The following is a 123,447-nucleotide window of genomic DNA, read 5'->3' as shown; positions in this document are numbered from 1 at the left end:
GGTGTCTGGGTGTGGGGGGCTCAGTGGGGGATCTGGGTGCTGGGGGTGTGGGGCTTGATGGGGTGGGGTCCAAGTGCAGCTGGTTGGGGATCAGTGGGGTGGAGTTCTGGGTGTGGGGGCTTGTCGGAGGGGTCCAGGTGTAGAGGGGTCGGGCTTGTCAGGGTGAGGGTTCAATGGGCCTGCTTAACGGGGGAGCCCCAGCTGCTGCTGAGGGGACGCTGCATGCCGGGCTCCTGCTTCCCCCCCATGATTCCCCTGTCTTCTCCGTCCCCCTCACTCCCACATTCCCTCTCCCTGCCCTATTCCACCCCCTTCCTTCCCCACTGTCTCTTCCCCACCATCCCCTCATCCTCCCTTCCCTCATTTCCCCCAGGCCCACCGCGGGCACTCACTGTTTCATGGAATAGAAAACAGGAAGGCTTCCAGAACACAGAAGGGGAGCAGGACTGGCACTGGGATCCAGGAGGCTGCGTTCAACTGCAGAATTAGCGGAGCCATGGAGAGACAGCTTCCTTTAGCTGGGCAGCGCTGCGCTTGTAGAATGGGGGAGGGGGCGCAAGTGGCATGTAACCCTGTGTGTCCCCCCCCATGCCTCGCCTCTGTTTGGAGGGGGGGCAATCCCCCCCAAAAAACTGCACCCATGGTCACCCCCTTGCCCCCATGCTCTTCCCTTTGCTTCCCTGCCATTTTCTGCGGGCGTGCAGTCCTGCAGAATCCCCCCAGGAGTAATTTCTAGTGACTAGACTGCAGCTGATTACTTAGTATCTGATTATTAAAGGGAACTTACAGTTCTGTTGTAACATTTATTTTTGTTTTCATGTCTTTGCTATTGCAAAGAGAAAAGTTAATCATTGTATTCAATCCTGCATTGCCCTGACAGTTAACTGAACTGTTTATATAACCGTCAGCCATTGTACCCTTCCACGTAGTGTTAGCTGTCCTCTAAGCCAGGGGTTCTCAACATTTTTCTTTGAGACCCCCCTCAACATGCTATAAGAACTCCACAGCCCGCCTCTGCCACAACTACTGTTTTTCTGCATATAAAAGCCAGGGCCGGCATTACGGGGTAGCAAACAGGGTACCTAGGAAGCTGAGTGCAGAATGTCTCAGCAGAGAGACGTCAGGACACTGCTAACAAAGAGGGTCTGATATTTAAGAGGTGCTTATTAACTCTAAAGTTCAGGGGGGTGAGGGAAGGTTGGAGATGGGGACCAGAAACTTAGACCTGGTCTGCACTTAAAAGTTTTGCTAGCATATGTCAGGAGTGTGAAAAAATCACATGCACCCCCCAACTGACATAGGTATGTTGGCAAATGTAAACACTGTGATATCACCACAAATGTGCTTTTCCCGGTTGGGGAACTGGAATAAGATATAGTGGCAAAAGTTATTATTTGTATTATGCCATTCTAGGAGCCCTGATTATGGACCAAGACCCCTTTGGGCTAGACATTGTACAAACACTCAACAAAAAAGATGGTCCCTGCCCAAGTTCTTTAGTTTCTTCTGGTATAAACTGCATCTCCACTGGGAGGTTGCTGGTATTGCTATACTGGCAAAGCCTTTCTAGTATAGACCTGATGTTACTGTGGAATAATGGAGGGGGACCAGAGACCTACTGCAAGGCACTGTGGAAGACCCCATGGCTGGTTGGTTGCGTGGACTGAGACGGACTGAAACAAGTTGGACAGTTAGGGAAGGGGGATATTTATAATAGGGGAGACAATGCTAGTTTATCCAGCTGCAAGGCGGGATGTGGATGGTTGCCAAGCAGGGTGGCCTAGTGCAGTGGTTCTCAACTGGGGGTCCGAGGCCCACTGGGGGGCCGCGAGCAGGTTTCAGAGGATATGCCAAGCAGGGCCGGCATTAGACTTGCTGGGGCCCAGGGCAGAAAGCCAAAGCCCCCCGGCTTGGGGCTGAAGCCCAGGGCTCCAAGCCCTGCCACCCGGGGCTGGGGCTGAAGCCGAAGCCTGAGCGACTTAGCTTCGCAGGGCCCCGTGTGGCTTGGAGCCCTGGGCAATTGCCCTGCTTCTGACTCTGGCCCGGGCTTTTATATGCAGAAAAACAATGGTTGTGGCCCAGGTGGGCTGTGGAATTTTTATAGCACATTGGGAGGGGGGCCTCAGAAAGAATAAGCTTGAGAACCCCTGGCGTAGTGGAAAGAGCATTGGACAAGGATTCAGGAGGTTTGGGTTCTAGTCCTGAGTCTGCCACTGGCCTGCTGGCTGAGGTGGGCAAGTCACCTCTGTCTCTGTTCCTGCATTTTAGAGATGGTGATAATGATAGTGACCTCCTTTGTAAACTGCTTTGAGATCTGTGGATGAAAAGTGCTATATAAGAGCTAGGGTATGTATGTCTGTATATATTTATTTATCTTTTTGTCTCAATCTGGGACCAGTGGTGAAAGTCAGCTCATTCACCAACTCCTTCTGGCAACAGCCTCAATATACTTCCCTCACTTGTTCTGCCTACCTGATAGAGATACATGCAGTTAGTAGATAAATAATGGCTTGTTATGATTGAGGATAGATTTCCTTTTCAGCCATTGTCTAGTTTTCTTATGAAAAAAAGTTTTGTTTTTATAAACACTATTATGGTTGCCTTTTATTTGTATTTTTCCAGCTGACTATTTTAGTGAAGGTAAAAATGATTCAGAGGACAGCAGTCTTCGATTTGCTACTTGTCAGTTGTTATGGAAGCAGATCAATTCTGAAACAGAGGTGCGTCCTGCTACTTAATACCAACTATACATTTTACATTTTAAATCAATTCTGGTGTTTTGTTTTGTTCTTATTTTTCTGAGTGATTTCCTTTACCTGCAGAAAAGATGAATGATCTGAGGCAGGAAGAGAGCCAGAAATGTGGAGTGAGACTGAAACCTCCATGAGGAACATATAAAAAACACCACTGGTACACTGTTTCTAACCATGACACACATACCAATTCTGGTGCATAAGCTTCCCCTTCTTACCTTACTGATGGTCTTCTTTGCTGTATCCTGGTGTATTGCCACTGTCTGCTTCAAATCCAGTTGTGTGTTTTCTAACCCACAGTGAAGTTTAGGTTGCTCTAAACCTCAGTTTTTTATAGGGCATCTCAAGGTCCATTTTGGATTAGAATGCACACTGGTGAATGGAAGACGGACACGTGCTAATATGGCTGAGCGCTTAGTCTGATGAACTGGTGTCAACAGTGTCTTTTATATACCAGTGAGAAGTGCTATAATGATAACCACCTCAAATGAAGCAGACCGTTTTAGGAAAAATAAAATGTTTCCTCAACCGCTTGGTTACTTGAGGCCTTATGAAATTAAGTAGCCTATAATTAGGAGCCCAAAACATTTTAATAAGTTTAACATTGCAAGATGGAGCAGATGAAGAGAGATTTTTATTATGGTGGGATTTTTTTGAGGGAAAGCAATCCCAGAAGATAATCTGCCTACTAGCCTTCCCTCTTCACCTGTTTCTCTCCCCCACTTCCCTCCGTGTTTAAAGAAGAACTTGCAGCCTGTGGTGAACTTAATATAACTGACTAAAAACATAAAAGCAGTGATAGGTAGTGGGGTTTTATACTTTTCTGGCTGTGTTTACCAAAGAGATATGTTTAAATCAGGGCTTGCTTCCATGCAGCTCATTATTATTAATTAATTATTAATATTAATATGCAGATCGATTTCCACAAATAGTTTTGGGGGAAAATTTTGAAAGTCAGATTTTTTGTTGTTGACATTTTTCTAAACTAACCATTTCAACATTTCATTTTGAGATGATGTTTGAAATGTTTCAGTCAACCAGAATAAAAAAAAATTCATTTGAGGGAGAAACAATGAAAAAATTCAGGTTTTGGTTTAAAACAAAGGAAAAATTTGCTGGGGGGGGGGGGTGAGATTTTTTGTTCCACCACTGAATCAAAAAATAAATTATTCACTCAGCTCTAGGGTCTTGGTAGAACAGTTCAATTCAACCGTGTACTCAATGTGCAGTAGTGGTCAAAAAAGCAAATAAAGTGTTAAGATGCCTAAGGCTCAGAGGAGGCAGCAGCTGGCTGGTCACAGCCCCGAAAGCCAACCCCATAAGTGATTTTTGTTGTAAGAAGTATGTGATTAGGTTTTGGTTGGTAGAGGTGAAACCATCTGTCCATTACGTTTTCTGATATTCCTAAACAGGACTACAACTTCCCTGTGTATTCCAGCATAAGAAATATTTTGGGCTGGAGGTAGAGAACCACAAATAAACACGTTTGATAATCGAAGGAAGTAGAAAAATACTGCAAAAGTATATCTGTCTTTATTGATTTTTTTAATTATTTTTTTCACGTTGATCCCAGTATGAAAATAATTTTTCAAGGATAAAAGGGAGTAGAGGAATGGTGACAAATAAGGCATGTGTTGGCTGAAGATACTTTTTCATCATTTAGGCCTAATACTTTCCTTAGCTGATTTTTTTCTGTTTAGATTTAAAGAAATTGAATGTTGACTCTCCTGTGTAACTGTAGAATTCACACAGAAAATGCTTGTAGGTATTCTGTAAGACAATAGGGAATAAGAGGAGTAGGCATGGACATCCTGCCAGAAAATAATTGCACTGTTTTGTACATCGAGGTCACTTGCTTTTTCATAGCTAAATACATTTTTTTTCTCCTCTGTGCCTGAATGATTTTTAAGATTACTGTTCAACCTGTCATGCAGCAACATACTTAAACAAAGATGCAGTATCCCTGAATTATTGAGATATTTGATCAAAGCATCAAGGGAAAACAGAAAGCAACTCTTCTGTTTCTACCACCTAATAAATTATACACTCTGGTCATAAATGGCAGAAAAACAGAATATTAATTTAGAATTGGACCCTGGATAATTTGCTTTGGGGCTTTTAACAACCAGTAAAGTGACAAGAGGGAAGTGGGAAAAGGGGGACTCCAGTGTCTCCCCACCTATGTATAATAAAAGCTGTGTGTATGCGTTTATATGTTTTCTAGAAAATACAAGAAGAACTCAATAAACAATTATTTGATAACCTAATAAGTTTTCTGAGACAATCTCACTCTGAATTCCAAACAAAGAAGACAGAATGGATGTGTCGGATGAAATCCAGTGAAATTCCTACTGCAGCTCTTGTCCTAGGTAACTTTTTTGTATTTTAAGACACTTTGTGATACATCTGTCAAATCTCTAGATTAGATTAAAGATCAAAGGAAATTGATTTGGAGCCTTCCAGCTATTGGAGCAAGCAGCTTGAACTTCAGAAACATTAACAGACAAGAATCAGAGGAAAGCTGTATTGGTTTTAGTTCTCCTCTTGTTTTTCCCATATGTATGAAGGCACAGTGTGAGAGCATCTCCACCATAGATTTTGCCTTAGGCAATAGGAGGGAGTGGACATCAGAACATTTGGCTTCTATTCCCATTACTACCACCAACATGCTGTGTGGTTTGTCTGATTATCTTGGTTTTTTAATATGGCATCCATTACCATGGGATATGAGTGCCTCATGTATATTTATGAATTTATTCTCCCAATCCTCCTTCGAGATAGGCAAATATTGTCCTTATTTTTTATTTATAGTTTTTATTTTTCCAAATACAACAAATATACCAAAACACCAGATTCATCATAATACTCAAAGTAAGTAAAGAGGTTAGATTGAAGAGCAGGGATAGGAGGGGAAGCAAGATATCTACCTTAAAGAGCTATAATACTCAGACCTCTTAAAAAGTCAGCCCAAATTGCTTTGAATTTTTTGGACATTCCGCTTCTGCAGAATGCAAGTCATCTGTCAGATGCAAAGTCAGCCATATCACTGAGCTACACATCAGTGTTTGGTGGGGATTGACTTTTCCATTTTTTCAGGATTAATTTTTTTAGTTACCAGTGTTGACCATTGGGACCATGCCCCTTTGTTACCAGGTAACCTCCAGGTATCAGGAATATATCCATGGATGAAATTTAAGGAGGAGGGCTTCAACTTAGCATCCAATATCAAACTGGTCCTTTGACCCACCTCATAAGAGAAATTCTCGATACTGGGGCACTCTCACAACATATAAGCTAATGCAATACCCAGGGAGTTACATTACCAACAGCAGTCTGAATTTATGAGACCCTGTGGCAGGTTGGACTAGGTCTGGAGGCCTCGCAGCCCTCCATCACCTTGTCCCAGAATAGAGCAGCGAGAAGTCCTCCAGGCAGCCTAGAGTGGCTGTAGAAGAACGGCCAGTCAGAGGGGCTGCTGGAGTGACCAATAAGGGTCCAGAAGAGCCAGATAAAAGGCAAGCAGCAGAGCAGCCTTCAGTTCCTGCCTGAAGCTTGAAGAGGGAGAACCAGGTGCTTGGCTGGCTGGCTGAGCAGCAGGTCCCTGGATAGCTCACTGCGGAGGCAGAACCAAGCCCAGGGAAGGTTGCCAAAGACTGGGTGCCTGGCTGGCTGGATAGAAGAGCAGCAGGACCATGAAAAGGTCAGTGCGGGCAGGCTGAGCCCGGGGGACTGAGACCAGGACCTGCCCAGACCAGGCGAGGGTACCGAGATGGGCCCTGCTGGTCTGGTTAAAGACTGAACCCAGGGAGGGCTGCGGCCCTGGGTAGGTGTCAGAAGAAGGCAGTGTCTCTGGGAAGAAGCCTAAGAGCTACGGCCCCATATCAGAGCCGGGATAAGAACATGGGACTGTATATCCTGGAAGGGGGGACAGCATGTGTGGCTCGGCTGGAGGGCTGAGCTGCCGAAGACCAGCCGAGAGAACCACAGGGCGGGGGGGGGAGGAGCGCTTGCGAGAGGAGGGTGCCACCCCATTGAAAGAACAAAAAACCAAAAGCAGGCTCGCACCTAACCAAGAGAAAGGGGGCCATCCACGAGATGTGTGTGTCCTCCCCCCCCCCCCCCCCCCCCCCCAATGAAAAGAACTGTGTTTGCAGGCACTATCGGTCAGAGAAATGGAGGCATGCATGAGAGGCGGGTGCTGATCCTGTTACAGGCCTTTAGCCTTCATGGGGATCATTATATTAAAAAAGGGGGAGTCTTTTGGTGAATAAGCCTTAGTCTCAAGTCTAAAGTTGCTTTTTTAACATTAGATACAATTGTATATGTTGTCTCTCTTTTTGACAAATGAGGAAGTGAGGGAAAAAGAGAGATTTGGGCAAGGATTTTATTCACAGAAATCAATGGGAGTGTGCCATTGGCTTCAGTGGGGCCAGGATATTGCCCTTAGGGTAGGTTTTTAAGGCCCGGCTTGACAAAGCCCTGGCTGGGATGATTTAGTTGGGGTTGGTCCTGCTTTGAGCAGGGGGTTGGACTAGATGCTCTCCTGAGGTCTCTTCCAACCCTAATCTTCTTTGATTCTATGTCTGCATGTCAAGAAAACACCTTCGGTTGGCCTGTGTCAGCTGACTCTGGGTGGGGCTGTGGGGCTGTAAAATTGCAGTGTAGACTCTCGGGCTGGAGCCTGGGTTCTAGGATCTTCCCCACTCTCAGGGTCCTCCTAAAATTAGGTCTGTGCTATGGTTCTATCTGTTGTTTTTTTTTTAAATTTGGTTTAGCTGAAACAGTTTTACAGTTGGTTAGAAAATGTTCCTATTGTACACAAATCCAGGGAGCCTATGGCAGAGTTGGTGATTGAACTCAGATCTTCTGAGTTCCAGTCCTTCCTCCTTGGAAGTGGGGATAAAAGAAATAACTAAGCAGCTGTTTCAATTTCCCCTTAAAAATCTAATGTGTACATCACTAATCTTTAGACTCTTTGGAGGTTGTGGTGGAGAGAGATGATAAAACCTGCTTGAGTTCTGAGATCTGGTATAGTGGTAGTATATGACTCCTTCGTTGTCTTTCTCCATCCCTCCAAAATTCTGAATAACAAAAGAACTGGCTTTTCCTCATTCTTGCTAATGAGTGTTCTTGACAGCTTGTTAAGTGGACTCCAATGCAGAATTGCATCAACAGGAATCAAACCACTGTTAAAAAAATAACTGAGAAATATTTAGGTCTCCTTCCTCCTGGAAGGAGCTTGAGGGATATTTCTGTTGCTGTCTCTAGAGAGAGAAAGTAGTCTGTGATACCATTGATTTTAATCAGCCATCACTAATACGGAATTCTGAATACAAATTTTCTTCATAACTTACAGGTGACCTGTCATTTTTTCACTATTCTCTTTCTCGTCTATTTGGGATATCTTCTCATTCAATGATTCTGATAATAAACGGGGATAATCCAGTATTGATTTTTCTTCCTTCTAGGTGTAAATGTTACAGATCATGACGTGACATTTAAAAGTCTCTCAGAGGTTCTTCAGGATAACGTTACTCCTTATGTAGTCTCACTGCAAGCCAAAGAATGCCCAGGTATATAACGTAATAGCTTTAACAACCTGTTCAAATGGTGAATGCCATTAACCATAAATTCTATCTTATATTTTTGAATTATAAAAATTATGGATGGAAAAGGCCTTTTAGGCCATCTAGTCCAATCTCCTGACAATGCAGGATTGTTCTCTGCAATACATTCTAGTTATGTCCAGTTTTGTTTAAAACAATGAGGATTCCACCACTTCTTGTGGGAAACTATTCTATCTTTGTCATCCTGTTCAATTTGAAATAAAGCTGTTGCATATTTTAAGATTTTATTAATAATTTTATATTTGGTCCAACCATTTCTTATTTTAAGCCTCGGGAAGAAGTAGATGTAATAACTATCATGGTTTCAGGGTAACTTCACCTGTATTCTTCCCTCCCTGGTCTACTCTAGGGTGCCCAATCAGGTGTCAAGCCTCCAGCCATCACTTGTCTCTGGGAAGGGACCTCTGTCAAATTCCCTTTTTTAACCGGGGGTTTTACAGCTGTATAGCCACGTTCGATACAATGTGACATCTGCAGCAAGACAGTCTGCCTTAAGGCCAGCACCTGGGCTTACCTTTCTCTCCAAGTGCCATGACAGGTGTGATTTACCAGTAATCCAAACAGCTCTTTCTAAGCAAGGACATTTATTCTTAGGGCAAAAGCTTTGTGTGTGAGAGAGAGCCCCAATAAATGGATTTAAACACACACTAAACAGATCAGGAGTCACCCACCAGTCTTATAGGAGCCTAGTAAGCCAAAATCTTTCCAACCTTTCAGCAGGGTCTGTTTGTTGAATCAAAAGAAAGAACCTGTGTCAGTTCAAGCTCAGTTTTTTATACCAAAAGCCACTTCTTAGTTTGAGTCTCTGGAACACCCAGTTTGAACTAGTATATGCAAACCTCCCCAAGGGTTGTACCTCTCTAGAGTTGTTTAGTTACAGTGACTCACCTTAATCACCTTCCTCAATACACAGTTTTTAGTTTCTGGAGGAGCTGTAGTAACCCTCTTCCATAGAGTAGACTAGAGCACAAACATAAACCATTCATACATTTTAGTAAGTGGTCCCCAAAGATACTGCATCTGTCACAGCAAATATTCAATTATAAACTGAAATCTCCCTCTGCAAACCCTAGTCTCCTCTCTTTCAGCCACCAACTTCATGTCTCTGAGACATTTTCATAGTGAGGAGAATGACACCTGTGTTTTGTTGTTGTTGTTTGTTTGTTTGTTTTTTTAATGCCAAGAACAGGCCTCATGGATACGTATTTATATTGTATGAAAAACCTAACATCATCTATGTTCTGTAAAGCTTTATGTATATGAGCTTCAGTGTGTACATATAGCAACTTATTTTACTGTAATCAGGAATATCTGTAATAACATTTTCTTCCAAATATATACTTTTTGTAAACTCAAAAGACTAAAACCACTCCAAGAAATATATTCAGATCTCTTATTTAGCCTTTTAGTCTAACTTTAGGTTAATCTAGCAGTGCACAAACAGTGCATTGCTCAAGCCTGAGGGAGAGGCAGGATCAGTGTCTGACCCTTTGATTTCCTCCCTCCCCCACCAGACAAGCTAGTAGTGTTAACTATTGTTATACACAGCAGTCCTGATATATGGAGGTTTGGGAGCTGCCTGGGGAAGTTGAAAATAATGCTCTGCAGAGAGGGTGAGCTTGGGGAAGGGGAAGAAAAGACAAAAACAGGATGATCGGGGGAGAGGGGTGGAAATAGGTGTGGTGTGGGTTAGAATTCTAGGTAATTAGGTGAGAGTCTCTTCATTGTGTGCCTCTATGTTGTAAAGGCATAAAACATCTGCTTCAGAAACTGATGGGACAGCTAATGGACTGCTGTGTAGATGTGGACTCATCTGAAGAGGAGGAATGTGTTAACATTTCCCAGAAAAAGATACGCTGCTCAATGGCTTCTCTTTCCAAATGGTACGAGAGTGTAACAAAGGTAGGCTTTCATACTGCCATTTTACAAAATATCTGGCTTTTAAGTCTCATAAAATTTTAATTGCATGACTCAGTCTTATATCTAATAGTCAAAACACTAGCAAAGCTAGTCTTTCATTTAGTACTCGGTGATACCTAACGCTGAGACCATCAGAACCTAAAAGTATTCTTTCACGAGTATGAATTCAGTTTCTAATTAAATATTAATGTCTATCTTTTTGAAAGGTCACTTTTGAAAGTGTTTTCATAATTCAAAAAAAATGGTGGTTTTATGCTAATCCTTTGGTAGTGGAAGCTTAAAACTCAAATCTGACTTCCTACCAAATGTTGTTCTCTCCAGACAAGATCCTTGAAGTATTTGTTTTGAAAAACAAAGTATAAAGAACAGATGATCAGTGTTAAGTCGGCCTTTTACGCAAGCTATCTGAAGCCTGCACTACACAGGCAGTTAATAATAGCAAAACCTTCCAAATGTTTTATATTTTCTCATTATTGAAAAACTAAAAATTAGGAACACAAATATTTTACCAAAATTATTGAGACTCTGAGGGTCTCCTCTGGTTTCCTACTGGGTAATTGGACAAAAAAACCATAGAATAATTTTCCTTATTACTTTGTATTTACATTGACTTCAGTGGGATTTATGTGCTTTGTTGAATAGAAATGGACTTTAGCATGTGCTTAAGTCTCTGCTAAATTGGGACCTAAATATCCATGTTCCAGCAACCAGCCCGAGTAGCTTGAGTATCTCAGCTGAGATACAGGAGAGATCTACTGAGGGACAGGAGGAAAAAGAATCCTCCTCTCTACTCCCAGTGCTGGGAAGTCATTATGCAGATTCTGCTTTAACCTAATTTGGAATAGCCTTTATGGTGTTAGCACAGCCCCTGAAGCAGAGTAATAGAGAATCTGTGCAACTGAGGATGCTTCATCCCTTTTCAATTCCCAGGCATGCCTGACTTGCTACTGTGATCTTCACAAGAAGTGGTGCAAATCTGTGTGCCCATCCCAAATTGTCCCTCCCTTTGCCCAGTGGAACCACACCAGAGGGCTCTGCAGAGATAAGGGCCGGATTGGCCCTTGTTGAAGAATAGTTTTCTAACCTACTCTCTGTTATAGCTGTTTCATTTAGGTTACAGGAGAGGAACAGTGGTGATGTACACAATTAGAGAAGTACCATGTGTTCCTTAAACACAGCTAATTTTGTTTATTTTGGTTAAGTTGTCCATGTGGTAATAGAGTGTTATAACATGGGAGACAAGAGACTTACTTTGTATTTTCCCAACTTCTGTTTTATAATATATGGACAATGGCTTTGAAGAAAACAGGTTCTGAAACTCCAAGCAAAAAAAGAACTTCCTCTTCCAGGCACTGGCAATCTCCTCCAATTGTGGTTATCTTCAAGGACATGGAAAGTTTCACAACGAAAGTACTTCAGGACTTCATAGTTATTAGCAGGTAATGTGCCCTGAGGTTTTGGACTGGTGCTCTTTTACTCCCTTCCACTTTTTCTAGTTGTTGCCATAAAATTAAAGGCTGGAGCTCAGGTGTCACTTTTGCTTGGGGTAGTAACCTGCCCACTGTGCCTCGAGAATGCAGGCCAAATCACTTGAGTGCTGATGGTTCTCCAGTGTTTCTCCCCATATGCCCAGAAGGACAGAGAGGTTCTCCATAATTCACTGGAAAAGAATTGTAGAGTGACTCAGCTAAATGCAGCACAAAGAATCCTTGGATATGCCCCCAGAAGTCCTAGCGACACTTGTGGTTGAGGGGGTGCAGCAGCAGTAAGGACACAGTAACTCGGGTACAGCTTCTCAATACAGCTGCTGAGATCCAGTCTAGGCTAAACAGGGTTCTCAGACCTCATTGTTGATCACCCAAGCTAACTCTGGAGTTACAACATATCCCTTCTTGATTGTAAAATTCTGGGACATGCAGTATCCCTTTACAAGGACATGGAGAGGATGGAAAACTGAATCAGAAATTTTGAGAATAGCAATAGTGGTGCAGGTGAGCAGGCAGTGGGAAACAAGCACTGTTAGCAGTAGAAATGATGAACTGTTAGAATACTACCTAATTTCCAGTGTTCTGAAGTCCTGAAGGGGTGGTTATTGTCATGGTGCCTGTCTAATGGGGAATAGCTGAGGTCATATTTGAAGTTGAGTGGGAGGGTTCCAGCACTAGATAAGTTTGGATGTTTGTCCTGTGGTTTGCTAGAGCAGTGGCTCTCAACCTTTCCAGACTACTATACCCCTTTCAGGAGTCTGCTTTGTCTTGCGTACCCCAAGTTTCACCCAATTTAAAACCTACTTGCTTATAAAATCAGACATAAAGATACAAAAGTGTCACAGCACACTGTTACTGAAAAAAGTCTTACTTTCTCATTTTTACCATGTAATCGTACAATAAATCAATTGAAATATAAATATTGTACTTTCATTTCAGTGTATGGTATATATAAAACAGTATAAACAAGTCACTGCCTGTATGAAATTTTAGTTTGTACTGACTTTGCTAGTGCTTTTTATGTAACCTGTTGTAAAACTAGGCAAATATCTAGATGAGTTGATGTACCCCCTGGAAGACCTGCGTAGAAGAAGTCTAGCGTCAGTGCAATAACTGTACGATTAAAAGTTGTCTTCCTTAAAATCTGGTACTGTACTGCTGGACTAGAAGTCAGTCAGTCTGTTGTGCCTTATCTTTTAAAGAAGGTGCTGGGGATGTCCCTGGGAATTAGACAAATGCACTTTACTTTGTTATTACAAACTAATTTACCTGATACTAAAGATGGAGTTAAAACATCTTGATGACATAAAGTTTAAAAAAAAAAAAACACGGTTTCTGCATAGGAAAATCCTACTTCTTCAATCTGTTAGAATTCTTTGAGGTAGCCAACAGAATAGTAGATAAGGGACAGATGGTATATATAACTTTTTAAGATTGATTAAAAATTCTTCAACAAAATCCCTCCTAAAAAGTGGCTAAGGAAATGATATAGTTATGGGATTAGAGTTGAAGCCCTGTCATGGGTTGAAAACTGGCTAAGAGGTTGAGAACAAAAAGAAGGAATAGTCAATTTTCATCAGGGAAGAAAGTTAGTAGTGGGATCTACTACAAAGATCTGTAATGGGGCTAGTATTATTTAATATATTAGTGAATTTTAAGGGGCAGTGTTAAATTGTATAACACTGTTTTGGATAACATGAAACTAGAAAAGGGACGAGGCTATACCTCTGTATAAAGCAGTGATAGACCCTCATTTGAACACAGTGCTCAGTTCTGGTCATCACATGTCAGAAAAAATGAACTAGAAATAGAAAAGATCCAGAGAGGGCAAAAATGATAAGAGAAATGGAAAAACTCCAAAACAAAGAGAAATTTAGAAGTTTAGGATTGTTTTAGAGAAGGAACAAGTAAGTGAGTGTATAGTAGGTCTAAAATGTATTGCGTGTGTATATATAGAAAGAGCTATTTGGGCATTCCAATTTTCCTTTTCTCGTAACACATGAACAACTTGATAAACAGTTAAATTAAAAAGCAGTACATTTAAAACTGCTAAAGATACATGAATTACACCACAAATAATTAACTCTGGAACTCACTGCCACAATATATTTTTGAGGCAAAGAGTCTAGTTAGATTTTAAAAAGAGGTGTGTGTTATTATTCATATATTATATTTATTAATCACAGATATGCTAGGATATAAACAAGATGAAGTCAAGGGAGAGAGGATTTCACCCACAGAAGGAATATAGACTCTTTAAGACGTATACTAAGCCAAACACAAAACTCTCTAGGAGATGGAATTAACTTCTCTCATAGGAATGCTAATTTGTGTAAATATGCAGTGGTGTTGTAGCCGTGTTGGTCCCAGGATATTAGAGAGACCAGGTGGGTGAGGTAATATCTTTTATTGGATGAACTTCTGTTGGTGAGAGAGACAAGTTTTTGAACTACACAGAGCTCTTCTCTCGGAGTATCTTTCCGAGACCTGAGGAATAGCTCTGTGTAGCTTGACAGTTTGTGTCTCTCCAACAGAGGTTGGTCCAATACAAGATATTACCTCACCCACCTTGTCTTTCTAATTTGTGTAAATGTCAATTATGGATCACTTTATCCCCTTCTTCTGAAGCATTTTTTATTGGTTGCTATCAGAGATAGGATTGGTGAACATAGGGACTTTGGTCAGATCTGATATGGCAATTCGGAATTCAGATGAATAATGTTGTTTCTGGTTCATCTCAGGATGTTAATGTGGGTGGAAAGTTACAATTGTTTGAATTATCTAACTGCATTCCATACTTTCAGAAAGTTGGGTTTCTTGTAAGTTTAATTCTAAATGTCTTGCTTTATTTTTTTATTTTATTTTATTTAAGCAAACTACAATACTTTTTAAAGTCTTGGGGCTCTTGTTTGTTTGTTTTGTTTTGTGCTAGACACCGTATAATCACAAAAAACAATCAGGCCTTGATCTATGATTGTGGCCCTTAGGTCCTACTGCAATTCAAAGAGTAAATAATAATTTCATTCACCATTTAATTATTTTTATCCATGTGAGCCTTTCAACACTATTTATTAAAGTTGTTCCTTAGAAATGAAAATAATTTCAAGGCATATTTAGAAGACTATATTTTGGAATTTTTCAACTAGGTAAAACTAGCAAAGGGGAACCTTTCCTGTACTGTAACACTAAAAGCAGATGTTTTACAAGCATTTTCCTGAAGATTGGGTCCTCAGAATACAGTTTGATTTATTTTTTTTTCCTTGGGTGCTTATAATTTCCGCTCTACCCTTTTCATTTTCTTCCCAGATCAAAACTCATCTTGTTCCAATTGTAGCAGTCTATTTACGTTGTTCCTTTGAGAGTAGTGCTGTATTGGGAATATACTGTGTTGCCTTGTGGTTGTGGTGCTGGGGAAACCCGCATAACTATTATGTTTTCTTTTTCCTTCCCCACTTTGTGGTCTAGTCAGCACATACATGAATTCCCTCTTGTACTCATTTTTGGAATTGCCACGTCTCCAATGATCATCCACAGGTTACTTCCTCACTCTGTTTCTTCTCTGCTGTGTATAGAGCTTTTCCAGTCTCTTTCCTGCAAGGAGCACCTGGCTACAGTAATTGACAAGGTAATTCCATTTCTAGATAAATGAGGGGGGAATAGATGTGTACAAGTATGGTGTATGTATACATAGCATCTTATGCTTTAAAAGTAGACTAGTGTGAAGCTTTTAAAGTGGGATCTGTTCTTGAGAGCCATATGTTCTGAATATTGTCTCTGTATACACATGTCTTTAAGCTCACTTACATATGTTGAGAGTTTCCTCTTCACACGTGTTGGAGACCATTCAGAAATTATTCGGTACATATCTTCACTTCCCATTTGTATTAACGTTCATGCACACACAACTATATGGTTTTCATTCACTCCCCTTTATTATAGTGCTGCTTTGAAGTAAGATTCTCTTAGTTCTAAATAGGGATGGCTTCACATAGCTTTTATTTACACTGAATATTGCAGCTTAATGTGAATTCTGCAGCCCCTTGAAAATGAGCAGAATTATCCAAATCTAAGGTCCCATCATGCAGACACTTTGCTCGTGTGATTTCAGTGGAATGCATTTGTAGAGTGCCAGCAGAACTATTGCATATGCTTGCAGAAAGTAGTTTTGTCCCAGATGCCTGCTATAATATTTGTTCTATCATTCATAATTTGAAAAATTATAGGTAAAATTAATGTCAAGTTTGAACATAACTAAAATCAGACAATATAAAGTTCAGGATGTGGTGGAATCATAAGCTTTAAATAAGTGTGTGTCTTTTTGCAGTAATGGAAATAAATGTGGTTTGGCTGAAGATGACTACATGCGTTAATCGATTAATATAGTTTAATTTTAGCACATTCTGAGAGTTGAACCAAACACAGATCTAACTGCTTTGCTATTTCCATATTCAAGAAGGAACATTATTATAATTAGCTGTTGCTACTAGCAGTTACATTTACCTTGAAATGTAATCTATTCTGGTAACATTTAGCAAGGAAATATTTTTTTCCCTTTGTCTCCTGCAGCTACTTCTGACAACTCAGTTTCCCTTTAAACTAAGTGAGAAAGTGTTGCAAGTTCTAATCAACATATTTTTGTACCATGATTTCTCTGTCCAGAACTTTATCAAAGGATTTCAGGTAAGCAGGAGTAAGACGAATTTCAATTACAGATAGGCGGTGGTGAAAATGCAATAGGATTACTCCCTGGCGGCAGACTTGTACTCAATTTTTTATGGCCTAATTTTACTCCCATTGAAGTCAGTGGCAAAATTCCCATTGAATACTATAACTGAAATCAGGTCTCTAGGTAGGTTTTTTTTGGAAATGGGAAAGCTGTTGGGAAGCTAGTAGGAATTGTGGGAAGGCAGTTTAGAAACCGCTTATTCTGTGGCACAATCGTATGAATAAAAAATTAGAAAGAAAAAAAGAGAATCTACCTGAAATGGTAGAAACAAATTTTGTATGTATTAATTTTATAGGTATTCTTTGATGCCTTTCAATTTTGCATGCTAATACTAAAAAAACTTCAATCATAAAGAACTTTGTGACAGGAAAAAGCTTTCCACCTCAATATACCTGCCCAGTTTTTGTACTACTACTTTTTTTTTTTTTTCCCCAGAATGACTGTGGTGCAGTCTTTCAAAAACATTGCATTGTCAGAAGGATGTTTTCTACTATACTGTAAGGCCCCAGACCTGCAAACACTTACACACTTAAAATCAGTGGAGCAACTCAAAGTAGCATAGTTAAGCACATGTGTAAATGTTTACAGGATCAGGGCCTAGCGGTATGATTTCAGATATGTGAAATGTGGGATCTTGTCATGTTCCACTGCTTCATTTAATGCAGTCTAGCTAACGTTTGTGCCTTAAATGATACACTCTTTACTTGGTGCTTTGGCATTTGTGAGGTTGGGCCTGGTCACATAACCCAACAAATTATGTAATACCTAATGTAATTGCTGAATTTTTCTGTTATTCAAAGAATAAATAAATCAAGTAATAATTGAGCAGCTATAGATCTCGTATAAAACAAAAAGCAATTGACTGAATGATATGGGCAGCAGAAAATGGCAAAATGAGGTTGCCTGTAGTATTCATTGAATAATAATCAACCACCTCTAGTGACAATGGAAAGTAGAAGATTATTAATGCAATCTGATATGTTGACTGAGTAGACTCTAAAATTTTTAAATAAATGTCATTTTAGCAATTGTTAATAAATTGCTTAGCTTATTTAAATGCTAGGACACCGCAAGGAAAGTGAACTGCATAGATATTACAGGTTTTTACTGCATTGTCTCTTTCAGCTGTCTATTGTGGAGCATTTCTATTCCCAGCCCCTCAGTGTGTTGTGCTGCCAGCTCCTGGAAGCTAAGAAGAGAGTAAATTCTTTATCTCACAATCAGTGTGAAAACATTCGAAGCCTGCCATCTTTTAGAAGGTAAAGGAGAAATAAATATTTTGAACAGTCCTATATTCAATGAGCATTTTTTAAAAAAATACTTGTAAATACAGCATTGTGAAATGTGTAATTATATGTGCGTATGTTACACAAAACAGGGACAGTTGTGAATTACTTCTGAAATTCTTTAATCTCTCTTGTCTAAAGAATGCAGCTTTTATTTTGTGGAAAATCTGCTGTAAAATCCTTCTGTTGAAAGATCCATTTTTTCCTTTTGTCCTTCGTGTAGAAACATATTCTTTTGACAAATGATCTAATCAGTTGAGAAGTTATGGCAGACCCAGGACTTAAACTGCAGGATTTTGTAGTGGCCACAGACCCAACAGAATCCTGACCACCACCATTTTTAAAACTATGTATTGTGTAACTTTATATTATACCAATATTTTTGTTTGGTTTTTACTTCAGATATGTGGAAAATCAAGTCTCAGAAAAACAAATTGCACTTCTGACTGAGGACAGTTTTTTAAAGGTAAAGTGTAAAATCATTTGGGGGATAGGAACAACCTTCTAAACCCCCCATCTTTTTGCATGAAAAGGGATAGAAAACTAAGGTAGAACTTGGTTCTGTGTAGCATCTTTCATTTTGTAGATATCCTAAAACATGTCTAATGATTTGAGAGCTGGGCTTTAGAGCTACATGATAGTCCCAATTCTACTCTGTGGTGTGTTGGGCAGGTCCCTCAGCCTTTCTGTGCATTGAGTTTACCATCTGTAAAATGGGTAAAATAATTACCAGGGAGGTTGTGGGGCTCAATTATTTAGGACCCACTCTTACTACTTATTCAGGCAAAAAAACCCATGAAACTCAATGGAGTGTTTGCCAGAACAAGGGACGAATAATTAATCCTGCAGGCTGTTCCATATGTGGGCTCCTGTACCTTGTGTAGATCTCCATTAAAATCAATCAGACTCCCTATGGATACAAAGTGTTCACTCACGCTAAACAGAATTTCAGGACTGGGGCCTTAATTTGTAAAACACTTTTAAAATCTTCAGATGCAGGTCCAATATAAATGTTTTACAAAATGAGCTAGATACAAGTGATAAGTGACAGTGTAAGTAAATGTTATAGGTGTAGCCATGACTCTCACACTGCCATAGGCATAAAAATTTGTTTTACAGAGAGATGTTAACTCAGGAGACCAAGTTTATCCTGTACTCATTTTGAGTATGCTCTTTTCCTACCAAGAGAGCACCTAGGCTGCCATAAAATCCAAGGATCAGCATTTCTGTTAGTTGCCTAAATCTGCATTTTTAGTTTCCAGTCTAGTTTTAAACATTTTAAAACCACTTCAGGATTAAACCGTTTTAACATGTTTTTGCCAGCCAGTGTTGGTGGGGCTAAATCATGTTAAAGTATATTGAATAAAGTGTTCAAGATTACAAGTGCATAAGGGAGCGACAAGGTTTACTTGTAAGCTAACTATATCTCCAGGCTGCTAGCAGAACATTTGAAGGGATATAATCTGTTTCTCTAAAACATTTTTATATGGACTTTTGAAGACATTGCCATGCCTTAGTGAAGGCCTTACGCGCCTTCCCTGACTGAGTGACATTTGATCTGCTCAGCACCTTTGGGCTGATATACCACCTCATTCCAAAGTTAAGTTATTAATTATTTGTATTAATATAGCACCTAAGGGCCCCAGTGATAGATCAGTACTCCATTATGTTACATTTGTACAAACACAGAACAAAAAGATGACCCTGCCCCAAAGAGCTTACAATCTAAGTATGAGACAGGAGTCGGGAGTACAAGGAAATATTGAGACCATACTCATGAGACCACAGGATACTCATGAAACCACAGCATGATAGGCAGTAGTATCAGTATACCAGCAGTGAAAACTGTTGTCAAGTTTTTTGTAGCCTTCATGGACAAAGGAGAGTTTTAAGTAGGGATTTGAAGGTGGATAATAGGGTAGCTTTGCAGCTGTTTATCGGAGCTCCTCACAGGTATGAGGGGCAGCATGGGAGAAAGCACAAAGGCGCTTGTTTGAAAATTTAGCAAGTGGGCGATGAAAGCTGGCATCATGGGCCAGTTGGAAGTGAGGATGAGAGATGATCAGTAGGGTAGGGACAGGCCATGAAGAACCTTGAAAGTGAAGACAAGCAGCTTATGTCTAATGTGATGATAAAGAAGATGAAGTGAGTGGAGGGATCCAAAGAGAGAGGTGACACAGCCAGTGCAACAAGCTAGAAAAATGACCTATGGAGCAGCATTCTGGATGGCTATGAGCAGGGTAAGATTGCATTCATCCTGACCAAAGAGAGGGATATGCACGGATCAAGATTAGAAATGATGAGAGGATGGACTAGAATTTTAGCTGTGTGGATGAATAGGATAGGCCATGTCTTAAAGATGTTATGGAGATAGCAAAATTTAAACACTGACTGGATGTAAGGACCTAGACTGAGGTCTAAGTTGAAGATGATGCACAGACTATGGGCCCGAGTGACAGGCAAGACGGTGGTTTTGTTCACAGTGATAGAAAAAGGAGATGTGGAGGGAGGATTAAGAACTCTATTTTAGCAATTTTGAGCTTGAGATGACAGCTAGACATCCAAAAGGAGACATCAGAGGCCAGAGGTACAGGCCAAGATTTTAATTTGCACAGAAGGCGACAGATCCGGAGTAGAGAGACAGATCCGGAGTAGAGGTCTGTGGTCATCAGCATGGAGGTGCATTGGAAGTTGAATTTGTGTTTGCAGAGATAAAGCTTAGAAGGAGAGTAGAAGACAAGGGGACTGAGGACAGAACCATGTGGAACCCCCAGAGAAAGTTGGAGGGCAGTTGAGGAGGATCCTCCAAAGCATGTGCTAAAGGAGTGATTAGAGATATAGAAGGAGAACCAGGAGAGGACAGAGTCATGGAAGCAGCCAAGGGAGGACAAGACTCCAAGAAGAGCATGGTTGCCAGTGTTGAAGGCAGCTCATTTGTCAAGGAGGAGGAGATGGAGTACTGGTTCTGAGCTTTGACCAGGAAGAGGTCATTAGAGACTTTAACAAACTGGTTTTAACGTAGTACGAGGGGCAGAAACTGGATTAGAGGGTCTAGGATGGAATTGGAGGAGAGGAATACTGGATAGTGCTTATAGATGACATGTTCAGTGAATTTAGAGAAGAAAGGGAGATGCAGCGATAGTTGGAGAGGCAAGTGGAATCAAGTACAGTGGAACAGTGATTGTATTTGAAAGGAAAGAGACAGAGGAGAGTGAGGTTAAGGAGAACAGTTAAGGGAGTGAGTGTGAGGGAGATCAGGGGATGGAATGGGATCGCGTAACTGGGGCAGGTGGAGGGGTTAGAGGAGGATAGCAGACGAGAAACTTCATGCTTCTGTGATGGGAGGAGGAGAGAATTGTAGGAGGCATGCTGAGGGGAGGGGGAAGTTCCCTGTCCTATTTCGTCCGTTTTCTCTTGGAAGACAGCAGCAAGATCCTGTGCAGAGAATAGAAATGGAGGAAGGAAAGCTTTGAGGAATGAGTCCAAGATAGTGAAAAGGTGACTGAAATTGCAGGCTTGGGATTCAGTTAAATTGGAGTAGTAGAGCTGTTTAGCTAGGAAGATGGCAAATCTGAAGAGTAGTGAACATATCTGTACTGGAGGAAGTCAGCCTGGTCACAGGATTTCTGCCAGAGATGCTCTGCAGTGTAAGAGCAGAAGCAGCAGATATTAGGGTGAGTCAGCACTAGGGGTTAGTAGGGCAGACACTGTGAATGGAGAGAGGGGCAAAAACAAGTGGAAGATAGTGAAGCATGCAGAGAATAAACAACTCTATTGGTGGAAGAGAGGGCAGGGTGGAGAGGGCTGAGAGTAGATGAGAAATCATCAGTGTTGATGGATGAAGTCACTGAAAGGCTGAGTGACGAGATGGGAAGAAGGGCTCATGGGTGACACTGAAAAAGACCAGGTGATGTTCCAAATAGGGGAACTCAGCAACAGAAAGATCAGAGAGAGAGGAGTGCTTGGTGAAGACCAACTCAAGGGAATGGCCTTTTTGATGAGTGGGAGAGTTGAAAGAATGCTGCAGGTAAATGAAGAGATGAGGACAAGAAATGGGCGGCTAAGGGGTCAGATGGGTATCAACATGGAAGCTGAAGTCGCAGAGGATGAATGTGGGAGATTCTCAGGAGAGAAAGAGTTCTGTGCCAGGAGTCAAAGGCAGAAAGGAAGTCTGATGGGGAGACTATAGAAGACTGTGAGCAAAGCTTGGTGAATGGGCAGCATGATGGCTGATGAAATTCAGTGTTGATAAATGTTAGTGCAAATCAGAAGTAATCATTGAACTATTTATGCATATTGCTGGGTTCTAAATCAATTGCAATCACTTGGGTGGGTGTAGCGGGGGAGGTCTGTTCCTCTGTGTACAGCTGTGGTGGGGGGGAAAAGAAAAAAACAACCAAACAAAAAGAAAAGATGTATAAAGAATGGAATCAACAGTAATACTGAAAATATTATAATGACTTTATATAAAATTATGATATTACCATCACTTGGAATACTGTGTTCAGCTGTGGTCATCCCATCTGAAAAAAGACAGCAGGGGTTTGGAGGAAGGCAATAAAAATGATTGTTGCTTTTGAAAGAGTCCCTTCTGAAAAGAGATTGAAAAGGCTGTTACTGTTTAGTTTAGAGAGGGGATGGATTAGAGGGGTCATGAGAAAGATAAACAAAATAACCAATGGTTTAAGAAGATAAATCATGCGCTCCTTATTATCCTTTCCCATAACACAAGAGCACGGGGACATTCAATTGCAAGCAATACATTTAAAATTGATAAAAGGAAATACTTCTTTACCGAACACATAACTAACCTGTGAAAATCATTGCCACAAATATAACTGGAAAACGGTTTAGATGTTTGTATGGTTTATGAAAGCATCCACATTTTATTAGATAGGATTATAAAAATAGAGAAACTCTCAGGCTTTGGAGCATAAACCAGCTACTAACTGACAGAGTTAATAAATTTCTTCTATGGTATGGTTATCCTGGAGTTTCTTGCATCTTCCTTTGAAACATCAGGTACCAGCCATTGTTAGAGACAGGATACTGGAGATGGACCATTGGTCTGATTTATTATGGCCATTATCTATGTTTCCAAGTTGCCTGCTTGGAAGTTGAGGAGTATCTCTGCAGTTTCATATAGGCCTCCCTGGATTTATAAAATCTGGACTTTATTATTGGTCACTTTTCCTGAAAATTTGATGTGTGACAGATAATGGAAATCTCATAACCAGAGAGTGGGATGGCTTTCACAGAGCCAAAAGATGCATATATTTTTTTTTTTTGTATTCTGAATGCAGTCATGGAATACAGAATTGGAATTAGCTAGTCAGCTGTCTCTTAAGGAGAAATTCTTAAAGCAGACAGAGAGAACCTACTTATTTATAATGAGTTCACATTTTATTGTGATCTGTCCTATTAGTATTTCTGCAGTAGAATAAGAGAGGAAGTTTTCTTAGTAAACAAACCAAGAGGTAGCAGATCACAAGCCCATTGCTGTGAAACCTGGCAACTTGTGCAATACTTCCAAGGAAGTGCTATCCATTTGACAACAATCCATATTCTAACAGCCATGAAATGCCAAGCAGAAGTCCTTGGAATGATAAAGATCTGCCTTCATGAGGGGGAATTGAAACAACTAGTCTCTGATCAGATGTTTCATCTCTGTCACAGATCTGTTTGCCACCACATATAATTCCAAGCTAGAAAGTTTCTGACAAGCAATCTTTCAGAAGTCATGAAGATGTTGTTCTGATTGATGTCTTTCTGTGCTACTGATCGTAAGATCTCAAACTAAGACAGTTTGGAAAACAGCTTCTATAATCCCACACTGACCTAGAAGATACTGAATTGTTACAGTTAAATTCATCTTGCCAATAACTCTTCTCCCTCCTCCCCCAGTAAAATAACCAACCATTACTGCAATAACCTCTTCTGCACATGGGCTGCTGCTGAGAGGAGGAATCTAAACATATAAATTCTCTGATGGAGTATTACTTACTCTGCAGTCAGCCAGAAAAGGATCTATAAAGTCAGCGTGTAGCCAAGTGAATGATTTTTCTTTCTACAATTCACAGAGGAGTTAAAAACAATAAATCCCCCTATGCTCTTTATTTTGGTCTAGCTGACAGAACTTTCTGTTCTGCCCTTCAAATAAGGTTTATTATATTTTATTGATGTCCCATTTGAGCATTCTACAAATGGATTGAAAAGCTTAAAACAAAGGAAGCATCAATTTTAATATTGAATGTCCAAAAAGACTTAAACTGAGTTTCATCATAAACACCATTTCACCATCTTGGGATTTAAGACTCTTCCACAGATCAAAAACCCCCTTCATGTCTACAATGATTTAAGTTCATCTTTCTCTCCTGGAAAACAGGATTCATAGTAACTATAACCTCTGCTAGAAGGTTGGGGAGCTGCAACCAATAACACTGCCTCATTAATTTTCCCATTGTTTCCCCGTCTTACAAAATATAAAGCTTGCATAAAACTAGACCCAATATTCTTCATTTGGGAAGTATCTTATTTTATTTAAAGATTGAAATGCAATTACACTAAATAGTTTTTTGTGATGTTTTTTGTTTTGTTTTGTTAATTTTTAAATTCTGACACAAGTGCCTGAATAGTGAAGGATATGATCTCATACTAGACAATCCTTCCAGAATGGAGTGGAATGAAACTATTTTGTTTTAAGACATCTGCTAAGGAAATGCCAGCTTCCTTGTCTGTGTACCAAGAAAATAGCGATCCAAGTCACAGTAATGCAAATGTTTAATCTCAGTCCAGTCATTGCCTCACTTGCTCTGTTTCCTTAATAACAGAAAGGACATTATGAACTTATTGTCCATCAAATGAAAAAAAACTGTCATGTATCAGAAGGAAAGGATTTGGCTTTAGATCCATCAGCCACAAGGCACTGCTTGTTAAAGTTATAGCTATGCCAAGGAGCTATGTGGCACCAGGGGAAAAAATCAGAGCTACTGTTGGATGTTCTTTCATCTACACTATTGATTTATCTTACCCAAATATGTAATTGTGGTATGAAGAATAGAACCCAAGACCAAAGTCATTTTTGAAAGTTTGAATGAAAACAGAACAATTAGTTTTAGCACTGAGCTTTTCAAGATCACCCCACATTGGTTCAGTGTTCTTTGTGGCTCTAAGCTCCGTGACATACTTTGGAATTGAATCAAATCTTTGCCAGTACCCAGAGGTGTTTGAATCTGTGGTATTTATCATATATACTCGTTCATAAGCCGAATATTTTTGGTAAAAAAGTGACACGTGAAAGAGCGGGGGTCAGCTTATAAACGGGTCTACACCAAAATTTGATGATTTTAAACTATGGAATCATTGAATTGAATATCGAATACATTGTCGTTTTGTAAGTCCCGCAGCTCCCATTGGCTAGGAACGGCGAACCGCGGCCACAGGGAGCTGAGGGGTTCCGTGCCTGTGAACGCTCCAGGTAAACAAAACGTCCCGACCCGCCAGTGGCTTACCCTGACGGGCTGGGAGCCAAAGTTTTCCAACCCCTGAAATACAGGGTCGGCTTATGAAAGGGTCATACAGTTTTTGCTATTTTTACTTATCCATCTTGAGAGGTCAGCTTATAAACAAACAGGCTAATGAACGAGTATATACAGTAATTCATACTCCATTTCTGTTTTTTGCATTCATATGTCTAGTTTAGACTCCCAGCTTCAGTGTTAAATTGCTTAGTCTTAGGAAAATAATACTATTAATAGTTGTATAGTTGTTATAAGAGAATAACAAACAAAAAATCAGCAAAGCCTTTATTTATCAAGCAGAACTCCGACACTATTATCTAGGGCCAGATTTTGACATCTTTACACCAAAATCAGTGGGACTTCTTGAGGAGTAAGGTTCATCTCACTGTGAGTAAGGGTGGCAGAAATGGCCTATAGTCATTAAATCCATTCAGATTGTGTGTGTGTGTGTCCTTATCATATGCACCTGATATTTCATTTGACAATGTTTACTTTTACCCCAAAATGCATTTCCTTTGTATTTATCATTCAGAACGGAATTAATTTGCAATTGAATTAAAAAAATGCTTTCCGATCTCTGTAGAAATGTGCTATTTATGCAGAGGTGTGGGGATTATATGTCAATTTCTGTAAACTCAGAGCAGAACTTTGAAAATATCTTAATATGTTAAATTTTCTGAGGTTTTATATTGGGCATTTTGTTAGCCATCTGCACTAATCAGTTTCACAGCCTGCATATCTGAGAACAGAAAGAGAGATCTCTTATATGTTCAACAAAATACAAGGGCACACATGTATGGAATAAGTCTGCTTTTAATGAGTCTTTTTAAAGCAAAAGTGGTGGAATGGCAGGCTAGGATAGACATCATTGATTCCTGGCCATCCAAAAAAAGATACTTGACCTAGCTTTACTTATTCCTTAATATAACAGGAACCACTTAGATGATGAGAGACTAGTTATAGGTTTACACTGTGGTTGAGATCCTCAGCCCTGCTGTGGTTCTTTTATGCCAGGAAAAAGGGCCAAAACAGCATAAAAGGAACCCTAAAAGCTCTGTATGTAGTCAGGGGAGGATTCCTTGGGCACAGGCACTTCATAAGATTTCCATGAGGCTGCCTTCCAAGGACTCCCTTGTAAGCTCTAGCACAGGGGATGTGCTGGGGGCAGGATGGGCATGTTAGGGACAATGCTGCAATGCACAGCACTCTGGGGATTCGAGGCTGTGCTGTGGCCCACCCTTGGGGCAATCTGGGGAAAATGTGTAGTTTAGACAGACACCAAGGGCTATCTAAGGTACACTGTGGGCCTTCCCTCCCTGAGAGCAACCCAGGATCAGGAGGGCAGAAAGATAGCTTAAAGCTACTGTAGTCCTGTCTACCCTAGATTGGGAGTTTTAGAACAGAATCACCCTATCTGCAGAAACAGAACTATGACCTTTTTGTTCATTTACAACTGATGTACTTCCAGTCTCAGTGTTATAAATCCAAGTGCTGCATAAGTAAGTTATCTATATTATTTTCAGTCTTTACAATGGAGCGAATGTTATTTACATTTTTCCAAATATAAGTACTTCGTTTTTGTTGTGCAGAAAAGCTTTTGCCTTAATTAGTATTGCTTTCAGTTGAGCTAGCAAGTGCAGGGAGAATATATATTTTTTTTCACTTGGACTAGTTCATTCAAAGTTGAGAAACCATTTAGGAGTTGAAAAAGCAGAAAAGCTTGTTTACCTCTTCCAGTCTATGAATAAAAACCAGCTGGCGAGGATGAGATCTACTAATTCTAAAAACTTGAAGGACATAGGATAGCTTTTCAAAGGTATTTAGTCACCTAAAAATGCAGAGGCACCTAATGGGATTTTCAAAAATGCTTAAGTAGGTCCAGTGCCTACCTCTCATTGATTTCAGTGGGAATTAGGCATGTAAACTGCTCAGGCACTTTTGAAAATCTTTGTCTCTAAATACCTTTTTCTGGTCACCATGGGCCAGGTTTTCAATCTGTCAAGTCATTAACTACATTTAATATTTCCTTTGTTTTAATAAATCAGTTTTAAATTAAACTGCTGGTTTTTGTTCATTTTTAATTTAATTCCAATTTCTGTCCAAATGCAGCTTGACACAAAGCATGAGTAAGACATTATCATCTAGGAAATACATCATTTCTAACATAATAAAAATCTGAAAAAATAAGAATCTGAATAAATGTATTTTGAGACATATAATTGCTTAAATAAATGTGTATAGATACAGTTTGTCCTGCTGATTAGCAAAAAGAAGTACCAAATCGAGTATAAAGACCATATTTAGTTGCAAATCAACATGTTTTAATGATTATATCAACCAATGAGAATGAATCTTTCTTTAGGAAAATAACTAAAAAGGTACAAATGTGAAACAAGATTGAAATCAATTATTTAAATCAAGATTTCCTGCTTGTTGATTTAAATCATGATTAAAATCACTTTGATGTAAATCAGTCCCTCCTAGTTTGTCAGAACTTTAGTGTTCCCTTAAAATATTTTGTGATTTTCATACTGCTTTGTTCTGGTGGATATTGAACTACTTTGTTAAACTGTTATTCTGTCGTTTTAGGAGGTAACACAGACATTACTGGAAGACTTGCATATTTACCATGAGAATTATTTCACAGTTCTGAGATGTCTTCATGTTTTCACAACTTCCCTTCCAAAGTACCCTTTGGGCAAACAGGTGAAGTACCATCATTCCCTGGATCTCTCTTGTTTCATGGTTGACATCTTTACAAATTTGAAGTCCACTCCTTCCTTCCCTCTCCACTCCTCTTTTCCTCCATGCCCTTCCCACATACAGTCAGATATTTTTCTCTTTATTATGGACTGGGGGAACAGCACATCATTTCTTTAACAATGCCTGTAATACTTTGTTGTGAGTAAACAGCAGAGGGCTTGTAGGGAGAAGCAGATGCACAGAACAGCCAGTGCCTGTGTGAGGTGTTTGGCTTTTATGCATCTGGATTTCTCATATGTAGTACAGACAATTTTCCATTCCTCCTATCATCAATCAACTGGTTGCCTAATGGTTAGATTCAGATGAGAATTAAACATCCTTTTGGCAGGAACAACATAGCAGTGATGGGACAGTCATGGGTATTCTTAGTAGTTAGTTGTATATTGACTTGCGTTAGAGCTCTGGTATGACCAAACTCAACTTCTCATACCAAGCAGTTATTTTTGTCCCACATTCTCCTATTAATGCTGCAGAACATTCCATGATGTGCATTTCCACATTGATTCTAGATGTATCAGATACATTGTTACTAGATGTGGATCTTAGCTGTGAATTCACTCTGAATTTTCCTAATGTTTGGGAATGTGGAATGTTTGAATCAGAGGTTTTGATTCAGGTTCATTTCTAATCCCTGCATTCCCATCACCTGAATGGACCCTGTTAAAACATAGTGCTGAGCGGCAAGCATATTCTTGCCACACTGAGGGCCTAGTCCCAAGAGATGCTGAATGCCTTCACCTCAAATTGCAGTTAGTGAGAGTTGAGAGCACTCAGCTCCTCACAGGATCACTCTTTGAATGAGTCAGTCATTGTTTTGAAAAGTGAATGTAAAACTAACCCATTACTTGTTTTGTAAAACATTGTATTCCCTTTACTCATATACTGGTTCATAGATCAGAGAGCTGTACTGTGCATGTTTGGGAAAGAGAGTGTGGGAAACAGAAGAATATGGATCAGCTGTTCAGTTACTAAGGTAATCTTTCTCCTTTCCGTTTTCTTGTTTTGTTTTAGACATGTAGAATATCTTCCATCTGTTTCTCTAGAACTTTACATTTAGAACTGTGCTGGACAAGAAGTTTTGCAATGGACTAGATTGATTGATTGAAAATATAATTGGCTATCATTTTTAATTTGCATGCCTGTTCTTTTGAGTGGAACCGCCAGAAGCTATCTGAGGCTAGATTCTGATATCTTTCCCTCATGCTGATTACTCCCTGAGTAGTCCTACTGAAGTCATTGAGACTACTCAACTTGAATGAGAGTATCAGAATCTGGATTTTGGTAATTTGTTTGGAATATTTGTTTAAATGATGGGGTTCTTTTTTTATTAGATCTTCATAATTTGATTAATAAAATTGTTGCACTCTTTTGTGATACTCTTTTGTTAACAGTCAAGAAACATTATCAGTGTTGTTTGCAGTGATATTGTAGCCATGTTGGTCCCAGAATATTAGAGAGAAAAGGTGGGTGAGGTCATATCTTTTATTGTACCAACTTCTGTTGGTGAAAGAGAGAAGTGTTTGAGCTACGCTACCCTTCTGCCAGTTCAAGTCAGCAGCAGCAAGGACCAGGTTCAATATCTGGGGATTCCTCTTAATACTACAAAACAGAACTAGTTCTAGCCCCCACCCAATAATCTGGGAAAATAGAACACCATCCCTGGGCATCTCTAAGAGGCAGTCCTTCCCCACTGTCAATCACTGAGCCTGTGTATAACAAAAGAAAACTTTTTATTAAAAGGGAAAGGGAACCCAGCATTAATTTGGGAAAACACTTCAACCATGATTCAAAAGCATGTAACTGGAAGCAAACACCCACCCCACAGTACATTGGGCAGCGTCCTTTGCCTCAGTATCCCACCTGGTGGTATGAAAGTCCAATGAACGAATGGGCCTTTAACATGCCACTCCTCTTTCCCTCCGCTGCACCTCACTCACAGTGGTTGTGCTTGGTCACTGAAGACCTAGAGTTCAGAGGTGCTTTCACATGGCTTCACTTCCCAGCCCTGAAAGGATGCTGCTGCTGCTGCCTCTACAACTGTCTCACTGTTGCCAATTCCCCCGGTGCAGGACTGGGATCCTGTGGGGTCCTGCAGGGTCCACTGCCATAATAATGGGAGCGGGACAGGAGTCGGATTAAAAATAGTCACGTGTAGGGCTCTAGCTCTCACCTCTGCCACTGTTATCTCTGCTGCTGCTCAGCTCTGCCACTTATCGCTGCTGCTTGCTGCTCACTGCCGCTTCTGCTATATTCTGAGGCTCCATCATTTAGCCCAGCTCTTAGTGATTTCACTGGGTAACGGGAAATCTAAAGAACTCTCTATAGCTTGAAAGCTAGTCTCTTTCACAACAGAAGTTGGTACAATAAAAGATATTACCTCATCCACCTTGTCTCCCAGTGTTGGCAAGCCAAATGCTCTGAAAGTTACAATAATGTGTTCCAAGTGACCTGCTTACAGCTTTATTATTTTTCTTCATAGAATGCTTTACAGATTTGCATTTCATCCTTAGGATGGCCCCTACATAATATTTTCTTTAGCATTGTAATTGCAGTAAAGGTTCCACCAAATCAAGTTTTCCTGTTGACTAGCAGTGTTTAAAATAGAAACAATATCAAAGCCAATTTTTGAAAAGATATGATGTGGTTGCCACTTTACAGTTACAAACATTTGTGAAAATTTTCTCTATGATGGCAGGTGATCAGGTGCAAATATCCTGAAATGCTCAGTTAATAGGATTTCATGTTGCTGGCATACAAGAAAGGAGCAGATAGGCACAGAGTTAGGGTAATGGGGAATCCTTCGAGGGCTCTGTGCATTTCCACTTACGGGATTTGGCACCTCTGACATGGAGCTATGAACTGCATAGAAAAGCCATGTATTTTGAGGGGTGCAAGAGTGCTCTCCCACTAGGATGATGTCCTTGCTTCTCTCTATACATTGGAGTGACACAGTTCCTTTGCTGCCTCTGCAGAGAGCTGAATGGAACTCTCTCATGTCCACAAGCTAGTTAGCTTTTTACTATTAGTTACTGTAGGGATCAGAGTATTGGCAGTCATGACTTGTAGTCAGTCAGGAGCCAGGAACTGGAACCAGCGGTTGGAGCTTGAGACAGAGAGTCCAAAGTCAAGTGAAGGAGTGAAGTCAGAGTCAGACTAAGGATGAGCCAGGAGCCAACCTGGAGTTGGAGTAAGGAGTTAAACCAGGGGGCAAAGCTGGCATTGGATAGGGTGGAGGAGCAGGGACTTGGAGCAAGAAAAGTGGGAACCGGGAACAGAGGCGGATCTGGGATAAGGTGGACAGGAACAGGCAGAAGTATAGAGCACAGGAGTCAAGCAAGAAGGCAGGGTCCGAAGTGGCAGGCAGAGATCCACCTAGTTGCTTGGACGACTTCTTGTGCCTTCTTCTGGCTTAAGTAGTGCATGTGAGCCAATTGGTGGGGCCAGATGATTCACCCAATCAGGAACTTCATGGGCAGAACCTTTGGTGAGCTAGAGCTCCTTTAGCCCCCTTCTCTGCTGGTTCCAGTGAGCTGCTGGGTGGTGGCCCAGTGGTGAGATCTGTCATCCCTCATAGTTACTTCATTAGAGTTCTATAGTATAGTTAGAGTATCTGGAGCCACTTGCCTCGGGTTATCTCTGAGCTATGCTGGGTCCCAAACTTCAGAGAGGGTTCAGCCATCTTTCCTGAGACAAGATGCACACATTTGGTGTCTAGTATGCCTGGGAGAGGCTCACATAGAGTCTCAATGCACTATTTATTTGCCATTTCTTCACCCCTCAGATAAGGAAGTTCAGAGACTTAAGACTGCAACTGCATTTGACTGTCTTAAACCTTCAACTGGACTGTTCTACAACTCCTTTTTTGAGTTGTGAGGTCTGTCTCTGTGCTGAGGTCTTCTGTGAAGAGTCCTGAAACACACCTTTCCGCCCTTAGTGTCGGCCCCCAGCTCCATCAAAACAGACTACTCTAGCAACACCGTTACGTCCACGCTGCTGTTGGCACTGAAAACTCACACACAGCACCATTAGAGTTGACACCAGTTGGTTCCAAGAGTGAGAGAAGCGCTTCCAGATCTCCTTGTAACCTGTTCTTGGGAAGTGAAAGGAAAAGAGGAAGCATTGATTCACAAAAGGAGCCTAAGGAAAAAAAGAGGAGGGTGGTATTGCTTTCCTCCTCCTCCTGTTGCTTGTCACCTCCTTACCAGTCTCATCACTGCACTTGGCACACACGTCTCCTCAACTTGAGGTTCTGTACTTGAGTGATTTAGTCATCTCAGCGGTGCACATCTCTCTAACACAGTTGATTTCCCATCTCATGACTGAGGGACCTCTTTCAAAGCTTTTGGCTTGTCTCTGCTGCTTGAAATATTTGTCATTGGTATAGATCCAGAATGCCCTTGAGGAGCATGGGATTCCCTCTAAACTGACCACACAAGCTCTTACAATTTGCTCCTGAGAGCCTTAGCTATCTTCCCTTGCTGAAAGTTCCATTTCCCTGGAAAGATGCCAGGTCCCCTGTTAATGTGGCTGTGCCTTCAGGACTCAGTGAAGGCTTTGCTCAGTGCTATCAAAACCAACATGGCACCTATTTCAGCACTGGTGATAACGCTGACACCAGTGCCCCTTGCAGCACTGGAGGCACCTCCATTGGTGCCAAGAGCTTTCCCAGCACTGGTCTTCTCAGGCACCACTGCCTTCATGTTTCAGTAAGCACAGATCTGGCCAGTGCCATCAGTGCTGGCACAAGCATCATTGCCTCCTCAAAGAGTGACACGTGTATGACGACTGGGAGGAGAGTCCCTTCACAGGAAGTGCAGCAGTCACCAATCAAAGAATATACTGATGGTATGTCCTTTAAGGATCAAATTGGGACTTCATTTGTCTCCCCTGCAAATGAATAGAAGCAATTTCAGGAGCTGGTGGGAAGGATGGCTATTACCCTGCAGTTACAGATGGGAGTTTTGGCACCAGACACATCTGATCCTCTTTGTAATATCATGGAATGGCAGACAAAAGGCAAGATCACACTTCCTATTCTCCGAGGACTACTCAGTCCAGCAAAGTACATTTGGCACTCTCCTGTGTCCTCACCACCAGTATATTTGGAGCAGGGGGGGCTAATTGTATGTATCCTATACAATTGGAGGCACACTTTTTTTTTAAATTTATTTATTAATTGTTACAACATTCCTTGGCTGATTATCCATGTCAGTGTCTGCAGCCCAGGAATTATTTAAAAGTAACAGGGCATCCTTGTGTGTTCCCTTGGATAGAAAAGGGAATAGACTGGATGCTATTGTAGAAAAGGTCTATTCTTCTACTTCTGTGGGTTTCCATGTGGCAAATTATCAAGCTGTCATGTCCTGATATAACTGTTTATGGCTTTCCATTAACTCTATCCTGGACTCCTTATTGGACGAACAGAAGGAAGCAGCTAAGAGCTTAGGCTGTCCTCAGCATGTCTTGCTATGAAATCTATTGCTTGAGCTATTGGTTAGGTGATATTTAGAGTTTCCAACTAACATTACGTGATTTGGCAGAGCTCCGTTGCCTTGAGATCCGCCACAGTGTTACAGTTACACTGGCGTCCTCACTCCCAAACTATGTGGGAGAGACGCACACACTTAGGGAAGATCTTCTGAATTTGTGATAGTTTTATTAGCAGACTCAGCAATATCACAAACACTACAACGTAGCAAAGTAGATAGAGATAATACAAGCATCAGAACTTGCATATTCACATCATCATCTGCTGGGGATCCCCATAGAAGCTAGAATGACCCATGAGTGGTCCTTTGCTGACAGGTTCTAGGAAGTCACCCAGGATCACCCATGGGCGAGTGACACTTTTTATCAGAGCTTATGGCTCACAGAAACCCCCTTGGGAGCTGCCACTTGATGTGCCAAGACTACTTCTGCCCCTGCTTTCCTGCCCTGCCAGCCTGGGACTTCGGTGCCCTGCCTGGTTTGAGCCAGACCCGCTAGCCTACTGCAAACCCAGACCCAGGTCTGAACCACATCCCCTAACAGCTGCAGGCTTACCTGAAAGCAGCTAACAGAAGTGTTCTTGTCTTTAACACTCAGATGCCCAACTCCCAATGGGGTCTAAAACCCAAATAAATTTGTTTTACCCTGTATAAAGCTTATACAGGGTAAACTTATGAATTGTTTGCCCTCTATAACACTGACAGAGAGAGATGCACATCTGTTTGACTCCCCCTCCTCCCCCCGTATTAATACATACTCTGGGTTAATTAATAAGTAAAAAGTGATTTTATTAAATACAGAAAGTAGGATTTAAGTGGTTCCAAGTAGTAACAGACAGAACAAAGTGAATTACCAAGCAAAATAAAATAAAACACGCAAGTCTAAGTCTAATACAGTAATACAACTGAGTACAGGTGAAAATCTCACCCTGAGAGATGTTTCAATAAGTCTTTCACAGACTACAAAAAGAACAGGAGTACTTGTGGCCCACGAAAGCTTATGCTGAAATAAATTTGTTAGTCTCTAAGGTGCCACAAGTACTTCTGTTCTTTTTGCAGATACAGACTAACACGGCTGCTACTCTGAAACCTTTCACAGACTTCCTAGTCTGGGCACAGTCTTTTCCCCTGGTACAGCCCTTGTTCCAGCTCAGGTGGTAGCTAGGGGATTCCTCATGATGGCTGCTTCCCTTTGTTCTCTTCCATCCATTTATATATCTTTTGCATAAGGCGGGAATCCTTTGTCCCTCTCTGGGTTCCCACCCCCCCTTCTCAAAGGAAAGACACCAGGTTAAAGATAGATTCCAGTTCAGGTGACATGATCACATGTCACTGCAAGACTTCATTACCCACTTGCCAGCACACACGTATACAGGAAGACTTACAAGTAAAACAGAGCCATCTGCAGTCAATTGTCCTGGTTAATGGGCGTCATCAAGATTCCAAACCACCATTAATGGCCCACACTTTGCATAATTACAATAGGCCCTCAAAGTTATATTTCATATTTCTAGTTTCAGATACAAGAGTGGTACATTTATATGAATAGGATGATCACACTCAGTAGATTATAAGCTTTGTAATGATACCTTACAAGAGACCTTTTGTATAAAGCATATTCCAATTACATTAGCATATTTTTATAAAGTCATATAGAGTGCAACATCACAATGCTGATGCCCACTATGTCTAATGCATATTCAGTAGGGATTTTAGCCTCTTTATCTGTATTTCCTCACCCTACTAATGTTGGGGTGCCCTTCTCCTATAGGTTACTGGGTCTTTTACTTTGAGCTTATTAGCATATATATCATTTAGTTACCTTGGCGTTGTTGTAGGCACATCAGCAGAAGTCCAACCTTAAAATATCTAAAGCTGGCATCTTGTGGTTATCTGTCAGCAGTTTAGCAACACTTGCTTATAACAGCATTCTGTCTTGTGATATAGGGTCGTTTACTGGTTAGTTGGGTATATCAAGTGTTTAAGCCTTGGACCTTAGTTTGGCTTAGCTATTGTCTCTACAGGCTTGAGAATGTAGGCTTTTACATTACTCCACACCGGTACCTTAGTGTATGCCCATATATTTATAACAACCTAGCTGGATACAAGTCACCTCCTCTCCGCTCGATGGGGTGATTGCTAATGAACCCTATCACACTGCTATTTAGGGTCTTAACAACATATACCATCCATATGGAGACACTGTATTGGCTGTCATGGATGAATAGAAGCATAGGAATGTTCGTGTACCTGGTATACTGCTGCTGGTTGCCTGGACACACACTATGGTTCCTTAGTTTGGGTTACCTGAGGTTAATTGGTCACCTCCTGCGAGATAATAGGATTCTGAATGGAGACAATCTGGGTTTGGTTTTCTAGGGGAGGTGTTTGGGGAAGTGCTTAATACCCTTTGTTTAGACCTCTGATTTTACAATGCTTACAACACAATACAACATTCAGTCCAATCTCCATCCATAGAGGTACAGTTAACACCTAATCACCTCCATCCATTAACCTGGTGAGCATTTGTCCTGCCTCGGTTACTTCATTACTAATTTTTATCAAGTATGAATCTTTATACTCATATTAACTAGCTTAAATTTAAATTAAGAAGGGCAATATGAAGCTGCAACATTGGCGTGTTCTGTCGGACTAGATCCTCATATTCTGGTTTAGCAGTGAAAACAGTTTCATTTTTAAAAACAGGTACTGGGGAAACTGCCATATGCCCAATTAATATATGCATCTTTGGATAAAAACAGAATTTTGGGGGGTTTGGCTACACTACCACACGGGGTCAATCTAAGATATGCAACTTCAGCTACATGAATAGTGTAGCTGAAGTCGACATACTTAGATCTACTTACTGTGGTGTCTTTGCTGTGGTAAGTCGACAGCTGACGCTCTCCTGTTGACTCCGCTTGCACTTCTCGTTCTGGTGGAGTACCGGAGTCGATAGGAGAGCGCTCAGCGGTCGATTTATCGTGTCGACCCCAGCTGGATCGATCGCTGCCCGCCGATTTGGCGGATAGTGTAGACAAGCCCTTAGTCATGACCTTGCACTCTGATCAGGATAATATTTTTGATGGTTGGTCACTACACAATATTGGCCATCTCCACCAGAGGTCTCCCTTTCTGTGGGAGCTTGGTCATCTTAACAGGGGATGACGACGCTGATGATTGGTTCCATAGTTGGTACCCTTCCTTCTGGCCACACAGCAGCATGTCTGCCACAAACACATATCTGCAGATGTAGTGATGCCTTTTGTCAGAGCAACAGGCAATTCATGGAACTTTCTAGGTTTGGGTGCCTTGATGATAGACCACCAGAGGAGGTACATTTATTTGTTCCTCGTAGATGTTGCCTTCTAGGTGACCTTTTGAGTCCTTACCTACCAATTGTCTTAAAAATAAAAAATCCTCATCTGGATCAAACACAGGCATCGAGACTGTAAAGGAGACATAAGGATTTTGATGTGATGCAATTTTTTTGTTAAATAACACAAGTCGATTAGAATGCTGTATCACAGTATTACCATATTTCTGATTTACCCCAATGACAATTTTTGACAAGAATTTAAACAATTAGCTTTTCTCCCTGTGGTTTTAAAAACATTTTGCACAATACCAGTTTAGCAGCTGCTCATCCTTGGCTAAATCTGTGACCTTTCCTAGTTCCAAGAACTGCAATGCGCTGCTGATGGTATTAATACATATTCACTGTATGCTGAACAAATAATTTCCTTTCCCATATACTGATACCTTTCCTGATCATTATTGTTTAATTGACCGATTAATTTTAATTTGAGTTTCATTAAACAGTCTATCTTTTTCACGAATATTATCTGCTACAAATCTTTCCTTGTTTGATTAATCTTTTATCCCTTGCAGCACTGGATTGACACCCTGTCCCTGTAATACATAATGTGTCTCCTAACTTTTTCAACATCCACCTGATTCCAAATTGACATTCCATTTCCAAATAACCCTGACACAGTTTTTATGATCCCCGAAGGATCAGTTCCCCTTTTTTTCCCTAGGGATACATAACTTATGCTTGGCATGGATTTCCAAATTTGTAATATCCTGCACCCATTGTTGATAAGCAGTGACCTTATCCACAAGGAGTGATGAAAAGAAAGAGGACACTTTGGAGTCTTTCCAATAACTGAATTTACCCACGTGCCACTTAACAGATTTAACACAACAGGAACATACATAAATTGAACCTGATTGATTAATACCTCTGCTATAGGTGTAGCCGCCTTCCCTCCCTCCCCCACAGAGTTATTGATCAGGGGAAAGATCTATTTCCAGTTTACCTAAGGTGACATGTTTACATCCACTAGCTCATAGCTAAGGGTCACACTTTTGCCTATTAGGCCCGTTACAATTTGATAGGACTTGCTAGGAGTAGGCTCCCTTGATTGGCTACTGGAGTAGGGGAAATGATTTGACCAGGACCCCCTTCAGTTACATATCTTTCTTGTACATGAATGGACACTTTGTATAAGGCTAATGCAGTCCCATTATGCCAGGTTATAAACTTAGTACTGTCCCACTGTTCATCTTGGTAGTTAGTCTTCCCCGAATTCAGGTATAGTGTCATCCGGGGGTGAGATCATACTGCTCCGAGGATGCCACCAGTGCAGCATCAGGTGTTCTTACAGCGGACTGCTGTTGTTAGCTCCAGACCACCGTTACTACAGTGTTAGGGTTTACACTGTCTGGAGTTTTTACCTGAAAGTCCATTTTCTCTATTTCTACTATATGGGAATCAAGTACTGGAGATCGAGAGTCTTCAGTCAGCTTGGCTGGATACTGTGCATTCTGCAGACCAGGTGCCCCAAAGGGCTGGGCTTGCATCAGATTAATTGTGAGGACATTAAAGCTGCTGCAGAGGACAAACAGCATTTTGCTGTGTGCTTGTTCCAACTTGGCCTCTGAGGATTTTGAATTGTTGGACACCTGCAAAGGAGAGGTCTTTTTTCCTGGTACAACTTTAATTGATTAACATGGTAAAACTTTATTAATTTGTGTGTATTATTAGTTACTTGAATTTTCTATACAGATAAATCAGCTTGTTACGGTGATACGGTTTTAACCACCTGTGGTAGCAACCATGCTCCTGATATTTTATATGAAAAGAGCATGACTTGGTTACCAACTTTCCAATTTTTTTAATGTTATTAAAATAGGCCAGTTCTAACCACTACATACCAATGCATCTTGCATATATGGTTGTGCAAGGATTGCAGGTATGTATCCATTTTAATTTTCTTAATTTGGGAGTCACTGTTTTGCCATAGAAGTGCTTAAATAATATTATTTCTCTTCTGACCATCACCTTAAAAGGTGATTGGCCAGTTGAGGCAATGGAAGTTATTCTAAAAGCCATTAAGATTGTGGGAATTAAAACTTTCTAATTTGCTATTGGCATTTACCAACTTTTAATTTGATAAATTGATCCTTTCCACAGTCCCTGAAAACTGTGGCTAATGAAGGACGGGGTCTGTTCTACCAGAGCCTTAATCACTTTTCTGCCACTGCTGTCTGAAAAAGAAATCCACTACTACTAGCAAAAACTATTTTTTGGATAGGAGATAGTGGCCCTACAAAAGTAATTTTGGAAGGTTAATTGGTTCCTTGCTGCCAAATTGTCTTAAAATATTTTTATTTTCCTTTTATAGGGCTTTAAATCAAGGACTAATTCTTTGACTTTTCTTAATTGAAAGAACTGGATGGGAGTGACACGCTGACTCACAAATGTGTTTACATCACAACCTGTTTACATTATGCCCCCTCGCACTCCTTTTTGGCTAATAAATTACTTTTATTGTTTTGGATGTACAAAGGGTCCATTTACAAAGACCTTTTACCTTGCAAACAAAGGGGTTTGCTGGGTAAGAGGTGAAAACACTAATTTAAAATAAGAGTGCCATACTTGAGGGGTGAACCATTTGAGGAGGTGAACCCTCAAACCCAGTACCCATATATCTATAGCAACATAGCTGGCTACGCACCTCAAACTCTGCTGCCAGAGCCATGGCCACTGCCGTAGCTCTAAGGAGGTATTAATAACTTAGATCATTAGGCCTTGCTGTTGCAAAAATGTAATTTGTAAAATCAAAATGGCTGAGAATTTAAAAATTGAACAGTAACAGATGGTGAACCTGGTGATATTCTGAACAAAAAGAGCTCTCAACCATGCTTGTAGCTGTTTCCATTCTTTCACACTGACTCAACAGATAGTCTAGGCTTCAGGGTGACACATGGACAGGAGACTATCCTAGAATATTATTATATAGATACTTTTAGATTTAATTTGTATTTGATGTTTGATTTGATATCTTTAGAATGAAAATATTGAGACTAAGCAATCCTTAGTCATCTTTATAAAATGCTGGGATCTACAGATTATAAGTGCTGTATAAATACAAAGCGGTGATGGTTTTATATTAATTAAATACCTGAATCATTAACTTTGACTGTGTTTCAAGTTCATTCTGGATCCCAGAATGTAATGAGTTTTGTGATGTTGAAATGCCAGGTGAGGCTATTCTGGTTTATATAATTCACACACCTTGTTTGGCATGAATCATGAACCCCTGTCAAGCTTTAAGTCCAAGTTCCCACCTCTAAATCAGATCCTAGAGGGAAGGCATATGAAGGTGCTTCCAGCTCTAGATGATGTCATAGACTGGGTACTCTGAAGAAACTATTCACCATCTATTCTAGGGGGAAATTGAAGGATATCTTCTTCTAGCTCAGTCAATACTTCAGCCCTTTTTAAATACTGAGCTTTGGATATAAAAGCTAAACAGCCTTAGTTTATTCTTTAGGAAATCAACTTTACAAGAAAACTGGCAGCTTTAAATTACAGAACTTGGGGATTTCTTTCTTTCTTTTCTTTTTTCAGATGAGTAGAAAATACAGTACTGAACATTATTCTAAGTACTTCAGCAAATGCTTTTCTTGTTTGCTGGTTATATTACATCATTAGCTATTTGATTCTGTTTTTCAGGATGTTGGCTAAGGATGAGTTGGTGGCCATACTTCAAAAATGTGCGGAGATTTTTATATCTTCTGGAAAACAGTTTAGCAACACGGTAGAGAAACTGGAGGAGTTCCTGGCACGATTTCAAAATCTGGAAGGTGAGCATGTAACCTACTGCCAAATTGTTTGGCATCAATAATCTGCTATAAAATGGCCTCAGAGAATCTACATTCTGATGAAATTCACTGGCCCTGCTGATGTCTCATGGTATTTTGAGATCAAACCCCAAAATTTCTCCACATAAGAATATCAATATGGCAAGCGTTTTTGACATGGAGTACATCTTTTCAAAAATGATTGACATGCAAAATAGGGATTGTCGATATTTGTATTACAGCTGACGGGGCCCATCATTTGTAAAATGGAAGAGTGGTGTGAGACAAGGAACTGGACAGATCAAAGGAGGTTGATGATAAATGACATCTGATACATATATTTTCTTGAGGTTTTTCATCAAGTGCTTTACAGCTTTCAAACATTTCATGAATAAGTCATAACTTGAAAAATTAATAGTAGCAAACTCCTTTACACATACATTTGGGCTCATTACCATGCCAACTAATAAAAATGTGCAAATTAAGTCACAGTCAGATCCAAATAAGAGATGGATTGTTCAGGTCAGGGTGGCCTGATTGCAGTGGTAATGGCCAGTGGCAACCTGTAGAGTTCAACAGTGCAGCCCAAGGGAAAAAGTGAAAGGTCCTATAATAACAGCCTCTTTGTAACCACAGCATAGAGTATAGCCAATCTCAAGCATTCAAAAATCATGAGTGGCTTAAAAATTGAGATTTAAAAAAAATATTAATACATTTGGACTTTTTGTTTATTTTGTTTGCCTTTAGTTTCAGAGCCTTCAGTACACTCTTCATGTTTTCAGGCTTTTGTCTGCAACTGTGAGGGCTAGCTTACTTATTTATTTGTAAATTAAAGCTGACATTATCCCATAACAGTTGTCTTCAGGAAATTAGGTTTTAAGAAAGACTTCCAAGATCACAAGAGTAATGATAAAGTTGCAGGATTTGGCATCACTGAAAATAGGCAGCACATCTACAATCTTCCCTGTGCTCATTAATGTACCTCACCCTGATTTTGACAAACGACTTCTAGGGTGAGGGGGCAGTATAGTCTCCATGCTTATTGAATCCTTGGCCTTTGTTGATGCTGACAGAAAACTGTGATGATGGATTTTAAGATGTTGACACCTGTCCACTAAAATTGGACTTCAACTACCAACTCATTTCATGTAATCCACCAAACAGCTATCATACTTCACCACTGACCTGAGCCAGACTTAAACCTGTGACCTACAGGTGACAACCCCATAAGCAATGCAAGTAACCTAACAGTCTGTTGCTTTGAATATTATTAGTTGTTACTGTGATAGGAATTGTTTGTTTTAAAATTAATCAGAATTGAAACTTAGCCCACCACCCAGAGAATCAGGATTTTTTTTAAAGCAAAGTTGTTAATTATTGATGCAATTATTGATATACAAACTACAGGGTTCTGAAAGCAAAATTGAGGCATAGGTTAAAATTAAGATAAAACTGGTCAGTCAAATGCTTCAGTATGTTCTATTTTTCACTTTGCTCTTACTTCAGTAAATCCAGGTTACGGAGTTTGGGAATGGCAGATGAGAATCTATTTTCTCTTTAAAAATTTTGCATGGGAAAAATGTAAATTTACAATGTGAGGAGTTTTAAAAGCTCATTAAATGGCTGCTTCATTGAGATCAGTGGAGCTTTGCCAATTTATACCTGTTGAGGATATGGTCCAGAAGTTTTAAGTGAAATGTAAGTGGTGCATGGGCCTTGTGCTGGCCCTCTGCACAGGGCTGAATTTTCTGTTTTTGAATAACTGTTCACTATATAAATTACACAGTGAAGTGTTGTTGACCTTTGTTTGCCCGGGGAAAAATTTAATAGCTAACTGGACTTCGGTCCTCATCTAACATGAAAGAGTACCATTGACCCTGTCTCAATTTCGCCTGGGTCACCGAGTTTCTCTAGAGATTAGAAAAAGTTTATGCCATGTGTTGAACACTGGTTTTGTTCCAGTAGCAGAAACCAATGAGGTACAAGATATGTCTGTGTCATCACAAAAGGAACTCCAGAAGAAGACAGACCTCTATCACCTTCAGAAGGTCAGGCCAGTTTTACTTTCTACAAACTAGTTTCAAGATTTATTTTTTTCAAGCTGTTAATTATTCCTGATTAGATCTGCCCTACACACCGTAGCTATGAGCAAATCATGTTCTGTGAGTGGCTTGAAAATTTAACATCCTGCCCAACCTAAATGTCAGATAAGAAGCCACCGGCTTGAAGGATTTCCATGACTCCTGCCTGTCTGACTAAGCATACTGGCCTTGATAAAAAAGCCTGCAGCACCGCAGTCCCATGCATATTTAACTTACATTGGCATGTGTTGACAGTCCTCCGGTGAGTAGATTTTCCCACACAAAGAATAAATCACTTTTATACACTTTTCTACTCCACCTCCTTCCCCTTCCCCTACCTATCAATCAATTCTGATCCTAACCCTCTACCTCTTTGTAGAGCTTCCTTGCAGATGCTACTGTCATTTCCTTCCACCCCAGTCTTAAAAAAAAGAATGGTAGCATCTGATTGGCTCTGCCCCTCTTCCCCCCCGATAAAAGGGCAAGCAGCACTGCAAGGAAGGAGCCAGAAGCTCTCCAGCCTTACTCTGACTAAAATTTCTAGTTGCCCTAGGCAAGTTGGTTTTTCAGGCCTGGTAGCAGCCTATGAAAACAAGGTGTGTATGAAGTGCAATGTGTATGAATGTTTTAGTTCAACATCTCTCTACACTGTTATTTTGTTGTAGCTAAATTGACAGCAAGTGGTACATCAATACCTATTTCAGCACTAAAGGTGCTTTCATTTATATTTTTAACTGCACATGTTGAGTCAGACTTCATTGCATCTAACAAATTCATATAATAATGCCAGTTAGCATTTTGATAGCACCTTGCATAATGCATCTGAGAACTTTACAGACTTTTAATCTGCACATCCTCCCTGTGAGATAGGTTCATATTATTATCCCCATTTTGTGAATGTGGAAACCGAGGCCCTGGAAGGCTAAGTGACTTGTTCAAAGTCGCATAGCAAATCAGAAGCAGAGCTGGGGCGAGAATCCAAATTCCCTGTGTCTCCGTCCCTGGCTCCAACCAAGAGACAACTCTCCCTTTCCTTTTATAACACCATAATGTATGTTAATTTTAGAAATGGAGAAAAAGCAATCTGAAATTTTCTTGTTTTAGCCTCAGGACACTAATGTCAGGATTAGTGTTAGCTCTGTCTTAGTAAAACAGACTCTCACAATGAAAACATTTATTTCCCTTCTTAAGCAACCAGATACTTGTATACCTTTTGTAAGATAGCATACAAACAGGGAACACAGTATTGTCAGTCTAACTTTATTTCCGTTTAGATTAGTATGTGTTACCTAGGAGAGTCATGGCAATCATTTTTCATGTCTTGATTTCTAAAATGCAATAATCCTGTCAGCATCACTCTAGATAAATGGGTTTGCCATCCAAAATGACTGGGCTGTGCATTTTCTGTCTTTTATAGACTTTGCTGGAGTTGAAAGAATCAAAAAGATCTAAGAAACTAACTAAGTTTGAAATGCTCCGGTTCGAAGTTGTTGACTTTATAGACAGCCTGGTAAGGTGAGCTTTCCTGTTCTTTGGGCCCTTTAATAGTTGATACAGTATCATAAGATACCATAGAAAAATATATACATGCAGGCACGTACACACAGAACAACAGTTTACCAAACAGTTCAGACTTGGGAGAAACTGCTATCAAAGTCACAGCTGTAGTCCTGCAATATGAGACATGTCCTCTCCACTCTTTTTATTTCCGTGAAATGTTGCTGTTGGGTGTCCTTGCAGCCATCTGTGTCTGGATGAGGGCTCTGAAAATGCCTCTTTTCCATAGAATGCGGTAAGGAGTCTGAAACATAAATTGCGCAACTCATTCCTGCTGCTGCAGAAGATGAAGAAAAATATGGCAGTTGACAAGACAAGGTCAAAATGGCCCACACCATAATCAGTATTGGTCTATCCATTATTTCTTTTCTGCATTGTATAGGCTAGGGTTGTGATACCCATTTCTATTTTGGCTAATGCAAGGCATGGCAGATGGGCTCGTGGAGGCAGTTCCAAGTGTAAGCATCCACAAGGAAGAAAGTGTGGAGACAAGCGTTGGAGAAGGCTATGAAGGCAGCTGTTAGTTGTGCATCTTTAGTAGAGGGAAGGATCAAAAGTGTGGAGCAAATAGGGACTAGGGCAGAGAAATTGGCAGGAGCTAGATTGTGCAGAGCTACGTAGGCCAAGACAAGAAGCTTGAATTTGAAAACAAAGGTGAGAGCAAGCCAGTGAAGGGATTTAAAGATTGGATGGGTGGTGTAGGAGTAATGAGCAAGGCAGATGACTGGTGTCAGCATTCTGGGTATTGCCTGCATTGCTGGGTGAATTTGCCCCGGATGTAGGTAGGATTCTAATTAAGAAATGTTTGAAGTGGGAAGCTGGGTTGATGATTCCTAAAATTCTCATTTTATTCGAAGTTGTTTCTAGGTATTGGGGGTATCTTATTTTTCAGAGGTTTTCTGCCCAGGCCTGTTGTGAAATGCACATTCTTGCTATCTCTGTGAAGGCTTAGCTTTCAGTGGGGTTTCATAGCATCCTTTCAGTTGAAGAGCTGTCTTTTTCATACATCCCATGTTGTTCTTTTAGAAGTTACCTTGCTCCTGCAGAGATGCAGACCCTGAACGAAGTGGTGTATTTCAACACAGCTAACACCCTCCGTGAACACTTGAATGCTGCCCCACGGATTGCTCTTCACACAGCTCTGAACAACCCCTATTGCTACCTGAAAGTAAGAAATGGACAACAACTGTGTGACTTGTTCATAGTTCTGTGTATAATTCGTGCATGGTCTGTGTGAGGTTAATGTGTGTATTTTAATGTTGCTATTTCATAACATTTGGCACACAGTAGAGTCTGTCACAAGGAACAAGCAAGTGGCTCTTTATGAAGCAGCTGGGGAACTGGCTGAGAGCCAGAGAATCTGCCTGATTCAGGAAAAAGCTGATGCTGCTTCATTAAGAGTTTTGGATGGGAAGGCAGTTTCCAGAGCCTCATTTTTAACTGCCTTCTCTACAGAGATAAGCAGAAAGACTTTCTCACCTTCCACTTTGACTGGGTGACCGTGTCCCTGAAAAGAGAGTCCTCCAGTTACCAAACCTGGTCCTATAGGCCCTGTTCATTTTACAAAAATAGTGTTTTGTCCTGTGTCTTTGTAAACTCATGTAGATTGGCTGCCTGCTGGTCAGCTGAGCTGCTGAAATTAAGGACAGACTGGCTGTATACAAAAGTATCTAAAAGACTCCCTCCTTTTCATACTTATAACATAGTGATGCCCTGCCCCTTCTTGTTCCAGACCTTCAGAGATCCGCACACCACCTCCCCATGAGCTCTTGAACGAAACCAGCCCCCCTGCACATAGTCAAAGTCACAGGGTGGCAGGGAAGGAGAAGGGGTGGGTGGGAGAGAGGCAGGAGTGGGCATTCTTTTCTCTTTCCCACTCTCATGCACAGTTCCCTGATGCCCATCCAAACCATCCCCGTGTCCCAGTTTTTTCCCTTTAAAAATGTGGCCATTATGTGGAAAAATGAGATTATTGCCATTCATGGATGTTTGCATGCTTGCTGCCTGAGTCAAACCCAAACCAAACTGGATAAGTGTTTGAATTCTGTGATCCAGTCTGTGTTGGGTTTGTTTGTCTGTGTGCTTATTTATCTCATCCTTTACAATTTTATCTGGTTATAAAAACACAAAAGACTTAGATTAGGAGAGCCAGCTAAATCCAGTTTCTAATGTGCTTAATGAATATTCTCTTAATTAAATTTACAGAAATGTAAAAGACCTAGATCTCTATCTTTACACATTTGTTCTTTGCATTTTTGATGCATTTCTTATGCTTGTTGGGTATCTAACTCAGTGTCTAGTAGGAGTACTGGCTGTGGCAGTGTATTACTACTATTTTAATCTGTTTGAATTGAAGATATAATTTCCCCAACAGTGTCTATAAATTCTGCAGAGTTTGTACTTTCATGGGCTACAACTAGAGCAAAAGTTCTCTGATAAAGATCTAGCTATCCAGAGCTATTCCTACCAAAAAGGTGCAGGCAGGAAAGAATCTGCCACTGTAAGGTACCAGCAAGTGATTAAAGATATGATGCCATTTCTCATGGGACTCTAACCCAGCTTTTACCTCAGCAAAATGTGAACTGGATTGGTATTTAGCCTGACAGAAATGTGTACAAAAGAATTGTAATTCTTCTTCAGGTGCTTGCTCATGTCCATTCCATTGTAGGTGTGTGTGCCTGCCACATGCACTGGTGCCAGAAGTTTTTCCCTCAGTGGTATCTGTAGGGGACCGGCTCTGGTGCCCTGTGAAGTGGCACACGTATGCACCGGTATAAGGGGTGAAGCCTGCTCCCCCCAACCCTCAGTTCCTTCTTACTGCCAGTGACGGTGCTGAAATGTCTTCTTGCCTCAGCAAGCTTGCTCCTCTCAACTAGTTGTGAACTTTCTGTATATAGTTGTTAGAAATTTGTTAGTTTTATAGTTCCCTTAGTGTTAGGGTTGCCAACCTTCCAGGATTGTCCTGGAGTATCCAGGAATTAAAGATTAATCTTTAATTAAAGATTGTCATCTGATGAAACCTCCAGGAATACGTCCAACCAAAGTTGGCAACCCTACTAGTGTAGACTTAGTCCTGAATGGGACTTAGCCTAGGGACGGGGCATGCCCCAGTCCCCAGGCTTCAAACCTTGTGACTGTTGCAAGAAACCCATGCCAGTCAGTGATCCCCATAGAAGCTGTTTGAATTGCTTAGGGGAAATCCACGTTAGCAACAAGAATCACACAAGCATGAGACGAGTGTCTCACAAGCAAGAGCTTCAGATCGCGGACCAAAAAGGAGCAGGACATTCATCTCCGAGCACTCCTTATGGAGTCGGCCCTTACACCGGCCTCAGAGCCGACCAGGTCGGACTCCGCTCCTAGCATTGCAGCCTTGGTCCAGAGCATTCCGCCGGCACCAGCCTCAGACCAGCACCAATGCCCATCCTCAGTACCAGCTAAAAAGCAAAGAGAGGCCAGAAGGGGACGTTCTCCTACGTCCCATAAAGGGGAGGAGAGCAAAGGCACGCGAGGGGCAGCTCTTCCCCTCTAGACAGAGGTCGGGCTCCGACTCCCATTGAGTGGTCAAGCCCACTCCAAGACCCACCTGCCACCCCGGGGAGCATCAGAGGCACATGGCACCTCACGGTGCCGTCCACACCACCTCGGAGGTGCCTCATTTGAGGGATACACCTGCCTTGGGACCTTTCCAATGGTCCCTATCAGTCCCGTCAGCGCTCGCCTGAGCAGCACCACCAGCCCACGGACACGAGTTGGCTTGCCTGCCGGAGTTCCCGGCGTCGTTCCTTGGAAACCAAGCAGCGTTCCTCGGGCTCGAGGCGGCGATCACCAGTGGGCTGGCGCAGAGCCGCGGCACCAGTCCCCAGAGCCGCGGCACCAGTCCCCAGAGCCCTGGTGCCGGGAGCGCCCGAGCCACTCTCCCAGCTCATGGCACCGCTTCGGAGGGTCGAGACGCCTGTCCCCAAAGCCTCATTGCTGGAACGCCGGAACAGTTCACTGCAAGCGCATCAATGGTCTCTGACACATCTGTCTACCCGCTCCCATTCCTGCTCCTGCTCAATGGAACGGCATCGCTCGCGAAGCATAAGGCGTCCATCACCAGGGTACCGTCACCTATCTACCGAATGCCATCACCGGGATTGCAGCACCGAGTGCCATCGCCCTCATACAGATCCTCAGCGGCAGTCTGGGGCCAGAGCCGATGGGATCGAGGTAGACAGGCAGCCTCGGCACCGTCCTGGTCCCCCAGGCATGTATCCCCCTCCTCAGGCTCCGACAGCGAGGAGGAAATCCTGCTCACTGGCCAGGGCCACCCATCGGGGGCACCGGAATTCCCCACTGGGCCACAAGTGGCAACGTGGCTTCAGGGCCAGTGGCCTGCCCCCTGGCAACTCTGGAATCCCTGGGGATTTCCCCAACCATTGCAGGTGCATAGGTCGGCCTCAGGGGCATCTGACAAATGGTTGGCGACAGTCTCCCACCCGCCCCCTGACTCGGATGTGGAGTCAGAGTGGGCTCCCCAGGTTCAGCCAGCCTTGGCTGAGGCCCCCATGGCAGAAGTGGTGGAGTTGGTTGACCCGCCTGTACCTGCCTCCTCGTCTTCTTCGCATGATGAGGCGATGGTTGGGCCCTCTCACCTGGTTCCACAGGACCATGCCAAGGCTCAGCAGGAGCATACGCGCCTCACTCCAGAGGGCGCCAGAGCCAGTCCCATACGGATACCACTGAGGGGGGAAAAGCTTCCAGCATCGGTGTATGGGGCAAGCACGCACACCTACAATGGAATGGACATGAGCAATACATCTTGAAGAACAACAGTTTCAAAAAGTTAACTGTCTTTTCTGCCCTGATGGATTGCTTGGAAACCCAGGAACTGCTTGGCCTTGTGTCAGTGTGATATGGGTAATATGAGCCCAAAATATCCCTGGGGCTTAGAGAATCATGGAGGCATCATGTTTGATCTTGCAGGGAGGGTGAGTTTCACACAGAACTTGAGTAATAATTCCCATCCCACCAAGATGTTTGGAGCAGCAAAAACCAAAAAATTCCATAAGCTGCATCTAGCTCTCCTTTTTTGGAGGGAGGGATACTTTGACACAAGGCCCTTGATAAAGGGAATAAATAGAGATCCTGAAAAACTTATTTTTCCTCCATCTGCTCCCCTCAAAAAAGAGCACAGCCAGGTTTTTAACTTGTTCCTGAGTATCTGTTTATGCTCCTTACTTGGAAGCAGCACTAGTTGCCAATTAAATGTAATGTTGGTGTTTAAGGTCCTCCTTTTCATTAATGATTGCATTCTAGAACAACTTCCTGCTTATCAGTCTTAGTATGTAGTTATTTCCTGCCAGAGACAGATTATCTGCTGTTACCTCAGGAAGCTGAGGTTTCCATGAGCACTGCTGCAGCTCCCTCAGGGCATGCTATAAAGACCTGGCCATAAGATCATAAGCAAGCTGTCATTCTCCAAACTCGGGCATAGACCATGCATTGCTAATCAATAGTATTCTTCCTGATTAGTTCCTTTTTTCCTATGTTCAGTCCAAATGCCCGCACTATAGAAGTTGGGCCTTGCCCTGTTTTACACAGCTGTTTGATTTCAAACCAAATCAAAGTGGTCTTACTGGTTGGTAAAATGGTAGCATAGGGAATGAATTACATTATTTTCATGAATTGCTGACTGGCTCACCAATGATACAGTACAATTTATCAAACTAGACATCAGCTGCATTAGTTAATAGTCACACTATTTAGACTGAAACCATCTGTACTGAACTGTCAGGTAAATTGACATAATACCTAATCCGTTCAATTTCTGTCTTTTGCATAGTGTAATTGAATCTGAAAATCTGTTAGACTGAATTTCTGAAAACTCTATAAGGGAACTTCCCATAGGCACTGGCATTGCTGAACACAAACTGGAAGAATCAGTTGTAAAAGGCAAATTTAGAAATGTAATAAACAGGAAATGAAAGTAATTCCTTGCCTGATCTTTTCCTCTGTATTGAAAAACCTTTTCTTATGGTGGTGTCCTTGTTCGGCATTTTTTAAACTTATTTTCTAACTGACCTATTATGCAACCAAATGTTGAAGTATGGGTTTTAGCCCCGTTATTAGCAGCTGATAGCAGCAGAATCAACAGTGTTGTTCACAGCGGGAGCTCCTGACCTGTTAATGTGGATAAAGTACGATCAATAAATGTATGAGCTGATGTCACAGTGCTATGGATTGCAACAATAGCATAGAAGATTTTTTTTCTTAGATAAGGTCCTTTTTTAACTTCACAGTCAACTAACTAAAGTGTTGTCGGTTTGGATTTCCTGACATGTGGAATGGTTTCTGAAAATCAGACTTCAGCTTTGCAAGTACTGGTTTTCAAACCAGAGAGAGGTGATGGTTTATACACATTGAAGATAAAACTATAAGAAAAACAAGTAAACTTGTTAATGTATGCAGACAGATTTATGCTTATATTCCTTCCCTCCCTGAGGGCAAAAAGCACTTTGACATCTATTTATTTGATAATGAGGACAGAGATGAAGTGTTAATCAATTTCTTACCTGATCTATAGAATTAAATATTCCTTACTCTGGTGTACAAAATAGAACAAGCAAGAGAGAAGGGTAATAATCTTAATAAAATACCTGCTGTGGGTGCTCCACTGTAGGTGTGCTTGCGTCCCTGAGCTGCTGATCAGAGAACTTTTATAGCAGTGTCCATTACGCCCACACACGCACTGTCTATCCTTGTGCCCTGCCACAAGGCTAGCCAGCGTGCGTGGGCTAACCCCCCTCAGTTCCTTCTCAACTGCTGCAGCTAGAGACAGAGCTATTGGCCGTCCATTACTACCATTACCTTCACTTACATTTCTATAGCTAGTCTCCCCAGTCGTAGTTGTAGTTTTCTTCTTTTCTATTTTCTTCCTAAAAAAGGGGGGGGGCTTCTTCCCCCCCCCCTTTTTTTTTTGTTGGGGACCCTTCCCCCAACAGGATAATCCTTGGTTTACCGGACTTCCAGAAGTGCCTCTCGTTCAAAGAGGCTATCCCTATAGCAGACAAGCACTCCTGGTGCATACGCTACCTCGGGGAAGGCCACATTCCACAGAAGTTTGGTCTCTGCCAGCAACTCAGGCCCAGGTCTTGCAAGGACAGGGAGTTGAGACCAGAAGATCATCTTCATGGAGGCAGCCCTCCAACCCTCCCCGGACCCTCACCAAGAGTCCCCTGGCAGACGTGATTCTTTCCCACATCCCTCAACTTGCAAGGACTGTGGGTCGAAGAAATCAGCCACTGACCCCTCTCATAAGTCATCAAAAAACAGAGCGGGAAGTCCTCATAGTGAGCTCCAAGCCAACCATAAACAATCTCCAGTACGCTCAGTATCCTCTGTACCATCTGCACTGAGACAATCTCAGTCCAGTATCCATGGCTCACAAAGATCTGCAATGGCAGATACCATTGACACACCTAAGAACCCAATAGGCACAGGCACCGAGTTAACAGCACCAAAGGACAAGGACAGGAGTCAGCACTCCACTAAGAAGATGCTGCCAGTACATGCTACTCCATCAGCACTGTCATCAATGCCCCATTCAGCACTGGAGTGGTCAGTGTGGGCAAGATCTCCATTCCTCTGGTACTGCCAGTGACACCAAGGCAGTCGGTACCACTGGAATTCCAACACTCGAGACCTCTGCATTTCCAACGTACTGGAGTCTCCTTGTCTCATTAACTGGGACCTCCACACCAGTCTTCTTGTGGTACGAGAGTCTTCCCTGCCACATGCCCCTGCTCTCTAGCGCCAACTCAGACAGTGAACCGAGGCGGCTATATCACAGTACTCCTCTCAGGCTCCCTATGGTGCCCAATACCAACAGGGCGCCCCAAGCATACCCTCAGATGGCCCCACCACTGCCACCTTGGTGCAGTCAACCGTTGGCACCATCACGGGGCTCTATGCCTCCACCAGGCCAGTGGCCCATGCCTCTCAAGCATCTAGTCCTACCCGAGATGCTCCCCCTCGGCTACGGCGTCAAGAGCCTCAGAACCTCCAGAAAAGAACGTGGAGGAACAGGAGGGCGGCATTGAGGAAGAGGTGACCCTGAGGACCATATCCTCCTTCCCATATGAGACCATCATGCATCCCACACCATTCCTGGCTGATGACTTCTGCCTTTTCCAGGACCTAGCAAAGAGAGTGGCAGACACTCTGCAGATATCATTAGAAGAAATCAAGAACACCCATCACAAGTTCCTTGACATACTCCACTCCTCCTTATCCTCAAAAATAGCCCTCCCTATTAATGAGGCTCTTCTGGATCCCAGAAAAACCATATGGCAGACCCCAGCATCTGTGGCGCCTACATGCAAGCGGGCCGGAAAAAAATATGTCCCAGCAAGGGAGATGAAATTCTCCTTCTCCCACCCTCCACCCAACTCCACAGTGGTGGACGCTGTCAGTTCTCGTGGTCATCAACGCCAAATGAGGCCCAGTCCCTACATTGAGGATTGGAAGCATTTGGACCTCTTTGGAAGGAAAGCCTACTCTTCTGCCTTTCGAATTGCCAATTACCAAGCCCTAACTGTGAAATACAACTATGTGAACTATTAGAAACTCAACAGTTTTATTGATCAGCTGCTTGACATGCACTGCGACCAATTCATAGCCATCATTCAGGAGGGACAGTTAGTGGCCAAGACAACACTACAATCTGCTCTTGATGCAGCCAACACAGCCCCAGGTCCATCTCCATGGTGGTGATTGTGTGGCGTGTGCCATGACTACATCTGTTGAGCTTCCCTAATGAGGTCCAGTCAACTGTCGAAGATCTTCCCTTTGAAGGCACCGAGCTCTTTGCAGAGATGGATTCCTCTCTTCACACCCTAAAAGAGTCTAGGGCTACTCTCTGCTCGCTGGGCATGGGCATCTACACACCAGGACAAGAGAAAATTTAGTCCGCAGCCCCAGTACAAACCATGTACTTTCCAATACCCAACTCAACGCTACTACAAGCCTCAGAGAAAGAAAATTAAGTTCATTGGGCATAAATCGTCCGTCCCACAGTCTTTCACATCCCAGTCATCCACTTCCAAGCACCAATGTTGACATGTTGGTCAATGTGACGATAGACCACTCGCCCCAACCACTACAGCTGACCACTGCTTTCCACCCATTTGGCCACCATCTGATAATGTTCCGCAGCATCTGAGAATGCATAACATCGGACCAATGGGTCTTGGAGATTGTTCATAATGGGTACTCCATTTTACCTCCCAACTCCCTCCACAACCCCCTTCCCTGTCCCTCTTCAGGGACCCTTCTTGGAAGAATTTACTACAACAAGAGAGAGATCATCATCTCCTCCAGTTAGGAGCCATAGAACCAGTACCCTAACATTTATGAGGCAAAGGGTTTTACTCTCGTTATTTCCCAATACCCAAGAGGAAAGGAGGTTGGAGACACATATTAGACCTCAGAGTACTCAACAAGTTTGTCAGAGCTCAAAAATTCAAGATGGTCACTCTAGCAACAATTATTCCAGCATTGGAGCAGGGAAACTGTTTTTCAGCCATCTATCTTCAGGACACCTACTTCCATATCTCAATCCTACCATCTCACAGACAGTTCCTTAGATTTAACCTAGGACAAGATCACTACCAGTACAGAGTACTGCCCTTCGGGCTATCATCTACTGTGAGAGTATTCTCCAAGGTTCTCTCAGTAGTGGCCGTGCACTTACGTTCCCAAGGGATTGTGATTTACCCCTACCTGGACGATTGCCTCCACAAAGCTCAGTCCCTCCAAGGGGCTCGCTGACTCACTAAATCTGCAATAGACTTTTTCACAGAACTGGGCCTACAGATCAACACCTAGAAATCAACCCTCGTTCCTGTTCAACTTCTGGAATTCATAGACGCCGACCTCAACTAGTTACAGGCCAGAGCACTCCTCTCTCAATGCAGCTTCCTCTTCTTGGCCACACTCATAGAGACCGTTCAAAAGAGCCCACAAATATCAGCCAGACACTGCCTCCAACTCTTGGGGCATATGGCAGAAGGCACAGCGATGATACTACATGCCAGGCTTCACATGTAATGCCTCCAGATGTGCTTCAGCTCAATTTACAGACCAAACAGAGACTAGACAAACTGTCACTACCCACCAGGATCAAAATCTCCTTAGACTGGTGGAAAGACCCAGCCATTATTTGCAGGGGGATTCCCTTTTCACAACCCCATCGCGCCCCCACTTCCCTCCCCGTTGTTTCTTCTCACCATTGATGCATCGCTCATAGGGTGGTGCGTGCATCTAAACGACCTCACAATACAAGGCAGGTGGTCATCCACAGAGATATTCCTTCACATCAACCTCCTAGAGCTAAGGGCGGTCAGGAATGCTTGCGCCCATTTCCTCCCACTGATCAAGGGATCACAAACGAGACTCTTAACAGACCACATGGCATGTATATACTACATAAGTCGACAAGGGGGAACCAGGTTGCCCTCCCACTGTGCAGAAGCAATGAGACTATGGAATTGGTATATTTCCCATGGCGTCACACTGTTAGCAGCTTACCTCCTGGGCGCACACAACTCGATAGCGGACAGTCTGTCGCAGATTCCCACACAACCATGAGTGGGAGATAAGTACAGCTGGTTTCACAACCTATTCAGGCGGTGGGGCACACCGACCACAGAACAGTTCGCCACTTACCTATGCTACTGCTCCAGAACAGGGATAGGACAACACTCCATGGGCAATGCTCTCCTCCTAACCTTCTCTATGCCTTTCCTCCTTTTCCCCTATTGTCAAAAGTCCTGTTATAAAAATAAAAGAAAGAGAGAGAGAGAGAGAGAGCACACGTCATACTTGATTGCTCCTACGTGGCCAAGACAGACCTGGTGCCCTTACCTGTCATAACTCACAGTGTGCCCGCCGATCTCTCTCCAGTGCACGCCATACCTCCTCTTGCCAAACAAAGGACGCACTCTACATCCCAACCTAGGGATTCTTTGCCTCAAGGCGCAGATCCTTCATGGCTCCAACACCTAGAGAACTCCTGCTTGGAGGAGGTACAAGAGGTATTACTACACAATAGACAGTCCTCAACACGCCATACTTACCTGTGAAAATGGTCCAGATTCCAGTTTTGGTGTTCTTCCCAACAAATCTCCCCAACACCTGCAGCTATTCCAAAGATCCTAGAATATGTACTGACCCTAAAAAGATTGGGGTTATCTCTTAGCTCTTGGAGTCCACATAGTGGCTATAGCAGCCTTCCCCCAACAAGTAGAGGGATACTCAGTGCTATCACACCCAACCACTACAAGATTCCTCAGGGATATAGTAAACCTTTTCCCACAGCCCCGACTTCCTATCCCCACATGATACCCAAACCTGGTATTGAAAGGACTGACTAGGTCTCCCTTCAAACCCATGGCCACCTGTTTGCTATCAGAAAGGCCATTTTCATTGAGGTGTGTAAGCAATCACCCTGGATAGGAGAAATCGCAGCTCTGATAGCACATCCCCCACACAGTATTCTTTCGGGACAAGCTTATGCTCAGGCCACATCCAAAATTCATCCCTAAGTTAACCTCTCCATTGCACATGAATCAATTGATTCACCTTCAGACTTTCTACCGAGACAACAGAGAGGCTATATTACACACATTAGATGCCAGGAGAGCCCTTGCCTTTTACCTGGATAGGACGAAGATTTTCAAGAACTCTCCTAAGCTCTTCCTCTCTATTGCAGAAAGGTCCAAGACTGTTAGCAATATCAGCCCAGAGACTCTCGCAATGGATCTCGAACTACATTAGACAATGTAATCAAGTTTGCAATATGATCCTTCCATACAGTATTCGCACGCACTCCACAAGGTCGATCTCATCCATCGCCTTCTTCAAGAATGTCCCTATCAGAGATCTGTAAAGCAGTGATATGGGCATCAGTCCACACCTTCTCAGAACGTTATGCAATCACTGGGGAGTCTGCCTCCAATGCCATCTTCGGCACCACAGTATCGTCATCTGTAACTGACCCAACTCCAAAGTCCCAGCCCTCCAATAGGGATACTGCTCAGGAGTCACCTACAGTGGAGCACCTATAGGGATGCTTCTCAAAGAAGAAAAAAAAGTTATTCACCTTGTGCAGTAATGATGGTTCTTTGAGATGTGTGTCCTGATGTGTGCTCAACAACCCAACCCTCCTCCCCTCTACTTCGGAGTTCTTTTCTATTACTCTGCGTTAGAGAAGGAATTGAGGGAGGTTAGCCCATGTGCACTGCCTAGCCTCGTGGTTGGGCGCGAGGAGAGACTGCGCATGTGCGGGCCTAAGGAACACTGCTACTGAAGTTCTCCAGTCAGCAACGCAGGGACACAAGCACACCTAAAGTGGAGCACCTATAGGGACACATTTCGAAGAACCATTGTTACTGCACAAGGTGAGTAACTTCTTTTTGCAAACCAGATGATACATCATTTAATTTCTTATATCGCCAGTGGATGTGTTGGGGTTTTTTTGTTTTTTGTTTTTTTCACTCATCACCGTACTTCTAGAGGCACAAACAATAAATATGAAAAAATACACACAGTACTAACTTCCTGAGTCATCTGGGGTTGATCATATTTGCTTTCAACTCTAGAGATCTTTAAAGATAAAATATGCGGTGAAAACTACTGCCTTCATTTTCTCTATTTTTTTTTTATCAGAATCAAACTTTGAAAAGCGACGTCGGATGCATTTCTAATACTGCTCCTGACATATGCATAGTGTATAAACTTCATTTGGAGTGCGGCAGATTAATAAATCTTGTTGACTGGTTAGAGGTATGTGAAGATGAAAATATTGATTATATATGTGTATAGTCTCTAGATTTTGCTGATTTTTTTTTTTTTTGCATGCTTTTCTTCATTTTGTTTTTTTCTCTTCAATGCCATCACTTCTGAAAGTCGAAGTCTTCTCATGCCACACTGACTCCTGTCCCTGCAAGTACGTGTAAGGCCCACAAATCACCATCCCACTCAACCTCCCCTCCCAGTGCTGGGAATCATTTATTACCAGCACTGCTATCCCAACAGTGAAAATCCCTGTTGCTGCTTGTACCTTGTTTATGTTGAGTAAACCAAATTTTATGCTTTACAGAGCTACCTTTTTCCTCTTTAGCCTTTTAACATTTGCTGATGCTCGTGTTCACAGAAAAGCTTGTGTAATGCAAGTACTGTCTCTGAGATGTGTGTGGTTGGAGGGGTTATGTATCTTACCTGCTTTTCTCTTTAGGCCTTTTCAACTGTGGTAACAGCGGTTGAAGGAACAGACCCAGATTCAGTGGCCACAGACCAGGTGGATGAAATTATCCAGTATCCTTTGTTATTTCTCGCTTGAATTTATTTTTTAATGTTCACATATGTACAAGCCAGTGGCCTTTTTCTTGTGTATGAACAAAGCTTTTACTAATGCAGCTTCCTCACGCACTGAGAACTGACTGAAAGAGGGCTAAATACTTTTCAAGCAATCTTATAATAAAAAAATACAAAAGGACGGTTGACCATTTGTCATATGGCACTTTTTGCCAAAACCTTCATTCTTTTAGGGTTGGGCGAGGTGAGGTCCCAAGTGCCACAGAATGTTGTTAGTATAATATATGCCCATATTTCATTATTCTGTAGCATATTGTAGATTTCCTTCAAAAATGTCAACTTGCATTTAATATTTCTAAGGAAGTTAAATCCTCTACCATTTAAAATCAAGTATATTTAAGTGTTGAGGAGAGATGAATGGCACAAACAAGCACATCAAAGGCATCACCTCACTTATTATGCAAATAAAAATAATTAATGCCTGAATTGAAGTCAAAAGCTGGGGCATTGTTTCTGTAACCAGAGGATGGGTTTGTCAGGTGGGTGGGGTTCTGCCCCTCATTCTTCAGTTTTGTCGTCCAGGAATGTACAAACAGAATAAATATTAAGTTTACAAAATTAATATTTTGTAGCCCTCTCTCCTCAGTCACCACCACATCCAACCCAAACAGCTAGGAGGCTGACAGCTCACAACCCCCCATGTAGTAACCTCATGATCCCCTGAGGCCTGGGTTAGAGCAAGGGATACTTTATCCTGTAGGTCAGAGGTCATGGTGCCTTGATTTAAATGAATTTCAATCTGTGCACACACCTTCTTGAAACAGTGCTTACTATGCACCAATAAATCCCTCCCATGCTAGAGAGAAATTTAAGTGGTGACTTCATTCAATTATTTTAATCATGACATATGTACTTGTTAATTTCCTTTACCAGAACCTCCAGCGCTCGTTTTATTAGAGCTGTTTCAGAACTGGAACTTTTAGGGTTCATAAAACCTAGCAAACAGAAAACAGATCATGTGGCAAGGCTGACATGGGGAGGCTGTTAAATGATAGAACAAGTCAAGAAAGACTAACCAATGTATGCACGCTGCCTATGAAAATTCATTATGGCATGGGGACAATGCAATCCTTTATGTAACTACTGATGTTAAAGGAGTTAAACTAAGGATAAATTTGACCTCTTATGTACTATATTCTAATTGCCAACAAAATATTACCTCTTTTCTATACATGTTTGTATGGACAAGGAGTCAGCTTTAGTACATGATTTAATATTCACTTAAACTTGCAAAGTTCTGACCACTGTTCTGTACCAGTTTTCATCTTCTGTGATGTATGGTGTGGTTTAGGCTAGGAGGCCAGAATGAGATTATGTTGAATTTTTTTAATGTGTAACCATGAATGCTGAATGTAATTTGCTCAGAATCTGGATTTAAATGGTCATGTTATGAAATGTTCTCCAGATACTGCATATTTTCAAAAAATCATTCTGCTGAGATTTTAAACAACAAGCCTCTGTAACCAGAACCCCCCCTTGTGGTGTGCAGTACCAGCAACTCTGAGCGGAACTATTTGATGATCCTGGTGATGGTACCCTGGGAAGACTTGTCTACAAACAGAAGAAAACTGGGTTTCTGTATTAGAAAATGAAGGAAAAGTGTTCCTGAAGGGACAAAAACAAGTGTTACTATCCAATTTGATAACATAGCTGGACAGTAAATAAGACTATTACAAAACTACTCCTTTAGCTAGCCTACATTAGTCAGATTTCATTATCCACCTAGGAGAAATGAGAACATTGCACAATTATGAGTGCTGAAGGAAGGTAATAAAATACCCATTTAAAGTACAAGGTCATTTCTCATCTCTCCCCCACCCAAAGATTTTTGTTCATTGTGCAGTGGGACAAGTTAGGGAAACAGCTGTGTGGGAATAATGTAACTGTTGACATGTTTTTATAACTGACAGCTATTCAGCCACTGCTATCACGTGATGGGTGGAACATTCCAAACCATTTGTGCCCTATGCAAGGAATGAAATAAGTTTAATCGTGGGGCTATCCTAGCCTAGTGAAGTGTAGACATTAAGACAGAACCACTCCAGCTCACAAACTTAGCGATTGTGAATTGTTTGTAAAGTGCCATCAGTCTAGAAGTACAATGTGGAAGCCTAAAATAAGGCTACAGTGTTTCTCAGCATTAAAAATCTGCAATACAGGTTTGTCCTGATATAGTAATCTATTGTGATTTCTCTCCCCAGGAAGATAAATAGTTGATGTGCAGTGTTTGACTTTTTAAGTTAGATTGAAGATCTCAGTATGGAATCGTGTGGGCAAGCTAGCCTACTTCAAAGCAAGGACCAAGGTTATATTTTTTCTGATGAGCTGATAAATAGCCCCCAAAAGTACTCAGATACATTCTCACTGTGGTTTGTGCAAGCTTCAGGCCAGAGAGTCTTACTACCATTACTAGAAGCTGCACAGCTAAAGGGTTAGTGCATTTACTCCTAAAGGCCAACCAATGCTTCCCAGCCCAGCCAGTGGAAATTTTGACTGGTAACTGCATGCATGCTATTCAAAAAGACAATCATATTTTTTCCCCAAAAGAACTGAATACCCTGGGTTGCCTTGTTTACTGAAATAATTGCATTTCTGAAGGAACCACTTGCTCATATGCAGAAAAAAATAAATCTGACAAAGGAACATGGTGATGAGGATAAAGAGGAGTTATGTACTGTAATTGCCTCCAAAATGTGACCAACAAAATACCTGAACATGACTTACTCCTTGTGATGGGTGACTTTAATGCTAAAGTAGAACATGACAACCAAGCAATGGAAAGAGCAACTGGGGAAAAGCCTGCATTGGGAACAATCAACCAAAATGGCAAGACGCTTACTGAACTGTGCTAAGTATCTGACCTAGCTCTTGCAAGTGCCATATTCCCTCAGACACACACAAATGTAATTCACCAGATGGCAACACAAAAACAGATGATCGACCACATCTGCATTACCTTGAGATTCAAATAATCTGTTCAAGATGTAAGGGCATATAGAGCAGGAGATGTAAGCAGTGACCATAATAGTTGCATTGCTAAATTGTTTAAAGCTGATCTTAACTTTAATTTCAAAGTGGTAAAGAAAAAAGTATAAAATTAAAAATCAAAACAATGTGAGAAATTCTAACTTTAACTAAGGAACAGATTTGAGGCACTGCGAGAAGCAGAGGTGAGAGACTGGACTGGAAAAAAAAATGGGCAGTGCTCAGAGATAATGTGATTTAAGCTGCAGCATTCACAGGTTGATAGCAGCAGAGGCAGAACAAGAATTGGATAAGCGAGGAGATGCAGCATCCCATCAAGGAAAGAAGTACAACTCCTACATATTAAGGCCAACAAACTATTGAGAAAGGCAAAGGAGGAGCATAAGAAAGCAAGGAAAGGCAAACAGGTGTTGAAGACCTAAGCAGCTGAAGCTGCTGCTGATGGCAAATTTCAACAGGGCCAATAAACAAAATGGAAAAATGCTTACATCTGAGGTAAACTGAGCAGATGGACAGAGCATCTTTAAGTCAATAGACCCAACCCCCATCAGCATCAGATTTTGATTAAATGTGAACCTGATCAAATTGACCAATCCAATAGAAATGTGCAGGCTGCAATCAAAGTTGAAAAATAAAGTAGCAGATGATCAAATTTATATGCAGTTACATTTGCCCTTTCAGGTAATGTTAAAAGCATCTGCACAGTACACATAACAGGAATGCAAAGACTATGTATGGAACGAGTGGGTACATAATTAAAAAAAACTTTGCAGCTTAAGATATTGCTCTCTCCCCTTGCCAAAACCTAGAGCTAGTTACCTCTCAAACCAGATCCTGTGCTCCACTTAGGATTAATCAAGAATTGCCTCTCTCCTTAATGGTACAGTATCTAGAAACTTTCTCTGCATCCCATCCTAAGGTGACACACAGTCACTATGGGGATAGTTGAAATCCCCCATTATTACTGACTTTTCTTTTAATAGCCTCTCTAATTGTCTGGAGCATTTCACCATCTTGGTCAGTAGTATATCCCTATTGCTATATTTTTATTCAAGCATGGAATTTCTATCCAGAGAGATTCTATGGTAGTTTAATTCCTTTAAGATTACTATATTTGACTTTCACATATGCTACTCCCCAGCAGCATGACCTAGTCATTCCTATATATTTTGTACTATAGTACTGCCATGTCCAATTGATTATCATTCCACCAAGTCAAAGATGCCTATTATATCAATATCCTCTTAATACCAGGCACTCAGATTCATTTGTATGCAAGCACTTATAAAATTTGTCACAGTTTAGCGGTCTGCCATTACGTGATGTAAGACTCATTTGACTTTCTCTTTAGTTCCTATCTGTACTTTATCAATTTCTCTCCTCACCAGGATATACAGAATTCCCATTAATAGATAAGATCCTCTAAGGGATGTCTCTGTCTGAACCATGTGCTCCTCCTTTCCCAAAAGACTCTCCTGTTCCCAATAAATCTAACCCCCTTCTCCCTACACCATCATCTCATCCACACAGTGAGACCCTTCAATTCTGTTCCTAGAAGCATTTCAGAGAATGCTACCGTGGAGGTAGTGGACTTCAATCTCCTTCCTAGCAGCCTAAATTTTAAAACCACAGTATTAGCTATTCCCATCTCCTTGCCTATAGACAATGCAATACATTTTCAGCCCTGGTGGCTGGAACAATCTATCACTCACTTTCATACCACATGAAAAAGAGGCTGGGGAACAGAAATGTTACATGACAGTTGTGTGTTGTTGGGGTTTTTTGGGGGGCGGGGGGGGGGGGAAGAGGGAGAGAGAATTTGGTAGAACAGGCTTGCTCCTTCCTTATGCTATAGCTCCTAGTAATAGACAGCTGTTTATAAACTGGTTGCTGGAATGGGCTAACCCAGCTCCTTAGTGTCATTTTATTAAATGAAAAAATGGTCACTGCATTCAACTGATTTTTGCTTTTGGATTGTAGGCTACAGCTACACAAGACTGGCAAAATAAATATTTAACTCAAGTATAACAGTGCAGACCACAAGTCTGCCACCAATCCAGCTGCAGGGAACTCATTTTACATAACACCTAAGTGGAATACTCTACCACAGGCACTTCCACAGAAGCACGGCGGTTTTAAGAGGTTCCCCACATCACACTGCATGTCATCCCCTGGCCTACTCCAAAAGCTTTGAAAGGTGGAAGACAGGCTTTGCACTTCATGGGATTTCGAATGAAAGGAAAAGGGGGCAAAAAAAAGGTGTTCAAACAACAAAGAACTATATAGATTCCAAGACAAGATCATTGATCTCTAATCTGTGTAACACAAGTCATAGAACTTCCCCAAAATAATCCCTACAGTATCTTTTAAAAAGCGCACAATCTGATTTAAAATTGGCAGCGATAAGAGAATTCACCATGACCCTTGGTATATTATTCCAACATTTGTTTATAGAAGGCTAAAAATCCCTACAGCACTACAGCTTGAGGAAAGAATTGGCAAGACAAATACTACCCCTAAAATGCATCTTTCCCTTTGTTTAGTGATAGTTGATAAATCACAGAAAATGCCAGTAAGAGGCTCTTAATTGTAACACACTTTTTCTCTAACACCTTTTTAAATGAGGACAGTACAGTTCCTTCAAGGAAAAGCTCAAATGTGAAACCAAACTGCAAGAGCCCACCATGCCTAGGTCATCACAGCCTTCACATGCTAGAAATGCATGCTAATAGCACCGAGTTCAGGGAGAAAAGGGGACAAAAAAAATACCAGCAGCAGCAAAAAAGCCTAGAGATAGGCTTGGAACGATTAATGTATTGTTAAATGTCCATTTCACTGTACACACCCCACTGAAAATATAGCTAGGCCAGGTAAGAAAAATGCTGCTTGAGAACTGAGTTTGATGTAAGGATACTTATTTTGTTTTGAGATTTGTTTTAACAGTTATGCTTTAACTTTTTGAATCTCACCATGTTATTAAATAATTTCCCACAACTGACAATTTAAATAAATAAGACGGTAAAAAATGTTTGTTTTTAAACACCTATGCTATCAATTGTATAAAAAAACCACCCTGAATTTGGCTAAGTATCTACTATAACAGTGGTTCCCAAACTGGGGTTCGTGAACCCCTGGGGGTTTGTGAAATGTTACAGGGGGTTCTCGGGGAAAAATTCCCTAATGGCGGACAGAGCTGTCCCTAGGGACCCTGGGCAGCCCAGATCTCCTGGGCTTCCAAGAGCAAAGCAGATCAAAGCAAGCATCTGTATCACACTGAGGAGATTTAAACTTCAAGACTCCTTATAAGAAATGGAAAGGGAGGGGGATATTTTTTGCTGTTTTTAAAATGAAATCGGCAGTAGGTATTGTTTTTAAAATTATGAAGAACAAGTTTAAGCTTTGTTGTAATGCGCATTGTTTGCCTGGACTGCTCAAGACCTGAATGCTTGTGTAGGAGGAACTCTTTGAGTTGGCTTCTTAAATACCTTCCTGCTGTTTCACATCTGATACTCCTTGATGAAACCTAGGAGCCTTGTCTTGTAACAGGCTTATTCAAAGTGACACAAGCTACGAAAGTGAGAGCTTAGAAGTGTGTTGCCATTTTCATAATGTACTAAAAATGCTGTCACGATACATGATAATTAATAACAAATAGTGTGTAATAAGCATGTCAAAAAAACAAATTTTATATTTCCAAGATCACAGCTTTTATAATTTATACTCAGGTCAAGGAGAATATCCCTGGAAATATTAATTTTTAGGAGGGGGTTCGTGAGACTTGACATTTTAGTGAAAGGGGTTCACAGGTTGTTAAAGTTTGGGAACCACTGTACTATAAGCATTTTCTCATCCATCTGGTTAATTTCAAACTGGCATTAAGCAAGCTACACTTAACCCGGGGGGGCGGGGGGGGAGAGAGGAGAGAATCGATCTAAGTTACGCAACTTCAGATACGATCGACTTGCCGTGGTGTTTTCACTGCAGTGAATCGACTGCTGCCGCTCCCCGATCGACTCTGCTTGCGCCTCTCGCAGTGCTGGAGTACAGGGGTAGACAGGAGAGGGTTCGGGGGTCGATTTATCTCGTCTAGACTAGATGCAATAAATTGATCCCTACTGGATCGATCGCTGCCCGCCGATCTGGTGGGTAGTGTAGACATGCCCTTAGAATATACACACAGCTGTAGTGGATTGTGGGTCAGCATAAGCATAGCTAAAGTGGTGTGACAGCACGTGTTCTTTACAGTAACTATCCTCCCCCTCGTGCTTACCATAAAAGGGAAGATCAACCAGAGTTACTGGTTCTCTTAGCCCCATTCTACAATGCCTGATCACCATAGCATATTAAGAAATTTGTACTAAATAGTGCACTTATCGCTATCTTTCACTCAATGTGGACACCACCTAGCTAATCAATTTAGCAGGAGGGATGTCCTGAAAAACAATGCAGGAGACAAAATATACTAGGACACTGGTGTTTAGCGAAGGTTCCACTCTGATGCAGCAGTGCTCTTCCCCACATCCACAGCAGAAAAGTGCACTAAAGTAGTCAGCGTGAAGGAGAAGGGTTAAGCAGGTCCCAAGCAGACACATTAGAGATGTCAGTTCATATTCCCTGCTTTGGATTTTGAAAGGAATGGGTCTGAGTATTTTTCCCTGTACCTCAAGATGGAAAAAGGCCAGAGTATAACAGAGGATCTAGATGAGTTTGCTTCCTTGTCCACTATACTCGTCTTCTAACCCTCAACAGTCCAAGCACAGTGAGTAGAGGAGAAAACTGTGTGCAGCCCACAGCCATGCAGAATACAACTAAAGCTATTTGCATCTCTTTGGTGATAGTGAAGTCACTACTCCAGTATATGAGAGTTCATGAGGGACTGAAGAGAAGAGAAAGGCTTTCCAAAAATGGATGTTGTAAAGATCAGTTAGAGCCAGTTTGCCGAACAGGAGGACTTCGCTCACATCCCAACATCTGAAACTATCTGGAGTCTTTAACCATTGCAGTTCAACTTTAAATACCAAAATAAGACAAAATAAACCTTTTCCCAACACAATAGTGGACGTGGGATGTCAAGATCTAGCATGCATATAGACACACCTGGTTACTGCAGCTTAACCAAAAGCTATGTTTTAAAACAGCTTATATTCCCAGAGTGAAAAAATAGACAGGCCTGTCTTATGAACAGATTTCTTTGATATCACTGAAATCGGGGGGTGAGAAAAGAACAGATGCTGAGTACATTAGTAATATCAAATCAGAAGTTTTTGGTCAGTTACATAAAGAACATGCTTCCACATGAAGCAGCTCATCCAAATTTAACAGAGGAATCATCTCTTAAACTCTGCAGAATTACTCAATATTTCAGTCTATTTCCCTCTCCTAAATTAAACTCTCACCTACTTCAGTTGCTAGTAAATAAAGTTTTCATTTAAACATGGATAAATTTTATTCATACACAGCAGCAGTGCCACCTGCATATTAAAAACGAACAGATTAGAAGTAAATGTTTTATTCTTCCAACTAAATTCCAGTACTACAAGGGCAGTAAAACAATGATACACTGAAAAATTGCAGCAATAAACATTTGTTAAAGACTGATAGAATAAATAAAAACTACAAAAATGAGAAATCATATAAACCCATTCTTAACCCCCAAAAAAGTCATGGAATACAGAAATGCCCTCCTTTACTATTTCACAGGCAGTACTGTGGGCTAGTTGCTTAAAATTGTCCTGGGGTTACATTCTAATTTAACTGTGATTACAGTTTTGTTGTAGTGCACAGTTATGAAAACCACACTAACTTCAGTCAGAAGTGTCATTCTACATTTTTATTTACACAACCAGTGAAGGGCAAGTTCTAGAACACCAGCTTTAATCCTTTACTTTTTCAAACTTATTAACATAAGAAGCCAAATTGTAATGATACAGCAAATGAGGCCACTGGTATTATTACAGGTAGCAAAGGTCCACATCCAGGTGGTACTGACATCAGGGAGCACTCCAAAACCAGTTGCTGCATAAGAGTGGTTGCCACTGACAAAAGCTTGAAATAACCTGTGTTCACGGGGGTAGGGAGGGTGGGGGAAGGGGGGAAATATGGCATTGCTGCAAGTCTTTTACTGGGACAGCTTGCAACAAGTAGGGTGTATAGGGCAGCCCACATATGCAGAAAACATGATTCATGAAACATCTGAAAAGAGGAAAAAAAGAAAAAGGTTAGTGACAAGATAACTGAATTCAAATCTAATATAAATCAATTAAGACAATAGCAAAAATCAATTTAAAATGCAAATCCCCAATGGTTTACAGGAGGCAGAGCTATTTGATGCACATATATGACATATTATTCAGCACATTTTCATTTCACTCTAAATTCTCCACAGCATCATGAATTCAAGCTTTTAACTCAGTGCTTTTCAGTTAAAATATAGACAAACAGTGGTACTGGCCATTTTAAGTATTCAACGATTAAGAGATGTAGTGTTCCTGCTGGACGTTAAAGAAGCAGAGATACTCACAACTAGCAGGCTGTTCTCCATATCGTCGCATGATCTGATCATGCGTGAACTTCACAAATGCGTCGTATTGTTCTGCAAACATTAACATTAGAAGTGAGTGTACCAAGTTTAACTTAGCATGAAAAAAAGGTCAAGGCTTACTTCTTATGCCATGCAAGCTATATCAATTAAACAAATGTTGACAGTCTGTAAGGGGCAAGTATGGATTATTCAACACAGCCATCTCATCTCTGCTCCCTAAAAAAAATCCACCCCATTAAACCATGTTAGCAATCAATTGGATTTCCCTTGACAAGCGAACTACAGCACAGAATAAAACAGAGGAATTTGGCAAAGGAATATTCTGCACTTAGAGAGAGAGGATCTCAAAGCACTTTAAACGCACTTAAATTCTCACATTATCCCAATTTTACAGATGCATAATGAAGGCCCAGAGTGGTTAACTGAGCAAAGTCAGTGAGTGGCAGGGCTGGAAGTAGAACCCAACTCCCGCCCTCTAACCACTGAACATGGTTACAAAAAGGCAGAATTTAAAGGTCTGGGAAATGACAGCACAGCAGTATAGAAGAGCGATTTATTACAATCAATTATGTCACTGATTGCCAAAATGTTGAACAAGCAAGAAACCGCTAACTACGGGATAAAAAGCTAAGTGAAAAATATTTGCTTTATTTCAACAGCAAAAATAGTCACAATAGGGAACAGGTGACTGGGGGTTTAGTAAAATCAGCTATTGAGTAATCTCCTCAAACTAAATACTAAGATTAAGATGATGCTATAAAGAATATTCAGTTCACTCTGAACTCAAAATTAGTCCTTTCCAGAAGGAATCTCTATACATCACATACATAAGAACACATTTTTTCATATTCTCTTCAGTTTCTAATATTGCACCCATCAACATGGTATTAATGTTCAGAATTAGGAAATTAAAGAAGAAGATCTATCAGATGCAGCTCCTCTCCATTCCCCTTCCTCCCTTGTGGAAAACCGCATGTGAGGTGTGTTGGGTTATTACTTTTAAGTGCTCTGCACTGTTCTTAGAAGAGGCAAGGTTAAAGAAAGCAATCTTCAACCAAAAATGTAGTAGTAGTTCTTGGTTTCCACAGAAGAGTCCCAGTCTGAGGGTCCCCCCCATGAAAGTCCCATCCTCCTGCAGGGATGAGCAAAGTAAACAGTGAATCAGTAATCAGCAAGCAGTGCAAAAGAACTCCTAAGTGTGGACTGTCTTGATGATATGTGGGCCTTCAACCTTTGACTGGAACTGGCCAGTAACATGGCAGCCAGTTTTTTTAAAAGTGTTTCCCTCTCCCCTCAAGCATAATCTCTAACTTACTGGAAATTCAGATTCAGCCAACTCTTCCTCAGCTGCATGAGGATGTTAACCAAAATACTGGGATAACACAATGGGTATGTCTACACTGCAATTAGACACCTGTGGCTGGCCCATGCAAGCTGACTCAGGTTCACACGACTCAGGCTAGGGGGCTGTTTAACTGCAGCATAGACATTTGGGCACTCTAGGACCCTCCCACCTTGCAGGTTCTATGCTCCAGCCTGAGCATCTACACCGTAATTAAACAGCCCTTTCATCAGAACCCAGGTTTTTAATTGCAGTGTAGACATACCCAATGTGAGCAGATGGAAGGATTGGTTGCCCAGAAACAGTATCCAAGAACAGCAGCAACTCAATTTTAGAATGTTTAGAAAAACAATATATTAAAAACTAGATAGCCACCTCATAAGTTCTCTTGTGAATTTAAATTTGGCTCAGTATAGCACTGGTTTGCACACTATTATCTAGTATGCTCAAAGTACAGGTCTACAAATGAAATAGAAATCCCTGATCACTTATCTTATTCATCAAACTGAATGTCACAGGAAAGGGACAAATCCACAACTGGCTGTTTGAAATCAGTTTTAATGAGGGCTTGTAGCACATTAGAACTCTGAGTTTTTCCAGGTTGCCTTAGAAGTAGGTAACCACCACAACTACAAAGGAATGAGAAATACCAGAGTGCTATGTAAGAATACAGCAGGCGATATCAATATATGTCAGTACCCTGTGACCTGAACCTAACTAACCTTCTCAGACCTGCAAAAGCTTTTATATAGGGAACAGAAGAGGAATAATGTTTTAGCCACAACCCTACTGAGGTTAGTATCTCTAATGATTCTAAGCTCAAGTGAATGCTAATTAAGGTTCCAGGTAGTGGAGATAAGGAAGAACCAAAGAACTCCACTGAATCAGGTTCACTATTTGGAAGATTCAATTGTTTGTCAGACACCCATACACAATGAAAGATGGAAAAAAGGAGCTCTCTGGTAAACTATAAAGAAACCCTAATAGTTGCAGAAGCAAGAAGAGACTCTGAACTTTGAAAAGTACCAAGTGGTGAACAAGTCGGCTTAGGGGCAGAAAGCCATTTGGTTAAGATCTGCTAGAGACTAGATTCCTACTGATTTATCCTTTCATACTGAAGAGCTATCACCTTGGAAAGGATGTGTGTATTGGAAGGGGATACAACCATTGTGGTGGTAAAACACAACTTAACTAGTCTCTTGCTGAGGGACTTGCTCTGGATTTTAATTTGGCACTCCCTCCTCAAAAGTTCCCATATGTTACAGAACATCTGTCATTGCTCCATATATGAATGAGGTAATATGATCCTATAGCATTTCTAACAGCTTTTTTTGGTAACCTCTGCCTTAAGAGCCCACTAATCATCATATAAGCTCCTCTCCCCAAGAGATCAGTCTCCAGTGGAACTCTGACTGAGGGAGTAGAGATTTTTCAGGAAGTACCTGTCATGCAGACAACTTCTCTAGGTTGGAAACCTGTAGTTATCCAGAACACGAATGTGTAAACATTCTTGGTCTTCAACTGAGCTTAAGTAGAGAACACTTAAGAAGGAATGCACCTGATGATCTCGAGGGAAAGACTCTAAAATTATACAATAGGTACTACAGCAGTGGGAAGCCATCTACCTAACACAGGTATTTAGGAATACTGAGGCTGCTTAAAAGTGAATATGGGTAGAAAAACTACTATTTACATGTGTATTTTTACACTGCTTTGAGCCTAAGGACATTCTGGTCTAAGACGGATCTATGGGATGCCCAGCCACAAGTACAGTCAAAGTTCCTCACCTCCACTAATTGAACTACATCAGTGAGCCAGCAATCCAGCACGAAGAGCATGGGGTGAATGCAACTACCCACAATAAAGAGGGGTTCAGGGGCAGAGGAAACAGGCAATCCACTGTGTAGTAAAGAAGAAAGCAACTATGCCACTGGTCAGAAAAACACGAGTAGTAGCCAAACACTGCTGGTTGTCTGGGCTCAATCAGGGTTGGTATATGGGAAACTTCTAGTGCTAAAGGTATCTGCCTCACGTACTGTCCCCTCTATGCCAAATGCAAAACTCCTGTTTAAAAAAAAAAAAAAAAGGGGGGGGGGGGGAGAAAAGCCCTTCCCCAGGAGGAAAAAAACACTGCAAATGGCTCTTAGGAAAGCCAAATAGGAAGCCATTTTCTCTGTGGAGACAGAAAATGGGGAGGAGATGGTCAGCTCAAATATGCCAGCAAGAGAAAGTTCTATTTGAAATAAAAACTCTGCTTCCACCAATTGATGGTGTAGAAATACCCATGGAGTTATAACTTCTGTCCATAGCAGCACAGAAGACGGGCCAGATAGTCTACAACAGACACTACACGTTATCATTTTTGCTATATCCAGAGATGGAAACTTAAATTTTCAACTTGAGCATCTCATTTCTTAGCCAATACAAGGCCAGGTACACACTGGATATAACATTAAAGTTACAGAAATTGCGGTTGCCAATATATGAATCTTTTTTTTCAAGTTGCATTTAATTCAAACACACCTGCAAGTTTTGTGGTCAAAATTTCTTCATACTCTTCACGGATTTTCTCTTCACGTTCTTTCAGCAAACGTTCACAGATCATTCCAACTTGTCTGAGAGTAAACAGGGGCTGTTCTTTTTTCAATGGTGATGATGCTGCAGATGAAGTACCTATGTGTAAATATTTACACATAAGTAACTCACAGTCAACATTCAACATCTTCCAGCTTTCTACACATCATCTCTATTACATTAAATGTGTTCTCCAAACAAAACATTTGGCAAAATCTTGCTTTAATTTTTGGATACTTCCAAATTTTATTGATATTGTAAATATTTTATACCATCACTTAAAAAGGAAGTAATCTAAAATTATGCTCTCAGTTCAGCATGCTGTAAGGATAATGAAAGCCTCAAAAAAATATTAAATAGCATTTACTACATGCAAAAATGTCTATTACAGCAAAGAAAAGACAGGTTATACTCCTATAGAAACATGTTCTCATTAAGGATCCTAGGCATTCATTGTGAGTAAAGTTACATCTATTTTTAAAGTATGAGTTGATCTTTCTGTAAAGACATCTGCTGCTCAATGGTTTAGAAAAAGTTTGTTTGCAGGATGATTTACTGGGAATGAGCTAACAAAAGCTTCACGGAGTGCTCTATTTTAATTCTTTTAATCAAAAGCTGGAATTTGCCAAGACATTAATGCTTGCAATGAATGCAACTCCACAAACAGTAAGGATATGACTTAAGCAAGAGACAGTTCACAGGGAATCCGAGAACTTGAGAAAAGTTATCTACCCACATGAAGTCATAAGGTATATATCAAAGTTATACAGAGTTGTGCTAGATACCTGGCAAAGCTGGTCCAGTAAGGAGAAATGCATGTGGCTGTGCATCAGTAGAACAACATGGATCTGTCTGCTGGAAGCTATTTTCTAAATGTCTCCTCTTCTGCATGCGTTTGTACTCCTGTTTTATGTTGTACAGAATTTGTTCTAAAAGAAAAGTTAAAACAAAAGTTAACCTAGTAATGACTACTTTACAGTATCCCTCAACTTTATTTCCATTTCAGATATCAAGCATCCGGGATAATTAACTGATACCAATAATAGTTTCTAAAGCTATTTTTTTAAGTGATGCATAAGTCTGCAACCCATTAAAGGGGCCATTTTATCCACTATATTCATCTGTGAAATGCAAATATAAATAAAGAATCTGACATTTAAAGAAGTTCACTCCATAATATTCATGTTAAAAGACTGAAGATACAAGTGACAAGTTACACTGGTCTGAGGTACAAGACCAGCCTTAAAAGCCCTCCTAGGGTGAATAATTAGTGACAGTTTTAAGGTCACGAACCATCATGGTTAGAAGTAAATGACAGACACCTTTGGAAACCTGCGAGTTTCAACCTTCCAGCTCTAATAGCACTAGCCACCTTCTGTTGACATCTGATTTTAATACAGTTCTTCTGATTACTACCTTGCTTCCCTTTGACCCCACCATTATATTCCATCTTAATTAAGGGCTGATATCTACACACCTCCATAATTAAAAACCAATCATTTAAAAGCAGATACTCCAAGCGTCCAGATAGAAATCAATATTTCACACTATTTTTTTCCAGAGATGCTGATAACATGTTGCAACTCAAGGGGGAAGAAAACAAGAGAGTAATCAGAATAATATGATTGTATAGTGGGACTATTATTTTGACACCTGCCAGGACTACAAACTGTTAGGCAAATCAGTACAAAAATTTCAGGATCAGCAGCTTTCTAAACCATGGTCCAGACAAGTAATATTTCATGGATCAAATTTTGGTCTCTTCTGAAGGACAACAATATGGAGTTCAAAATTCGTATAATTTCGTAATATTTAAGTAACTTGAATAATCTAGCCTCAATCATTTAAAATATAGCATCTAAATTATCATCATTCCAGGTGGTATATATGCTCTTCTAAACTTAAGAAATGAATATGCATATTGAAATGTCACAATTATACCAAATGAATTTTTAAGTGGCTACGTATTAAAAAAAACAATTTAAAGTAACATTAACTGTTAATTCCCATTACCCCAAGGTACTGCTATACAATAAGAAAATCGAAATTCTTAAATGTTTTACACAAGCTTCAGTTTTATTTCAATCTGGCATCTAATAATTTCTAGAAACATGTTCAAAGTGTACCCTAAACATCCCTTCCCTTATCCTCTCCCCTCAAGGCATTCCTATGTTGCCATCTCTCCAATTAAACAGTTACCTCTAGCAACTTTCATAGCTTTTGCTCCCATGAGCATCAGCACCTGAATTAGACAACTAATACAGAGAACTACATACACTGGCCCCCTCTCCCCAGTTTCACAAAACACATAAAAAAACTTCAAAGGCAATTAAAAGAAAAAAATCGACAGGCTTTGTGCTCTTTAAAAAGGGCCTCCAGATGCTTACAGACACCCCTCTCCCACAGGCATTTTTCAGATTTCTGCAGGTCCAACCACAGCTTGGAAAAATCTACTGCTCACAGCAAAAACACCACTTCCCAGGATGATCATTAGCTTCTGTAGACTCTAGACTTTCATTTTACAAAATTTAGTTTCTAGTCCTTGGGGCAAAGATATCTTTCCAAATGTCAACTAAACAGAAAGTAATGGCCCGCTGTCTCCATGACTCCACAGACAACTTTAGTCAGTACATCCCTGCTGCTCCTTTGTGTTTTGCCAAACTGCAATATGGTTCTGCTATACAGAATCCTATGGACAACACTGTGTCTAAGCACCTCATAATGGATTAATTTAACACTACTGTCAAATAGGTAAACTGAGGCATAGAGGCTTAAGTGACTTGCCCAAAATCAGATAAGTTTTTGGCAGAGCCAGTAGTAGGAAACAGATCTTCTGATTCCTTGTCCAGAGGTTTAACCACAGAACTATCCTTCCTCTCATATTTCTCTCTCTCCCTTTCAGCAGTCAGAGGAGTTTGGAGGCTTCAAATATCAGATACCTCTTAGCCACAGGTTACAAAAACAGATCCCTTGGGCAGAGGCAGTGTCAGAACCCTTCTAGGTATCCCTGCACCTTCAGCAAGAGGGCTTCTCATTTGGATTATACACCATGGTCTATCATCGCATAGAGTATTAAAAAATTGGAGTGAAGACAGAAAGGAAGGCGATATAATGAAAGCAAGGGACATAGTAAAGTTAGGCTTTCTAGTCCATTTGTAAAAGCACATGTATGTACAATGAATTACAATGAAATACAGTTTACAGCAGAGGCTCTCAAATTGTGGTCCAGGAACCACTTGCTGGCCACCATGGTGCTCAGGCCACATTTCCAGCTGCTAAGTTACTTTTAGAGTTAAATACTTTCCTCAATATTACTTTTCTATACAACCAAGTGCTGCCATAGCTACAGAGATGTTATGTGATTGTGAAATGGAGGACAACTGGTTCTGTATTAAAGTGTTATCCACACTATGAAAAAATATGTATTGCAGTAGTTCTTAACTGTCTTAGGGCTTGTCTACATGAACACAGACTGACAAGCTGGGGTATGAATCTATCCTGCGCTAGCCTGCCACAGTCTAGCTGTCCATGTGTACCTGTTTCAAAGAGGACTAGATCAAAGCACATTAACTATTAATATGCATCCACAAAGTCCACATGCACAGTTAGACCACAGCAGGCTAGTGCAGGGTAGATTCCCACCCCAGCTTACCACAGTCTGTGTGTTCATGTAGACAAGCCCCTACAGCTTAAATTCCAAGTGCCCAGCACCACCACATCTATGTTGCACTATGTGGCTAGTCCATATCAAGGAAATTTTTTAAGATCTGGGTTCACCAACTATACAGACATAAATTAAACTTCAAACATGACAAACCACAACAGAAGTCTTTTTCTGCAGTTCTGAAAACAAATACTCCATGTACACAAACTCTCAACTGCAACTGAGAGTATAACAAGGGGAATTCCCTTGGCTTAATAAAAAAAACCAATTTCTGAAGTCATCTCAACTAAAATAGTATAACTTCTTCCTGTCCATCAGAGTACCAAACCAAAAAAAAAAACCCACAGGCTTTTATCAATAACCCCTCCAAAGGAATAGACAAAAAAATCCCACTGAGACTCAAGGCATTAGACAAAAACCTAAAAAGCAGCTAGACTACTCCAGGTCCCTAAACACTATTACATAGCAAAACAGGCAATATGTATGTATGGAGTGAAAAATCAAACCCAACACATTTTCTCCTCTACTGTCCAGGATACAAGGAACTCAAGAAAGATACATTATTATACTCTTATCAAAAATGATAAATTTCAATTACTTTTTGTCATGGAATGGTTATGTACAACTCTAGGAAGAGTGAGGGCAGATAGCAGGTTGGACTGATTTTAATCAAAGCAATTTAAATCACTGATTTTAATCATGATTTAAATCAGCAAGCAGGAAACCCTGATTTAAATCACTGTTTTGAGTCTTGTTTTACATCTCTGCTTTTTATTTTCCTAAAGAAAGGTTGATTCTCATTGGATGGAAACTATTAAAATATGTTGATTTACAACTAAATATAGCCTTTGCACTAAATTTCGTGCTTTGTTGCTAACCAAGCAGATGTACTGTATCTATACATAGTTAAGCACTTATATAGCTTAACTCACATTTTATTCAGATTCTGAATTTTTACGTTTTTATGTTAGAAAATGGGGAATGTTCCATTTCACTTATTAGATTAATTTTTACTTGTGATTTTATGAAGCCCTATTTAGACAGAAATTTAAATTCAATTAAAAATGCACATAAACAGCAATTTAAAATTGTTTTTATTAGTTCAATAAAACTACCTTAAATGTGCTAGATAAGGGAAAAAACTGTATCAAAGTATGTTTTGCACTTAGAACTAACTTAATAAACAAAGGAAGTATCTGTAGTTAGGGAATTGAACTTACTGTTTTAGTCACCACATCCTTCAAGCTATTACTACCAGTAGATTTCATTCTCTCATACCTAGTTTTTATTAACAGATTGGAACAATAAACCAGCTTTTCTGCTTTTTCAACTCAGTTTCTCAATTTTTAATAAACTAAACCAGATGAATAAACTGAAAATACTCTTTGCATCTGCAGAAGAGGCTATTTCTGTTAAAAACTGGTTTAGCAGCACCACAACCATCTCTTGTTCCAGATGCTTAGATGGGCTAGAGAGAGAAAATGACTCTATATAGTTTGGTGATTAGGCAACTCATGCAGGAAGGGGGAACCTGAACCCTGGTCTCCCACAGCCCCATGGTTAGAGCACTCCCCTGGGATACAGGATATAAAGGGGCGCCACCACTTCCTCCTCCATTAGTTTTGTGAATGGTGCTTTCATAGTTCCTTTGCTTAAGATGAAAACACACTTTAAAATGCCCCAAAGCAAAAGAAAACATTTCATTCAAAACTTTTTTCAGGGTTTTTTGTTTTGGTAAGAAAACGGAAAAAAAAAATCTTGTTTATCTGAAAAGGGTTGCTTTTTTTATTAAAGGTTTTGGTTCAACCAGCAAACTGTAAAATTGATTATTTGCACAGCTCTAATGTAGGTGCTGAAATTTAAGCCACAACTCATATGGTATCTTATTTTATTTGTACTAAACTGCTATAGGCCAAAAACAAAATAGTGAAAATGAAAGCCCTGATCCCATAAACACGTAAATAGGTTCATAACATGAACAACCCCACTGACTTCAAATCATGTGAATCATGGGCCTTGTGCTTATAATTTAGCATGAGTTTCTGTGTTTACAGCATCAAGGACTAGCTAAAATAGTTTTTAATTAAAAACTTCTTGACCCACACAAAATCTTTGTCACTTCAAAACAAAACTGCTTTGATGTTAATAATGAAAAGTTATTTAAACTTCCAATACATCAAAGTTAGTGACCTTTTTATACATAGGCCAAAAATTTCAAAAACAGGAGCCTAAAGTCAGATTTCCCCTTATGTTGGATTTTTTTGTTGTTTGTGTTTTTTCTTTGACCTGCTTTTTATATTAGCAACCTCAGAAATCTTGGTTCCTGGCTTCCGTCATTTAGCTGAAGGACACTTTGGCAGAATAAATAGGATGGTGATTCAGTAGGTTGAAATCGAAGTAGCAGCTTTCCCAGCCCTCAAATGGAACCTGAAACTCAGGTTTCAGTTTGTGATGTCACCTTCCAATTTATTTCATTAGAACCAAACAATCCTTCAGAACTAGGGCTTGGCAAGCTGGTCAAATAATATAACTGACCACCCATTATTTGAGCATGGTCAAATGTCAAATATCCCAGCAAGAATACCCTAATGTAGCCGATGGCCTACCTTTTTGATTGCATCACGGTGCCACCTGTTAGCAAGCCTACTTAAATGCCTTGATGACTCACTTTACTACATGCTAATGCCACATGTTGGGAAAAAGTGAACTGAAACCTGAAGTGAACTAATCAAGAAGTTTTTAATTTACAAATATGAAAGCTGCTGAGGCTTTGTTGATAAATGAGTATCCAAACCACCTTCTGTATTATGGATGTGCTGCCCTCTAATCCTATTTTTCATTGGTCACATTGAAGATTGACAACTTTCTCATCACATGTCAAAAATGAAAAGCACTGTCAAATTTTTCAAAAACTACCAGCAGCCATTTAGTAGAGCACTCACTTTCATCCACACTGGGTAATGCTTGTCTTATTTGATGGGCACCTTCTATTAAATATCTCAAAGATCTTCAAATATGCAAGACAACATGAGTTGCTGTTGAAAAAGCCTATTAAGACTTTATGGTCTCCACTCTTGTTATGGTTCTAATAAATTAGTGCTTTAAAATATCTGACAATTTTTGACATTATTTGACCAACCATTTTTGCACCAATCAAATGCTCAACCATATTCAGAACCTAACCAATCCTGAGATTTTCACGAAGGAGACAAGTGGAAAACTACCATGATGTCATCTATATCTATATATAATCATAAAGGAGTAAGAAAGGAATCAGCTCCTTTTTAAATGAACTTTTGTACAGTTCAGTAATTCCTAGTTACTATGATCTCACTTATTTACAGCTTTTTCACTAGCCAAGGCCTGTCCCCCTTGTTCATACGCCTTTCATTTGGTCCCACCACACCTCTGATTCGGGGATCACCAGCCAAGTATTCTTCCACGAGCTGTTATCCCATTTCAGCATCAAGGAAACTGCCTTGGGAGAGCAGTGGGATATCAATTGAGGCCCCACTGCTCTTCATTTAGTAACAGATCTCCATTCCAGAATCTGCCAACCCAACCAAGATATCTTGGGGGGGGAGGGGGGGGGAATTAATGAAGATATGTATTTTAGAGAGATCCACACATATAGCATTCTCTTGCTTTGGTCATGCTCAGTCACTTCAATGTATTTTTCTGCCCTCAAACAAAAAAATAATCTATTGGTTTTTGCAGTAGATTTCTGACACTGAAAATTATGTTTGTCTTAAAGAGCTACACTACTGTGTAAGGTTTATAGATGGCACCATGATCAGCATTTTTTATTTTTTGACATTCACAGCCAGTGCACACATTTACAGGACCAGCAGCAGAACCTCTCAAGAGACCCAGCGGTGCAGAACAGGCACCCTCATGAGATCCAATTATCCAGGACCACAAATTAATGAAGGTTCTGCTGCTCCTGCTTCACGTTGGGCATTCACGTTAGCATTAGTGTGTTTTGCAATAACGTGACATTTCAGAAAATGCCAGAACCCTGGGTCAGGTACTTAAGGAATGACAAATAAAAGAATAGACAGTGTGAAATATGCCAGACAACTGGCATTTCTGTATTTTTCTACAATCACCATAATTTTATTGTCAAACTGGAAGCTAAAAATGCAGGATAAATTCAACATTTAGGCTACATTTGAAAATCAGCCTATTAATCACTTCATGCACCTATATAAGACAAAATCACCTCTCAAAAGTAGGTAAACTGATTTAACAAGTTCACATACAGCCAGTGTATTCTAATTCAGGGAACACAGTTCTATGATACTGGGGTATTTTGAAAACCCTTTCATGTTGCCATGATAATACAAGGACAAACTGTCCTGCTAATGAGTGTGTGCACAAGATTATTTTTGTATTTAAATTCTGTTTAGTGCTAGTAATAACATGGTAGATCTCCTCTTAAGGCCTTCAAGACTTGCTTGTCTTGGTTCTCAAACTTATTTGATGGCCACTGCTTGCTAGGTTTCAGTCAGAGGAAGCAGGTTCCCTGCAAAGGTAACTCACAGATCAAAGGAGAAAGATAGCTCAAGGGTAGATTCAACACAGTTATTCCTCTCTAAGTATGCCAATTTCTTTTTCTTGCATAATGTTAAGATTTATTATAACTGGGTTTAGATATTAGATTTTTCTGTGAAAGATCAAAGAACATCTTGAATGGCAAAATCCTCAACTAACCTCTGTTCATGAATCAAGATTCAATGATACCTCAAGGGAAAGACTATTTACAGCCAATTTTCCTTTACCATATTTGTCCAGTTACTAGGGATATTTGCATGAAACGAAGTCTGCATTTCTTAAGAATTTATCTGTCCTTGCTTGTTTTTCACTTTTTCAATATATTTAAAAGGGCAGGTGAGGAGAAAGAAGGTTAAATCCCATTTTAGAATAATTTAGTACTCCTGAAGGATGAGAACAGGTACACAGCACCGTCAAAAGCTATACAGTATTCTTCAAACTCATCAACCAATGTGCCTCAATCCTGAACTAGAGTTAGAGAAGATGATCCATTTTTTTTTTTTTACACCTGTTCAATTAGTGGTCTCTATGCCAAGGCTAGCAATAAAGGTGCACTTAGAGATTGTGGGTTTGTGATGTGGATATGTGCCCACTAAAAAAGTAGACTTCTGATGGTATCTGGGAAGTTCAACTAGCTTAATTAGTTTCATTCACTAATGATCTCTGCCTGGATTTGAACCAGTGACATCTGAAATGAAAGGCCTTGTATTCCCAATAGCTATCCATCTCCTATAATCTTTGGTTTGTGACATCAATTACTTACTGGGGAAATGCTCATGAGAATATTACTTCAGATGGAAAATAAACTGCAAAAATAGATGAACTTAAAGATCTTGCTCATGTGTTTTTAATAGAGATTTTTCAGGTTAATTCTAAATACATTTTTCATTTTTGTAAGGTATTAGCTGCTATTTAACCTTTGAGAGGAAGCCATTTTCATGGAAGCACACCCGAAATATGAGTTTGTTTAAAAGGTACAATATGCAATCTGGAGCAGAGATGCAGAGAAGCCATCTGAAGTTACTATCGGTGTTAATGGGATTTAAAACAGCTAGTGAGAAGAGATCTGCACTGTATTTTTATTTCTTTAGACACTGTTTCCCACCCTACCCACTTTCAATCAACCTAAAAGCCTCAGTTTCACAAGAGCCTGTAGCCAGTACAGCATAATCTGCCTTTTAATTGTAAGCACAATGCTGGAATTATCAATTAGCAAAATATTACTACTATTTTTGCCCTGAATATGTTCCTCTCCTCAGCAAAAGCAACTGAAGATAAACCTGTCCTGACATCTTAACGAGGAAAAATACATCATTCCTCCCACCCACTTCCACCACCTAAATTTATCAGCTTGATAAAAAGAGAGCATAGTAGCTTTAAGATTTCACAGGGGAAAGTTATAAGGTACAGCAAGTTACCACAGGACACCTAAGTTTAAGTCATACCAAAGTCACAAATGAATTTGAACTTGGTGGACTAGTCCCTATGTGCCCAAAACACAAAACCACCAAAAAACCTTGGCACAATTGACTGCCTCTTTGAGAAACCTGGTCCTCATTCTATTAAAAAAAGACACTACCATTTATGCTTTATTTTCAGAATAACTGGAATCACTCACAACATTGTAGTTAAAAAGGCCACCCTCCAATCTGTTTTTGAAGTACCACAATAAAGCATGTATTCTAACCCACCCTGCATGGGGAAATCCTCCAGATACAAGAAAGTGAGCACCTCTGATGATTTTTGTTTAATCCTAGCCCTTCAAACAAACTTAAATATAAATTATATTTAAAAGTGCTCTGTCCTTCTAGTCAGTCAGTCTAGTCTAACACCCTTTCCTCTATATATACACATACACACAAAATATTCTTACTTAAATCAAATCTTAGCTAGAACATATGTAAAAGGAATTTCAGGCAAGTAGGAGTACAAAGACTAATCTACTCAAAAAGGGGGGGGGGGGAGGAAATCTTACTAACATTAACATAGTGCCACTCTTTCCCTACCAGAATTGTTGTATGTAAGTAGCACTGTCTGCACCCTACGCAAGTTAACCTTGATTTAAAAGTTTAAGATTGATAATTCCTTACAGATGCAAAACACTTCATGGTATGGAATGGAAGAATGATTCAAAATAGTCATAACAGTACTAGATACAAGATCTATAGGAGGTATAGATGAGAAACCACAAAACACAATTCAGCTGCCAAATCCACTGAGAAACTAAAAGCGACTTAACAGCTGTCCAAATAACCACAAAATATTAAAACACTCCTGTTAGATATAAATTTCATCCTAAAGTCATCCCTCTCCCAAATAGAGGTATCATTTATTTGCCTATGAGCATTTTATACTTAATTTAAGACAGCTGGTGTTTCGTCTGGCTAGCATACTATGTGTGTTCCTGCAGACACTATTGCCATTCAAGTTGCATTTTGTTTCCAGATAACACATTTGTTTCTGAAAAGATTAATCAAGTGTTGAAATACTGAGGTGCACAGCCATAAACTGGAGTTGAACAGCACCAGGACTGACAGGTCAAAGAAAGAACAATGTATTTGTTGTATGAAGTACCATCTTGATTTAAACAGCAACATCAAGTTTTTTGTTTTTTGGTTTTTTTCTTCTTCACACACACACACACACACACACACACACACACACACACACACACACACACACTCACTCACTCACGGTCTCAAATTACTAGAAATCTTTTCATTAAACAAAATTTAAAACAAATTCTGGCTGCAACCATTGAAAACCTAAACACTACAGCATTGTACTTGAGAAACAGTGAGTGAAATTAACTAAACTACCTATTGTGAGTAAATTTTACTGTCCATAAGTGCAAAAATTAAACAAGCAGTGAAAGTTTGGGTTAAATTTTAAATGTTTTTTAAACAGACACTAGGGCTCTTTACAGTGTGCCTTTAAAAGGGAAGGCTCTCATTTTAAAATAATGCATTAGCAAGTGAGACCAGGATAATAATACACTTAGAAATGTTACTTATGACTATGTTTAGTGAAAAGCATAAAATTAGACAGAACTTAAATATTCACAGTAAACACTAAAGAGGTATGGCAAAGCAAAAGCTCCCATTATTACAACATTATTATAGCAATCTTATGTCAGAGCACACCCATGTGTGAGCATGCATAACTCCCAATTAAACTGAGCAAGGTTGTTGTTCAAGATCATTCAGTAACACAAACATTTTTATTCATTTGTGCCTTATCTTTCACTACATAATTCACAAAGCCACCATAATTACTCTGATAATTAGAACCAACTACACCATATCAAAAATCATAATTTAGAACCTACTAGTGGAAAACACAGTTTAATGACTACTTATAACACTTATTTCTGCTCAGAAAAAATCAATTATGATGCATTATAATACTTGATTAGTCAAGATTTTATCATTACTATTCAGACAGTTGTATGAGATTAGAGACATTGCCAAACTGACAATTGTTGACAGCAAATTTCTCTTTTTAAGTTTTATTTTGAAGATGCAGTTTAAAAACAAATGTATGGATACAAAGATCCATAAATAAAAGCTGATGTTGAATCTGATCACTTAGATTTTGGCATTTCCCCTCCAATAACTAGTGTATTATAATAATCTTTCCTACTCGAACAATTTATTTAATTTGATCATTTTAGATACATTTACTGGATTATTATACATATTCTTGCCATTATAGAATCACCTTTTTTTAGGAATTTAAGTTTTTTCAAAGGAAAGATGAGGTAGGGACCCAAGACAGACCAACTATATATGCTCAACATTATCGACCAATAATAAATCTTAGTCTCAAAGGCCCTATATAAAGACCATTTAGCATTAAGATAGGAAATGATTTTAACTACCACCCATGCCTTGAAATTGTATCAATACTCCTCCCCCCTTGAGCAAGATGCATTACTATTACAGTGCAGTGGCCTGACCAACTTTTTTTTTAAACCACATTTCATGAATTATTCATAGCATGGATCCTTCCATTTCCCTAAGAAATTATCCAACTGAAATCTTAGTATTTAAACAGTAACTCAGTTTGAAAAGATAAGCAAACTAAGTTTGTTCTTAAAGATTACATATGTACAGACATTTAAATGTCTTACTGCAGTGTCATTCTTTACAAAGCTGCCTGGTGATCCATTCAAAACCCTTTCTAAACATTTTTATTTAAAAAAAAATCAAATATTAATTTATTGTCACTAAATTTAAGGAACTACCATTTTATACATATAATATCATGATTCCTTAAATTTGATCTTTTTAGTGTTTAACTAAAGCCTGTAGAACCAGAAGTGTTTAATCAGGACCTGCTGTCTATCGAGCTAAGCAAGCTACAGTAAGATCAGAACTGTCCTAGTAACAAAGAACTTAAAATACACACTTAAAACTACAGTTTAGCACTGGAAACATAAGAATTCAGCAATTCTTATCAAAAGGGGTAACAAATTTAACAAAGGACCTGAGTTAGTGGCAATTTAGGAAAGGCCTTTTAATTTCTGCACACAAAGGAGAGATTTACACCTCAGCTGCACGGCCACAAAAAGCTCATGACTGCATGCCTGGATGACAAACGTTGTGAAGTGCATTACTGGAAGCTGTAGGCTAAACTGACACAGGGAAGCCAGCAGACTCTGCACACCCAGCCAAAATTCATTTTCTCCTAGATTCGTTTGCGAAATTGATCCAGTTGTTTTTTAAATTGAAACAATTGCACAAACATGCCTAGAGCTAAGTCTTAGGGCCACCAGTTGAATCTTCTCTTACTTGAGAAGAACATGAAAAGGGTTTCTTTCCTCCCAACAGCTTTGTGATGACAGAGACTCGCTAATTACATTTTATTTGCCCCGAAGGCAACTTACGTATTTAAAGCCAATCACTTTCATCACTTGATTTTTCCATGAAACTTTAAAGACACCACAGACTGTCATTTCGGTCCGTGCCACATCCTAGGCGACTGGAAAAGGCATTTTCCCTTTGTTGTATCCGCTTTCGCCCTTGCCCAAGTGGCGTTTTGTGGGTGATTGATGACAGGACATGCCCCCCTCCCCCTCCGATATCTGAACAACAGGAGAGGAGGTGCCGCCGCCCGCCTCACTGAGGCACCACCACTAGCTCCCGGCGCTAATGGCTGCAACAAATCGATCGGGGGACCAGAGAGGGGGGCCTCGAGCCCAGGCACCTTTCCCGGGTGTGATCGCGCCTCCCCCACGCCCCTACGTACATGCTCACCCCCCTCCGCCCCCAGGATTTCCGCAGTTTGACTCGCCCCTGCGGCTCCCCAGCCGCCCAAGGAAAGCCTCCACGCCCGCCTCAGCGCAAAGAAACCCGCCCCCCCGCCAGCTCCCCCCGCCTAGAACGAGCCGCTCCCACCCCTCAGCCAGCCGGCCCCGACCTGTCGCCTCAGTCTGCCCCCCCCCCCAGCCGGCATCGGCCCAGCCCGCCCCCTCCCCCTTTGCTGCCAACGGCCATTTCTATTGTGTCGTCTCCGCGGCGATGCCAAACAGAGGCGGAATCGCCCCGTCTCTGCCGCTGCCCTTCCCGCAGCCCGAGAGAAAATGGCTGGAGGAGACTCGAGACCCCTCCCCCCGTACTCCCCAGCAGGGCCGAGAGCCCCCTCCCCCCAGCCAGGACCCGCTCCCCTGCCCCCCTCACACTCAGCCCCACCCAAACGTTCCCCCCCCCGCCGCGGGGCCCCCGGCACCCACCTGTGGTGAGGCGGGAGGACACCTCCCCGAAGGGCGAGGGCTCCATGCGCAGGTATTTCTGCGGCGAGGCGGCGGCGAAGGACGAGGCGGCGGCGGCCGAGGAGGCCGGGGCTGACAATGGCGCACATCGCCTCCGCTTCGGGGAGGCCGGGCTCAGCAGAGGGTCGAAATCCAGAGTCCTTTTCAATGTGGCGCCGCAAGCCATGGCCGGGGGGGAGCGGGCCGGGGGCTGCGGCGAGCCGGGGAGAGCGGGGTAAGGGGGCTCGGTGAGAGGGGAGGGGGAGACGGCAGCAGCCGGCCCAGCCCAGAGGCGCCTTCCCCACCGTCTGGGGCGGATGGTGGGGGGGGAGCTGCGTCAGGGCCTCCGCCTCCTCCCTATCGCCCTCTCCAGGGAGCGGCTCCGGCCCCCCCGGCGGCTCCTTCGCCGACGGATTCGCTCTCCGCCCGCCCCGCCCTCGCGAATTCCGCCCCCGGCCGTTCCCGGGGCGGTTGCTGGGACGGTAGGTGCGGAGCTGGGCTCGGCTCGCCGGCTAGGGGCCGCCGATGAAAAGCGATGGCGGCGGCAGCAGCGGCGGCGCTTCCCTCTGTGACTCTCCCACACCAGCAATATGGCGTCAATAACAACGCCGCTGATTCAAAAACCAGCCCTCTTCACTGCGCCTGCGTAGCAGGGGCGGTGGCCGCCGCAAAGGATTAGGGGACTTGTGGTTTTTCAGCGGCTTCCCCTGCACTATGTGAAAGCATTCAAAGGGAGTGGGGAGGAACTACACTTCCTGCCATGCAGCGCGCCGGGGCCCTAACTTCCGGGGTAGAATTTAAATCCCACAGAGGCTGCTGTGTGGGATGCAGGTTAAAGGACAAGTGACTGAGAGTGGTAGCCTTATATGTCTCTAGTACAGCAAGCAGGCAAATAACAATCAGGCAGGGAAGAAGAGCTTTAGCGCTGAGAGAAATATAAAACACAGTTGCACCCAGGAAAATGGGCCTAACTCTTAGGGGGAGGGGAAGTTCATATGGCAAGATTTCCTGAAACACAAAGCAGATCAGGAAGATAAGAAATGAAAAGAGAAGAGGCCTTCTGAATATGGTTGGGGCTGGCAATCTAGGATTGTGATGGGGGAAAGAAGCATTACTTGTTCTCAGCAATAATAGTGATTTTATACCTAAGTGCACTCCTGCTGGGATGCTGCACAAACTCTTATTATTTCTTTATGATACCACAGGTGCACATGGTACTTTACAACAAGTAAAATATACTGCACAAATGCTCTTAAGTAAAATGTGTGGTCTCAAAAGCTTTTAGTGTCAGAATTGTACCAACGAGTACAATAGTGTGTGACTATAAAAAAATATGAGAACACAGGTACATATCCTAACTAATAACATACTGTGAAAGACCTTAGTTGAAAAATTGTTTCTTCAACATGATAAAGTGATATTCTTACAATTACTTAAACTGCTATCTTGTAGAAGGAAACCAATGGAGGGCAGGGGAATAGGTTTAAAAAACTGTTTTCTATAGGGCAACATAAAATATCCCACTTCATAATCATAATAAATTACAATTTACCACTGTGCAAAATATAACAGTCAATTTAACTATTAGCAGCAACAAAAGATAAAGATATGGTATGTTCTTGGTAAATTAGTAACATTTTTAGAGATTAGGAAAATAGTCCTTTTCATAAATTATTTGGGTTTGGGTTTTGTCTTATTTTTAACAAATCAAACAAACAGTTCTTTAAAGGATGTGACTATACATCAGAATAAAACCTATCATCTGGAAATGAATCTCAGTTTTACAGGCCAAGATTAATGTATAAGTAATGTCTACTAAACCAAAAGAGGGACATATCAGTCTAAATATACATTTAATTATCCTGATGACAACATGTTTGCACAGTTCCTAGCACTATCGGGCTGATCCCGATTGGGCTTATGGGCATTACTGCAATACGAATAAATAGTAAATAATAAATAACTTGCTTTCCCTGTTAATAATAGCACGTCAGGCCTGGAATAACTAGAATAGGGTTTCCATAACCAGATGCAGCTGGAAAAGGGTTCTCCTGACTTGCACAGACCTAAAAGTAACTAATGCCAGTAGCAAATTAGTTCTTCTTACTGTTGTCTTTTCTTTTGGACAGACTTAGAGTAGTCAAAACATTTCTTCATTAAAGAAGACTCTGACAAGGCTTTCTTTAACCAAGGCAACATGTAAAACAAGGCCCTACATGACTAAGGGCTTGTCTACATGACGAAAAGTACCTGCATTAGTATACCAATATGATTCTATTGTTACAATTATTCTTCCCCAGAAGGACACTGTTACTCAGAATAACTGGCCTTTTTTCAGTTTAGTTTTATTTACAAAGTAAGCTAAACTGGAAAAGGCCATGTTGGGACTTACCAGTGTAACTATTGTGGTATAATTATGCTGGTATAGTAATGCTGATAAATTTCCTCATATAGACAAGGATTCATATGGGCATATAACTGACTTAAACAATAAAATGAAACATTCCATGAGCCAATAAGACCAAGGCAAAGCTTTCTTACAGTGATGGCTTTGAATCAGGTTAATCCTGTCCGTCTCTCAATTTATGTTTTACATCTAGCAGAGCGCTCAAGAGCTATCAGAACCTAGAAAGTCGACTCTGTCTCCATCTACATTTTGAGAGACTTGTTATTCTGGCACAATATATAATCAGTTATACCACATTTTGTCATAATCCATATCCTCTAAGATTAATTTACATTCGGTTCTATCATATAGGCCCTGTCTATCTCAGCAAAAAAGGGGCTTTTTTCCAATTGAGTTAGCTCAGTCAAGTTAGCTTAACTCAGCTGTACTTCTGCTCCCGCTTCCCACCATAACAGCCACATAGACACAATGGCCCAGACCTTCAAAGGTATGTAGGTGCCTAACTCCCATTGAAATCAGAGAGCTGGGCGCCTAAATACCTTTGAGGATTTAGTCCAATTTAGTGCAGTAAGATAGTTTGAGCTGTGTCTACCTGAATGTTGGGGTGGGGGACGAGTCAGTCAAGGGCCTGATCTACACTGGGGGGGAATCGATCTAAGTTACCAACTTCAGCTACATGAATAACGTAGCTGAAGTCGACGTACTTAGATCGACTTTCTGTGGTGTCTTCACCGCGGTGAGTCAACTGTTGCTGCTCCCCCGTCGACTCTGCGTGCGCCTCTCGCCGAGCTGGAGTACAGGAGTCGACCAGAGAGTGTCAGGGATCGATTTATCGTGTCTAGACTAGACGCGATAAATCCACCCCCGCTGGCTCGATCGCTGCCTGCCGGTCGGGCAGGCAGTGTAGACATACCCAAGGTAAACTAAGTAAATCGAGCTAACTGTGTGGCCAGTCGCTTTAAATGGGGTTTTTCCAATGACCCACAATTCAGCTGCCATCAACTTTAGATTATACCACATATCCTTGACGAGTGCCCACTGACTACTTTCAATGACAGGCTACTGCCTCTCCACCTGTCTGATGACGATGCCATCAAATGGCTTGGCACATTGCGCCAACACTGATATATAACTGAAAATACAGCTTTTTTTGCCCAGAGAGACAGGGCCATAGTTAGAAGAAGCAATTGACTAGGGCCTTGTCTATACACAAACTTGCACAGGTTTCAGTTTCTCTTAAACCTGTTAAACTAAACTGAAATAAGCCTAATGTAAACCAAAATAAGAGTATTCACATAACTTTTTGCACCAGTTTAATTCAATTTAAAGTTGCACCTTAAACTAAACCAGTGCCGTTTTTCCTGTAGATGAGCCCTAAGGCAGCAAAATGTCCAGTAACAGTGACAGTGGTTGAGGGTTGTCAGAGGGCATATGTTTCCAATTTAATTGTAGTTGAAAATACCTTAAAAGTCAGGGCTTCAATTTGTTATATTATTGTTCTTTCTTTATATATTTATATATATTTATTGTCAAAACAAAATGTATTGTACTGTAATCAATTATACATGATTCTGTTAAAGTCTATATTTTATAATCTTATTTTACACAAGTAGCATCCCCTAATTGTATTAACATGGAGGGTGGGATTGAACAACTGATTTGTTTAGAAGTGATGCCATATAGTTGTGCTTTTATTAGTTCTGTACTTCAAGCGGAAGACCTGTTAAAAGGGCTAATGGCCAGATGTAGCACAGGGCTTTGGACGTTACTGTGGTTTTAGAGAAAGTGGGGGAATAGTTGCTCTAGCTTATGGCTTTTGGACAATTATGACAAACCTCTTTCTCAGGCTCCTTCAGTATTAGTCTTTACATTATCTTCTTTCCTCTGTCCTCCCCTTCTTTTTATCCTAATCCTATTCCTCCACCTTGTTCTGCCACCTCAATGTCTTCCTAGTTTTCTTCTTTTTTTAATCTTCTATCCTCCTCTCACTCTCTTTACATCTCATGTGGGCCCCTATGATGGGGCTACACTAGGACTGAAACGGGAAGAGTTGGAGAACGGCAGGAGAATTGGAGAATTGGCCGGGAATGGTGAACCACAGCCACTGGGAACTGTGGGCGGCTGTGCCTGCAGATGGTCAATGTAAACAAAGTGTCTTGTGGCCCTCCAGCAGATTACCCTGGCGGGCCGTGTGCGGCCCGCAGGCCGCAGGTTACCCACCACTGATCTAAGCCAAAGAAAATCTCACTCACCCATTCCTTGCATGCCCTTACCCTTCAAGGTCAAGTATTCTCTCTCAACCTCTTGAAACACATGCACACATAAGTTATGTAGGCTTTTCCTTGTTATCATTGATACTACAAAAGTAAGAGTAAATATGTAAGAGGGGTTGTGAAATTTTTTTACTTCATGTAAGGGGCCTCTGGTCTCAAAAAGTTGAGAAACACTGCACTAAACTAAACTTCAAATTGCTGTTGGTCTTTGAAGCTGAAATAAATGCTACATATTAGCATAAAGGGTAATGAATCCTTTTGTTCATGGGTTTCCAAAAGAGTATGTGTTCACTTTTTGCAGACGCCATTTCACATAAGCTAAGGGAACAGTATAGCATTGCTTAGTAATCAGAGTGTGGAACAGAGTCATCTAAAGTTAACTAGACTGGTGGAAAAATTATAGGCCAAGGTCTGATCCAGCAAAGCACTTAATCAAGTCCTTAATTTTAAGCACACAAGTAGTCTCACTGAAGTCCCTGAGCAGACTTGTGCAGCTGGGTAAGGTGCCCAGATGCAGTGAAAACCATGGATTTCATCTATGTTAGCAGGTCAAAGAGTAGAGACCTACAAAGGGTACAGTAACAACTGAAAAGTACAGTTGCAGAGAGGGGTAGTATCTCATATGCCATCAACCAAACTGTTAACTTTGATGCATAAAGGAGAAAATATAACTTTCATACTCAGATCTTAGACTGGGTTTGCAGTATTGGTAGTTAGAAAAAATACTTTGTTAACCAAGCAAGACATTAAGAGACAAACATGAAATTCCACTGTGGTTTACTATCACTTCTGAGAATATAAACACAATTTAAATCAATGACTGGCTGTTAACCAGACATTTCTTCAAACATCCAAACTTTCAGGCAGCCTACATTTTGTTTACTTATATCAAACTCATATTTATTTGTGTGTGCAAATCAGAGAAATGCACATATATTTGTGTGTGCAAATTTACTGTTTATATAGACACATTTTGCATGTAAACACAACAGAGACCTGCTGAAAACTTAGCCCTTTAATAAACCAACTCGTCTACAATGAGCAAGTAAGAACTGTGGACTTTCATGATTCTGTGTTCTCCTGGTTCTTTTCTTGTCTTTTAGACTGTTCTTTCCATGTGCCCCATCAGCTTTTCCTCCTGTTCACCTCTCCTGTGTTGTTGTGGTTGGTGTTTTTATTCTGATATCCCAGAGGGCTTTGGTTTCAGGATCCTCTTCTCTCTCTACACCCTGTCTGTCCCTGGGGACTTCATATGCTTCATGGCTACCACTACCATCTCTATGTCAATGACTCCTGAATCTACCTCTCCACCTCTGATCTATCCCTCCCTGTTCAGTCCCACATCTATGCGTGCCTCTGATATCCCATATAGCATATTTCACTCTCCGTTTGCCCTACTGTCTTTGTTTTTAAGAAAATCCTAATTTTCATCTGAAAAAATCCCTTTCTCCTCCCTTCTTTATCACTGTTGATAATTCTGTCCTTCTCCTCCCCATCACAAAGCTGTACAACTGTGGTGTCACATCTGACTCTTTTTCTCCCACTATATATAAGCTGTTGCCAAACCTGTCAATTCTTCCTTATAACATCTTACACCCGCCCATTCCTCTCGATCCTTACTACCAAAGCACTGATCCAAGCATGGGTCATCTCTTGCCTCAGTTACTATGTTATGCTTTTATAGATCCTTGTATTAGAGTATCTCAAAGCACTATATCTATGAAGCATGTAATCTCTTCCCCCCTCTCTTTTCTGATTCTCACTTTGCCCCGCCCTCATCCATCAACCATTCATTTGTTAAAATGGTTTTTGTTGGCCACCACTGAGACCATATCACTCTCCTGTTTGAATCCTTTCATTGGGACCCATTGCCTTCTGCATCAGGTAAAACCTTCTGTCCTCATCTTCAGGGACCTGCACAGCTTTGTTCCTTTCTTTCTGTCTTTCTGCCTGCCTGTTCTGTCTTTGCACCCACACAAGTTGTTCAACCCAAGCCTTCTCTTTCCTTATCTCTCATCTTAGGGTATGTCTACACAAAAGATGGCGAGAGTGGCACAGCTAGAGTGCTGCAATTATGCCACTGTAGTGCAATAGTGTAGATACTTGCTACAGTGACAGAAGGGGTTTTTCCATTGCTGTAGTTAATGCCCACCCCACCCTCGAGAGTAGGGTGACCAGACAGCAAGGGTGAAAAATCAGGATGGGGGTGGGGGGTAATAGGAGCCTATATAAGAAAAAGACCCCAAAATCGGGACAGTCCCTATAAAATCGGGACATCTGGTCACCCTACTCGAGAGGCAGTAGCTAGGTTGATGAAAGAATTCTTTTGTCAATCTAGCAGTGTCTATACTGGGGCCTAGGCTAGTTTAGCTATGTGTTTCAGGAATATGAATGTAGCAATGTAGCTAGGTTGACCTATGTTTTGCGTTTAGACCAGGCCTTAGTGATTTCTTTCATACTGCACCTTGTTTCTGGAACAATTGCCCTGATCTTGTAAAACAAATCAACCCTTTTCTCTTTTAGATCTTTCCATAAAATGTACTTCTTCCACAAAGCCGAGTGCCTTTCCCATCACTCTTTTTCTTGTCATAAAAATGAAAATAAGAATAATACACCCACACTAGTTACAAAACAATGAGACTAGCTATTTCTGACTTTAGATGTTCTCAATGGAATCATCTGACTTCCAGCATTCCATCCCTTCATGTGTTTGTACAATGCCTAGTTTACACAATGGTCCCCAGCCAATCCTGATTGGAATCTCTGTGCTTTGTTGTAATAATTATAATCATGGCTATAATAAATAAGTAGCCACTTAAAACATATTGATTGCTGTTTAAAGAACAGAAAATAAGTTTTATTTTAAGATTATTGAAGTCAATGACAGAACTTCAATTAATTTCAGGGGGAGCAGGAGCAGGTTCTCCATCCATAAGTTAAGCGTGTGCTTTAGTGCTTTGCTGGTTTAGGACTTAAGTATGTGAGGAAGCACATCAATTTCCTCTGCTAGGTAGATCCAAAGCAGCTGAAGGATGGCATCCAATACAGCAGTCAACCCCGGTTGCAAAAGGAGTGACAGAAATATTGAAGTTCAGCTGTGGGGCTACTTGAAAGTTGGATCCTTATAAGTCACTCCCAAGTGAAATACAATCACAGCTTCTCTTGCCCGTAAGCAAGATAACATAAGCAAATATGCAGCATCATTTTCTATATTGCTATCTTCAGCATGTAATTTTAGGTGGCTATCTGAAATGAATGACCAGCAATGATGCTATTAACAAGAGAACAGATGGGCTACATAATTTTATTTCTGTACTTGATCATAAGTTTGAGACAATTCAGAATAAGTATTATAATGACTAAAGGAAATATTCTGTCCTTGAAGCAAACACAGAGGAGTACAACTTGTTCAAAGAGATTTTGAAAGTAAACAAAAGAGTTTAAGGCCAGAACTGACTCCTTTGAAATTCAACTATGAAATGAGAAATGATCCACAATGCTAAAGATACTTTGGGGATGAGTATCAAAGATATGTGAATTATGTAATTAATTAGATTAAGTAAAGAGACAGAAAAATCTTGAGAACTCTTTTTTAAAGTAGAGCTCTGATATGTTGGGAGCATAAGAACAAAATTTCAGAGGGTCTTGCTTAGAGCCCAGAATCAGCATGACTTCTTTCCTTGAAGAGAGTGAAAACTAGAGGAGAGTAGAGTACATACAGTCTTATCCCTTTTCATTGTGGATCAAAGAAATAGAATCCTCAGGATCCGCCAGGCTTTTGATTTCTTGCAGTGGATCTGGAGTGCAGATTTCTCTGGACTGCATTCTAACCGTTCTTGGTTTATTACTGTTGGATATACCCCAATACTCTGAAATATCAATTCCTACAGGGGACTTCTTATATGCTCTGTATCTTATTTACTGGATTATTTGTGGTATAAATGATTGTTTGAAATTGAGTATAATATGAGTGAACCCCTCTTGCTGTTGACAGAAGCTATGTTTTATTACGAGAAGTTTTTTTTCCCTTTTTGTAGTCTTTCTTTGCATCTGAACTGAATTTTCTTTATCCCAGCCCTATCATATCCACAGGCTCTACCTATATTATATACACCTCTACCTCGATATAATGCTGTCCTCGGGAGCCAAAAAATCTTACCGCGTTATAGGTGAAACCGCGTTATTTCAAACTTGCTTTGATCCACCAGAGTGCGCAGCCCCGCCCCCCCGGAGCACTGCTTTACCGCGTTATATCCAAATTTGTGTTATATCGGGTCGTGTTATATCGGGGTAGAGGTGTACTAAAAGCCACGGAGTAGTTAATTTGTATTTACTTTTTTATTTCTGTACAGTTCTGTACAGTTCTATGAAACTTGGATGATCAATGCTATTCAAAATCAATATGTATACATACAGAAGTATCACAGATAATTATAGTCTATATATATATATATATATATGCAAATATGAATGAACTGCTTTATGTAGGTAATATACAGGTAGCGCACATAGATGTATAACACATCTAACCACAAAATGCCAATGCAAAAAAGCAGATCAGTTTTGAGGTGTTTGTGCTGATTCAAAAGTGTCTGATTATGGAATACTGATGTTGGAATGGCAGAAATGTGTTAAATCTGGGGTAGATATTAAATGTGCACAAAGTACCAAAAACTCTATTAGTAAGTAATATTCTGAAGAGAAAGAGCAAGTATCAGAATGGTAAGGGCTGCCTTATAAGGGAACTTGTTGCTACTTAAGACCAGGGTGGATTTGATTTAAATCAAATTGATTTAAATCACTAGTCAGGATCACTCGATTTAATCATGGATTTCTACATAAAAGTGCATTCTTCTTGGTTGTTGTAGCCTTAATACCTATTCTTCACAACTCAGAGATAGATGTAGGTTTCATTTTTAGAAGGTACACACTATGCATTTTTAAATGATTTATTTTGAAAACTTTTCAGATTAGTTTTACAGCTTTATCAGAAAATGAATTATTGTTTGGTTATTTCATTTACCAAAGGTCATTGAAGCAGATATTTATGAAGTCATCGGGAGATGAACTATCTCCAGTTCAACAGGTTAATCATTAATATTTGGAGGATTTTCTTGCCAGGCTGTATTAGGAGGAGAACATCACCAGACAGACATTTAAATTGTTTTATTTAACTAAAACAACAACATTATGTTTTCTGGATTTTTTTCTTCAACAGCAAACATATAATATTTTAACAAAACAAGCATATGAATTTTTGAATTTAGTTGAACATTCAAGTTTTTTAAAATCAGGTTTGTTTTTGTTAAAATTATTTTTAACTAAAATAATTAAACGAAATATTTAAAAAAAAACAAAAATTAAATCGAATATGTCAGCCAGGTCAACATGAGAAACTTAAAATATTGGCTACTGCAGCTAACTCAGTCGTCTTCACTTTCATTTTCCTGTTTGTTCATAATCTGGAAAAGAAAAACAAGCTTTCCTGCTTTTTCAGGTCCCAAATGATTTCTCAATTTGGAATAAACTAGTCCAAAGGAAGAAAATATTCTTTCTACACTGACAGAAGAAGCTATTGCTGTTAAAAGTAAGATTATCACTTCAACAGTCTCTGAATCCAAGTGCTTAAGTGACTTCCACCAGTTCACTGGTGTGGCTTTCTTTAAAACATCATCAGCAAACATATATTTCTTGACTGGTTTACCCTTAACTCTGAAGTTTATTATAGTTGGCATTATGGAGGGATGATTGCTGGATGTCCATGTTATAGCCAACTGCTCTTCTTCAGCAGTTAAGGTTTGACCCTGGTACTGAGTATTGAGAATATTTGCAAGAAAATGAGCTGGAGATAGTGCTTGTCCCACTAGTTTTTTTAATGCTTGTAATTTAACTCTGTCATTGCATATTTCTCTTTTTAAGATCTCACTCAGTTCCTTCCAAATATTTCAACAGTGTTAGCAATAAAACAGCTATTTCCTTGCATTTTGTTCAAGGCTACAGAAATAGGCTTCAAGGTACCCAGCATGTGTTCAACATTTCTCTTAAGCCCAACGCTGAGAACTCTGGCTGTGACAGTGCCATCTATTTTTTCAGGATTTTGTTCACAAACTGTAATCAGATTAGGCCAGTTCTTGATATAGTGCTCAAAACAATCCACTATTGAGTTCCCTCACACGTCATGTGGGAGAGTTATCTTGGGTCCTCCCACTTTTTTCAGAGTAGCTGCTGCAAAGTGGTTGTTATGGAAGTATTTTGCAATTTCAACAACATTAGCCTTTATTTCTGGAACACTGAAGTCTTTCACTAGGAGGTGCATCAAATGAGCACTGCAATCGTATTTTATTAGCTTGGGACTCTCTTCTAAATTTCTTCTCATCTTGGATATGTTTGCAGCATTGTCTGTGACCAAGCTGCGTACTAGACATTAGAATTTTTTTTTCACAGTTTGTTATAGCTTTTATTGCTACTTCTATGTAAGTATTCTGCTGTGTGTGCATTTCCTGATGTATCAATTATTTCTGTAAGGAAGACATTCCCTTCTTCTGTTGTCACACAAGCACATACAACAGGATCAGTGTGGACATTGCTCCACCCATCAAGACTCAGGTTAACAATTTCACCCTCTAGACCAGGGGTTCCCAAACTTGGTTCGTGGCTTGTTCAGGGCAAGCCCCTGGCGGGCTGCGAGATGCTTTGAGCATCTGCAGGTATGGCTGCTCGCCGCTCCCAGTGGCCGCGGTTCGCCATTCTTGGCCAATGGGAGCTGCGGGAAGCGGCGCGGGCCCCAAATCTGAAATAGTTGTGGGTGAGGACAAAGTCACAAAGCTCAGCCACCAGCTTAGCCGTGACATTATTGGGATTACTGATCCTGACTGCTTGTAGTCCATCCTGCTGTCAGGGTTCCACAACTATTTCAGATTTGGGGATGATTTATACCTTCAAATCAGCAGCAGTGTTATGGGTACCTGCATGGCCCCACAGTATGCTAACATTTTTAGAACAACGCTTCCTCAGCTCTTGTCCCCTAGCGCCCCTACTCTACTTGCGCTACATTGATGACATCTTCATCATCTGGACCCACGGGAAGGATGCCCTTGAGGAATTCCACCTGGATTTCAACAATTTCCACCCCATCAACCTCAGCCTGGACCAGTCCACATAAGAGATCCACTTCCTGGACACTACAGTACAAATAAGCAATGGTCACATAAACACCACCTTGTACCGGAAACCTACTGATTGCTATACTTACCTACATGCCTCCAGCTTCCATCCAGACCACATCACACAATTCATTGTCTACAGCCAAGCCCTCAGATACAACCGCATTTGCTCCAAGCCCTCAGACAGTGACAAACACTTACAGGATCTCTATCAGGTGTTCTTAAAACTACCGTACCCACCTGGGGAAGTGAAGAAACAGATTGACAGAGCTAGAAGGGTACCCAGAAGTCTACAGGACAGGCCCAACAAAGAAAGTAACAGAACGCCACTAGCCATCACCTACAGCCCCCAACTAAAACCTCTCCAGCGCATCATCAAGGATCTACAACCTATCCTGAAGGACGATCCCTCACTGTCACAGACCTTGGGAGACAGGCCAGTCCTCGCTTACTGACAGCCCCCCAACCTAAAGCAAATACTCACCAGCAACTGCACACCACACAACAGAAACACTAACCCAGGAACCAATCCCTGCAACAAACCCCGTTGCCAACTCTGTCCGCATTTCTATTCAAGGGACACCATCATAGGACCCAACCACATCAGCCACACCATCAAGTACTCGTTCACCTGCACATCTACCAATGTGATATATGCCAGCATGTGCCAGCAATGCCCCTCTGCCATGTACATTGGCCAAACCGGACAGTCTCTACGCAAAAGAATAAATGGACACAAATCAGGCATCAAGAATTGTAACATTCAAAAACCAGTAGGAGAGCACTTCAATCTCCCTGGACACTCAATAACAGACTTAAAAGTCTCCATTCTTCAACAAAAAAACTTCAAAAACAGATTTCAACGAGAAACTGCAGAATTGGAATGAATTTGCAAATTTGACACCATCAAATTAGGCATGAATAAAGACTGGGAGTGGCTGGGTCACTACAAAAAATAATTTTCCCTCTGTTTATAATTCACGCCTTCTTGACAACTGTTGGGATTGGGCCACAGCCACCATGATTGAATTGGCCTCGTTAGCACTACAAACAGTAATTTTCCTTCTGTTGATATTCACCCCTTCTTGTCAACTGTTGGGAATGGGCCATAACCACCCTAATTGAATTGGCCTCGTTAGCACTGATCCCTCACTTGGTAAGGCAACTCCTATCTTTTCATGTGCTGTATATTTATACCTGCTTATTGTATTTTCCACTCCATGCATCTGATGAAGTGGGTTATATCCCACGAAAGCTTATGCTCAAATAAATGTGTTAGTCTCTAAGGTGCCACAAGGACGCCTCGTTGTTTTTACTGAAATAAAAAAGTTTACCAACCTGAAGATCCTGCATGTTCAGACATGTTCCTTTCATCATCTTCAAGGCAGCTTCCTCCTGAGAAACAACACTTCTCATGATGTTGTTTTATTTGGGCAACCAGGCCTTGCGTTTCTTTGTTGCACTCTTTGCATTTTGCACGCATGCCTGTCTTACCCACAGGTAGAGGAACTTCATTAAAATATTCCCAAATTGGGTCTCTTTTACGTCCTGCTGCCGTTATAGGTTTTCCCTTCTAGTGAGAGAATGGTATGGTAGATCTCAAATCAATGAAGGCTACACTCAGAAAGACCTCAAGTCTTCTGGAATGTGCTGCTCAAACAGTTTCACTTTTGTTGCTACTGCCTGTCCCTCCCTTCTCACATTTATCTCCAGACTTCTTCTCCTTGTCCAGATCTATTCTGCCCCCAACAATCTTCTATTCATTGAACTTTTTGAAACTTTGCACTTTTAGAGAGAGGTAAGGGATTGACTCTGTGTACACAAATTTGCAGAGGGACAATAGGGTTGAGGTCTCACCCCTATATATTTCTCACCTCTATATATTATTCATTTATTTAAAAACATTTTTGCTGTTAACAAGCATGTTATTTCTGGAGACACAATCCACAGTTTGAGAACTGCAAAACTAAGCATCTCTGATGGTATCTTCTAGACTGAGCACTGAGTCCCATTGGGTAGATAGAAAGATTAATCTAATCTATACAGAACCCCCTGGAATCCCATAAAATTGGGTCCCTAATCCATGAACTATTGGAACTCATTTACAAAACTTTTCTTAAATGAATATGAATATATATTGTCTCATACTATAGAATTAGAATTTATAATCCCTATTCCATCATGAGATATCTTTGAGCTATAATGTATCTTAATTAAAACTATCTTTAGATAGGTTTTTTTCCTCAAAAAGCATTTTATCAAAAAAAAAATCTGATTTAAATAAAAAAAAAATCCATTAAAAAAAATCATTGATTTTTATCCACCCTGCTTAAGACTTTATGTAAATCTTGCTGTCAAACAGATTAATACTGCTTTGTAGCCTTTATGAGAGCGCTATTAAGTGTGGAGATTTTAAAAAATCAAAATGGAAATATATAGAAAAGAGGGTGGATGCTTTGTAGCTGGCATTTATATTTTGATTTCGAAGTAAGAAACTTTCTTCTATATACTGTGGATGCATAAAACATAAGGAGAAAAGGTATCTGTTTGAATATGGCATAATGGTAGTCTGAAGGTATACTGAATTACTGCCTTTTTTGTGTCAGAATCAAGACTTCCTGAGGATGTACCTGAAGTATGTTTTTTAAAGCTTTCTGGGGGATTTTATGTAAACTTTTAATGCTGCACATGGCAGGGGCGGGGTGAGAGTGGGGACAGGAGGAAATTTATAAATACCCAGGATGTTTATTCAGGGAAGTGGCAAAGCAAAGCTCTTGTTTGTTCATGAATGACTGACAATCTTTTGGTGCTTTGTTAATTTTTTGGTGGTAAATGTGCATTCTGAATGGATCTGGGGAATATTTCTCACATGAACTATAAGATCAAATTCAGCCCTAGTGTAAATTAATGAAGTCTTGATACCAATGGAAGTTGCATCTCTTTATGCTATGGCCATAATCTCTAAATAATGCCATATAACTAGTGATTGATATGTTGTGAGAGAGGAGATTGTATTTTGTGGCCAGGGAAAAGTAAGTTGCCTCCATATTTGTCTTTCTTTAGAGCTCAGTCCAAAAGCTTTATCTGTGGAAAATCAGAAGGAGCCAATGCCTTCAAAGGGACATATGTATAATGCGGCAGACCAGTTGTCTCGTTGAAGAAATCTGGGATGAGATTGTTGGGAGTCCAAAAATGAAACCCTACCCTGGTGGCCAAGAGCTTCCTGTACATAGTTCCTGAAGGATTTTCTCCTGGCAACCCATTTGAAGGAAAAGATGCCCCATCCCTTTGCATTTTGGAAACCTCTCTAATTTTGATAATCTGAGGGGGAAGGAAAAGGCTTAGTGTCTGTTGGGCTGCTCCAACCAACAACAATTAATTTGTGGGTGAGGGACTGTTAGGCGCATGTCAGACTCAGAACAATATTTCTGGTTTTTATGCACTGACTCATCAGTGTTTATAGGCTTCCAACATGTCAATTGCCCTGAGGTAACCTGGTAAAGAAGGATATGACTAGACCAATTACATTGGCTGAGAGCCTAAGAAACACCCTGCTTCAAGGAAAAGATCACATTTCTGTCATACTGCCAGTAGTTATCGTCTTTGGAATTCTTTTTTAAACGAACCTGAATGGTTTGGATGAGTCTAGTTGTCCCCTTTGTGTATGTGTGAGCTCTAGTGACTAAGATGATGTAGTAAATAATTTATTCTATATACATAATCTTTGTTTTGAGACATGGAAGGATGTCATTCAGGTAGAAGAGGGTGTGGAAAACCAGTTGCCTCATGTCTGATATTTATTTCGTATTAGATTGCATGATATGAGTACACAAAAGCATGGACTGCCCTTTATCTTTTCTAAGTACCTTTTTTTTTTAAGGAATGGCAGCACAATTTGTCCACTTTGAGGCCTTCCCACCCTACTCAACAATTCCTAACATGCTCTTAGGAGCTATATAAATAAATAAATAATGATGATAACCATCTGGCTTCTTCCTGTCACTTGCCAAACCACATGCCCTTATAGACATCATGTGATGAAAAGAAAGGAAGAGGAGAGACAAGTGTTTATATTTAGATTGTAAGCTCTTTGGGGCAGAGATTGTCTTTTTGCTCTGTGTTTGTACAGTGCCTAACACAATGGGGTCCTGGTCCATGACTAGGGTTTCTAGTGCTATGGTAACACAGATAATAAATAATATTTAGACGTTATGTGCAGAATGGGGAAAAGGGGGTTGTATCCCTTTTTACTACTTTATGATGTATAAATAAGTGTCTTGAAGGGGGTTAGTGGTAGGATATGTTTGTTTTTTAACTTAGGAATATCAGTCTCATCTTCCCTAGTTTTGCTGGAAGGCTTGCTGGAGCTACTAAATGTGAGTTTTCTAACCCTAATGAAGGGGCTGGATTATCAATTTGTTAACAAAGTGCACCTTTCTCCTAAATGTTTATTAGATATTGGCATTAAATATGTCAAAACAAAACTCAAAAAGTTATAAACAGTCTCACTGTGTGTCCTTCCCCGCCTCAAATACTGAGCTTTCAATCTCAAGAGAGATCATAATCCTATCAGTTCTCCATAGATATCAAGGGATAGACATAATCTGTATTTCTAAATTAAAATGGAAGCCAACATCCTCCCCCACCTTTCCCCTCTTCGCTTTATTAAAAAAATGGGGAAATAACCTTTCAGGTTGCCTACGAACATCATAAAAAAGGCAAAAAAAAGGTACAAATTCAATTTGTTTCCATTGCAGAGACACACTAGAAGTCTTGGAGTTATATAGTTGTGGTCTTAGATGAAGGGAAGAGGTCATTGAGGTGTTTCTCGCTTCCCAATGAAAAAAGCCTGAAAAGGAACAGCACCCTGGGGTTCCTAAAGCAACTACATACACTAACCTCATCACCATCTCTGAAAGCCTTGGAGGTATCCTCAGGAGCAAGGATCCTCAATACAAGCAGGGCCCTGCAAAAGAGCCAACTAAACATAGTCAGTTAAATGAATAAACTATTTGCTTTACTTTTTATTTTGACCTACAAGGTGAGCTCCACTGATAGAAATTGTGGCTTTCCTTTCTACAGATGGGGTCTGCACTGGTGATGCTACACCAGTGGCTGGCCATCAATTGCTGAAATCAGAGCAAATTCCCACTGTAGACAAGTGTGTGTTTGTGGGTGTAATTTTGTACTAAGGGTTTGTAGGAATGTGTTGTTCCCGAATCGTCTGCCCACGAGAACGGCAAACTGTTCCCTTGGCAACGAGGCAGGAGTGACCTTGTCCCAGTGTCTGTATTTGGGAAACTTATTGGCAACCTGACATCACCCTTGCAGCTGGTGTTCACGCGCTCAAGAGATGGGTTCGTTATTTTGTGTGCATGTATACTGCCTGGCTTTTCTATGCGCAGGAATGTAACCACTAAGAAGAGTTGTAAACAAAGTAAGAAGAAGAATAAAAACCCCAGGAAAAGTTTTCCTGGGAGGCTTTTTGCTTTAGGCTTTTGAAGCTCTCTAGCTACCAGAAATCTGGTGTTCTATTTCCTTTCCTGTGTCGTCGCCACAAGGGTTAATTTCATTTTTAAGGATCCCTTTTGCTCTGAACTGGAAAGTGGTTGACTAATCACTGCAAGGGTGAAAGTAACACAGATTGAAGAGTTATTGATACAGGGCCCCAGCTCTGAGCCCCTGAAAGGGGTGGGGTCTTGGTAGGGTGACCATATGTCCCGATTTTATAGGGACAATCACGATTTTTGGGTCTTTTTCTTATATAGGCTCCTATTACCCCCCACCCCGTCCCGATTTTTCACACTTGCTGTCTGGTCACTCTAGGTCTTGGGTGGAAGGGGCGGGGCTGGGGGGTCAGCCTCCCCCAGCCAGCCCATCCGTGCTGCCTGGTCCGTGCCGCCTGGGGCTCTGGCCGCAGTTTAAAAGGGCCTGGGGCTCTGGCCGCTGCTGTGGTAGTGGCGGCCAGGAGCCCCGGGCCCTTTTAAATCGCCAGGCCCTGGGGCAGCTGCCCCTTTTACCACCACCACCCCTCTCCGGCGGCCCTGCCGGTGGCAAAAGGGGCAGCGATGTTAAAGTGCTGCCACGGCAGCACTTTAACGTTGGCTGCGTATGGGCCGGTCCCAGCAGCCACTTCTTACCGGTACGACGCATCGACCCGTACCGGCCTACTTTCACCCCTGTCACTAGGAGATATCGGTGTCCCTTGTACAATTTCAGACATGCTGCACAGAGCAGTGAAGTGAAACAGAAATAGTCACTCTCACTTCCCTGTGTATGTCCTGTCCATGTAGAGAAACAGGAACCAAACTAAGATTAAATGGGGTTCAAGGGAACAAGACATTGGTTTGTACAAGGGAGAAAAGCTACCTAAACTATTCATGTAGTTGACTTTAGAACAATGTGCACAAATTGTTACCTTGTCACTGGGAAAGCAAGAGAGTCGGAGAGACTAGAATCCATGAAACACAGAGAATTTCACATATTCTATTCCACGTGGGTTCTCCTACAGTTCTCATCATTGTATATCTCTGTGCCTTCTAGAAGTGCATTAAGCAATGTGACTACACATCTGTCATATGTTACTTGGTCTCTCATCCTCTCCTGAAGAGGAAACACAGAGGCAGTGGAGTGTCTTGCTGTATGTATTAGTGAAGGGAAGTCAAAGGAATGCCCCTTCCACTTGGAATGGAAGGTGGTAAGGTTTGTGATGGTGCTTAATTTCTTTAGGAGTTTGTCTGGGCTTGCCTCTGAGAAAGTTCTCTCTCTTGCACAGACAAGCTTTACCCTTACTGTTGAAAGTTTCATTCTGCCAGGGAAGCAGAGTTGTCAACCAGAGTCTTCATCCTGGAGCTTTAGGTGGTCTTTTAGGTATCCTGGACCCAGGTGATGGAGCACCTTGAAGATAGGACCAAGACCTTGAATTAGATTCAATACTCTATGAGAAACCAGTGTGGAGAGGTTTGATGTACTTGTGGTAGCCTGTGCTGTTGAGGAGACATGTTGCACTATTTTGTACTAGTTGGAGTTTCTTAAGTGCAGAAGGCTTCATGCCCAGGTATTCCACATTCCTGTAGTCTAGCCAAGACGTGACAAGGGTATGAATAACTGAGGTTGGGTCTGCATCCTACAACTTGAGATGGTAGAAAGCATTACTTGTGGATGCTGCTATGTGGGAGATTAGCATCTGCGACAAATCCAACAGTACTCCTAAACTTCAGACTGAATTGACCAATTGTGGGTGAGTGCCTTCAACCAAAGGAGACTGTGCAGTGGCTGCAAACTCTTCAAAATGCTTTCCTCTGCTCACCAGGATCATTTCTGTTTTGCTCAGGTTTAGCATCACCTAGCTGTTCATCCATGTGCTGATCTCATCCAAGCACTGGGCCATATTGGTGGTAGTGGTGTGGTTACATATGGTGAAGGACAGGTAGAGCTGAGTGTCATCTGCATATTGCTGGCACTTGATCCATGTCATTGACCAGTTCACCTAGAGGTTGCATGTAGTTGTCAAAAAGGACTGGAGAAAGAACTGAACCTTGTGGGAGGTGTCTAGCGATGGAGGTGCAGATTTCTATCACTATTCGTTGGATTCATCCCTCCAGGAAGAAGTCAAACCATTTTAATGCATTACCCTGGACCTCTGCCACACCTCTCAGGCTGAGAGTGCAGTATCTCATAGTCAAATGTTGAATGATGCAGAGAGGTCCAGGAGGATGAGAATGGATGTCTATCCTCTATCCATTGACAGCAAGAGATCATTCATCACTGCCACTAAAGTGGGTTAAGTTGCATGTCCTGGCCTGAATCCAGATTGTACCAGGTCTAGAATCTTAGCTTCAATTAGATGAGTTTGCAGTTAGCCTTTTTCAAGGAGCTTGCTCAGAAATAGGAGCTTTGACACTGGGCAGTAATTGACTAGGACTGAAGTATCCAGGGTGGGTTCCTTCATTGTTGGTCAGAGTATGGCATGTTTCAAGGAGAAAGGAAAGATTCCTCCTCTGAGTGATGCACTGGCTATTTCGATCAGGAGTGACACCAGTGGTTCATGACTGTCTTTCCCAAGTCAGGAAGGGCCTGGGTCAGATTCACAGGTCTTGGGTTGAAAATCTGTTAGAGTGTCCAGAACTTCTTGATGATTGTATGGATTGAACTCCAGGAAGACAGGTGGGCTGGTGGGTGTAGGCAGAATGGATCCATGCTGTTTGAGAAGGCTTTCTGAATGTATGTGATCTTTTTAGTGAAGTAGGGTGATAATTCTTTGTTGCACTTGCTGCTCACTTCTGATGCAGGTTGTAGGCACTCAGAGTTGATGAAGCGGCTTACCACCCTGGATAGCTTTTTGGGGGTGAGGTTTTGCAGCTCCAGTGGAGGCTGAGGAAGAGGCCATTTTGGGGCCAGTGTGTTAATGGTTGAAATTATTGTACAATGGTAATGATTCAACAAGATCCTTGGTTCCCTATCTTATGGGTGGAGCGCTGTGGTACTTAAGCAGGTTTGGGAATTTGCTGGAGAACCTTTGTTTTAATTGATAGGGCTCTTGAAATAATGTGACCTCAGTGTTTCCCTTGTTAGGCTAAAGTATTTAGTGCAGCTGTAAGGAGTAGTTCATCATTTTTTATCAAGGGTACAAATGGTACTTCATGGGGGTGGAGTAGTGTTCTAAATGCAATGTACATTTTCATGTTTTAACTTGCTAATTTGTACACAGTTAGGGGTTGAGAAAGAGAGAACACTTTGTCATCTTATGAAAATGATGAGCAACCCCTTATTATAATCTTGTGAGAGGTTTAAAGTGTGTTCACGAATAGGAGTATGATTAAAATGACATCTCAGAGTTTCATACATTTAGTCTCATTCAGTGGGATCCATATACATTTTTCTGAATGTTCATTCCAAAACAAGATGTTTCTAACCTTCCGTGGTGCTGTAAACACCATCCTTTCTGTCTTGGTGGCCCAGATGCTAGGAAACTCAGCAGCACTCCTATCAGAAGTGGAGCAATAACAAGGAAAGCTAGTCTCCTGCTCTGGGCTCATTGTCTGAGTTCCAATCTCACCCATTCCTAGTCTCTCCCATTCCCCACACCAGTTCCAGTATCCTTGCCCAGCTAGTCCCAGTTCTACCACTCCTCACACCTTAGATCCTTGTCAGATCTCTTCCCACCCACTCATTTCCCCCCATTGGTTCCTAGTCCCTGTCTCCTTGTCCAGCAAGTTGCAGTCTAGCTCTCTTCTCCCAGTTCCTTGTCTGATTTCAGGGTCCCCCAACCCCTACCCAGCCAACTGGCTCCTAGACCCTCCTGTTTCCCTCACTGGTTCCCAGTCCCACTCTACCCACCTGGCTCCTAATTCCAGGCTCCTTGCCCAACCAGTTCAAGCCTGCCCTCCCCACCTCCAGTTCCCAGCCCCATGTTTAGTTGCTCTGTGAGGATGGTGCATGTGCAGTCTGGTCAGTGCTAGGAGCTGGGACTAGGCTTGAGCATGCTCAGTGAAGATGGAATCTTCATGACTTCTAGCTACTAAAATTGAATGTCTCAACTGAGCATATGCCAACTACAATGTTTCACAGTCTTATATAACCTGGCCAAATTGTCATGGGGATGGCAAAAGGCACAGCCTTGACACAAAGGCCACTCCTCCACTGCATGCCAAATTTCAAGTCTGGGCTCCAAAGCCTAGGGGCCATAGTACTGTTCAAAGAAGAGGTCACCAGCATTACACACACACACACACACACACACACACACACACACACACACACACAGTTCAAATAGTTAACGTTTGGTAAAGTTGTAAGCAACTGAAAACAAAGACTTATAATGGGACATGTCAGGTAACCTTAACAGGCAGCACCACTAGTCCCACCTATAATATATAGGTAAGGCCTTTGAAGATTGCAGGTCGCACATGTTTGCTGCTAAATCAGCTAGGGCCATTAAGGTAAGGATGGAGAATTGCATGCCATGGCATGCAGCCACTGTGGGCCGCAACCCTTTTTTGAAGGTGTGGGTTGCTGTAACAATCTCCATTTCATGGGAGTTATACTTCTGGCAAGCTGCCAATGCAGCCTTCAGTTGGGAAAAGTTTGGGTGCTCCTGCATTCACGGCCATACGGAGTTTTTGGGGTACCAAAAACAGAGACACGCCCCCCACGTCCTTCCCAAAAAAATTTACCACTGAGGGGACGTCTGGTAGTGGTGGTTAAGAGCAGTCAGCACTGCACTATCCCACAGCAGTAGCTTTTGTCCTACGGGGCTGGGCCTGGCTTCCCGCTCTGGGCACTGTGACTTGTACATGGGGTCACAGCATTAAAGTTTGGCCCACCCCTCCCCCGCAGCATGACAGAGGGGCAGCCAGGCCTGAGTGACGCTGTGACCCGCATGCCAGTTTGGAACACCAGTTGGTTTGGGGCCTCTCTCAAACTGCCTGTTTTGCCCCCCACTTGGGTGATCCTGCTGCCATTACAAGATTGACTTACCCTGAAGGGGAAACATCACCATCCTCCTTTCCTTCCTCCACTATCTAGCAAGGGGTGTGACAATTCCCCACAGTGCAACTGATCTGTGCACATCTGATAGTTTTGCCTGATTCATATTTGTACAGCCCAAACTAGCAAAATGTCTGAATAGTATTTAACATGGCAACAGCCATGTAACTATGTAAATACAGCCTGGTCCTCTTTTTGTTCCTTCTTGCTACTCAGCCTGCTTCCCCTCTTTCACTAGCTCCTAAATTGGAATTCTCCACCCAAAGAGATGGCACCATTTTACATCTACTTTATCTAAGTGTATATGATTATGGTAGGGGCAAGTGGATAATCAGGCTCCTCTTCCATTCTTCCTCATCCTACCCAGCATGCCTCTCTAAGTCCTGCTGCATACTGCCTCCCACCACTCACATAAAAGCACTGAGAGGATCGATAATAAGCACCTCAAAACACAGACCTGGAATGAAATAGTTCTATTTGAGAAAAACAGATTTAATGAAGGAAGAATAAACCTGTAGCTGCTTTACACTGGGTCCTAAAAAAACAAGGAAAATAGTGTCAGGATTTCCAAAAGCACCTAGTGATGTTTGGGTACAGCTGGTCAGGAATCTTTTGATGAAAGTTTTTTTTTGTTTTGTTGGAAAATGTTGATTTGTCAAAAAGGTTTCTCAGGCCCAGAATGGAATTTCTGATCAAAATGTGGGAGCCCCACCCAGAATAACCAAAAGTTCAGTGGGTAGGGCACTCAGCGAGGCTGTAGGGAAACCCAGGTTCGCTTCCCCAGCTCTGTATCAGACAGAGCAGGGATGTCAACCTAGGTCAAAATGTGAAAGGGCTCAGGTTTGTCCTGATGCAGAGTGGGAACGTTTTTGTGGGATAGAAAACTGTTTCCCACCTAGCTCCAATTTTGGGTTCCCAAAATGAAACATTTTAAAGCAGTCTGATTTTGAGAGCACTTTCTGAAAATCTGAAGGTGTCTCAAGTTAAGCCCCCAAGTTACTCTTGTGAAAAACTTAACCATCCATTCTAATCTTCACCCTGATCCTGCAAACAGTTACATGTGCGAGTAACTCTGTGCATGTGGGTAGCCACTATCGCATGTGTAAAATTACGTTCGTAAAGGTTTGCAGAATTGGGCCCAAAGTTTTACACAAACAGACCTTTATAATTAAAAACACTTCCTGTTCCTCAGGCTGTTGATCTCAGTGTTTCCTCCGTTTCCTTGACTGAAAGAAAAAAACAAAGTTAATTAGGTACAAAAAATGCCCACACAGCTGCTAAAATTATTGACACAGTGTAAAGATAACATAAAATCACAAGAGAAAAGTGTATCAACTTACTCTGATGTGGTGCATCATGGCCCTGAATGTCCTGTCACAGTCCTTGAACTGCCTCCTCCCTGCACAGCTGCTGTCATATCAGCACGGCTTTGATGGGGAAAGGTTGCTGGCCACAACAATCTCTTATTCATGGGAACATGGGGATTGCCATGCTGGACCAGACCCATCTAGTCCAGTGTCCTGTCTCAGACAGGAGCCAATGCTTGCTGCTTCCGAGGACAATGTGAGAAGCACTGTGGTGGACAACTAAGAAACAATGGAAATTTCTTTTAAGCCTATGAACTATTTGTTAGTGGCTGTCTTAAGCCTGGAAACATGAGGGTTTTATAATTTGCTAATTCAGCTTCTGGCCTCCTAATTCCCTTTATTGGGCAAAATAAAAACAGGAAAAGAAATGAAACCCTACTCCTGCTCCTTCTGAAGTCAATAGCCAGACTCCTATTGTTTTTGATCGTGCAGGATCAAGTCCTTAATTATCTAGTACACAGGGTGATAAATATAATGACAAAGAATGACAGCAAGTCAATATCTATAATTTCTAAGCAACCAACTTCCTCTGTGGATCCCATCTTCGGTTAAGGCATATTGGGAACTGCCTCACCCACTGGTGATCTTAGAACTGCCCTGCATCAACATTTTCTATCATGCAGTCAGGTGCCTTGTACAGAAAAAACACAGGTGAACAATATTTTACATATACACGCAGTAGGGTAGATCACATTACAATAGACTATAGGAATAAATAAGACATTATTTTCAGGCAGCTGTGTGATGTGTCCCTACTACCCAGATTTCTGATTGATGTTATTGAGGAATCCATTTTTATTAGATTCATTACATCCCTAATTCATAATTGTCAGAGAGAGACAGCTCAGCAGCACAAGGACAATGTACTATTATTAGAAATTTCCTGACTCGAACCTTACACTTTGTGAATGTTAGTCCTTGAATTCCACTGCACGCAAACTCTAACACTGAAATCATGCTTGTTGGCAAATGGGATTAACGGAAGCTGAACGAGTGACCTGGATCATAACCTACTGTGTGGGTCCAAAAATGGATAGGTGGACGTGGCATTGGTTACAGTCTAACCAATATGTGGCATGGATAGTGTGATGAGATTTTCAAAGTGAAGAATTGAGATGTTTGTTGCAACGGGTGGGAAAAGAGTGAAGATTGGAGCACACACGGGAGATGGTTTTAACGGGCATCGGGGAGATGTCCAGAGAAAAGTGAGAGAAAATGGGGCCTCTTTTCCCTTTCCTCAGCCAAGCAATCACCTATTCTTTCCCTGTGGATTTAACTGCATGGGTTGGGGAGGGCTGGCTTCAGGATTCATATAAAGCAGAATCTCATGGGAAGGTTTAGAGGGAGAAGAAATTTTTTTAGGTTTGCTAAAATAAGGACAAAACACTGTTTTTTATAACACTGGTAGTGATACAAGGACAGGTCCTGAAAACTGGGGCAATACTGATGTTCAGGGAGGTATGATTACTGAAGACATGAGTTACTTACAGATCATTTTCAGACAATCAGCCAAGACTTTCAAATATGCATGCCTAAAGTAAGTTAGGGTCCTAAGTCTATCTGTAGACACCTAAGTAAGTGGACTGATTTTTCAAAAGTGCTGAGCAGCTAAAAACTTCCTTCAGCCTGCTGTCCTCTCCTTTTCTCTTGTGTGCATATATATATAATAGATCAGGGAGGGCTGAGTCCAGAGTAAGGACCTCCCATAGAGTGAAATCTGCAAAAGGGTTACTGGGTTATGCACTCTGTCTGAATTGGCAGGAAAGTAGAACAACCCAGTAGGAACCGGTTAATGATAGTATGAAGGATCAGATACCCTTCCTGCCTTTTACCTGAAGTTCTTAAAACAAACAAAAAACCCATCCACACACATTTGAACCCCCAAGGTACAAGTAGGCCTAAACTGAGTATCCATATAAGCATAAATCTGTTAGCTGTATCTTTCCTCATGTCTCCAACTTCCTAGTGGACATTATGTCCCTACTTGTCACATTAAGGCCCCATTAGACCCTGGACTGACAAACATATGGGCAGATCCCTGCACCCACACAAAACCCCATGAGTAAGGCTCTGCACAGATACAGGGATCTGCCCAAGTGGTTCTCAAAAAGGTTCAGAGCCATAGATTTTACTCTATTTGGAGCAGGGATCTGTCTGGCAGACCTGATGTTGGCAGGTAAGATTTTTCAACAAAGACTATTTCAGTGGGAGAAAAGGGTCTTCCTGCTAAGTTTGAAAGTTTTCCCATGTTACAGTGTTTTTAGCTGTGTTGGTCTGAAGCTCTGTGTAGCTCAAAAGCTTGTCTCTCTCATCAACAGAAGTTGGTTCAATAAAAGACATTACCTTACCCACTTGTCTTTGTGTTTGTTGCTGACATGTATGAGAGTGTAGGTGGAATCAGGGAACCAGCTTGCTAAAGCAGTCTCCGCTGTAATGGCCTTATCTCCAACTTCTGTGGATAGCATTTTTAAGAGAGGAAAGGAGGCAATGAATACAAAAGTGCCCTAATCTTCATTCATTTTTCCCAGCGTGTGAAACTAAAACGACACCACTGTCTTTTTACCTTAATTTTTCATGAACAGAGTGATGTTTAATTACCTGGATCTAAATTTAATTCACATTAAGTTAACTGGCCCTAAATGTTTTATAAATCAAGAGTTAATAAAAAAAGTAATTTTATCTCATTATTGGCCTCATTTTCCCTACTGATTCTCAATCCCAGCTCAACAGACAATGCTTTTTGTTTGATGATTGTTCTTTATTGCAGCTATATAGAAGCACAGAGCTGAGCTAGTCTTCTCATAGTAAAATTGTTTCTGGCAGTCAATATTCTAGCAAACTGATAGAATACAATTTCCAGCATAGATCCTGACAATAATGCAAAATCATCCATGTTGGAAGGCCACCAGGAGACCTGGTTACAACACAGCTGCCCCCAGGCACTATTAAAACATAGTTCATTTTTGTAATCCAGATGAGACTCAACTGTGTCTTCTTAACTGCATCCCCAAATCATGCTAAAGACTTGGGAGATTTAACATGATTTGGGGTCATGGCTAAAACATGATTAGGTATCATCTGCACTGCCAGAGGAACTCTGGTAGAATTGATTTTCTGTTGTAAACAGGACCATTGACTCCTCAACCAAAATAACCAAGTATAAAATGTTGAACCAAACTATGGCTGCTCTATCATGGGTGGACTGGGGTAGGAGAGAGGGGATTAAGGGATCTCCTTCCCCTCCCCACCAACACTTCCATGCAAGAAGCAGATATAATTTGATTGCTGGCACTGCAGGAGCTCAAGGGAGGAAGTTATTGTCATGCTGTCTGGAGTGGTTCATCACTGTGAGTGCCAGTCTCAGGGCAGACTTTCAGAAGCAGGGCAGACACCCCAAACTGGCTCTATGTTTTATAATTAGATTTCACCAACCCAGTAAGAAATGTGAACTCCTGGATCAGTGTAATACTCTTACCATGGGGTCACAGACAGTCCCTGAGGCTCTCCAGTCTATCTTGCCACACAGGCAAGCAGGACTGAGTGATAAATGGTCATTTACACCAAAGACCATAAAATATTCAGGTTGCTTCCAGTCCCAAGAGACCAGTCACTTACCCCAGATCTATTTGTACTTTCGATTTCATACCACAGACAACACTGATAGCCAGTCCTATAGTAAACTAATAAAGGATTTATTAACTAGGAAAAAGAAATGAGAGTTATTTACAAGTTAAAGCGGGCAACATATATGCACAAATGAGTTCAGACTATGATTCCAAAAGATGACAGAGAAGTAGTAATAATGTCAGCATTAAATGTCTTCTCAGAGCTTAACCCAGGGCGACCCTGGGGATCTCTGCTTTTTGTTTCTTAGCTCCAGCCCTTGTAAGAGTCCAAACAGCAAAGAGATGAAAAATCTTGATGTCAACATTCTTTATTTCCTTCTTCCAGCCCTCCAACCAATGGGAGAAGGCCTTCACAATCAATCAACAAAGCTTTTGTCCTACAATGGGCCACTTCATTTTGATAGTTCTCCTGGATGGGCGGGGGGAGCCATTCTTCCCATTTGAGTTCACAAACTCAAAGCAGGCATTTTTAAAATTATAAAACAAACTTATATTTTACCTTGTAGCATGGAATACAAACATTACAAGTAAGATTAATGCATGCAGCAATTTACACGCCTTTTATGGAGTCTAAACACATCCTTACAAGTCTAATACCTCTCTTGAACAATATTAACAGGTAGGCAAGTTGGTCTGGTTTCCAGCTATGAATTTGTCAGTGCTCAGCTGACGCTTACAGACTTGGCAAGAGCTGGCCCCTGGTTTACCAGCATCACAGTTATCCAGCACTTCTGTCAGTGCTGAATTGTTGAAAGGGGGTATGTCTGGGTGGCATGAGGGTACGGCCACTGTTTCCTGGCTGGTGACTGGGGGCCTACACTGAGAAGAGTGCATGATATAGCGCTGTTCTGCAGGTGTTATAAGTGTCATTCATGAGCATGCTTGCTGCAGTGCCCCTGAAGGCATTATACCTGCCTCCACTTGAGTGCTATAGTGATGAGACTCATGAGTGATATAAATGCCTAGAAAGACAGATGCTGCGCTTTCTGAGTAACTTCAAAAAAGCCTTCTTGGCTGTATTCTCAGTGCTGTGGACTTTCCTTTTCCCATAAAACTGCCTTGCCTGAATAAGCAGCAGCAATTAAGTTAAAGGAAATGATAGATTTTTAAACTGAGACAATTGAGGCAATCATTACTTTGATCTCTAGCAAAGCCCAGGGGCTTGATTATTTTCTAATGGAAGGAGCTGAGACAAATGAGATTTCAGCAGTATGGAACCAGAGAGTGTTCAGGGTTTGTGGTGGATTAGAATGAAAGGCTCTGGTAAATCTCTTTTCCTCAGGTAGGAAGGGCAGCCCTCAATGGGCCACATGGCCTTCTCATAGTTCTGCAGTTTGCAGTGTCTGCCTGTATTTTTTAGGAGAATGTTTCTTTGCTTAAATTGCAGCCACCAACTTGGAGCCTGATCAAACCAGTTTTATTAAAAACCACCATTTGGCTTCTAATGTTTTTACTCTGATTAAGAACATTGACTTGGCTAAATGAACAAGGGAACGGATTGTTGCTTAGTCTCTCAATGCCGGAAAAGCTTTTGATCAGGCTGAGTGGGAGTTTGTTTATGGTACCATATAAAATGAAATTTGGAGATAAGCTTATTTATTGAATTTGAACCAATGAACAACAATAAACAGATCAATTTACATTTACTAAAGACCCATGCCAAGATGTCCTTTTAGCCCTTAATTATTTTACTTAGAGATCAAACTCTTTTCTAAACTATTTGTGATGATCTATCCATGTTAGCTCTTTGGATTGAAAATAGCTTTTATGGGTGGCTGACTATAATAAGGGAATTTGATGTTTTACTTTTGTTGGAGAAGTTGAATGAATTACACTGTGGCCAAATAACCCCTAGTTCTTTTGTATAATACACAGGAATATGGGTGGTCTCCCTGATCCCTGTATGATATTAGTACAGTAGCAGCTTCCTTCCCTTCTTACAGTCATAAACAGCAGACATTACAATTAGAAAACAAGATCATAGAAATGTGGGGCTGGAAGGGACCTGGAGAAGTCACCCAGTCCAGCCCCCTGTGCTGAGGCAGGACCAAGTAAACCTAGACCATCCCTGACAGGTGTTTGTCCAGCCTGTTATTTAAAACTTCCATGGGAGGCTGTGGAATCCCCATCATTGGAAGCCTATTCCAGAGTTTAACTACCCTTATAGTTTGAAAAATTTTCCTAATATCTAACCTATATCTCCCCTGCTGCAGATTAAGCCAGTTACTTCTCTCTGACCTTCAGTGGACGTGGTAAACAATTGAGCACCGTTCTCTTTAAAACAGCCCTTAACATATTTGAAGACTGCTATCAGGTCTCCCCTCATTCTTCTTTTGTCAAGACTAAACAGATCCAATTTTTTAAACCTTTCTTCATAAGTCAGGTTTTCTGACCCTTTTCTCATTTTTGTTGCTCATCTCTGGACTATCTCCAATCTATCCACATCTTTCCTAAAGTATGGTGCTCAGAATTAGATGCATTACTCCAGATGAGGCCTCACCAGTGCTGAGAAGAGCAGGACAGTTACCTCCCGTGTCTTGGATACAGCACTGCAGTTAATACACCCCAGAATATTAGCCATTTTTGTAACTGCATCACATTTAGATTCATATTCAATCTGTGATCCACGATAACCCCCAGATCATTTTCAGCAGTACTACCATCTAGCCAGTTATTCCCCATTGTGTAGTTGTGAATTTGATTTTTTCCTTCCTAAGTGAAGTACTTTGCACTTCTCTCTATTGAATTTCATCATGCTGATTTCAAACCAATTCTTCAATTTGTCAAGATTGTTTCGAATTCTAATCCTGTCCTCCAAAGTGCTGGCAACCCCTCCCAGCATGGTGTCATCTGCAGATTTTATAATCATATTCTCCACTCCATTATCCTAGTTATTAATGAAAATATTTAATAGTACCTTTGGGACCCCACTAGATACATCCTCCCTGTTTGACAGCAAACCCTTGATACTGTTTGAGTATGGTCTTTCAACAAATTGTGCACCTACCTTAGAGTAACCTCATCTAGACCGCATTTTCCTAGTTTGCTTATGAGAATGTCTGGCATAGAATACTACAGAGCAACAAGGGCTCAGTGCTATTCCCACTGAAGTCAATGACAAAAAAAGTCCATTTAATTTAACGGGAGCAAGATCAAGTGATTGGTGTGTAAAAAACCCCAAATAAATACATGCATTTATATAGGACTTGAACTGTATATTAGAAAGATATATGGATAATGTATATTATTTATTATTGGTTAATAAAGTGATTTACACAGTACAGACACATATATATTGTGAATGCACATAGACTGTGGCTTGGCTACAAGACCTGTGCTTAGGGTGATGAATAGCTATGTTACCCCTGGATCAGTGCAGGAAGGAGCTGTGCCTCTGAGAGGATCTCCTTTGAAAGTGGGGCTGTAATATATGTGTGTATATGTCTAAATTTTTCATCAGAGAAGGAATCCAGCTGCTGTTTGTCTCACATCTGGAGGCGGGGAGAGATGGTTTTGAGTTTTAAGCACAGGACTAGGAATGAGGAAATCTGGGTTGTATTTCTGGCTCTGCACAGGCTTCCTGCATAACTCTGGGCAAGTCACTTCATCTTGATGCAACTCCCATTAAAGTCAGTGAAAAGACTCTCATTGACTTCAAAGGGTAAATCTAGTCTGAAAAGTGACTGTATACAATAAATGACATCATGAGGTTCCATACCTAGTGTTCCTCAATGACTCATGATCAAATCTGCTCAGTTTACAAATAATAAGATGTACTTTTCTCTAACTCTCAGTTCTAGGAACCCAAGCTGGAGTCTGAAAGCCAAGTTGGATGGGAAACAGTTTTCCCATCCTGTGAACAATGAGATTTCTCCTATTCCATACTGGGGGGAAAACTGAGACCTTTCAAAACTTTGAGAGAGAAGCAAGCCCACTCCTCAGAATTGCCAATAGCCTGGTGGTTAGGGCATTCACTGCAGATGTGGGAGCCTGGGCTTATGTCCCTGCTCTGCCTGATTTGGGGCAGGGAATTAAACGCAGCTCTCCTATGTCACAGGTGAGTGACTGAGGCTATTGGCAGTTCTGGGGTGTAAGCTCTCTTGCTCTCTCTGGTTTAGACCGGAAATTTCATCCTGGACCTGATGAAACTTTAGTTGAACTTTGGTATGTTCCCATGAACAGTTTGGTTTCAGTGAAAAATGGTTTTGTCAAAAAGTACCTGACCAGATCTACTTTCTAGCTTGCACATCACCAATAAGAAGTTCCTGCAATCAGAACTTAGTAAATCTACTCATGGTGCCCAAGCTAGAATCCAGCTCACTCTCACATAGCTGTATTGGAGAGACAAGGTGGGTGAAGTAATATCTTTTATTGGATCAGCTTCTGTTGGTGAGAGAGAGACGCTTTCAAGCTTACATAAAGCTCTAGCTTGAAAGCTTGTCTCTCTTTCACCAACACAAGTTGGTCCAATAAAAGGTATTACCTCACCCACCTTGTGTCTCTGATATCCTGGGACCAACACAGCTACAACACTTCATATAGCTGTATTGGTTCTTCTGTGCTGAGTAAAATGTAAGCAGGCTTAGCCCTGGTCTACAGTATGATGAACTTATGTCAATATAACTACGTTGCTCTGGATTTTCCACACCCCTGAGCAATGCAGTTATACCAACTGAACTCCTGGTTTAAACAGCACTGTGTCAATGGGAGTGCGCCTCCCGTCAACATAGCTACTGCCTCTTGAGGAGGTGGAATACCTACACTGATGGGAGAAGCTTTCCCGTTGGCACAGGTAGTGTCTTCACTAAGTGCTACAGCAATGCTTGCAGCTGCATTGGTGCAGCTGCTCCACTGTGAGTGAGTGTAGACAAGCCCATAACCTTAACTAGAATGGAGCGGTGTAAGGCGGTTGTGATTCTCTCCCCGTCCGTCAGGGAGGGAGACCACGCCCTCTCGCTGCAATGCTCCTAGAGCGACTACGTTCAGAGGGGAATTAGCTGACAGTTGATAGACCCAAGCCTGCAATCCAGGCCAGGCAGCAGTTGGTTCTATGAGCCCCAGCCCTCAGCCAGAACAGGGCAGCACACAGTTAATGCTCCTGGCCCGCAGTCGGGCAGGGTAGCAGTAAATCTATAGGCCCCAGGGCCCTCAAACAGGGTGGAAGCATAATCAGTTAATGGCTCTGGCCTGCAATCAGGCAGAGCAGTAGGCAATCTATATGTCCAAGGCCCTCAATCAGGGAGAGGCAGCAATCAGGTAATGGCTCTGGCCTGCAGTCAGGTAGAGCAATACAGCAGTCTAGGGGGGATTAGCTCTCTGGCGAGAGAGTCAGCAAAACCATCTGGTGTCCTAGCTCGGGTGGGCACCAGACTAATGCAGGCCTCCTGGCCAAAAGGTAGGGAGGCTGCCACCCCTGACGATGAGGTGGCAGGGGGACGCAGGCCCACTTGCTCCACTGTGTCGCGTCCCACCCCAGAGCCCTAACAGTGGCCCACCACTGGGTCAGTGGGGAAATCCGGCCGCAACACGCTGGCTGGTCTGCAGTTAGTAACACAGCCGAACCCTATTTGGCTTCCCTGGGCTCCTTCTTACACTCTCGGTCAGGGGGTATCTGGGTTCCAGGATTGTCATTCGCCTTGTGGGGTAAATGGCAAGTGGCAGCCCCAACAGCTCCTCGGTGTCCCCGGCATCTGGCAGCTCCGGCAGTCCCTCTGGGTCTCTGGCACTGTAAAGGCCTCCGTTGGATCTGGGCTCCAGCAGCAGGGGGGAGATGGCCTGCTCCTCGGCACCTCTCCCTCCACTGAGCTGGAGGGCCTGCCTTTTATATTTCCGATTCCTGTCCCGCCCCTCTGCTTCCGGTGGGCCTGCCGCGGGTGTCCCGGTTCTGCATAACAGGGGGCGGTCACGGTTCTCACCCTGTCCATCAGGGAGGGAGACCACGCCCCCTCGCTACAAGCGGCACTATGACTCTGAATACACACAGGGAACAAGTCTATTGAGAACAAAGGTGCTAGTTTTACACAGTCACTAGAAGAAGTGCAACTTAATGGTAGTTGGATCAGGCCTAGTCGTGCCTCAGTTTTCCCATTCTATAAAGCTAAAATAGTCATATATAGCTATCTCACTGGAGGGGGTGGGTTAAAAGAAGAGGAGGGCTGTGAGTATTAATTCATTAACCTGACTACAGGTTTTTTAAACTAACATCTTAAACTAAGCCTATCCCCAATATCTGTAAATCAATAATTCTGGCAAATATATCATAGATGATCAAATCTTCTGAGGACATTATTAACTTCTTCAAACACTCCTATTCAAGAATCATAGACTACAGGCATAGCAGGCTTCCATTTAAATAACTTTTCTCTTGGCATACTCCCTTTATCACACATTATTTAGTTTTAGTCCGCATTGAAATAACATTTAATTGGAAATCCATTTTGCATGTACCAATATCTGCCTATGTATGGAAAGAGACCTCAGCTTCTATGCAGTCATTCTCAATCAATGTCATCTAGGAATTAACTCAGCGTTATTACATTATTGATTCTATTTGTCCCAGAAGCTACATCAATTTATCATGGAATTTTTGCCTCTTTATCGAGAAACACCAATCAAGAGCATTCATTATGTTGCTATTATAGACTGGAAGGTTTTTGGAATCTAATTTTCCTTCCAATTTTTGTTTAGATTTCCAGTTAATTTAAATTCCCATCTAGCCCCTTTGCACTTCCTACCAATTGTAAATAGTTCTGACAAGTTCTCTTGAGGCTTGCCTTATATCATTAGGGTTTGCTAAGATGTTGCAATATGATAGTATAAAAAACAACAAAGCTGTGCTGTATTGGTATAAAAGTTTGGGGGAATAAATGATAAGGATGGTTTATGTTACCAAGTGGTTACATGTAAATTACACAACGAGCTTTCTAGCCTTAGTCATATCATATATACAGTTCCACCATGTATTGCATGACCATTTATAGTTTTGGCTAGGGTGACCAGCTGTCCCATTTTTAAAGGGACAGTCCCGTTTTTGGGGACTTTTTCTTATATAGGCGCCTATTACCCCCCACCCTCTGTCCCGTTTTTTCATAGTTGCTATCTGGCAACCCTAGTTTTGGCTCATCGGTCTTAAAGGGGACCTGCAAATGGGGGAGGCAGGGGAGAGAAGGAAAATGTTGTGGGGGGATCTTTTTCATTTTTTGATTTCTTTAAAATGTAGGTCTGAAAAGTCTTGTTTTTGTTTTGCTTTTTAAATTTCGGCTTGTATTTTAAATTAGAAATTGAGGTCCTGATAGACACCGTGATGACTGGAGAACTAGTGATGTCAGAAAAATCAAGCATGACAGCTGAGGAGATGGGATTTCCGTCAGAGTGTTAAAAATTCTGGTTTTTGTTAACATGTATTTAACTTAAATTACTAATTAACATTTTGGAGAAAGAACATCTTAGTTAAATGTTCAGCACCCACCCCTGCAATTAAGGTGTGAGAGTTCACAAAATACATCTCCTGAGATCCCCCACACCACCTCCAAGAGGTCCTCCAACAAAAATCAGGGAAGACCAGAGTTGACATGCTTGATATTTCTATGATAAAATACAAGGAGGTTAAAACAACCCACAACAAACCAAGAGACACAAGGCTGATTTGTAAAATTCTTTTATGTAAAAAGACCCGTGGAACCTTTACTCCTAAAAGATATTCTGTAGGTTGGAGGGGATGATGTTGTGGTCTAGCCATTTGGTTTGAGACAAGTATATATACTTTTATTGCATTCAAATGTCACAATTGCACCACTCAACAAGGAGTCTTTTGTAGGGTAGCAGCAGCAGAAGAAGTGAAGGAAGGAAAGAGGGGAGGGGGGGATGAGTGTTGGGGAAAAGAGAAGGGAGGAATTGTAACTAGCTCTGCTATCACAATTATACCAACCTGTGTATTTTCCACAGCTGCCTGCCAGTTTATTTATAACGTTCTCAAATTATTAGGCACACAAATGTCATTATAATCATATCTGTAAAGTTCTTTGGCATCCTCAGACAAAAGGTATTATAGAAGTGCAAGATATTGTTATAACTTTCACTTCATCACTGCTCTCTGTATTCAGGCCATATTACTCTTGGGTGCAACAGCAATATAATTTGAAGGAAATATTGTGTTAGAAGTAAGTGTATTTAGAAGGCCACAAGCCAGTGGTTCTCAAACTATTGTACTGGTGACCCCTTTCACATAGCAAACCTCTGAGTGCGACCCTCCCTTATAAATTAAAAACCCTTTTAAATATATTTAACACCATTATAAATGCTGGAGGCACAGCGGGGTTTGGGGTGGAGTCTGACAGCTCGTGATCCCCAGGTAATAACCTTGCGACCCCCTGAGGAGTCCCGACCCCCAGTTTGAGAATCCCTGCCATAAGCTAAGTAGAACAATTAGAACAGACTTGGAGAGTAAAAGACTAATTCAGCTGAGTTTAATTGAAACTACATGAGCAAGCTAGAAATGGAGATTTCCAGTTCTGCCTGTTTCCATGGAACCTCCACCCACCAGAGTTACCTAGCACAATATCATATTATCTAGGTTACTTCACCACAGCAAGCTGTCACTGGCTAACCACACTCTGGTATATTAAGCTTTCTAATTTCCTGTGGAAGCAATCCCCTCATACAAATTTACCCTCTCCTGGGTGTTACATACACCACAGAAAACTCTGCATAGTGACATAGGACAAACAGTATTTTTATTACTAATTATTTATATTATCATAGTACCTTGGAGCCCCAGTCATGGACTAGGCCCCCCAATGTGCTAGGTGCTGTACTAACACAGACCAAAAAGACAGTCCCTGCCCCAGTTATAAATCCTACCTTGGGAGAGGAGCCCTTCATCAGCAAGGATACCAAATGAAAAATTCAGGAGAAAATGTACTTCGAATGGCTTTTTCCTGAGATTTCAAGGCATTAAACTAGGGTTACCATATGTCTTGGTTTTCCTGGACATAACCTCTTTTGGGGTCCTCGGAGCTCTGTCCGGGCAGATTTTTGAAATATGAACAAATGTATGATTTTTCTTGCTCATCCTTTTTCCAACATCGATTCTCATAGAACTGCAATTCCTGGCATGCCCTAATAGCAGCATGCATGTTTACTGGATTTGCCACCCTTACTTCAGCGCTGCTGCTGGTGGCAGCACCCCCTTTGGAGCTGGGCGGCTGGAGAGCAGCGACTGCTGGCCAGGTGCCCAGCTCTGAAGGCAGCACCGCCGCCAGCAGCAGCGCAGAAGTAAGGGTGGCATGGTGTGGTATTGCCATAGAAACTGCACCCCCCGCACCTCCTCCAGCTCACACTTTCCCCAGCCGTGGGTGGGGTAACCCTATATTAAACATACATCTTCTTAACCACATTCTTCAGGAGAGTTTTGGAAATATGGTTGTCATAACTATAAAGGGAAGGGTAACAGCTCTCCTGTGTACAGAGACTCCAAATCCTTTTACCTGTAAAGGGTTAAGAAGCTCGGGTAACCTGGCTGACACCTGACCCTAAGGACCAATAAGGGGACAAGATACTTTCAAATCTTGGGGGGGGAAAGGTTTTTGTTTTGTGTCCTTTGTTTAAGGGGTTGTTCGCTCTTGGGACTGAGAGGGACCAGACATCAATCCAGGTTCTCCCCATCTTTCTAAACAAGTCTCTCTTATTTCAAAATTGTAAGTAAAAGCCAGGCAAGGCGTCTTAGATTTACTTTGTTTTCTCAACTTGTAAATGTACCTTTTACCAGAGTGTTTATCTTTGTTTGCTGTACTTTGAACCTAAGACAGAGGGGGGGGAGGGTCCTCTGAGCTCTTTAAGTTTGATTACCCTGTAAAGTTATTTTCCATACTGATTTTACAGAGATGATTTTTACCTTTTTCTTTAATTAAAAGCCTTCTTTTTAAGAACCAGATTGATTTCTCCTTGTTTTTAGATCCAAGGGGGTTTGGATCTGTATTCACCAGGAGTTGGTGAAAGGAAGGAGTGGGGAAGGGTCAATTTCTCCTTGTTTTAAGATCCAAGGGGGTTTGGATCTGTATTCACCAGGAGTTGGTGAAAGGAAGGACGGGGGAAGGGTCAATTTCTCCTTGTTTAAGATCCAAGGAGTTTGGATCTGTATTCACCAGGGAATTGGTGAGAGGTTTCTCAAGGCTTCCCAGGGAGGGAATCCAGTGAGAATGGTGGCAGCGGGACCAGAGCTAAGCTGGTAGTTAAGCTTAGAAGTTTTCATGCAGGCCCCTACATTTGTACCCTAAAGTTCAAAGTGGGGATACAGCCTTGACAATGGTGCACCCATTGATTTCTAATTTTGTTTTGTACTCAGTCATCTCTATATGACAGTGACCCTGACCCAGATCCTTGAGTCCTTCAAATCTGTACTCAGTGCAGGATGTATGAGAAAGAAGAGAGAGGACAAAGGTAGCTGTGTGCCACTTCTGCACTGCCCTGATCCCTTGGGCTGCCAGGTGCTTCCATTTCCCCAGCTGTAAAATCAACAGGATAATATTGACCTTGCATTCATTCATTAATGTTCCTATGTAATTTCATATTTCGGGCTGATAGTGGATGTGCTGTAAGCACTTGGATAGGTGCACCAGAACAACATCTTGTGCTTCTGAGAGGCGCAGTAACAATTCCCTCCTTTCTTCCCCTTGTTCCAAGACAGAGTGAGAAAAAATTTGCTCCTGGACTATGCCAGCCGTAAATGATGATGCCCCCAACATTAGCACAGTTATGCTGGCTAGTGCATTGCGAGAGGTGGCAGAAGCAAGAGTCCAACCTCCTGCCTTCAGGGGGCAGTAAAGGATGTGCAGAATCCCCTTACTCCCACACACAGCTGGGTAGTCTGCACAAAGGGTTGGTGCAGGGGGGAGCAAAGCTCTTCCCCCACCTCACCCCACCCCTGCCATTGGGTA

At 41.4% G+C, this 123,447-nt stretch overlaps 2 protein-coding genes across 5 annotated transcripts; one reads left to right on the top strand and one right to left on the bottom strand.

Annotated features, from left to right (window-relative positions):
• Positions 1-2,625: 2,625 nt before the first annotated feature.
• Positions 2,626-58,838, top strand: ORC3 (origin recognition complex subunit 3). The gene is made up of 18 exons (XM_026654278.2): positions 2,626-2,720; positions 4,978-5,122; positions 8,222-8,326; positions 10,128-10,282; positions 11,603-11,739; positions 15,253-15,412; positions 16,354-16,467; positions 17,639-17,772; positions 18,202-18,265; positions 27,909-28,025; positions 28,976-29,055; positions 40,593-40,723; positions 42,686-42,768; positions 44,219-44,316; positions 45,385-45,526; positions 57,070-57,186; positions 57,638-57,717; positions 58,660-58,838. Exons 2-18 carry the CDS (start codon positions 5,074-5,076, stop codon positions 58,763-58,765), a joined length of 1,872 nt encoding a protein of 623 aa, XP_026510063.1. The 5' UTR covers positions 2,626-2,720; positions 4,978-5,073; the 3' UTR covers positions 58,766-58,838.
• A 7,378-nt stretch (positions 58,839-66,216) lies between these two features.
• Positions 66,217-85,787, bottom strand: AKIRIN2 (akirin 2). Of its 4 annotated transcripts, none has more exons than XR_002908210.3 (5): positions 85,172-85,786; positions 72,005-72,148; positions 71,169-71,318; positions 67,283-68,435; positions 66,217-66,954 (listed from the first exon to the last, which is right to left on the bottom strand). XR_002908210.3 is itself a non-coding variant. In XM_024201830.3 (5 exons), the coding sequence occupies exons 1-5, from the start codon at positions 85,374-85,376 to the stop codon at positions 66,944-66,946; spliced, it is 582 nt and encodes a 193-aa protein (XP_024057598.1). In that variant the 5' UTR covers positions 85,377-85,775; the 3' UTR covers positions 66,217-66,943. The 4 variants fall into 4 exon arrangements, 3 of the variants coding, with proteins under 3 accessions (XP_024057598.1, XP_024057597.1, XP_024057599.1); XM_024201830.3 differs by having other exon boundaries at positions 67,283-67,354; positions 85,172-85,775; XM_024201829.3 differs by lacking the exon at positions 66,217-66,954 and having other exon boundaries at positions 67,283-67,354; positions 68,301-68,435; positions 85,172-85,787.
• Between the last annotated feature and the right edge of the window lie 37,660 nt (positions 85,788-123,447).

Source organism: Terrapene carolina, unplaced genomic scaffold (assembly GCF_002925995.2).
Source record: "Terrapene carolina triunguis isolate 2854851 unplaced genomic scaffold, T_m_triunguis-2.0 Scaffold42, whole genome shotgun sequence".
Lineage (NCBI taxonomy): Eukaryota > Metazoa > Chordata > Testudines > Emydidae > Terrapene > Terrapene triunguis.
Note: the sequence above shows the minus strand (reverse complement) of the source record. Positions and strands in the feature narration are given on the sequence as shown.

Excerpts from the sequence above, each read along its gene's own strand:
- ORC3 (XM_026654278.2), top strand. The coding sequence starts at position 5,074 with ATGTGTCGGATGAAATCCAGTGAAATTCCTACTGCAGCTCTTGTCCTA. Across the intron at positions 44,317-45,384 it reads TTTATAGACAGCCTGGTAAG|AAGTTACCTTGCTCCTGCAG; the intron begins GTGAGCTTTCCT and ends TTGTTCTTTTAG. Across the intron at positions 45,527-57,069 it reads ACCCCTATTGCTACCTGAAA|AATCAAACTTTGAAAAGCGA; the intron begins GTAAGAAATGGA and ends TTTTTTTATCAG.
- AKIRIN2 (XM_024201829.3), bottom strand. The coding sequence starts at position 85,376 with ATGGCTTGCGGCGCCACATTGAAAAGGACTCTGGATTTCGACCCTCTG. Across the intron at positions 72,149-85,171 it reads GTCCTCCCGCCTCACCACAG|AACAAATTCTGTACAACATA; the intron begins GTGGGTGCCGGG and ends CTTTTCTTTTAG. Across the intron at positions 71,319-72,004 it reads TACTGGACCAGCTTTGCCAG|GTACTTCATCTGCAGCATCA; the intron begins GTATCTAGCACA and ends ATTTACACATAG.